This window comes from Lepisma saccharinum, chromosome 10, assembly GCF_977018435.1.
Source record: "Lepisma saccharinum chromosome 10, izLepSacc3.1, whole genome shotgun sequence".
Lineage (NCBI taxonomy): Eukaryota > Metazoa > Arthropoda > Insecta > Zygentoma > Lepismatidae > Lepisma > Lepisma saccharinum.
Window position 1 is genome coordinate 3,524,466 of NC_139238.1, and position 144,179 is coordinate 3,668,644.

Consider the following 144,179-nt stretch of genomic DNA (forward strand, 5'->3'; position numbering starts at 1 on the left):
TTAAGAAAGATAAGAAGTGATAAAAGGGATAGAGGACGATAAATGAAGAGAGATAAATTGATAAATAAGAGAAGAGAGAAAGATATAAGAGAGAAATAGAAGGATAAAGAAAGATCACACACACACTCATACATGCCAGACACCCACATGAGCTACCTTTATGTACCAAAATCGCTGTATTGTCGATTACACATTCTGCCAATCCGAAACAAGTGTTAACTAAAAAAACGAAATTAGAAAGTGCTAAAATTCCATAAATTGAACACAAGTTAAAAGCAAGGGCGCCCGCAGAGAGGGGCAAGGGGGAACACTTGCTCCCCCCATGAGATTTCTGGAAAAAGTTAAGTTAATGTACTGTAATTCGAATGGAGAAATTGTAGCGATATTTTATAACAAAAAATATTGTTTTCTATGACTTATAGACCGTAACCTACAGCAAGTATTATTATTATTGTTATTATTAAGTAAGATTACATTTAAGCTTACAGTCTATTTTACATTGATTATATGGAAATTACAAATGTAATTTTAAGAAAAACATTAGTAGTAGTAATAGTAATAATAATAACAACAAAATAATAGAAATAATAAAACAATAATAATAATACATTTTATGATCCCCCTTGAGAAAAAATCTGAAGGCGACCTTGGTTAATAGACTTGTAGTAATTGTTGACGTTGTACGAATATAGATGGCGCCATTTCATAACTCTCGGCACAATATTATTTCACCAAAAATAAAGAGTGCTCTCATAAGAGTTTGTGTTTCGTAAACTTTAAATATGTAATGCATCAATACGAAATAGACATGTTACTCTAGGGAGTAATTTTCCACTGATGAAATAACTTTTTTCTTAGGTGCTCGCTTTAAAAGTCACAGGAATTGAACTCACATTCGCACCTCGGTTCAAATATACACATGGTATTCGTTTTCCTGTTCAACATGTTTCCTCGGAACCAGAGCGAGAAAATATATATTCAGCCTTACTGTTTAATAAGTATAATTTATTGCACAACACAGGAAATCATTTTTCGTTATGTACTCGTGGAAGAGCTAGAATCTGGTAAGGTATAGGTGTATCCAGCGGGGGTCAAGGGGAGCATTGGCCCCCCTGGGAGTCAAGTGGTGATAAATTCTATTTAGTTCATTGTGCGTTTTTTACGTTTGAAAGTATAATCAATGTTATTCCCCTTTCAAATAATTAAAAACAAAGCACTTCCACAATTTCGAAGTGCCCTCCTTGGGAGTGTTGCTTGCCCCTCCCCCCTGGAAGAAAATCTGTGTACGCTCATGTTACAAGCAGATGCACAACTTGTGCACAATGCAATAGTGCACGGTGATGCAAAAATTGATGCACGTGATTAAGGGAAAGAAAAGCAGATTGAAATCCAACCGTTATATACAGATATTGAACCAATCCTTCATTATTTTGTCATTTTAGGCACTCCAAAGGTCTTCAAAATAGGCAACGTGTATTCCTATCAAAAGTGGCCTGAAACGGCCTCTAAACGTAAGAGCCTATACTCTGTCCTAGTTATCTCTGGAGCAAGGTCGCGCATAGCGGCAGAGAAGGGGAGGAAATCGAGTGAGCAGAGAGAAGCAGTTCACGCTGGTAGCTGCAGTCGTTTTCCCCACTCCACGCAATCCCGTTTCCTCCAGCGTGTTCATTGGTGGAGAAGTCACGAGTCACAACTTGCTCAGAGACTTGTTTTCGTTTGCCATCTCCAGAGATAACCGAGACAGGGTAAAAATGTGCTGGCCAAGGAACAAAAAGAAAGGTATTTTACGGCAACCCGTACAAAGCGGCTCTGGGGCTCACCAGCCCCAAATCAATGGGTACCTGGGGGTAGAGGCGACCGAAGCGTGGTGCTGATCACATCACCACCAAAGTGTGTGGGCTATACTTTCACATCCCTTAAATGTGCTTTCATGGCAGGTGCTATATGCACGGGAAAATTTACCTTTACCTAAAATAAACCAGTTTTTGAAATAGAGAAAACTTATTTTGCGGGAACGTATCATAGTCACCAGCAAACATTTTTCTTCTGATTTCAAGTTTTTGAAAATTGGAGTGCGCGTTAGATTCGAGTAAACACGGTAACTCATTCCACACACGTATTTCGTTTTTCAATCTCCTGGTAATTGGCAATTTGTAAACCAAACTTATTAGAGTATTATTTTTGTGAAATTCAGTGGAAAAAAAATGGATCCCTCATCAACTCTTCTCAAATCCATATGTTCTCTTTAATAACCACCTCATCTGCGACCCAAACATGGCTTCTGCTATAGGTCATGCGGACAAACCTTTTGTTTGAGTATCCCACAATGGGATGACCTATGGTGTAATTGTCCCCACCCATTGGCAGATATTATTATCCCAGCTGCGAATGAAATCGTCGTAAATCATTTGCTCGGTTAAACGTAGGATTTTCCTATTATGCAAATATCGGAAGATGACAATTAGCGGAAAGTTTATAACGAGATCATCACATGGCGAGGCTAAGCCAATGAAAATGATTTTTGAGGGCGTGATGAAGATAACACTATTCACTGTACACCTCCGCCAACATTCAATATCATATCCATTTGTCTATCCATAGCCCGCTGTCGTTACAAGTATTTATTTACATTTTCCTTGTGCGAGCTGTACGCTGTACGCACTACATTAATTTTACATTACACACACTTTCTCTTCCCTCAAAGTCGTGTATTAATATTGTACCTTCTTTACGTTAGTATACAAATAACTCTTAGCAGTTGATCAGATACAAAAGAAAAAATTAAACATAATTAGTATATTTTAACAATCGAAATATTGCACATGCAAATAAAGTTGTGTGTCCGGTTCATTCGGCCTCCTGTCTGGGGACTTACTTAAATTTGAATTTCTTTGTTGAATAATGTGAAAAACAAAACAGAACAGAACAAAACAAAGCACATATACATTGCACACTGCTAGACCCACAGTACACGTATTACACGCTCGGTTCCCTTTGTGCAGTTTCTTCGTTCTTATCGCTGACCGCTAACGCCTTTCCTCGTCGCTCCCTCACTTCCCACAAATATCTCCCCACTCGTTGCACTATCTCACTTATGATTCCTCTTCTGTCTTCTACCACTTCCATTATTTCTCTCTCTGTTACGTTCTCAACCCACTTGTCTCGTAAATCACGCGTAGAGGGGCAGGCAGAGAGCAGATGCTCGCCCGTCTCTCCCTCCCCGCACAAAGAGCATATAGTTTCCCCTGCTTCATTCTTAATTTTTACTTGTTTCCAACCCCCCAGTCTGAACCATGCTATCCCTCCCCTTTCTTTTTTGCCTACCAAGTTTATGTATCTTGCTTTCCCCCAATCCCTTGATTTCAAATGATCTCTTAGTGAAGTCTTCGTCTGACAGTCGGCTAGTGTTTCTTGCCTGTCTATGTCCATAAGTCTCCCTCTAATTTGATTTTCAACTGATGTATCTACCCTCCCTCCTGCTTCCCAAACCCACCCCATCCCAATAGAGTTCAACATGTTTTTTATATCCCTCGCCCAGTTCCGTGTATTTTCTTCTCTTACTTGCATTATCAGACATTTACAAATACCATTTTGTGTCTTGGCTGAAACTCAATTTTTCTCCGCTAGAGGCGCTCATCCCGAACCATGTAAGGATCTGGTGCGGGGCACATCCATCTGCTAACAGTCACTAAAACTAATTGCTAAGAGCCAGTGGCGGCGATTGGGTTCCAAAACTAGGGGCGCAAGGTGCCAAAACGGGGGGGGGAGAGTTTTTCTTTATCTTGCTCCATAAGGTTTAGGATAGTGCAGGGGCAAAGGTGGGGAGGCAACTGCACCCCACCGTCCCCCTAATCGCAGTCACTGCTCAGAGCTGTAAACCTGCCTCTCCTAACCTAACCGCATATGCATTATTAGAACTAAGCGGAATTGTAGGTTATGGATTATTAGGTTAATGCGCTTGGCAGTGATGTGCGTCTACGCGTAAACAACGATAGTCTACATTCTACACGTAGACTATTTTATACGTAGTCTATGTAAACAACATGGCGAAAGGTGATAACTTAGCAAAGGGCGCCATGGAATTAAAAGAAAATTATACTGCGTATCAGTTGCTGATGTGTGAAGAGAACTTTTCATACTCTTTCTTCCAAATTCGAACAATTTCTCACCTAGGAAGAAACCTAATATAGGAAATATTCTAGTGTTTTATGGGAAATAGACCACCTCTTGCGTCGCGACTGCCATCTGTTGTTGTTTTTTTTAATACTATTTATCTTCTTCGTTCTTCCATAGTTGATGATAGAAGAGAAGAGAAATTTTGTTGTAAATAGGATTATTTACATTTCATTAGGAACCAATATAGTTGAAAATGTCACTTTCCTTTCATGAAACCTTGAAAATGCAGTTTAGATTGTCTACGTAGTCTATGTAAACTACAGTCCAATGTAATCTACGCGTAGATTACGTGTAGACAACGCATGTGGACGTAAACTTATAGTCTACGGCACATCACTGGCGCTTGGCCACCGAATCCTTCATCAATTTCATCGTATCGTCACTCATCCTCATTTTCGCGATTAGCCGCAAGTGGCAGAAATGAGTAGTTAAATAAACAAAATCAACCTTATAAAAATCACGCTCTTGATGAAGTTATGCCCACAATTCTTTACAATCAGATTGTGGTGTCTGGGTTGAAACCAAATGTCTGCAAAGATCAGGGACATCACATCGGAACGATGTTCCTGTAACTCACCAGAACACTTTCGAAGCTCTTTGTCCACAGAAACTCTCTCATTCAATCAATGTACCTGACGTGTGAAGCAAAACAAGATTCAAACGCTTGAAAGTTTTATTTACACAGCCAGGTCATGGGCTTTAATTGGTAAACTGTCTCTCTCCTATATCGATCTTCACCCAGAGCAACATTTTTTTCTCCGTCGAAGACAAGCACTTGGAATTCCAGCTTACACACCATTGCTGTGACTACTGTGCCTTCTGACACAAAGGTCCACCCACTTACCACCCTCATTTCATCCATTTTGTAGCTTTAAATAGCCTTTTTAGATTTGAGGCTTAAAGGTCAACTGCATAGGTCTTGAATACACGTATGGCCGTACAAATACAGAGATAATAGGTCCGATTGAACGTACAGCAGCCCAAAGATTACACAAAGTTCATAGTTACAATTTAACTGTTACTATTTTTTTATTATTTATCTTTCAAAGCTGCTTCTGCAATTTAGCGTAGGGAAGGGGGGGGGGGTCGAACCCACCTGGAAATTGACATCGTTCATTTAAAGATACAAGAAAGCCGAAAGTTCTTACTCTTATTGTAAAGAACAGAAATAAAGTTCATTTAATTAGTATTAGAACAGAGTAATCAAAGTGAAAATGCATTTGATCGTAAACAATGAGTGAAAAATACAGGAACAAAGTTATTCTACCATTTCGTCCAAAGAACAAATGGTCCCACAGTTTTCAAAATTATAATAATTACAGTTGTAGGTGAGAGGTCACACAAACTTTATGAAAAGAATCTCCCTGATAATTAAAGCCTTTTCTTGAACGAGACGTGCAAAAGTTAATATCAAAATGCATTTCAGTTACTAACTACATAAAATGCAAAAGAAATAATAAAAAATAGTTGTGTTGGTATTCACTTGTGTGGTGGATCGAGTCTCCCCATTTATATAATAATAATAATAGTAATTATTATTATTATTATTTTGAATATAATTTATTTTTGTTAGTTTATAATATTTACTATTATATAATAACATTTATAACCGTGGTAATGTTACTTATTATTTTTCTGCTATTCAACTTTTATCATTTGCCCGACCCCCCCCCCGCAAAGATTTCTGGCGACGCCCATGCTTCTGCATACTGCTGGGATCCCCTACCACCAGATGCTACCTCGTATGCAACATACAACGGCTTTAAAAAAGCAGTGGCAAAAGTACTTCTTGATGAGCAGGTACATACGACTAGATGCAGCATTCTCGGGTTCGATTCCCGGTGGAGGCACATAGTAGTTCGGATCGCACTTTAAACTGTAGGTCCAGTCCCGATTAGCCTTACTGTGCATAAAGTGGACTTAATACACCAGATCAATCAATGGAAACCAAATACATGAGGAAATTTGAACCAGACAATGAGAAAAATTGTCTTCATCTGTTTTACGTATATTGTTGGTTACTAAAATATTTAGTAGGGATAAATGTAATTTAATACTTATACATGTTAGAGTAGCCCATGAATAAAGAATTTCTAATTATAATTATCAATAATAACTTTTAAATTATAATTTTCCTGTACACACGTTGGAAGTAAATGTTAACTTCATGTACTAATAACAATAGTATTTTTACATATAACTCTGTTAGCATTGGGCTTTTATTTTTAAAACATTTGCTCTGTGTGAGATATTACTAACTTTCAGAACCTGTTCAACCAATGTAGTGGTTTGACAAATTTTGAGATTTGTTTATTATTATACAAATAGTGCAAAGTGGGGGGTTTGGACCCATTAAACCCTCCCATTATACACAGTCTTGAATTCACCTATAACTCGAAATTTAATATACATCATAGCACACAAAGACGTCTTATATTGTCCTACAGGGACAGTTAACTTCATTTTCCTTCACACGTCAACATACCCAGAAGCAGATTTTAGGTAAAATCTATTTAATTATTTGGAGTTGTGATCTTATCGTTATATTATGTATACGTATTACATAAGCATAATTATACCCTGTACAGCTAACTCTGAAGCAAGACCGCGCAGAGCAAAGCAGTACACGCTGCTGGGAACTGCAGTCGCTTTCTCCCCTCCACGCAATCCCGTTCCTCTCACGTGTTCATTGGTGGAGCCGTTACGCGTCACTACTTGCGCAGAGACTTGTTTTCGTTCGCCTCCTCCGGAGATAGATGGAACAGAGTGTAGATAAATAATGTAGTTGTGAGAACTCAGATCCATTAATAATCGCAGTATTCAGGTGGTTCAGAAATATTCATTGAGTTTATTTATTTTACTTTCCTACAATTTAAAATCGAATCCGTGCCTCCACCGTATCGAACCAGAGACTCTTTCATTTCCAGGTTACGATGTTACATGCCATAAGTTTCTTCTTCAAATGACAAGACACGTGAAACGTGACACTTCGCTTGTATTGGTATTTTTATTATTTTACGTCGATTTGGGCTATTCGTGAAGATGAGAATGAAAGGTTGTAATGATGCGATCATTACTGGATCCCTTTTTATGTTATAAATTGTGTATGCCTATGTCTATGTCCTGTACGTTTGAGTTCTTGGCCGTTGGGGAGCGGTAAGTTTCCAGTAACGGTTTAGGTCATTAGCGGGGCCTATAAAAGGAAGGGAAGGCAGCAGTCGGCCTCAGATGTTTGGCGGAGTACAGCAATGTAAGAGGTATCTTTTTCTCTGAGGGGAGCGGCTGGGCGAGCTTTCTTTCCTTAATATGTGAACCGACGGCAGGGATGTTAACTTTCTTTCTTTTAATACACACACTTGCTCTTTTCACATTATTCCAATAGTTTATTTCATGTGGGAAACCGGGTACACAACACACATACCTTCAGCCACCTTTTTTGGTACTGAGGGTTATATTTTTTTTTACTCGTGGAGCCAGTGGCTACGCGAGTCTACACACTCTCTTCGGGAAGGGGGGACAGGGTACACCGGAATGTAATTTTGCGAATAACGGCCAAGAATTAACTTCTGTAAAATATAATATGAATAAACCTATATATATCTAAAAGGAAATGGGCGTTAAGTTGTAATTTGAAGAGGTACGTGTCTATTGCCTAAACTAACATCCACAGAACTTCAGGTACTGCAAGTTTTGAACCTCGGGACAAGGATTCAGAAATGTATGGTTGTGTATATTGTGTATGTTGCTGAGAATCAGCTTAAAAAATATACCGTTACATACTGGGGGCTCAGTCAAGGATATTTTTTTGTGAGAAGTACTGAAGGCATATGTTATTGCGAAGTGGAAAGAAAGTAATAGAAGACAAAATGGCAATTCAAATAGACAGGGAGCTCATTGCCAAGTTGCTAGGCAGTGCGAACTTGGAGGGAAGGCCTGAGGAAGATATTATTGGGGAACTTGAGAGACTTTCTCTAAACCGTACGCAAGGAACTTCGGCAAGGACGGGCGAGGAGAAAATGAACAAAATCTTGGAAAAAAGCAACATTAACATTCCGATCTTTAAGGGAAACGTCGGCGATGTAAGTCCACACGATTATTTGTATGAATTACGCAATTATCAGGAAATCATGGAAATTGGGGATACTTTTCTCTTAGATAGAATCTTGCCGCTTTCGATGAAGGAAATCGCTGCAGATTGGTTCAGATTTTCGAGACCATTCGGCACTTTTAGGGAATTTGAGAAGGCGTTCTTGGAAGAATTCTTTAGTGTCGATTACGACTCGGAAATAGCAAGGATCATTCAGAACAATTACCAGTCACCAGACCAGTCTCTTCTTGCATTTATTCGACACACCAGGAAGCTTTTCGCAATGAGGGAGAAACGGGGGACAGAAGACGAGGTCATCCAGCACGTTTTGAAATTTTCCCATCCTAAATTCAGAACACACTTGTACAACAGAACATTCGCAACAATCAAAGATTTGGAAACCCATTCTATGGACATTCAAAAGAGATTGTATTCAGAAGCCCTATACTATTGCCCAGAACTGAGGGACAACAACAGTTCACCGCAGGTGTTCGCCCAGCCGTTTCCTGTCAGCGGAACCAAGCAATTAGCAGCCGCGGGGGCAACGAACCTCTTCAGCAGCGTGAGGACAGAAGTATCAATGAGAGCCATAAATCCTGGACTGGTCAACCGGCTAAGCTTTTCCGGGAATGTTGGGACCCCGTCGAGAGCAGAAGAACCGACGAAGAGAAGGGGGATCCGTTGTTTTCGGTGTGACGGTCCTGACCACAAAGCCGCCATGTGTACTGCTCCAAAAAACTCGTTAGGCCCGAACAGAGCGACACCGCGATCGTAGCAGGCGCTGCGTGGAAGAAAAACAAAGGGGGGAGTAGGAAGATACGCAACTGCAGGAATTTCACTTCTGGCGACAAAGAGCCGTTAGTCCCCTGTAAAATCAATGGAAAGGACTTCTCCTTATTCGTAGACACAGGGGCCTCTGTGAGCACTGTAAATTTAGAGATCGCAAAACAACTGGAAAAACAAGGAAATAAGATTAACAATAAACGTATCAATATTTCTTTGGCAGTAGGCTCTGTACAATCATGTGGGGAAATGTATCTTACTGTACATTTGAATGGGGTGAAACTTAGGCATAAATTCGTCGTTTTGCGCGCTTGTTTCAAGGGATTCATCGCAGGTCGTGGGTTCATAAGGCAAGCCGGATTATCTCTGCACTTGAAAGAGGGAGGCTACAGCTTTGCAGACAGTGACGTCATCTATTTGTTTTCTGCGGAGAAGAGGGAAGCGTGGATGAGTCTTCCGATTCTGCAGGGGACGTCGACTGTGGAGGCTGAAGCTGGGGCAACCGCGACGGTAACCGCGACGATGGGAAAAAGTGAAACATCTGATGCAACAACCGCGACGATGGGATATTGCCAAACACGTCCCGAAATAGCAGAATTGATTGTGCGTGCAGAATGTTCACCAGAAGTAAAGAAGAAATTAGCAGATATTTTAAACATCTACAGTAACGTCTTTTCTGAAAAACCTGGCGTTACACACATCTTACAGCACAAAATAGAACTAACCGATAGGACACCATTCTATTCTAAGCTTCGTATTTTGACTCCAGAAAAGCAAGAAATAATGGATAACTGTATCGATGAGCTGTTAGCTGGGGGTTTCATCGAGCCCTGCAAATCTAATTACATTAATTCACCGTTGTTAATCAGGAAAGGGGATAAATACAAGGTGATCCTAGATCCTCGAAAGACAAACGCAGTAACAAAGAAATCTAGGAATGAAGTCCCGGATATGTTTGAATCTTTGAGTAAATTAGGCAAGGCTAGATATTTCTGTAAATTAGATTTGGTAAACGCTTTTGGCCAGCTTTTATTGGAAGAAAACTCACGCCAATACACGGCATTCAACACTTCACGAGGAATCTTTCGCTATTTGAGATGTCCCTATGGATTGAGCATGATTCCTAACACACTGGCGAAACTGATGAATATTGTCCTTGGAGAGCTGCAGGGTGTCTCATGCATTGCATTTTACGATGACATTTTGGTTTATGGAGAAACGGAGGGAGAATTGTTGCTCGCGCTGAAAGAAGTTTTGGAGAGAATACACAAGGCGAACTTAACACTTTCACCATCGAAGTCCCAACTTTTTACTTCGGAAGTGGATTACCTGGGTTTCAGAATTTCTCACAAGCAAGTGATGTGCCACCCATCCAAGATTGAGTATTTGGACCAGATAAGGGCTCCGAAGAATGTGAAGCAACTCCAGAGCATTTTAGGATTCTTCGGATTTCTGAAAGGTCACATTAGCCACATGTCAGAGTTGACGAGTCCTCTCACTGACATGTTACGTAAGGGAATTCGCTTTCGGTGGACGGATGTTCACGAAGAGTGCCTGACCAAACTGAAGGAAGCTGTAAAGAATAACGTTTCTTTGTACATTCCCGTACTGAATGAGCCGTTCGTCATCTACAGCGACGCGAGCGATAACTGCGCCGGTTTCTTACTAGGACAGAGGGACCAAGGGGGGAAACTGCATGTTGTATCCTTTGGAAGTAAAAAGTTCTCACAAGCCCAGAAGAACTACAGCACAACGCACAAAGAATTCCTCGCTTTGCTCCTTGCAGTCGAGACTTTCGACAAATACATCTGCCACGCTCCGGCAGTGGAAGTTTTCACTGACCACAGTGCTCTGACCACGATATTCAGTACTGAAAACAAGAGCGCAAAGATGTCAAGGTGGACCGCTCGTCTCTCGCGCTACCCTCTGCTCATCAAATACGTGAAAGGAGAGCTAAATCTGGTAGACTTTCTATCGAGAAATGAAGTATGCAACACCCATCCGTCTGAGTACGACGGGTTACCCGCAGCGCAGGAAACATTCCCCCTGGAAGATGAAAATGATGAAGGCTACGTAAAATTCGAGATGGAAGACGGAGCTGTGATCGATTCGTCAGATATTGCACAGAAACCAGTTGCTGACCTCAGTGCTTTGTGCACTATACAAAGCGCGAAGCAAATAAAGAAGAAACGACGAGAAAATTTGCTTCGAGGGATCAAACTACCCAAGGTTCGTCTCTCTAAAAGTGAAAAGATGCAGGGCTTTTCATTGTTGCCTTTCTCCGTGGCCGAGGGGAATGAAGAACACGAACCGCTGGATCCGAGCAGGCTTCTGGACACCACTTCAATCATTTCAGAGCAAATGAAAGATAATTTTCTTGCAGACTTAGCGAAGACTGTTAGGAACGAGGAGGTGGAAGGGACGAAGATGTACAAGGAAAAGTTGAAGACACTGGCCAAATCTTCGTATTTCGACGATGATGGAATCCTTAGGAGAAATTTGCCTGCAGAAAAGTACAAAGAGAAAGGAACTGGCAAAATATGGGCACCTCTTTCTCTACGTGCGCAAATTCTTATGTCCTTGCATGATAGTGCATTCGCTTCTCACCCTGGAAGATTGAAAACTTTAGCAAAGGTCAGAGAACAATACACGTGGCTAGGCCTAACAAAAGACGTTATTCAATACTGTAAGTCGTGCCAACCATGCTGTGTATTTAAAGGGGACACGACTAAGAAGCAAGGCTTCATGGCAAGTAATAAGGAAACAGAAGTTGGCAAGAACTTATACTGTGACATTCTGGGACCAGTCGTTCGTTCGAAAAAGGGAAATTTCCAATACGTTCTAGTATGCGTTGATAGTTTTAGCAGATTTACTATCTTGCGCCCTCTTCGCGTTGTGACTGCGAAATCTGTGCTAGAACAATTACTGGATATATTCTCGATCCATGGATTCTACCCGAGAATCTCCACTGATAATCAAAGCATTTTCAATTCCAGAATGTGGAAACAGATGATGAAGATGTTTGATTCCAAGCAGACCAGAATTTCTCCGCAGGGCAATCTCGCAGAATGCTACGTAAAGGCAACTAAACGTGCTCTTTCCACACTAATTTCGTCGCACAACGAGTGGGCGTCATCGTTACCGTACGTGCAGTTTGCATTGAATTCCCAAGTTTGCAACACGACCACATTCAGTCCAGCATATTTGCATTTTGGACGTTCTGTGAGGGGTCCTTTCGAGAAGGCCAGGGACGCTTTGCCTCAAGGACCTGAAATCAGACAGGAGGACATCTTGGAATTCGTGGAGGAAACGAAATTCAGGATAGAAGAGGCCAAGAAGATAGCTTGCAACAATCAAGAGCGCATGCATAATGCACAGAAGAAAGTATATGATAAGAAACGCCGCAAGTGCACGTTTAAGGTGGGGGAAAAAGCTTGGCTTAAGGAACATCCTCTCTCTGATAAGGCCCGTGGAGTAACTAGTAAACTCTCGGGGAAGTTCTCTGGACCGCACGCAATTGTTGAACAAACTTCGGCAAATACTTTCAAACTAAAACACAGCGAGGACGGAAGAATATTGAGAGCCAACAGCGATCAGTTAAAACCTTATTCTTCGCCGCCTGAGTTCGCGAAGAAAGTAGCCGGGCAAAATTCAGCGAAGGGAGCGCACGTATCTTCTCCAGAAGACGAGAATGAAGATGTACCCCAGATGCGTTACAAGCTGAGAAACAGATTCTGATCTAATTTCAAAAGGGGATTTTTGTAAATATTGTATATAGGGATTTATCTATCTTTTCTTTATTTTTTATCTTTCATTTATTTTCTCTCTCTGATACCTCACACACTACTCCTGCAAACGTTTCGTTCCGCAGTCAACAAAAGTAACGCAAAGTTAGTGCGTATTTTTTTACCGCGTATTTTCGTCGAGAAGCCGCAGTTCGGTGGTGAGAAAATCCAGTGAATAGCAGTGACATCTCTGGATGTAGAGCCATTTAGACCCATTCATGTGGAAGCCGGTCGAAGCGGTGTCTTCCGATCTCGGCAGGAGCGCAGAGCAGTGGCGTTGCCGGGAGTCGAACCAGCAGCCTTGGTGACTTGGATGGATTTCCAGGAGACTGTCCCTAATTGGTCCAGGAGGAAGGATGGAAGAGATGCTGAGTGGGTAAGAATCGACGTGGGTTAACCAGCTCCAGTGCTGAGGGAAGAACGCAGATCTCGAAGTACACTTGTGGACAAAATTAGAGTGAACATTGATTGTCAGTGTCGTGGGACCTAATGAAAGTGTGTTTGTAGTGAACAGAAACTGCGGACAAGTGTATTGTGTATATTATTATTATTTTTCTAGGTTACAGAACTTTGATTTTTCTCTCTTCAGGAAGGGGGGACTATGTAATGATGCGATCATTACTGGATCCCTTTTTATGTTATAAATTGTGTATGTCTATGTCTATGTCCTGTACGTTTGAGTTCTTGGCCGTTGGGGAGCGGTAAGTTTCCAGTAACGGTTTAGGTCATTAGCGGGGCCTATAAAAGGAAGGGAAGGCAGCAGTCGGCCTCAGATGTTTGGCGGAGTACAGCAATGTAAGAGGTATCTTTTTCTCTGAGGGGAGCGGCTGGGCGAGCTTTCTTTCCTTAATATGTGAACCGACGGCAGGGATGTTAACTTTCTTTCTTTTAATACACACACTTGCTCTTTTCACATTATTCCAATAGTTTATTTCATGTGGGAAACCGGGTACACAACACACATACCTTCAGCCACCTTTTTTGGTACTGAGGGTTATATTTTTTTTTACTCGTGGAGCCAATGGCTACGCGAGTCTACACTCTCTCTTCGGGAAGGGGGGACAGGGTACACCGGAATGTAATTTTGCGAATAACGGCCAAGAATTAACTTCTGTAAAATATAATATGAATAAACCTATATATATCTAAAAGGAAATGGGCGTTAAGTTGAAATTTGAAGAGGTACGTGTCTATTGCCTAAACTAACATCCACAGAACTTCAGGTACTGCAAGTTTTGAACCTCGGGACAAGGATTCAAAAATGTATGGTTGTGTATATTGTGTATGTTGCTGAGAATCAGCTTAAAAACACAAAATATACCGTTACAAGGTGACAAGATGAAATTGATGGAAGGACACACATGGACAGTACACGAGGCCCACAGAAGAGTATACCGGCTGCGAGTCCAGACGCCAGAGCCTCGTTAACCTGCAAAGTTCAGTACAGGGTGTACTACGTGGAAGGGAAGTTGACATTTGGGTCTATTCGGAAAGGGCCACCCCTTATACGCGTGTTGCTCTTTGCTACGGAGTCCTCCAGAATATGTATCTGTAAGCAGGGTGTGTGTAAGTTTTTGACCGCGAGATCAAACGTAACGTTATGCTAGGATTGATAAAATATTAATAAATACATAAAATGGGGGAGATATCGGTCGTATTAATTGCTTTATTTTCATGAATCTTTGTCGAAGTCGAGAAGATTAGTCAGATTACTCGGCGAGTCTAGTTAGCGAGCCTACCCAACAGCCCAGACCTCAAGCAAGAGGGTTAGTGATAGGTGCTCGCTCAGATAACGTCATCGGCTTGCTTCTTGGTTGGAGAATTCGAGAGTTACGGCTCTCTTCCAAGCTAGGAATGCACATCAGGCATAATTTCTCGATCTACAATGTTTCATTCACAAACGTTATAAAAACTCTCAACATCTCGTACCATGAATCTTTCATCTTGAACCCTATCGGCTAGCAGACCTTTTAGGGAAACCCTCACGGAACGCGGACCGCGGAGAAGCCGAGATTGATAGATTTTCTCCATGAACGAAAAACCGCCGCTGAACGTCAAGTTTGTGTTTCCTGTGCAAGGAAAAACTTACTCTGACACCACCAAAGAGACCAAACAGCCAATTCCTCCGATCGGAGATAAGAACAAGACTAAGAACGAAGTAGAAATGACACAATGTATCTTCAACATCGAAGAGACAACTTCCAGACTCCAGTTCGTCTGATACAGATGGAGACGAGATCCCCAGCACAGATGGATTTCAATACCTTAAGAAGGTTTACAGAGGAAAGAGGAATCTACGAAAGGTCAACTTTGTAGATGGCACAGTTTTCCAGTCAATTACCAACCCTAAGATCGCAGATACAGCAGACAATGCAATGGACACCACATCCAAGGATGGGGATACACCTACACCTGCAACCATCAAACCACCACATGCATACCTGTTTGATGTGGAAAATAAATATACGACACTGGCGCAAATTGTACATCATCTCAAGGAGCATCCGCTAATCAAGCACACAGCAGCGTGCGTAACAATGCAATGTCAAACAGAAGATGATTTCAACACTGTGAAATCTTACTGCGACACAAATCATATCCACATGGCATACGGTCTACCCAAGAAGGAGCGTCCATTCAAAGCTGTCCTCAGAGGCTTACCAATTGACACGCCACTCCACGCCATACAAGCAGAAGTAACTGGAATAGGCTACTCAGTTAAAAGAATCTGTCGACTCACAAAACGGGGCCCAGCCCATACGCGCAAACCAATTCCACTCTTCCTTGTCGTTCTGTCAAGAGAGGGGAAGTGGAAACAACTCTCCAAAATGGAGAATCTTGGATATTACAAAATATCCATGGAGCCATATCGCATAACCGTACTTCTGCAGTGGTATAGATGTCAGAGATTGGGGTACTCCTCTGAAACATTCCAAGCATCTCCACGATGCGTCAAATGCGCCGAAGAACATCTCTCCACGCCATGCAAAAAGAAAGGCAGTCAACATCCACCAGTCTCCGCTTTGTGTAAAGGGGATCACCCAGCCACGGCACTTACTCTTAGATGACAAACTGATATCTTCCAAAATCGATCTCCAAGCGTCCTGAGAGATGTGACATTTGAAAACATCTTTCTCCTAAAAGGCAGCAACAGGTCTTAGACAAGGGGAGGGAAATTGTGGCATTTTGTTCCTCCGACATCATAATCAGAGAGCATTAATCTGAATTATTAATGAACTGGAAATGTGATTTCGCAACTTCAGAACCCGTAGCACATTTACATTGCGGCAGGGGTTGCCAAATGCTTCACATTATACCTAAAATCTGGTTTCTATAATGGCGTGGATCAAATAAAAGCTGAGGAAAGCGACCTAACGTGTATTGAATCAAATATGAAAAGGTTCTCTGGGTGAGTTTGGACTAATTTTCAAGCTTTCGTGGTCCCATTTTCAAAAATTGAATTATTCAAACTCTTTAGTCCCTGACGATGAGAATGAAGTTTGCTCGATTAAATGAACCACACAGTACTTCAGTCTCTGAAGATGATAGTGAAGTTAGGTAGAAAGCGTCAGCTACGCAATACTTCAATCTCTGAAGATGAAAGCGACTTTGGCTAGACAGCATTTGCTAGATAACACTTCAATCGTTGAAGATGAGAATGAAGTTAGGTTGATGGTATGAACAATGCTTCAGTCCCTGAAGATAATAGTGAAGTTAGCTTGGCGGTATGAGCCATAGAATACCTCAATCTATGAATATGATAGTGAAGTTAGCTAGACAGCACCAGCAGCTTCACACTACTTCAGTCCATGAAGATGATACTGCAGTTAGCTAGAATGCATGAACAAGAAAATATTTCAGTCGCTGAAGATGAGAATAAAGTCGGTCTGACGTTATGAGCCATACAATACTTCAGTTCCTGAAGATTAGTGACATTATCTACACAACATCAGCTACACATCGCTGAAAATGATAGCGCAGTTAGTTAGAGAGCATCAGCCACATAATACTTCAATCGCTGGAGATGAGAATGAAGTTAAACTGGGTTAAGTCCTAAACTCACATAGTCCTAAACCCGAGAAAAGTACATGGTCATTTGCTCCCAGGAAAGCTTAAACTAGCTCATAAATTGAAATATATTATCGATACCAATAACTTCCCAACATCTAAAGAACTGATATAGCTAGAGAAGATGATGCACAAAAAGGCGGTTAAAAATGTAGAATTCAACAAGTTCCATTTTTTTTTGACACAGAGAAGTACGAATATTATACCTTATTATCATTAACTACCAATCAACTGTCCGTCCACTAATCTAAATATCTTATCCTAATTTACTGGAATCTCTAAACTGATAATTGTGTTTAATACCCAGAAATTTTTGCTTCTAAGGTTACTCTTAACTATCTGCTAGTTGAAACACATTGTGAATCAGATGCAAGATTAATTCTAATGTGAAGGTGGTGCCATCTTCTGGTAAATTTGTTGGAAGATTTCTTTTGGAGCTAGAGAGCTTTCAGATTTCGATATAATTCTGGTTGCACGTGACTTCAATATTGGTCTTGTTATTACACTCTGTCGGGACAATCTGTGGAGCATGACCGCACATGGCGGTAGAGAAGGGGTGAAAGCGAGCGGGGGAGCAAAGCAGTGCGAGCTGTTGCAAACGGCTGGTAGCTGCAGCCGTGTTTTCCCGTCTCATGCTTTCATTGGTCAAGCCTTCTCGAGTCACTACTTGCGCAGAGTGCTTGTTTTCGTTCTCTTACTCCAGACACAGTGTGTAGTTAGTGTTCATGTTGAACAAATCTATTGTGCTGAGTAGCAACTGTAATAAAATGAAAACCTTAAAAGTCGAACAAAATTTACAGGACAGACTGAAAGCAGCTCAAATTTACATGAGGTATCGACTGTTATTTACGAAACGACTTCAAGGCTGCAACACTGATCGAGTGAGCTTCACAACAACATTTTTGTCATTTTGAAGATGGCGCCTCCTGCATACATATGCACCAGCGAAGAGCAGTGGTTTCTTGCCCTCTGGAAGCCTAAGACTTATAGACATACCACGGAAAATTCAAATTCAATGTCTTACCACGCCAGCAAGTTTACAAATAGAGGAGGAAGTTCGACAATGGCCTCAGTCCGCACGCAGATGGGTGGAAAAAAGACCTTCGCGGTGGCTCATAACTGACTGCACATAGATTCCAAATATACTCTTCTTGAGGTGTACAGGCACTAACAGAATAGAACATACGTATATGTGGATTAGCAAAGAGTCAAGTAAACTTGTGCAACTTAACATACAAAATATACTATAAACCTTTTCGAGCAGGCCTCATCTCCAGGAAGCTATCAACTCGGGGCAAGCCACGGCACCTAGCGACCTGTTGAGTGAGATGAGTCAAGGCAAAATGGATAATAAACCTTTTCCTGCTCCCACAAAAATAGGCAATAATTAGGCTGGAGAGTTCAATGAACTAATCGATCTCTAACTACGCACTGGTAATGATCAGGCTGAAAAGTTCATACGAATTAACCGATTCCTTCTACTAAATTATCTACTAAATAAGAAACAAATTAAGGTTCCCATTTAACTTTCCCTCGTATTATCACCATTAAAGCTATTTAAAAAACAACACGATGGCAACAAAGGAAATGGAATAGAATATGAATAGAAATTAGAATACATATTAATTCAAAATGTAAAGAAGTCTACCATATTTGAAAATTCTAGATGGATTTTGATTAAATACAAACTGAATTAAAAGTGGCGACATCTAGAATTAATAACAGAAACCATTCAAAACATCATAATTACTTTGCATTTCCAAACGGAATGTAGGTATTTATCTGACGTCACTCTCACCTCCAGGGAATGGGAAAACCTGCAATTCTCATAGAGAAATCCAAGAATCAGCCGGTTCATAATCCCCTAGATCCTCGACAAAACACGTAACCAGAAAATCTTGCGTTCGTGCCTCCGATAGGCTGGTTGGGCGGGGGCGAGGTGATCCGTATCACGTACGTGTTACATATTGGCGGGGATCTCTTTCCCTTACAGTAAACGGGAATGTGAAAGTGGAGGATGACAGCACGTAGAAACTGTCACCCCTGAACACTCAAGCACTTTACTGAATAGGATCTGGGTTAGATCACGATGTTCAAATGCACTCGTAACATTGATTATTATCTGTTTAGGAAAGAGATGGGTATCCCTGAAATTGCTCCCACATCAGAGTAAATACTACAGGGCGTCCACATGAAGGGTATCGAAATTTATGTAAAATTATCCTGTTTGTTTTCATTTGCTTTATTTTACTTCGCTCTTTGTGCCAATTTTGGCTAATTTGCGAAGATGGGGATGAGTGAGGATATGATGAAATTGGACACTCACAAACATCCATGCCCAGGCTAGGATTCGAACCCGGCCCCTGGCGTCGTTGCGCGCTGTGCTAGCCACGCAGGTTAATCAAGTTAGTTAGAAAATAAATAAAAAGTATTTTCCTTAAGTGTAACACTGTGCATATAATAATAATAATAATAATAATAAAGAAAAACGCTAAGAGCACTATAGTAAAACATTGCGATTGAAAATAGTTACAAATGGAATTAAAGTAAAAATGAAACAAAAGCAGGCAAATTCAAGTCAAAATTTCTCTCATGCAAATCTCGTTTATAAGCATGTCCGTCTCCATGAAATGAATAATCTAATAAACTTTTATTAGTGAAAGCGAGAAAAACATAGGGTGATTATAAATTCAATATACATTTTAGTAGATCCGTACTGGAGATCTGGGTTTATTCCCGTGACGTGAATTTTTGAAGCCATGTCCCTGCATGAAGAGGCTCTGGTGTTCACCCAGACACTAATAAATGAATACCCTGGGGCCAAATTTGGTGTAAAGGCGGCCAAAGCGTGGTGCTGATTACACCATCACCACAAACTGCTGAGATTGTGAACGTGGTCTTACCTCTACATGCAATCCTCCTCATTGTCGCGATTAGCCAAGAATGGAAGAAAAGCAACGCCACATAAAAATGTTCAAATGCGAGTTATATATTGTGTAATAAAAACTGTTTATGCAGGAATGTATAATCACCATGTATTGTAAACTGTGGCTGTGTTACTTTAATACCCAGGAAATTCTATCATCAAGGGACAAAGGCATGGCGAAATTTTACATTAATTGTACTCATAAATTTATATCAAACTCCATTAATTTTCGCGGGTGTAACTCTAAAACAAGGAATTCGTACAATTTTTCTGCGACTTTTGACTAATCGCGGAGATGAGTAATTATATGATAAAAATGATGAAGGGACACTCATCCATGCTCAGTCAGAGATTCGAACCAGAGACCCAAAAGCGTCGTAGTGCGCTGTGCTAACCACTCCGCCACGGAGGTCATCAGTGTTGAGTTTGAGTTTTTTTTTCAAGTCCACTTTATGCACAGAAAGGCTAATCGGGACTGGACCTACAGTTTAAATTAGGATCCGAACCACTATGTGCCTCCACCGGGTACCGAACCCGGATTCCTTGACTAGAAAGGCGACGATGTTACCACTGCGCCACCGGGGAGGCTACGACATATGATTTTGCAGAAATGAATAAAAGAATCCCCTCTCCAAGCGGTGGGGGGGGGGGGGTGAAATGATTAGTTACGCCGCTCTGTTAATGCTATGCAAAAATATCCATATTATTATTGCCCCACACCCCAAAGACCGATTAATCTAAACTCGAGGATAGTTCATAGGGATTCTCTATCTCATCCTTCTCATTGCACAAAGTTCTCGAATCGATTTTACCAGCCCAGGGTCAGGTCTACGAGAGGATGCTTTTGGAGGCCCCGCGTTTTGGTCGGTAGCCAACAAAAGTCCTATCGGTTATTTCCCCCCTCTGTTATCTGTAGGTGACCAGGCGGCAGGGTGGGTCTGATAGCGCCGTAGGCAAGCAGGGCGCTGCTCAAAGTGACGCATCTGCGCACTCAGCTTAAGGGTAAATTGTAGTAAGTTAGGAGAGAATGAATCAAGTGCGTGATAGATTCCGGAGACTTTCTTCAGTTAAAGATGATTCCAGATGAATCTACAGATCGAATACTAATACCCAGGGTTGTTAATGGTCCAAGAAACAATACATTCTAACGGGTTCTGTAACAGGACCGGAAACTTTCCTCTCACACAATTTAAATTCGGTCCAAGTTGGGTATTGTTTCAGTTCAATACGGAATTTTAAACTGATCCACAAATAAAGTTCCTGGACAGTCTTTAAACTGATCAGGAAAAAGAAGGTTCCTGGACCGAATTGAAATTATTTCAGATAAATAGGTTCTTTACGGTCCAGAACCCATTTACGCTTGCTGATTTTCTCTCCTCGACCGGAATGGAATGTATTTAATATTCCTGCACCTTCAACAACTCTGCTAATACCTGTCTCCATATTTGCGATGCAAAACTATGAGAAAAATTAACAAGTCGTTTCTTATTGATTGATTGATTTTATGTTTTAAGTCCACTTTATGCACAGTAAGGCTAATCGGGACTGGACCTACAGTTTAAAGTGCAATCTGAACCACTATGTGCCTCCACCAGGAATCGAACCCGTGACCCCTTGATTACAAGGCGACGACGCTACCACTGCGCCATCGGGGAGGTCCAAGTCATTTCTGACACACAGCACAACACAACACTTCCAGAAGAAAAATCTAAAACGATTAAAATTTAGGTTTTGAAAAATGCTTTTCTCAGGCTTAAAGATGGCTAAATGTTCTGGAGAGCGAAGTCATATTTGAACAAAAATATTTATATTCTGTGACTTTGTTGCAGATTTGTGCAGGAATGATGTGCACCTTGGATAGACGTAACAAATGGGTATTTTATAAATGAAGTGTCAAAAGGATAAATAGAGACAATTAACCACAGATTGTTGTTTGATTCATTCAGGGACATGTAGGTCTAGCTTAATTTACACTAAAATTGTTATTGACATGTTGTCGTTCTATCAACAAAATACGGGGTGTTTAACTCTTTTCATTTCATCATATTGTACGTGGATGAGCATGTTTTCATACGACTTCTAAGATGTACTTTTATCTCACATCTTTGCGGGCTTGTAACTTTATCACAAGCTAAACGAAAAAATGTTTCAGATTTTAATGTGTGTCTGAAGACTCATAATATTATGCTTAAGAAATCGTGATTGTCACACATTCATGGTGGTGTGCTTATAAGTAAGAAAAACATGGAACGTTCATGAACCCTGATGGACTACTCGTATATTCTAGAACAAACAATTTTCATTTCTTATTTCATAAAGAATAGAAATAAACATTTCTGGAAAAGTTACTTTTTTAAGAGTTAGCAGCCTTATATGTGCTTGTTATGTAAAGAAATTTATTTCAAAATCATGCTATTGTAATTGTCTAAACATCCATTGCCACAGGAGTTAAATTTACTGGAAGTTTTAATCAAGTTGACACGAAAATCTTAATTGACTTATACAGAGCCATCTATCGGTTATCTTTGAATTCGGGGATCGTCAACTAGATATAATGGGAAATAATGTTTCCGTGTAATAGCCTGTGTAATGCTCAGTTACATATTGACCACGGATGACGAGCCTAGTTTGTTGGATGAACTGAGAACGAACTTATTGTTTACGATTGTTTATTATTATAAATGAAAGTAGACGTTACTACAGTAGGTTGGAACTTCCATGCTCTGTCGGTAGATGGCAGTGCATTCACTAGCAGCCGACACACCTCATTCGTACACTTTGCGCATGCGCACTTGGTCGATAGTCTTGACTAAGGCAGGTTAACTGTAGTCCACAGATTCCAATTGCAACCGTGATCTTATACGTCTCTTACTTGCTTTTACCATTAGCCACGCCCACATTTGCAATATCCACACCATCCTAACAACCGTAATAGAAAAACAACTACGTCACCCGCTTTCAATTTGGTCATTACTTCAGTTTAGACAAAACTAAGGGACACTTCACCATTGTTCCTCAAGAATCAGATGACGAGAGATTTTCCACTGCACGAACGTGACAGACGAAGCCTCCTTCCTCCGTCCTTTTCACCCTCTTACATGCTACATCACCGCTGCTCGTCCATGCGAGAGCGCTCTTTACAAAGGTGGCTTAACCATAAATAATAATTAGACCACGAACTTTTATGTAATATCAAAGTACAAAATATGTAACAATAATTGATAAATGCAAGGTGATACACATACTATGTGCCAATAATTACGTATGGTGCAGAGACTTGGACAATGACAGAGAGAGACAAAAGAAAGATGCAGGCAGACGAGATTGGGGAAAACTAGAAGGGATAGAATAAGGAATGAGGAGATCCGACAGACAGTGGAGGTGGTGAAGCTTCAGAACAGAATAGATCAGGTACAGATGAGATGGTTTCTACACATGAAAAGGGTGCAGAAAGACTGCCAGTAAGAGCTTATAATGCAAAAGGAGTGGGAATAAGGCCAGGGGGGAGACCAAGGTGTCTGTGGAAAGAGCAGGTAGGGGAGATTGTTAGGAGAAGAGGACAAGATTCGAACACTGTGGAAGGAGAGGAGTGGTGGAAGACCAGATGGAGAGGCTTGACTTCTATGCCGACCCAGCCAGAGGCAGGAAACTGCGAAGGATGATGATTATGAATTGATAAATTGATTGATTGATTTAGTTTATTTTACTTCGCGTTTTGTGCCTCTTGGCTAATTTGCTAAGATGGGGATGAGTGATGAAATTGATGAATGGACATTCAGAAACAACCAAGCCCGAGTGGGATTCGAACCCGTGACCCTTGATGAATTGATAAAATATGTACCTTAATATATATATTATTAAAAGAATGTGTAGCTAAATATGTAGTATCAAAGAATATGTAATATTAATAATAATCGAGTATTCAAGCAATTTCAAGAATTCTGCTACATATTTATTTTATTTGAACATATTTAACATAATTGTAAGGACATAGGTTGCTCAAATTAAAATTTGTATCAAATTTATAAACTCAGAAAAGACAGAAATGTGGACATATTTAAGAAAACAATTTTGTCAACTATTAATTACTTTTCACATCTTTCGAAATAAATTGTAAAAAAAGCGTTACAGAAAGAACAATCGAATACAATTACATAGCTACTTTTGAAAAATTAAATATGCTGACCAAGGCAGTAATTTATTTTATTAAAAACATAAACTAAACTTAACGTTTCAACCTTCAAGCAAGGTCTTCATCAGACTCTGTATCAAGTACAAATGTAACAAGATACAAGAATAGGACGATATATACACAAACATTACTCCCCTTCAGACTATTAGAAAGTTGTTCTGGAACATTCTAGCAGGTGGCTTTCCCTTGTCAACTGTACTTTCACCTAAAATGCTAAAAATATTGACTTCCTTCTAGAATGTGGTTGGACTCTTTATCTCACGCCCTTTTTCCTTCATTTTTTTTTCATCTTCTCTCCTCTTTCTCTCTTGTCCTTTCCACTCTTTCTAACACCCTCTTCCATTCTTTGTTTAACTTCAGTCCCACATTCCAGTTCATTGCGTCTTCTTCACCTTTCTTCTCTATTTCCTTGGCCTCCTTCCATTTTCTCACTAGCATTCTCTTCTCCCTTCCTATCTGCTTAGCCTCATCCCACTCTATGTCATGTCATACAGTTCCCGTATTTTTTTGGTCTTCAGCCTCGTGTTTCGACTTGGCATTCAATTTTAGGTGACCGAAAGCACTGTGCATGTCATTGATTAGAAACTATGACGTCACGTGAACTACAAATTTTCTTCATCATGTTTCAGAGATCGAAAATATAGGAAAAAGGATCAGGATAGGGAAAAATACCGAAATATGTTGTTTTATGTAAAGTAAATTAGCAAATATGTAATTTCCTGGCAAATATGAAAAAAATATATAACATAAAACTTATGCAAAATCATGTCAGTTATATAATTTGTTAACATTTTCGTGTTCAATTATAATATTGCTCGCAAGTTCCTGTCTGGCATTTGATCCTCTGGTCTTTCGAGTTTGTAAATGAAAGGTCTCACGTGTACATATATACAGGAAGCAGTAACACGTCAGTAACAAATACATTTTTCGTTCTGTTTCTGCTATGAATGCTACAAAGAAACATAAATCAGAATTTCGGTTATGGAATATGATACAAAATTCTGCCACCTTTGAACATGATCGTACATGAAGTACCTAAGGCATTTCGCAGACTATCTTCCCAGGATTTTCTTAAAAGTTCGTCTTGAGAAGAGAAAACGACAAGGAGATAAGAGGAGAGGTTCGTAACTTACTTTACAAAGATAGGGAGATTTCGAAGAAGACGAAAATTCTGTTATTAGCATGAAAAGAGATCAAGATGGCTAGCTTCAATACACGAACAAATTTAATTATGGAAATTTAGTTCGGATATCTGCACCCTAGCGGTTGGCGTGAAAACTAAAAATCAATAAGTGACTGTGCTGTTTTATATGCTTTTTCCGCTGTTAACTTCAGTCGACTAGCATGAATATATAATAGAGGATGAATAACTTGTCAAATTAGCTATCTGTTGTGTTCTTAGAGCCTTGCAAGCACTACAAGAGAAGAAACAATCGGAGAAAGCTTCAGAAACATGTAAATGAAGCTAATTGGCTGTTTGGCTGACGTGAGCGTATTACGTCATTTTTGGCAGGAATATAACAACGATAAGAGAAGACGGTATGTCCTTTATGTACAGATAGGCTAATCGGGACTGGACCTACAGTTTAAAGTGGGATCCGAATCACTGTGCAATGTGCCTCTACACGGAATCTAACCCGGGACCCATTGATTACAAGGCGACGACGTTACCACTACGCCATCGGGGAGGCCCACATCTTTTTGGCGGGAGCGTAAAGATAAAAGAGGAGAGAATGTCGCTGGAGAATGGTACTCTCCACACCACCTCTCCATTTGAAGCAACTCAGAAACGGGTAGATGAAGCTGATTGGCGAGTGCCCCACGTGTTATTGCGTCACTTTTTGGCGGGAATATAACAACGGTAAATGAGGAGGTAATGTCCTTGGAGAATGGTGCTCTCCACACCACCCTCCCTTTCTAAGTAAGGCAAGGCGTGCTGCAGCGGGAAAACACAACGTTGTAAATCAAGCCGAATAATAAACATATATTATAGAACGTCTTCCTTTTTAATCTGGTTAGTAAACTCCTGTAAATTTAGTTTCCCTTACGAAGACAAGAAAATCCTTCTCCCAGTCTTGGGAAATATATCATGTCGGTGATGCAAACAATGCCTTACATACGAGTTCCAGATTATTTCGTCTTGTTTTCCACCCCGAAAGCAGCGGGACAACCGGAGCGCTGTGGGCGACACGATCTCTCCCGTTTTCTCGTGCCCACTCCTCTCGCGGTCCCCAGTGCGCATGCGCGGGAACTATCTATTGGCTCTCCTGTACTCTGCAAGTGTTATAAAAGTGTGGCGGAGCGCTTGAGTACCCGCAATCCTTTGCAGGCGGACTAACACAAGACCAAGCCGAAGACCCGTGAGTTCGACGCCCAGGACCTGCAGCCCTCGAACGTCGGGAAAGCTTTCAGTGGCTATGACGTGGTACTTCAGATCTAACGGTGAGTTCGTTTGTTTCCATATGTAGGTGTGTGTGTGTGTGGCACTGAAATCATCAAATTTTCATTGCTCATTTAGACATTCTCTCACGTTTGATTTGGCTACACTGTCTCTTTATGCACCGAGGTTGTTTGGGACTTCATTCCCACAGAGGGTCGAGGAGTTTTGAATGGAGGGAGCGGTGTATTTTATGGGGGGTCCAGAATTGTAAAGGTGAATAATACGTAGCTGAATTCAAGAGAGTTCACAGAAAATATTTCGTACTTACCATTCTTAACCTTCGTTTTAAAAGTTATTCTACGACAAAAATTGTAATTGAGGTAATTTTAAGGTGGTTGTGCATTTACCACCGTGATTTCTCCAGAGTTCTTTACTAAATTTTAATTTTCTAAAAATTTCTGGAGGGAGTCTAGCCCCATAAGCTCCCCCTGCGTACGCCAATGTCCGTAAGTAATCACCCAAGTCAAACTTTGCAAAGCTTCATTTAAGCACGCTTTGAGATCAAATTGACTAATCGCGATTGAACATGCAGTTTGGAATGGGACAAGAACCAATGCAATGTGCCTTCACCGGTGATCGAACCCAGGAAACCGTGATTACAAGGTGATCACTACGCTATCGGAGAGGTTGTCAAATCGAAATGGCACGCTTGGTGTGCCGCTGGAACAAGGCAAGGTTCCAAAGTGGAGATGAAAATTTCTCACAAAAATATCGAAACCCACATATGTCAAGGTATCCTACGCATTTTAAAGTAAATCGTGGCCAATGGGAGGAAGGGGACCTCCGTGAACCCCACCTAGACACGCCGCTGATATATTTATTGATTCAGTTTGTTTATTGCATATCACTTGAAACTTAAGAATTGATATTTCTAATCAAAGATATTTCTCCACCATTTAAAGATCGTAATAGCTACTGGGCCTATAGTGTTTAAGCTGAATCGAACCAATAAAATGTCATGTCTTGACAGCAAGATTATTTCTTCAACTGGCAGTCATGATTTACTTACTAGGTACTATGAAACAAATCGTAAATTTCTATATTATCCTTGTCTCTCCATCTGGACCTATATTAATTAAAGTATGATATTTTAAATGAATGTCGGGCGCCTATCAACAAATATTGCAAACTCTAATTTTTGACATTGTAATTAAACAACATGTAATCAGTTCCTAAAGTTTAGTCCAAAGTCTCTTCTGTTCTGTGCACATATTACATGTGTTTTGCAATTAATATAATTGTTATCATGCAGCACCATCTGTTGTTAATATTTGAAAACTCGCTCTATGTTTCAATGGTGTATTACGGAACCATATGAAACTATATTTTTCGCGCACGTCTCAGGGAATGGACTTTAATTCGAAAATATTATTTGCTAAAATATCACTTTTGGCCACTGGATTTACTCTGGAGGGGCTGAAATAGTAAAAGTGGATATTGCTTAGCTGTATTCTAGGGAAGCATACACAATATATTTCGTATATTTAAAACATTCCACTCTAAAAAAAATGACAATCGTCGGTCATTTTAAGAAAGTTTGAATTCATCCCGCGTTATTCACTTCTTTTATTTGAAAATGTTGATTTTTCTAAAAATTTCGGAGGGGGCTGGCTTTAGCTCCACTACATTTCCTCTGCCCACGCCAGTGCATTTGGCTCCATTCCCTTAGAATGTACTTACACATGCGTGTTGTGACAATGCTTGTAATAATTCCCACTGAGCTTAATTTTGCAGGCTAGCGAGGTTCTGCCAATATGAACCCCTGCGGAGAACGTGTCATATTTAATGAATTCATGTATTGAGTTGTTACAACTATCCGTACAACTATGTGCCTCCACCGGGTATCGAACCCGAGACCCCTTGATTAAAAGGCGACGACGCTACCACTTGTCCATCTGGAAGACCAAAAAATGCAAGTAGCCTATATGAGTGTCCATGAGCACGCACACTCATACGCAGGGTGACTTATGAAACGAAATTTCACACAGCGTTCAAGACAAAAAATTAGTTACGTCTCAAGTTAGTCAAGCCAGTGACTAGCAGTAGAAAATGTATTCACCGATTATTGCACATTGTAAAAACGTAATGGATATGATAGCGCTGGAACTACATTACCAGCCTTCTCTAAATATGAGAGCATAAGCCACCATAACAAAAAAAAACTCGTCAGCATGTCAGTAAATTAAAGTAACATATTATTTGAGCAGAACAAATTTTGTGGAGACAAATGCTGTGTCAAGAATACTCAGTACAGAGATGGGCATAAGACACGCCACTACACACCCCACAGAGGATTATATTTGGCCTTGCCTCCAGGAGCCAGACCGTCGTAAACCTACAAAAATGAAGTTTCCAGGCCGTTCTACGTGTAAGAGAGGTAGACATTTGAGTATATTCAGAAAAAACAACCCCCCATTTCTTTGAAAAATATCTTATTCTATCTACTGCGACGTCGCTTTCTACCTCCTGAGTTAATCACGACGATAGAAAGGATGATGAAAGAAAGACAATGATACACCAATGTCTTAACCAGGGTTCGAACCTTGGACCTTAAGCTTCGTAGTGCGTCGTGCTGACCACTCCGCCACGGACGCCGGCTCAAAAACATCGTGCTTCATCCTATATGTACAGTCACGGACACTTCTGGGTTGTAACAATCCCATTGAAATGGTATCGTTACAACCCAGAAGTGTCCGTGACTGTACATAACATACGGTTTCGCTGACACATAAATTTTCTGCAAGAAATCTAAAAACTACTACGCTACTGAAAGATTGTATAATTATTCGAGACAATATACGCGCTCTCTAGTTAATGCTCATTAACTGTATTTTAATGCAGAGGCATCATATAGACAAGTAACATATGGATGGATTATGTGAGGATATTTGTACGTCCAATGACGTCACCCGATGACGTCTCTGCTAACAAGATATTCTGTAGAGGTAAACACTATCATTGTTAATATGGAGACAAGAAAATAAATCTCAGTAGAAATTATGTCTGTGCGTGGTTATTGCATGATCTAACTTAAGCTTCACATAGGATATCGTTGATGGGAAAACATCCACACCGCGTAGAAGATATCTAGAAGAAAACGCCTTCTTAATATTGTTTTCTTTGGGGGCTAGCTTAGCCGCTTATAGGTAATTCAAAATGACATTCTCTGCATAACACAAAAGTTCAAATAACGCTTAAAGAGTGTTTCCAGTACTCTAAGGGAAAATAGTATTAAGAAAATCTGCATGTCTAGATGTCATCTAAAATAACTCCATGACCCAACAGCCCTCTAAGGGCCAAGGCCTGCCAGAGCGGATTTTTAATTGGGTGACGCGTGGTCAGCGCATCGAGTCCCGTCGCGCCTCTTTTCTGCCTTTTGAGACCGGATTCCACTACTTCTTTTAAAGTAGCTCCTTAATTGTTCTCACGAAGCTGAGTCAAAACCGAAATTTTGTGGCCTCCCACCGGGAATCGAACCCGAAACCGCTCGCACCGCTGTAAAATCTGATGCGTTATAACATAAAAGAGTAACACAATACATATGAAAACTCGAAATAAATTCAGTCCTTGATATTTGTAAAGTTAGTAAAAAAAAGTAAAGTTCTCCCCTGTGCATAGCACCACGCCATGAAGGCGTATAGGGGGTGTGGGGGTAACGCCCCACACTTTCTTGATCCGGTCGTGAGTGGGGGTGATGTGATCAGCATCACGCCCCTGACCGCCTTTACCCCCCAGGGTTTCCCCCAGGTACCCATGTTATTCGACGCTGGGTGGGCGCCGGGGCCGCTTCCAACCTTAGAAAAGTTCCCGGATTTGAACCGGCCGGGGATCGAACCCGGGACCTTGAGCATGGTAGTCAGACGCGTTACCGACTGAGCCACCGCGGCCACGTACGGTAGTGAGCTTGTGAGCCGTGCTCGAATAAGGTTATCGATACGCGCGATCTCCAATCTTTGAACAGTACATGACTATACAGGAATAATTTACAATTAACTTCGGGACATGAAACGAACATTGACCGAAACCGTTCTGGTCCAACAATTAGTGACTGGAACGTCAACACTGCCTGTAGTCATAAAGCGAAATATAGTTGCCAGTAAGCTAGATCCTATTGTAAGTACAAACGAACTACTCTTTGTCAATTCAGACACAAGAGCTGGAAGCTAGCTCAAGATGTCCAATCCAATTTGTTCATATTAACTAAGTCACTCTCCAGCCTTCTTAAACCCGAAGGTTTATGGCTGCAGCAACACAAGCCTTCCATCTAGGCAAGATCAATCCAATCTTTTCCAACCTTACCGATTTCCAATAGGTCCATTTCAACGTTATCCCTCCATCTTCGCCTTGTCCTTCCTACTGTTCCCTTACCATCAGGTTTCCCAACAAGAATCCTTCTTTCCTCTTCCATCGTGCCATATGGCCTGCCCACCTAAGTCTTCTTGATTTTATTCTAATACAATCTGGACAGTTCTAAATTTTGAAACCTTCTCCACTCATGTGCCTTCATCCCTTTTGGGACCAAATATATTAACAATTCGTATTTTTAAAATGCAGACTTTTTGATCTCTTAAAATGCGTATTTTGCATTTTAGTTATTTCACTTCGCTCTTCCGCATCTTTTAGCTAATCCCGACGATGAAGATGAGTGGTGATTAGTATGATTGTTATGTAGCGTCGCTTTTCTTCCACTTTTGGCTAATCGCGACGATGAGGATAAGTGTAATGAAGTGACACTCACAAAGAACACCGACATATAGGCCGGGATTCGAATCAGGGACCACTGTGCTAACCACTCCACCACGGAGGTCGGCGCAAGATATATTAGATTTGGAACGAGAACGTGCACAGAAATCTTATCGCACGTCTGAGAGCGTGTTTCCAAATTTCTTTACTTAAACAGAAGAATGCTACTTAAGCCCCGCGACAAGTTAAGTTTGCAGCAACGTTTCGCATGTATAGACACAAACGTGCGCGCAGAATATAGTTCCGCTGCAATACTGTTGATTTTCTCAATGTCTGTGATATGAACATCTCTGCTGTTGAGGCAAGACTGGCAGGAAAGATTCTTAGCTCGGCGGTTGAGGCAAGACTGGCACGGGAGATGCTGAGCACCGTTTTTTTACGCGGATTAATACATAAAACCTGCTGCAAACTTAACCTGTCGCGGGGCTTAGTACGTTGGCGTTTTTTCCCGGAATACCTTAGGCACAAACACACCCAAAGAAAGATCTGTCTCTGCCTTTTTAGTTCAGCGCATCATCTGCAAAGGGAGTGACATTTTATTTAAGAAGTTTCCACTTTTTCCTATGCATCTCTTCTTATGCTTTCCCTACCTTGCCAAGCATAAGTTATTATGTTCTTTTCAAGAATTCTTAAAAAACGTAATAAGATCATGTAACGACAACGAAGCAAGATGCTAACGCTCTCTACAGTACGAATAACTCTTAAAAAACATGTTGGCGGTGGTATTATTTCGCGTCGCTTCTCTGCCACCTCGCGACGATGAGCATGATATGATGTAATTGCTGAAGGGACGCTCGCAATGAACATCCATGCCTAGGCGGACATTCGAACCGCGCTGTGCTAACCACTTCACCTGCGGTCGGCAAAAGTACACGTTTTTTCAGCCCGTTGTTGTTAACTATAAGACTGGCAGAAACCTGGTGGACAGAGTGAAATTAAACACTCTGGCGTAACATCCCGTTGAGGGTTCTTCTTTGTGTAAAACGTGGTTAGTGCATCGAATCATATTGCTGCTCGTACCTGGTCGGAGACCGCTTCAAGTAGCTTCAAACTTATCCTCACAACCAGTGGCGGTTCGTACCAGTGTGCACAGTCACACTTGCACACCCAAATAAATCTGAAATGCAATTATTTTCCAATGTACGGGTCGTTCAATATATAAGTTTCCCTAGGCTGTAAAAAAAATATTTTTAAGATACATTAGAAAATTATACATGCATGTGTAGGAGGAATCCTTCCTCACTTCTTCACATAATCCCCATAGAGATTCAGGCATTTGTCTCAGCGTTGCACCAATTTGTCCCTACCCTTTGCAAGAAAATGAGGGCTCTTGCTATTGAGCACTATTCTCACATTCCGCTTCACTTCTTCATCTGTTTCGAAACGGTAACCTTGCAATTCAGACTTTAACACTGCAAAAAGATGGAAATCACTCGGCGCTAAATCGAGGCTGTATGGAGGGGGGAGCTGTTCCCACCCCAATTCTTCAATTTGTGTTGTGTTTGCACTGCTGAGTGGGGGCGAGCGTCATCGTCAAGAAGAATGACACCACTTGACAGGAGACCTGGTCGCTTATGTCGAATTGCGTTTTTTCAGTTTATCCAATGTTTGACAATAACGGTCAGCATTAATTGTTCTTCCTCGTTCCAAAAAGTCCATAAGCAGAACGCCCTTAGCATCCATGCTTCTGAACTCCTTATGACGCGAGCCCGCGTTTTCCGAACAAGCATTTACTTCTCGCCCTTGAGCATGCGCCTTCACGTCTGATAACGACTCGATTGTTGTTCCTTGTAGACGAAGGATGGCGCTTGTCAACCATGTGCTTCTTTTTAATGGTATTGGTTTATTCAATATTTTATAGCACAGGGAAACTTATATATTGAACGTCCCTAGTATTTCTTCACTGAACGCCGTTTCTCTCAAAGCATCGAATGTTTCAACATCACTTCACATTTGCTATCGCGTGTCACCGACGTCACTGCCTGCAGTACATCTCTCGCGTCGGCTGAGACTCGCACTTTTCGAAACTCTTTCCAGCAGACTAGTAGAGAAAGCAAATTGGCTCTTCTAGCTTGGGCCAGTGGGCTTTCCAAGTGCAATAGGGGTATTTCAGTCACATTATCAGTGGAAGGTGCATCATAACTTGAATTGTCATACAATTGGCATCAGTATGCACGCGAAAACTAATATGAGTAACTGGGAGGGGTGACAGAAACTCTTCTGGATGCGACGCTGAGGTGCACACCCACAGAGACAGAACACCGGCCGCCACTGCTCACAATGCTGGGTCGATTTTGAACACGCACGGGCATTCGAACACCGGATCTATCGCACCAAAGGCTTGAGGGCTAACTATTCGAATAAACCTAGCAAACAGTAGCTGTGATGGTAACACTTACGTACGTGACCAGTTCAACGCTTCACATTCTTGGAATTTAAGTCGATATCACCTTTATTAAGCATTAAAAGTGTCGCAGACAACCTTATTAAGAAGGAATATCAATTATTTAAAGACTTTCGCATTGACGTTTCAAATTATCATTAAATCAATTTGGTAAGTGTTGATTTCATCTGCATGTTCCATTTCGGACACCAAAAATTTCCAATTAATCAGAATATTACCACTTCATTGTATTTGTATTTCTATGCAAACTAAATTGATGTGGTGCCCGTCCGTCAGTCTCCAAATTTGGAGGCGGGAAGCAACGCGCACCCCAATCAGATCGTTTGATGCATTACGGCCACTGTCACGAAAGCATTTCCTGTTTTCGGAGTGGAAACCCCCGAACGAAAGGCTTTCTTTACAGGTGGTTGCCAGCTCTGGAGTCGAAAACCTCAGGAGAACCTCTCACCGCCTGGTATAATTGATACCAGGGCGCGGCACCGGTCGACGACCCGGCGGTTGAGAAGCACTACTCTGTGCCAAGCATCACCTCAATCTGATGTTTCGAACGGTCTACAGATGGCTCTGAGGAGAGGAACTTTAATTTTGATCACCCGGTACATCATATGACAGGTTAGCAACAAACACAGCTCCGACTTGTAGAATATCAATTTTCGCAGAGAGATTACAACTTCAAATGCACTTTTATCTGGATAATCATCAAGCTATCCCCACACTCACGCAAACACACACAGAAACAATAGTTCCAATTAGTATATATCTCACTTATCAGTTGTAATGGTTTTAAGACAACATAGTTCAGTGATCGGTTAGTTCGTATGAACTTTCCAGCCTGATCATTACCAGTGCGTAGTTAGAGATTGGTTAGTTCATTGAACTCTCCAGCCTAATTATTGCCTATTTTTGTGGGAGCAGGAAAAGGTTTATTATTCAATAGCTTTTATGGTGGAGATTACTCAACCCTGTTTGTTGCTGGTTTCTTTCAGAGAGCGTTTTTGTACGGCAATCAAAACATCGCCCAGGGGAGGCTAATTTTAGATGGAAAAGACATGACGTCTATTTGTAAAAAAATGTCGAAGTAATATTTGTACCTGATCCATTTGAGATTCCTAGTGATATGAATGAGTGGGATTCTTTCTCTGACTTCAAATGTTTCTATCAAACCTCGGTTAGTTATGACGTCAAACAACTTTAAGTTGCGGTTAAAGCACCGGGTGTGAAATTGGAATGAGACCTGTTAAGTGTCCTGCATATCTATACTTCAACTACATTATACAGAAGAAACCATGCGTGATTACTCCGTTGTTAAACACACGCTATGGATGGAGCTAGTAGAGGTACCTGCCGCTGTAGGGTATGCGGTAGCTAAAGTAAGGATTTTCAGCCTGTTTGTATTAGAGAAAAAGTCTTTCTTCCTGCGTGTATATATTTGCATCCGTTTGGTAGTTTACAATATTTACTAAACCTTTGTATTTATGTAGAACAAAAATAGTATTTTTATTAAGTGTAGGCAATTTGAGCATTACAATTGTTTCGAGCAATCGAACTCCACTTTATGCTCATATAGGCTAATCGGGACTGTGCAATGTGCAATGTATCTCCACGGGTGATCGAACGCGGAACTCCTTGATCTGGCTCTTCTGGCTTGGGTCAGTAGGCTTTCCAAGGGCAATAGGGGTATTTCAGTCACATTATCAGTGAAAGGTGCATCATAACTTGAATTGTCATACAATTGGCATCAGTATGTAAGCGAAAACCAATATGAGTAATTGGGAGGGGTGACAGCAAGTCTTCTGGATGTGACACTGAGGTGCACACCCACAGAGACAGAACACCGGCCGCCACTGCAACGATCGTTAACTTATTATATTTTTTGGTTTGATTGAATTTTACATATCAGCACATAGCCTATATTTACCCTTCGTGCAAATACGGAGAGAGCACCTTAACTAAACAAAATTGAGAGCAGACCGCACCAAAATAAAATGTGTTAAAAATGTTCTCACTTTTTTTTAAATCTAATTCTTTCATTCACTAATTAACAAGAACTATCTCTGAAAACTGAAATCTCAGGTTAAAAGCTGAAGCTTTAAAGGGGCACTCAACACACAGAAGGACAAAAACAGGACAATATGACACCGCAAACTAGCAGACTTGAATGTTTTGCATAAAATCATCAATGGCAACATTAGAACCGAATTCCTAACCAATCAATTTCATCTACGAGTAACCGCGCGGCCGATCCGCTACGTAAAGCTCTATCGCAATTCCATTCCAAGACTCTTTCCTATAGGCTTCCTGGCTTACATAATAACCTGCCTGCAATATTGATATTTTATCTTCAGAGCGCCGTTTCCGACAATCGTTAAGAATGTACATGTAACCAATTTTGTTCTGTGCCATCTTGCATTGTCCTGCTGTTATTGTTGTTTTCTTGGCTCCGTCGCCCATCCAGCGTCGTATAAAGTGAGTACCTGGAGGAAACACTGCGACGGGAGTGGTGCTGATCAAACCTTCGGCCGTGATCAAGAAAGTGTGAGAAATAAATAAAATACATAAATATTTTGCTGTTGCATTTCGATACATGGATGCTACTGGTGTTGTTATCAGATTCTACTTTCCGAATTGCGTGCGGAACGCATACACCTTTATCTTAAAAAACTCAATATGCTGACCAAGGCAGTAATTTATTTTATTATAAAAAAACTAAACGTAACGTTTCAATCTTCTAGCAAGGTCTTCTTCAGACTCTGCACCAAGTACAGGTGGCTTTCCCTTGTCAACTGTACTTTCACCTAAAAGGCTAAACATATTTACTTCCATATAGAATGTGGTTGGACTCTTTATCTCACGCTCTTTTTCCTTCATTCTTCTTCTTTCTTCTCTTTTCTCTCTATCGTGTCCTTTCCACTCTTTCTAACACCTTCTTCCATTCTTTGTTTAACTTCAGTCCCCCATTCCAGTTCATTGTGTCTTCTTCACCTTTCTTCTCTATTTCCTTGGCCTCCTTCCATTTTCTCACTAGTATTCTCTTCTCCCTTCCTAACTGCTTAGCCTCATCCCACTCTATGTCATGTCCTGTTTCTCTCGTGTGTTTAAATATCGCATTTCTCTCTCTCTTAAGTCGTACATCATCCCTATGTTGTTTCAACCTGTCTTTCAGCCTTCTTTTTCGTTTCTCCTATGTACACACTCAGACACTCTTTACATTTCACTTCGTAGATAATCCCTTCCTCTTTCTCTTCTCTGTTTTCCTTTTTCTTGTTTGCATTCTTCGCTATTCTTAAGATGCTTCTCCCTCCGTTCCTGTAAGTTTTAATGCCCGCTTTCCTAAGCACTTTGCATATCTTTTCTGTGGTCTTCCCCATACTCCTTATTCCAAACCTTCTCTCTTTTTCTTTCTCTTCCTCTTCTAATTCTCCCCTGCCACTTTTATTCCTTCTTCTGTTTATGTCCAGTCTATCGTCCTTCTCATAGCCATTCTTTTCCAGCTGTTTCCATAGGCTATTTATTTTTCCTTCATTTTCACATTCTTTCGTGTATATTTTCTTGATTCTGTCCTCCATATTCTTTATAAAATTTCTTTTTGTCACCTCACTTACATCACTTCTTTTGTGGCAGAATACCCCTGCTGCACACTTCTTCTGATGCCAAGCGGTTTCAATTTCTTGTCTTCCTTTTCATCAATATATCTAGGTAGCTTAACTTGTCCAACCACATTCTATATGGAAGTAAATATGTTTACCCTTTTAGGTTAAAGTACAGCTGACAATGGAAAGCCACCTGCTAGAATGTTCCAGAACAACTTTCTAATAGTCTGGAGGGGAGTAATGTTTGTGTATATATATCGTCCTCTTTTTGTACCTTGTTATATTTGTACTTGGTGCAGAGTCTGAAGAAGACCTTGCTAGAAGGTTGAAACGTTACGTTTAGTTTATGTTTTATAATAAAATAAATTACTGCTTTGGTCAGCATATTGAGTTTTTTTATATCATGGAAACAAGGCTTAATGGTGTTACCTTTATCTTGATTCAAGCCTGAGTAGTTGCAGCTCTTCTCTTCTTGTACGAGAAGACATGTGCGCTCTGTATCTCTTATGCTAATATTAATCTGCACCATTACTAATCAGATTGTATCTTGATTGGATTACAATGGAACTGCTTGTCCATTGCTTCTGTGTTTGCTTCCGCCTGTTGTTTGCAGTCGTCTCGCTACACTGAGCTTGAGCTACGTTAGACCACATTCCATTTGCTCTAAAACGTTTCATCCTCTCTATGCTTAGGCAAGGACAAAAGGTTAGGTGAAATGACGGAACCGAGATCGGCAATTAGAGGGTCCAGAGAATTCATTTGACTTTTTACCCCGTTCGGTTGTGATTGACTTTTTGATTGTGCTTCGGATTGATCCTGTGAGTGGGGGCTGCCCTAATGCCCGTCGGATTGGAGAAGCGACGAGCTGTACGGGAATTAACGTCCTGGACGCTAATTTCGAAGGCGGCGATTTCGAATTGGGTTCAAATTGAGTGAAAACATGAACAGAAGAATGCAAAAACGATGGGGCTCCCTGAAATGCGATTCGAGATTTGTTTTTTTCGTGTGCACGTACGGGAGCGCGATTCTGAATGAACATACGCGGTCCGCTGCGAAAATTGGTAAATCCGATAACCGCACGGATTTTCATGATAAATTGCGTCTGGGTTATTACATTTGAATTTGAAGTAATTGTACCTTAGCGAGAAGTAAAGGCAACCTACATTGCGGGAATTTAATTTCGCGTCACTTGAGCCGTGCAAATTCTAAGGTATCCATTGAAACAAAACACCGACCCAAGCATATGATTTCTTCGACGCGCAGGAGAAAAAATCAATCAGACTTTTACATGTATTTCAAATGAAATGTTGTTCACTGAAAAAAGGTGAAAAATGTGTAATAAATCTGCTAGTCCAACGTGAAATATTTCATCGATTTTCCCGTGACAAATGCACAATGCATTTGTTTTACGAAAATAAATTAACGATTTTTTTCCCTTCAGCAATTCAAATTGGGTCCCATGTTGTCCCAGTTTCCACTCTTGCCGTTTTCACATCTCACACAGTTCACACTTTCCTCTGTCAGGAGACAAAAACAAAAAATCCAAAGAAAGCACATGGTGTATTCATCGATATTCAATTTAATAGCACGAATGTTAAGTAAACCTCATTGTTTAAACAAGGTGCTGGCCAAAGTTACCTGATTTTAAAATTTCCATGTAAAACACCCTCTACTAGATTATTGCATGGGACCATTTTTACTCGTTTGAGTCTGCCACCCTTGAGCGTAGACAATGGAATATCATTTTAATCGTATTCACATATATGTAAAATATACGTCCTGGCAGTTTCAGCCCACAATCATCTATTTCATTTTCGTATGTCACTGTATTGACAAGATAGACAGACTAAACTACATTTTAACATGGAGATGATGACTATGTTTACTTAAGTTTCAATTTCACTGCGTCTTTCACCTCACGATCCATATTTGAGGACCCTCTACAACAGACAACTATACGTGTATTACAGGGCTTCGAGCGTATACCGCTCGTTTTGCCTGTCCGAGCGATATTCGCTTAAGCGAAGATACTCTCAACGCCGTACGCTATCTAGCGTCGCCCGTGCGAACTATACGCACGGCCATGAAATTAGGCGGGTGGCAGAAGTTCGCGTTGTTGCCACGTCGGAGCACAACCCAGTGTGTTCGGAGGTTTAAGACCAGTCCGATGTGTAGATATAGGACTCCATTTCTGGGGCCTGTAACGAACTTTCAATTCACACGCTCACCGGCTCTGTAGACAATATTTTTACCAATATAAACGTTAATAAATATTCAGTAGAAACTTGCATAGGTTTTTCTGACCATGATTCTCAGCTTATTAAGGTAAACGTAATAGAAGACAAGCGAAATCATAAACCACGCGCAAAATTCAGATTTGTCAGACCCACAAACAATGATGAGAACATTTCAAAATTCAGAAACGCGCTTAAATCAGAAACATGGGATTTTATAAACAATATAGCTGTACAAGTAAACGAGAAATTCGAAAAATTTCTTGATACTGTAAGATACCATTTTAATAAATGTTTTCCCATAAAAAAGCACGACTTCACAACAAAAATAATTGCCTATGGATAACCAAGGAAATTAAAAATCTTAGCAAATTAAAGCGATCATTGCATAAACAGAGTAAATATGCAAACATTCCTACCCTTAAAGATCATTACAAACAGTTCAACAAAAATTACAAGAAAACATTAAAACATTGCAAACAATTATATGATGATAAAAAGTTGAATAATTCAGAAAACAAAACTGCAGAAAACAAAACTGCAGAACTATGGAAAATAGTTAATCATATTACAGGTAAAAAAACGAACACGAATCAAGATATCATATTAGAAACAGGTAATGTAATAGAGACAGATCCTCAAAAAATAGCTAATACTTTTAATAATTATTTTGTTAATGTAGCACTTAACCTGCAACGTAACATCAGCGTAACGGACACATACAAAGAAAAGTTAAATAACGTGAAAAGATATTTCACGCATTCTTTTTATATGACCCCTACTATAGACGAAGAAATTTCCAACATAATTCGAAATATGAAAAACAAAAAGTCAACAGGGCTAGATTCAATGCCGATTAACGTGATCAAAGAGGTTTGCACGTACATTAACGAGCCTTTGGCTAAATTAATTAACGAGTGTATGGAAAATGGCAGCTTCCCAGATTGTCTAAAACTATCAAAAGTAATACCCTTGTATAAGAAAGGAAATAAAAGAAAAATTGAAAACTACAGACCAATTTCCTTATTGTCAATTTTTTCAAAAATTTTCGAAAAATTAATCTATAATAGGATAATGAAGTATGCAGAAGATAAAAAGATACTCATTAAGCAACAAAATGGGTTTGTGAAATCGAAAACAACAAAAAATGCCATTTTTGATGTAATTGATAATATTCTTTCCGCCATAAACAAAACGTATTCTGTTGTTGCAATTTTTTGTGATTTATCAAAAGCGTTTGACTGTGTGAATCATCACAAACTACTAGAGAAATTAAAATACTACGGAATCCGCGGTCTATCAAACAAATTAATAGAATCCTATTTATCGAATAGAAAACAGAGCGTTGCAATAAATAGCTTATCCAATAACATATAACATATTACTCCGAATTGAAAGATGTGGTTATTGGAATCCCCCAAGGATCGATACTAGGACCCCTATTGTAGATTCTGTTAACGATGTAACTTTAATTCAAAAAACGGAAGAAGCTCTTACTGAACTACAAAGCTGGTTTTCAGAAAACAAACTTTCTATGAACAACGAAAAAACTAATATAATAAAATTTGGTGTATCTAGAGCCAAAAACTCTTCTATTAAGCAATATAATTTCACAGTAGGGCATGCCGTTATAACAGCTACTAACAATACAAAATTTCTTGGAATATTTATAGACGAGTGTCTAAACTGGAAAGTTCACATAGATCATTTATGCAAGAGGCTAAACACCGTATGTTACCAATGAAGAACCTTAAAAAATAGTTTCAATACAGTATGTTTGCTAAATATCTATTTCTCAAACTTCGAAAGTATTTTGAGATATGGTATCCAATTTTGGGGAAACTCGGCTTAATCGCAGAGGATTTTTAAAATTCAAAAAAGAGCATTGCGTATTTTGGTAAATGCACATAAAACTGATACATGTAAACAGCTTTTCAAAAAATTACGTATATTAACACTTCCAAGTTTGTACATACTTGAAACACTTACTTTCATACACGAAACAAAATCGAACTATCCAAGGAACATAGACACTCACGATTACAATACCAGACAAAAAGATAACTTCCACATTCCCAAAGTGCGGCTAACTGCATACCAAACAGGACCTTTTTACTCAGGCATCCAGTTATACAATATATTACCAAAAAGTTATAAAAATTTTGAGAGAACCACAATCTTTAAAAGTAAAGTGAAAAAATTGTTATTGGAATACACATTATATTCAGTTCAAGAATTTCAAGAATTAACGAACTTTATAAAATAAATTTAGATTGTATACTCTATATAACATGTACCTTTACAGCACTAGTTCACTTCAACAAATAATTTGTCATTGTGTGTTTTACTATTATATTATGTTATATTATTATAAAAAAAATTGCCAAATTGATGTATAGATATATATTATGTGCGATGTCAACATGTTGTATTTTGTAATGTACATGCACCAATGCCCCCAGGGGTACTTTCGGTGTAAAAATTGCTCAATAAAAAAAAAATTGCTCTGTATCGAATGGGACTCGAAAGTGCCCCGGAGAGAGGTCGGTCTGACGCTCGAACTAGGCAACGCAGCCCGTTTGACGTTGCCACACAGTGCGCGGGAACCAGCGACTCTTGTTCCGCTCTCGCTTTGCTCTTCCCTCATATGGCACCCGCGCAATTCTGCCCAGCCGCCTATTTTGATGGCCGTGCGTTTAAATGATCTCCGTGCTGCATTCTAGTGTGCGCCAATTAACAACAATAATATTATTCTTCATTATGTGTAGTGTAGGAGTGTGTTCATATTTCTATTTTCAACTTTTGAAAAAAACTATCAAAATATGTCTGAATTTTCACTTTTTGAGACTAATTGTCAATTACGGTATATTTTTTTTCGAAATCTCTGCCAAAATTCATTTTGTTCCTAACTTCTTGTGGGTTATGCCTGCTGCAGTCCTTCATCGACTGGTCTAATCTGCACACGTAAGCAGACCTGTCCATAATGCCCGTACATCTAAATATCTTCCTGTGACGACGACAACCTCCACTCTCCACGTGAGAATCGAAGTGACATATAGAAAAGAACTCCGCGAGAGAAATATTTTGAGATGTTCCCTTGGATTTAACGTGCCCGCGACGGTTTCCGGAATGTAATTGAGAATTCCAACCATCTTCTTCTTCTTTCCATCTCTTCTATGCATTGACGGTAAGCGAAGCAGAATTGTGTAGCTCGACATCGAAATCAGATGCCTTTTTTTTCTTCGACATGAAAGGTTCTGTCACCGCTTGGGCGAAATTGATCCCGCGAACACTTCCCTACAGTTGCTCAATACTAGAAGTTTTTGTAGGAAACTTCGTGGATATGGAGGGAACTGGAAATCAACTTCGTTCCCTCGGTTCTGACAACTTGGGTCTCCACTGAATACAAAAGGCGTACTCTTGTGCGAGATGTTGGCTAAATTGTATTCTTCTTTGTTTTCGCCAGGATTCCTCCAATAGGTATTCCATTCCATCTATGAATTCCAGTGTTCCATTTCCAGCCGAAAGTTACTAGGCTACATATTCCTTCATACAATGTAATAAGGGGAGACCAGGTAAAGCATACAAACGTAAACCTCACTTCAACGAAGTATACCCTGGTTGCTGCTTCTTGCATGCCAACGGGGCTCTGGCGCCTGACAAACACACCGCTAGGATGTGATGGCTGGATATTCAAAACGGACATAATATTCATTGATAACACCATTAAGCCTTGTTTCCATGATAACCAAAAAATCAATATGCTGACCAAGGCAGAAATTTATCATATTTTAAAAACATAAAGTAAACGTTACGTTTCAACCTTCTAGCAAGGTCTTCTTCAGACTCTGTACCAAATACAAATGAAAAATATTAATTTGCATTTGGTACAGAGTCTGAAGAAGACCTTGCTAGACGGTTGAAACGTAACGTTTAGTTTATGTTTTTAAAATATAATAAATTTCTGCCTTGGTCAGCATATTGATTTTTTGCAAATATTCATGTATAGATTTATTCCATCTTACTGTGTAGAGTTCGTCTCATAACTCTGATAACTATTGATTAATTGATGTCTCCACAAAGGATGAATTACATTCAACCACGATCGCCCGATTAAAGGATTTTGTAGTTTTTCAGAACAAATGACAGTCGGTAGGCGGTAAGTACTGCCACCATGCTTGACATCTAGGAATGTTTGACTGCAAACAGATTATTATTGCCTACATATTTAATCACGGCATCAGTAGCCTGAATAGTTATATTTGGGAAACATTTGTTTTACAAATCCGAATTAAAAAGCATAATAGCCGATCCTGTATCAACTTCACATTGTATAATACAACCATTAATGTTCAAATTTATCAAATGAGGCTTTGCTGTAAATACGTGTATTGTGTTGGATGATGAGTCACGGTTGTTAGGTCTAGGCCTAACCGGATCTTAATGATATAACGACAAGATCTCTAGTTGCTTTGCGTTTTGTCTAACAATAAGAAATCATTACGAGCATGTTCCTTTTGTAATAGTTAAGTTGGGGCCTATTTACCGTAGAATGTTTCAATGGCTGTTTCTTCCTACAACGTTGGTGACAGTGGCCTTGTCTCATGGAAGTGTCTGAGAAGGTATTCAATGACGAGTAACAGAATAGAGGTGGTTAAATTAGCTTTGTCTCTGACAAGTAAAGTTGATTTCATTTTTGTTACTTAGAGTCGTTTTTCTGCAGCTTTTCGGCTAATCGTGAAGACGAGAATAAGAGATGAATGGACACTCACAAATAATACCCATACCCTATACCTTCTCCATCAGTGTGGCCGGCAATTAGTAATGGTGTAGATTTATATTACCAGGATACAGCCCACACATGTCTTCAACAAGCAGAGAAGAGCTGCAACTACCCACGCTTGAATCCAGACGAAAGTATGCGTTGTTACAAGTAATTTACAAGGCAATTAAGACAAACAAGAAAGTACAAAGCGAGAAAGTAATTATGTGCGTTTTTTCAGTATACGATCAAAGAACACCAACAGTGTTCGTGCAACAAGGCAATATAAGGGTCAAAACCCCTTCATCTCGGACAAGTTTTGGGGTTACTGCCTTACACACCCTTACTTGAAATTGGACGTGTTACACTTTCTGAATATCATAAATATCTTGTAATGATGTGAATGTTAGTTACAATGGTTCTACATTCGCATGCAAGTTAGTTTCAAATTATCCATTGTCTAGCGCTAGAATCAAGTTGAAAAGTGAGGAAAAATCAAATATTTCAAGCATATATGGTTCCATCTCTTCAAAAATTAGAAATAGTAGCGTAAGTGGAGTAAAAATCAGGATTGTTAAAGGTCGAGGAGGACCGGAACTTTTTTCTCGCACAATTTAAATTCGGTCCAAGGAGCGTATTGTTTCATTTCAATACCGAACTTCGGCCGTATTTAAATTGAATGGGAAAAGATCCGAGACAGAATTAAAATACCTTAAATTTTAAAATGTTCCAGAATAAATTTACGCTTGCCGATTTTCTCTTCCGGAAAGGAAGTGAATTTATTTACAATTCCAGGACTTTTGACAATCCTGTCAAAAAATAGTGTAGAATTTCAGGGAGGATATCGAGGGATAGTTGTTTAGGGCATAGGATTTGTAGTAAAATTGCAGTTCGATCCCCACCACCGCCAAAAATGCTCGCTCGAAGACGAGAGAAGAGGTTTTTTCTCGAAACATAATGTTAGAATAAGTATAGTTTAAAGCACTAGACAATGGATAATGTACAATTAACATTGCATTCCAGAAATATCTTTACTATCGTAATCGCTGTGTAGGTGAGGTTATGCTTCTGCTTGATGACTTCCCCCTCCCCTCAGCACACACACACACACACTCGAGCAAGAGATATACACTAAATTAAGATCTTGAAAACGCCATTCAGAACACCTCATAACTTACAGCCATATTCTGAAAAAGTGCTGGAGCATAGCTGCAGTAGTATACCATGTGGTATCTTTACCGGATCTTCAAAAGTAATAATTTTGCGTATGCACTCCGTGTCAGACATTTATGGCCGTTCCCACATAAAAGTGCACCTCTCTCGAAAAATAGCGAAAAGTCTCTATGGTCGCGTATCATGTAACATGCAACAATAGAAATACATGAAGTTTGCTCCACCGATAATACGACCTAAAAGCATTGTTACTCTGTTTTATCCCAAGCGAAGATACGCATAAAATGAACTATCTTATCGAATCTGCCGAGATAAGGTGATGATATGAAATAAAAGTAGAATATGTTGACAAGTTCTATTCTTTTACTAACATTACCAACCAAGCTTTGCTCCTTTGGATGGCATAGTGGTGACGTCACCGCCTGGTAATCAAAGTATCCCTGGTTCGATACCCGGTGGAAGTACATAAGGGTTCGGGTGCAACTTTGTACTGTAGGTCCACTCCCCTTTAACCTATATGTGCACAAAGTGGACTTTTAAACTCAATAGCAAAAACAGGAATTCCAGAATTTTAATGTTAATTTTTAATGCTCTGCTCTTAACTACCTAACTAACTCTCTAGCCTTCTTAAACCCGAAGGTTTATGGCTGCAGCAACACAAGCCTTCCATCTGTCCCTTTCCTGCGCAAGATCAATCCAATCTTTTCCATTCTTACCAATTTCCTTCAGGTCAATCTCAACGTTCTCCCTCCATCTTGGTCTTGTCCTTCCTACAGGTCTCTTACCATCAGGTTTCCAACAAGAATCCTGTAAACTCTTCTTTCATGCCACAGGCCACATGGCCTTCCCACCTTAGTCGTTTTGATTTAATTATTATAATAATATCTGAACCAATCCTTTGCCTTACTATTACTAATTCAAAGATATTTCAGGAAGCTTAACCCTTCAAATCTCCTTTTCGGCATGAACTTCAATATTGGTTTAACATGTTAGGCGCGAACCTGCGGGATATGTCCCACCAAAATAAACTGACGTCATCATTGTTAAATCTTATTGAGCCATTGACTGTCACATAAAGTCCACTTTATGCACAGATAGGCAAATCGATACTGGATAATAGCGTGCAAGGGGTCTAACCCGGTACCCCTTGATTACTACTACACGTGTAGTTCAGGGAGGATTGTAGATGATCTATTATTGATTGATTGATTTGGTATATTTTAAATCTCTCTTCTGTCACTTTTGGATGAGTATGGGTGATGATATGATGAAGGAACATGCCATAAAGAGCATCAATCTCCAGGCCTGGATTCAAACCCGGGACCCCTGGCGTTGTAGCACTCTGTGGTAATTCCTCCGCCATGGAAGTCGGCTGTAAAAGATTTAATCCTGGTTGATGTAGTGGTTTGCACCATCGCTCTGCAAGAAAAATTTCTCCTATTCAGTTCCTTAGAGCAGAGATTCCTTAGACACTTCAAATCTTTGTGCCCTGTATCCACAGATCATAATTTTTATAATTGATTAAAACTGGTATTTGTATTACACCTTCTCAATAATAAACAGGACATAAATATAGGAAAGAGCTGTACACAGTACTAGGGAAATGTATAGAGCAGTGATGAAGCAGATTAATTAAGAAACTCTGAATCCCTCATACTAAGATAAAACATAATCTGAGATGATATACCTTTTTCGAGCAGGCCTCATTTCCAGGAAGGTATCAACTGCGGTACCTACCGACTTGTTGGTTGAGAATGAGTCAAGGCAAGACCTCAATATACCTTTTCCTAAATAAACCTCTTTCTGCTCCCCCAAAATAGGCAATAGTTAGGTTGGAGAATTCAATAAAATAACAGATCTCTAATTAGCATAAATAATACTTCTTCATTCTCATCAAATTTATGAGGAGATATCTATTTTGTACAAAGAGCTCAATGTATATAGTTTAGGATAACGAACCAACTGTGCTGCAGTGAGAATAAAGCTATTTTTATGTGCATTACATCAATAATATTATTACTCCTAATATTATGTCTAGTTTTGAGATTAGTAGCTTATGGCTAAATATGGAACAGAGTATAGATTTCTGGTGATTTTGCCTTTTATTGACTTTAGTGACATCTAGCGTTAGGTATGTGAAAGTGAGGATGAATCGTACCTGTTATTTTCTCTTGACGGATAAAATTAACAAATAGATCAATTATATTGACAGTGAAGTCTCATAGATCATTAACTGTTCAGTCCCAGCAGTGCATGATGCACCTCTATGTAAATAATAACAATTGACATGCCCTCGGCGGAACAGGCTGATAGCGAAATCCAAAACGACTAGATAATAGCGTTTGAGTGACGTGAATCAAATATGCTGGTACATGAAGATAACCACGACTGACCTGGTTGAAATTAAAAGTATGGGTGCGTCAATGCTTGGCTTATTTGCACCTACACCAAACGCAAGACCCTTATCAACAACGAAAATGATGCCACGATACATGAATTGAAAGAAAATGCGTTTGATTAAAATTCTTGCATAAGTCATCACTGCTGCAACATATCTGAGGATTGAAATTCTCGATATCTAGGATAAACGGCTGAGGCCTATGAGGGTATTCATCTCACATGAAGGCAAACTTTGGACAATATATAAACACAATTGCACAAAGATTATAAAGACTGTGCTTGAGTTTTAAGTCCACTTTATGCACAGACAGGCTAAAGTTTGAAGTGGGATTCGAACCACTAACTATGTGCCTCCACTGGGTAACGAACCCGTTTGCCCTTGATGACAAGGCGAACACGTTACCACTAGGCTATCTGTGGTTGAAGGCACCAGAGCCACTTTAGACTACATGAATATTGTTGCACAACGTGCAGCAAAAAAGCTCCTAGTGTCACTTCATCAATTTCATCATATCACTTTCATCTTCATGTATGCGGATAATGGACACACACACACACACACATGCATGCATATACGACGAATCTGTTGAGAGTTGGCTAAAAAATGGAGCATACAAATAACGTGCATTTCAATAACAATATAGTTAATCCTTCAATGAATACGAAGCTAATAATGCTATCACATTTTTCGTGTCACATGAGAAAGGTAGCTCACTGGAACAAGAATTAAAAGGAACGTACGTAATGAACAGTGGGCGAGTTTTGTTGCCGGAAAACAATAAATGCCATGTCAATCCCGACCACGCTCATAGATGGCGCTCCTTTTATAAATTCAATTACGTTTGATTGTGGACACTGTAACAGGTCTCATTAGTTGTACGGCTAACTTTTTGCTGGCAAATAATTACGTGTAATTGGTTTGAGGGATACTAAAGAGTGATCAGGTTTAACTACAACAATAGATTAATACTGAAAAGAGTTTCCCGCAATAATATGTTACACACAGAAAACTAAAGGTTTCAAATCTAGTGTAACAATATTTTTGACCCTTGATAAGAATCAGAATTACAGTTTTGTATTATTTGTATTTATGTGTATCATTTCTAAAGGTGAGGGCAAATAAATTGAATATGGGTAGAACAATATAGGGCACGCGGTCGCCACGGAGCCTGAAAATTTTCACCTGGCGCTAAAAAAATATATTTTTAAAAATATCTCGAGTTCGCTAACGAAAACTTCCATTACCTTTCTAAAAATAACCAGTACAGTATGTGTTTTATAATTTCTGTGTGGTTTCTGTATCACGTGTATCAATAAATCAGAACAAAAATATGCTATTATAAATTTTTTCACTATTGCCAGCCAATACGGTGAAATCGGACACATAGGTATTGCTACCAGTTGAGTCTTCTTTAGAAATACCACTCTGGCGAGAGAATTAATTACTTTTAATGCAATATTTTATTAATTAATAAATTAAATGTTTTAACATCACATTTAAAAAAAAAGGAATAGCTTTACCTTACAAGGGAGGTTATCTAAGTATCCCCCTCCGATTTCAATGAAACTTGGCAGGTGTATAGAGGGACCCAAAGGAAGAAATACGTGTTTTTTGTTTCGGCTAAAAAGAAACAGTTTTAGGGGGCAACTCGCCCCTGTCAAATGTCAAGATGACAAATTGAAGTGGGAATCTGACCCCTGTGTCCCCCTCCGATTTCCATGAAACTTGGCAGGTGTATAGAGGGGCCCAAAAGAAGAAATACGTGTTTTTTTGTTGGGATCTAAGGGGTACACACGGGTCAGATCCCCACGTCAATTTGTCCCCAACTCGACATTTGAGGCGGGTTTTGCCCCCTAAAAGTTTTTTAGCCGAAACATAAAACACGTATTTCTTCCTTTAGGCCCCTCTATACACCTGCCAAGTTTCATGGAAATCGGAGGGGGACACTTAGATAACCTCCCTTGTTAGTCGAATTCATAACTTTCTTATACCTATTTGCCAAAATAAGAAGCTTGCTCTTGAGAAAAAAAGAGGCGGGAGCCTGAATTACTTTCAGTTTCTCAACAACCCCTACAAGTGAGTATTTATTTCTATGTTCATCTGTACTCTAATGCATCAATTTATGCATCTTTCCCGATGGTGCATTTAAACATTTGGTCTAACCTACAAACTTTATGTCTTCTTTGTTTCAATGGATGCATTACTTCTGCGTGCAGGCTAGGATGGTAAATAGTGGTGTATTTAGGACAAGCAACCCCCAGCAAAAAGACAGAAAATGGCAAAATGAATAATGAAAACTAAATCATCATACAATAAACCCTCGTTAACACAAACTCACTTAAGACGAACCCTCGGTTAACAAGAACAAAATGTTGGTCCCGGTAGGGATGTATTAAAGCTTATAGAATGTTTTATCGGTTAACATGAATTTCGGTTACCACGAATTACGAACTGCTTTTTAGTCCGTTGCGTCATTAGATCTCATTCAACACGAACTTTCAACGTTTTTCATAATTTGTTTCTGTTGTTCCTCTGCTAAATGTGTAAGAAATCGCTCAACAATCTCTCTCATCTTGTCAACAATCACCTTATGCAGTATTGTAACCAAACAGATTCAGATCAACAATGTGTTCAAATGCGTTTTTCTATTCTTTAAAACACAGCCAGTACGAGAAACATCAAGTTGCAAGCAGTAAGACGGAAGTCATGGCCAAGAGAAAGCAGGTATATATCTGCTAACAAAACTGAGAATCCTAGAGAAAGTAGACCGTGGTACATTCAACAAAACGACAATTGATCTACAGTATTGCTGTAGTACTGTAGTAGGGTTTTCTATGATGACATACACAGTACGTATTGTAAATGGTTAATGTGTAGAAAGAACTGTATAGCAACAATAAAATTTGAATCCCTGGTTAGCACGAACTCTTAATTTTTCGGTTAGTTTAGTACAATATCACTACGTATCACAAATTACCCTTCATCTCAATAATTATGAAGCATTACGAATAATTACTTTAGTACAATATCCGTTGGTCTGAGAAATTTGAATTCATTGGAAAAATCACGTGCCTATTAGTTCGTTTATATAGAACTCCGCAAAACAAAACCATATCGAGATGTATAGTATACACAACGCCATCTCTTGAGAACTTTTGCATTATCGGTTTCTAGATGAAATTAGGGATTGAATTTCCAAAAATCGCTTCTTAGTAGCTGCTTTCGTCACAAGAGGAAGCCACCCCTAAACTTTTAGGTTGATTTCGACTTTGCGTTGATGAGTCAGTGAGTGAAGCCAAAGTCTTTAAAATATTAAGGTTTCATTTTGGGTGCTGGGTACGTTACTTTTTTTACCTTCCGTAACAGCGCAATTCATACACTCGTCTACTCTAAACCAGCCTCTGATGAGAACCATATTTGTTTGATTTGAAGGTATTTTGAGGGATTCAATTCTACTAGAGTTGGCGAGGTGTATCTTTGGGGGTGATCCCCGTCCAAGCGCGACTGCGCAGGAGCAAGGGGGAGGAGCTACAGGCTGCATTAGCCACTACGCTTCATTCTCCTCTTACTCTGTAACGGTCAATAGATGGCTCTGTCTGCGCAAAGCAGCTAAGGTCACCCACAAGCCCATCAACTAGTATATTTTTTTAAGCATTTTGCAGTGCTTAACGTACAAATTTAGAGTGAAATATTGACGTTATGATAACAATAGGTTTGAAGGATTCAAAGCCATTGGGAATGGACAACTGAAGATCTTACTGACAAAGTTTGAGTAGATACACTTTAAAGAGGAATCAGCATTAATATACAAATGGGGTCTGTTGCGCGGTACACGCAGCTTGCAACAGACGCCAAAATTAAATGCTACACACCCTGTCCTAGTAACTCTGGAGCAAGGTCGCGCATAGCATCAGAGAAGGGGGGAAATCGACTGGGTAGAGCGAAGCAGTACACGCTGCTCCGATAGTAACTGCAATCGCTTCCCGCCTCCTCGGCGCAATCGCGATCCTTTCGTGTTCAGTGGCGGAGCCGTCTCGCGTCACTACTTCTGCAGAGTCTTGATTTCGTTCTCTTGCTCCAGAGAGTATAAGAGCTCTAAACCAGACCCTCCTAACCGAATCACATATGCATTATTAGACCTAAAGGAAAATTGTAGGTCAGGAATTGTTAGGTTGGGAGGGGAAGGTTTAGCTAACTCTTAGCATTTAGTTTTGGCGTTTGTTGCAATCTTGTGCCTGACATCAGACCCCTGTGACAATGTGCCTCCACCGGGAACGGAACTCAGGAACCCTTTATTACAAAGCGACAGTTTTCGCTACAGTAAACAGTGGTCTTATACACAATGGGAAGGACCTGAAACCCTTATTGTTTCCCATAATACTTAATATTGTGAGAACCGAATACATTCCAAGACAAATACACTCACAGACTTAAGAGGAAACGATAAAACATTAACTCATACCGTGATAATTCGAAAGACATGCCGGTATGAACCAAACACTTTACACTAACCATCAGAGGTGGAATTATTAAGCATGAGTGAACAGTCCAAACGAACACGATTACCACAAACAAAGTTGCAGTAATGTTTGTGTTACATCAATAGCAACACCTAAATCTGAACAAAGATCAAGCCAAGGCTATAGGTGGCAACCCTAGAAATGTATAATCAGTTGAATAGAGGCTTATCCCCTTGAATTATTTACGCTCGAATGTTAAATTGTTCCTGGTAAGACCTGAGCTGTGATCTATACTTGGGCGAGATTTGTGACGTTATGTAGGCAACTGAATTATCTACATATAGCAATTTGTAACGCTATGTTGATCGTATATACAATATGTCCCGGAAATCTCTGCCGCTTGCTTCATGACGTTTGATTGATCGATTGATTCTTATAGCATGGACACATCAGAACATAGGCTACTTTTACCCGTCGCATAATACAGGATAAGCCACCCTTAACTACAACAAAATTGAAGACAGGGTCCTAACAAAACAAAATAAAAGATATCCATTAAAATTAACTCACTCCATATTTAAGAACCAATACTTAACTAGATCTAAAACGATATTGTTTCCGAGGATAGCATTACCTTATCTGTTAAAAGCTGAGGCTGTAAGAGGGCACTCAGTACATATAAAGACAATCACAGGATTACAAGACATTACAAGGGATTATCGTGGCTGTGCATGCAGTCGTTGGCGTGCGAAAAGCAGTTATTTGGGTGTTTGCTGAATTAGTTTGTTTAACTTCGCCTTTCTGCCACTTTTGTCTAATCGCGTAGATGAGGTTTGAGTGGCGTTAAGATGAGATGAAGGGACAATCATATAGGGACGACACAACACAAACCCAACGGGGAATTATACTGACTGTGAGTCTAGACGCCAGAGCCTAGCTAGTCTGCAAAATGCTGTCCAGGGTGTACTATACCCTGTCCCAACTATCTCTGGAGCAGGCGAACGGTAACAAGTCTCTGCGCAAGTAGTGACGCGAGACGGCTTCACCAATGTTCAGGTGAGAGGAAAAGGGATTGCGTGGAGGGGGAAGTTACTGTAACGTGTACTGATTCGCTCTGCCCACTCGATTTCCTCCCCTTCTCTGACGCTATGCGCGGTCTTGCTCCAAAGATACCTAGGACAGGGTATACGTGGAAGGGAGGGTGACACCCATTGTTTCGTGACGTAACGAAATTGTTTCCCTCTCGACAGCACTTAAGAAAATTGAGATTTTTCATGCATTTATTTAATAACGTTTAAGTTGTTGAGGAAGCTAATCTCTTTAGCAATCCTTAGAGGTATGTTTATCTTTATAGGGGTTCCACAGTGGGAATTGGGTCTGAGGGATATTGTTTACATAAGCTGCTTGTTCAGCTCTGTTCGGCAACAACGTCCCCCTCCGTCGAAAGTGAGATTTCAAGGATTAACAAACTGCTACAGAAAATACGTGACCTGCTTACTGAACGGCGGCTAATTTCATTGAGAAAAGAGCGAAAAGACATTCGTTGAGTTCTATGGCGTTGACGAAACGCAAGCAAATAAGAAAACAAAAAGTTCTAGTATGTATGTGAAGAAGAAGTGACGTAATAGAATACCATAGTAGCCTGTGTAAGTAGGCGGACTCCTAAGTGGTAACGCAAAAGGAGGTCAGACTCCTCCCTCCCTATTTCTCTCCTATCGAAGAGCCTGATTACCCTTCCACTATTGGACAAGGGTATGGTCACACTGGATCCGGTCTCGGCCGAATTTTTACACTCTGTCCAGGGAATCTCAGGAGCAAGCGAACGGAAACAAGTCTCTGCGCAAGTAGTGACTCCAGAGGGCTCGATCAATGAACGCGTGAGAGGCGAAGTGAGTGCACTGAGGGGAAAAAAATTGCTGCAGCTACCATCTGCATTGCTCTGCCCACTCGCTTTCTCCCCTTCTCTACCTTTATGTGCGACCATGCTCCACAGATTCCCGAAACAGTGTGTAGTTTCAATGTGAAGAAGAAGTAACGGATTAAACTACTATAAGGTCATGCAGTTTCCAAACAATTAAGTAGGCGGATCTCTTTCCCTCTCTTATTGCAGAGACTTTCACATTTTCGTTTTGGATAATCTACTGATCACATTTGATCTGGTTTCGGCCCGCGTACACGGCAGAACATAGCGGAACAAACAACACAATTTAAATAAGAGTAGGCGGTCGCGTTCCACACTTGTGTGCACGGCGTTGTTTCACCTATCACGGGCACGAACCAAATCAAGTTTTTTCGGTTGAATTCGCCTGAAATGCATCATTATACTTGACTTCTTGCGTTGCTTGAGTGACAAAAGTGGAAAATGAAAAGCTTATAGACTTGGTTTACGAGCGTATAATATTGTAAACACATACATCTCAATGGGAACTAGCCGGACCCTGTGGCCGAGTGGTTAGCACATTCCGCTGCGACACCAAGGGTCCCGGGTTCGAATCCCGCTTGGGCTTGGTTGTTTGTGAATGTCCATTCATCAATTTCATCACTCATCCCCATCTTCGCAAATCAATCAATCAATCAATCAATGGCAACTAGGAAACTGTAGCTTAGAACTAACTACATTTTCATAATGCGACTTGGCGCTGGCTACCAGACAGCAGTGACTTCTGTCATAAAATGAGACATTTGATTTTTTGCAAATATATATACACGTAATACAACTTTCTGTTTACAGAAAGTTTACTAGTAAAAAAAAGACATGAACAATTGTAAAACAATATTATACCGGGTGTTTCACGGGTTACAAAAATGTATTGCAAGCAAAGTATTGAAGTTACAGTAATAGAACTAGTTCAGAACGAACGAGGAACAGTTTTTATTTACACGTACAAATGTTCAATGTGTGTACCACGGGTGACACGGCACACATCGACACGACAGTCTGTCTACTTCTTGCCACACTCGCATCAACATGGATGGGCCTATCGATAGTGTCTATCCCTGCGGGGATTCGCTCCCTTAGGTCCGCAATATCACGCTGCATCGGTGATGAAACCCCACAAGAAGTAGTCACACGGTGATCTTGGTGCCAAAACATAGCACAGAACACTGTGTGATGTGGGTGATTTGAGTGTCGCCTAGCGGCAGGGATATGAACTCGCAGCTTAACAAAACATACACGCACAAACTGTTTGCATTCCTCGATCATTCTGGACTGGTTTCATGAACTTGAGTTCAATAGTTCACTTGCAAAATATTTTTGTAACCCCTCAATTAATTATGAAACACCCTGTATATTCACGACGAAGACAAATATATCTGGACTACCTTATTGCATATTTCTTTAGTTTCCAGGTACTCTTATGAATATCCGCTTACTTTTTATGTTACATAAGAATGCAAAAGACTCATTAAGTTTCATTTTACGTTCGAAATGAAGATTTTAGTGACAAACTTAACTCCAAAACTTCATAATTTTGAACGTTTGATTTTTTACGGTAAAATTAAAATCAAACCTATGCCATAATTTCCCCCCAAGCTCTGGCAACCCTGCTTTTACCTCTACGAACCACCGCTAACAAAATTCTATGGGAAGACTGTGTTATCGATTGGGGTAGTACGGTGCACGCACAGAGCGCAACAGGTGTCCCAAATTTATGCCTTTGAAGGAGTGGTAGCGAATCGCAAATTCTGGGGAGCTTTCATTTTTATTACTTTCCTAATTCCCACCGGGTGTTTTCGCTTCGAAGGAACTAATTTGATATAAAAAAAATTACGAACAGGGTGATGCCGTAAGGATGAAAAATTGCATGGTAAACGCGCTAGGAACGAAGCAGCGCACGGACCCCCCGCGAAGGTTGTAAATTAAAAGCTTTAGAAGCGGAACAGGGTGAGACAGGAAGAATTGTCGCCTTAAGAGGGATTTCATCTCTCTAGATGTAGGCGTCACGGTGCGTTTTCTCGACTGAGTTACTGGTACCCATATAAGGTGTTGGATGTTCTGTACTCTGAGCCGTTTTTTTTACCAATAATCGCGGTGATGATGATGACTGATGATTAGATTGAAGAGAACTCACTCACAAAGGAGCATTCATCGTATGGTCCCTTGTGGGTCAAAACAGACGGTTTCTCAGAGGATTGATTGATTGATTTGCTTTATTTTACTTCGCTTCTTGTGACACTTTTGGCTAATTTGCGAAGATGAGTGATGAGATGATGAAATTGATGAATTGACACTCACAAACATCCATGCTCAGGCCAGAATTCGAACCTGAGACCCCTGGCGTCGTAGCGCGATGTGCTAACTACTCCACCACGGGAACAAGCAGAGGAACAGTTGAAAATCATTTGTTGATTGGTTGATTATTTATTTTACTTCGCTTTTCTGGCATTTTTCTTAATCGCGAAAGGCAAGGATGAGTGATGATATGATGAAATTTATGAAGGGACAATCACAAAAACGCCCATGCCAAGGCTCGGATTCGAACATGGGACCTCTGGCGTCGAAGCCCGCTGTGAACGATACTCATTTGTTCTGTAAGAGAAAAAACGAGCAAGCGTCATAGTAATCTTCGATGCGAGTGACGAAAAGGGATTTGCAAACTCGTAGGCACACCCTGTTTGCCTTATATAGGGTGATTCTTATAGAACCGGACTGATGAATTTGCTAACAATGCTGCAGATGGTGCATACAACCGCTCACAATTACGAACTAATTAGCTGTGAGCCGTGTTGAGTCGAATTTGTGTGCGGATGGTCCGACAGGTGCCAGCACTTATGCTGCAAGGTTCAGGGACACGTAGCGCAGCATTTACGAACGTGTTTGCAGTGCGCATGCGCCACACCTACCAGTGTGGATTTTTTTCCTGTGTGGTTTACTGAAGGACAGGGTGTATGCAGGATGTATTTGCCTGGATTTGGTTGATAGTTAGAGTCCGGCAAAAAGAGAAGTAAAATCAACTAGAGATGCTCGTGAAAAGTCAATCGACTTTACACAAGGACTTTATATCTATGGCAAAAATCCTTTAAATAGTCAAGCAGAAGAGTTAAATCTATTTGCCTCAGCCTTGCAAAAAATGGTACCAGTTTCATAGATCGGAGACACATTAAAATCGGATATTTTGTGTTTCGCATGGTTCGTACTTACCAATTTTGTATTGTGGAACATAGTTCAAGGTGCCATTATGCTTTTTACACGAAAAAAAGAACTAAATTTTTCACATAGAGAGTAATTTCTTTGACTCCTTTTTTCGCTTCCATTAAACACAGAATATGGCGGGCAAATCTTGACTACCGTAGTGGGCATGCAGTGTTTCCAACATCCTTCACCGAAAAATACCTACTATCGTGTTCGTCACTTGTGCAAATTGTACATTATGCACGGGTAGCTGACGGATATCCCCACGAACCATACACGGATAGCCCCACGAACTATTCACGGATAGCCCCACGAACCATTTCCGATAAGGTTAGGTTAGGTTTGGTTACGTTAGGCAAGCATAGTAAAAAAAAGGGGGTTTGAAACACTGACAGGGGCTTACGTCATCCAACGTGCGCAACATCCGGTTGTCGTAGGGCAAGCAAATGAAAGCAATGGCAATTGTGCGTTGGTGAGATATTTCTCTTGAAAAATACACGATTTCCCGGTCAAATATATTCCACCATGAAAGAAAATACCTCGACGAACGTTGTAAACCTTGGAGAAACTCATTTCCGTAAGTAGTTTCTTGTGTAAAATTGAAGAAATGTGTCTCCGATGTATGAAACTTTTACCCAAAAAATAAAATCAAGTGTAAAGGAAAGTGAAAAGTTGAGCTGGTTTAAAAGTGAAGTGGGAAAAGCAAAAACCCCAAAAGACCAAATCAGTAATTCAGTCAGTGAAACAATTACCAGAAAACTGGCGAAGAATTAACTATAACTCTGCTGTAATCTCCTGGCGGATTCGAACCCACTACATTCGGTTCGTAGATCTTGAGTCGTTCATTCAACGCTCAACTGCAACAAAGAAGCAGCTCACAATGTCGCCTGCGCGCCGCAGGTTGAGTGACTTTGAGGTGTAGAGCTAATATTGGGTGCGAGCGGAAATCCTACCGATATGGGGTCATCGACATTCCGACGATATGTTACAGGATGTCAATATGGCCTCAACAAGTCTTGTGGGTGGATTTCTCGCTTGATTGGAGTGAAGCGTCCCAGAAAGGCGTCTCACTCCAAGGTATTTTTGGCTTCCTTTATTACAGTATTTCTTCGAATTTAAGGCGCACCTTTTTTCGAGTTTTGTTAAGTTGAAAAGATAAATATGTCTTCGATTCGACGGAATCTTGAATCCGAGTATATATGTATAAATATACCATGGTATTAGTTTAATATAGAATGAAGTATTTGCCAGTTTTATCAATCGAGTTTTATCCTGAAGGTTTGACCCTAACGAAATTTTCTTCCCTTTCAAATTGTTGTCTTACAAAAGTCAACATTTCAAAACAAGGAGTAAGTCAATTTTTAGCAGTGATGTACAGTCACGAACACTGCTGGGATGTAACGTTTCCATCGAAAGTCAATGTATTCATTACAACCCGACAATGTCCGTGACTGTACATAGCCATGGCCACATTTCTGAAGCTTCTATGCCCTGTCTCGGGAATATGTGGAGCATGGCCGCGCATAACGGAAGCGAAGGGGAGAAAGCGAGTTAGCGGAAGGAAATAGTCTGCGCTGTTGCGAATGGCATTGGTGGAGGATCCAGTTCTTTGCAGAGTCGAGGTTTACACCCTTTACAAGACATATCAATAATCTCTCTCATTATACAGGGTGACTACAAATGATTAGATCGGTTTCACGATGTTACTGTAGTGTGTATTATTGAACGTATCGCGAAGTAACTACAGTTTTGTGACAAATAACAACTGTTCGATATGTCCCCCCTTTGTGATTCTACAATCATCAAATTTGTAAACAAATTCTTCCTAAAGGCGATACAGCATTGATTGTCCCTATCAATTCGATCAATACACTGATGATGCGAGCCCGTAGTTCTTCTAGATCACTCTGTAATGGAGGCACAAACACTAAATCCTTCACATAACCCCATACAAAAAAGTCACACGGAGTTAAGTCAAGAAAGCGTGAAGGCCATGACAGCAGTCGTTGATCTCAATGACCGATCCATCGAGTTGACAGTCTGGTTAATAATTCGCGGAAATCGCTATGGAAGTGGGGCGGAGCACTATCCTGCTGGTGGATAAAGTTCTCACTGCCTGTCTCCAACTGTAGCATGAGCCAATTTTCTAACATGTCAAGATACCCGTGTTCTGTAATGGTTGCTCGCTTACGAAGAAGCGGCCGTAAACTAAATTTTGAGATTGCATAAAAAGCATTGAATTTCGGAAAGTCACGAGTATGTTCAACGACGCCATGGGAACAGAAAACCCGCATAACTCGTACTGTGTCACAAAACGTGTTGAGTTTCTATACAAAACTGTAAAGTTACTTCGTGATACGTTCAATAACACACGCAGTAAGTAGCATTATGAAACCGTTTCTATCATTTGTAGACACCCTGTTACATGTATAAGCTGACTCCTGGGTAAAACGGGCTGGCGCTTTAATTATTATAAGTGTTGTCTATCCCTGAATATATATATGTTCAAGCGTCCTGGCATGGATATGGGCGTCACTTCATGAATATTCATCAATTTGCTTTTCATCATCTATACTCATTATCACCAGTAGCCAAAAGAGGCAATTTGTATTAAGAATAATACAAATATCTATCTTGATGTCACGAACACACACACGCACAACAACGTCCGCAAAATCACTGCTGAGTCTTTCTCTCTCTAATTTGCTTTTTCCCCCCCCTTAACGGAAAATAACGCGCGTGCATATCAGCATGTACACGTTTTACTTCCGCCCGCCTACGCACGCGGCGCCACCGGTTACAAATCCCCGAGAGCAGTTTTTTCGCATTCTGCATTCGCATATTTGTTCGCTGGACGTTGCCATCTGACACTAGCCGTCAGATGAAATGATGACGTAGCTGCGCTGAAATTGACAACCGTAGATATTAAATCAAGCAGCGTATGTCCACACTTTTTCCTTGCCAGTTTTCCGTCCACATCGCGTCGCTTACTGAAATTCCAGATTCCAATTTCAGAATCAATTAATCAACGGCTCTAAAAGAAAGCGTCAGCGTGCAAGAAATGTACGTATTAATTACACCTTATAATCGAACGAGTATTGTAACATTTGATTGTGTTATTTTCGTATTTATCGTAGCCTTTATGCCACGTAAGGAAATTTACAAAGAATTTCCCTTGTCTTGGGACCTTCGGGCTTAGTCCGCAAGTCGTGTGTGTCGCCCTAGTCACTCCTACCAGATCACACCATTTCGTTGGAAGTGATACATCTGTATGTTGATCTGTGGTTTCACATTCGCAGTTACTGAATCTTATCTTCGTTATTTTTTGTATTCACTTTAATATACTTTCATGTTTTACACTTTATTTAGAAATTAAGAGAAAGCATATTAAGCTATTGAAATGCCTTGAAATTGTAAAATGTTGCAATTCTTCATTTTCGTGAAGATATGTAAATAACTTAGGCATCATCAAGAAATTTGTAAACAGCTTTTTTGCATAAACACAGCACATTTTGTAAGTTCTGTGTTTTTTTTCTGGTTGGCGGTCAAAAACTGGTTACCCAGTGGAACGATCGTAAAGTTGTTCTTGCTTTTTTGTGAATGGCGCAACCTAGGCAGGCGACTTTGTCAAGCTAGTTTGTAAATGTGGGATTCACTGATCAAAAGACTGGGAATTTAATCTGAGTATGGTTAAGTCTCAGCCTACACTACCATTATCTAGATGACGTCATAGAGTATATTGTACTCAACAAAGCAGAAAGTAAATATTAAAAGAAACTAATAACCTTACTATGAAAAGCGGGAATCATAAAAATTTGTTGTTGTAAATAAATTTGAATTGTCATCACCACACAATATTGTAATTACGAAATAGCGATATATTTTATGGTCTTAAATATTAATAAAAAATAACTTTATCTTTCTGTATGAAAGTGTAGAGAAAGTACGGAAATAGTGTTTTGTTAATTTGATTTTGTATTTATGCTCCCTCTTTTGAACTGTTCGTAAACTAATATAGTTTCAATACTTTAACCTTGTTATTATTGTAATGGATGTAATTCAACACTGATAAGAGGTTTGATATGACATCAATTTTGAGCTAGATAAACTAAATGTAGGAATTTATAACTTGATATTTCGCCACCTGCTTTAGATTCGTGCATGACTTAGGTATACGCCTATCTCGTTTCTTCAGAAGCTAATGCGCAGAGCAATAAGATTATAAGTAGACCTCGGATTTATAGGTTCTAAAAAGTGTGCTTTTAGGTTATTAAAATAGGCTCTAAAAATCCTAAAAAAGGTTCTAAAAATCTTTAATTAGGCTCGAAAAATCCTGAAATAGGTTGCAAGAAAACTTAAATTGGTAGAATATTCCTGAAAAAACTGATTAGATACAATCGTTAAAAACAAAATTTCACAAACAAATTTTCATTTCTTTATATCATTTTCAAAATTATCTACAAATTATTATAATACTACACTTGTGCTGTTAGCAAAAGTTACTTGTTGATATGAAAAATCAATTACTAATGTATAATTTGCTGCACAATATCAGGGTGGCTACTCACTTGGAATTCCTTGAGGAAGAAAAAGAAAGCTACATAATGAATAAAACAAAATTTTCTCAATCCTTTATTTTTGTGTGTGTGGGAGGGGGAGGGGGTAAGAGACGGTAATACGTAAGGTTGGAATAGAGAAAACATCTGTTTGTATCCTTGAATATTTGGAAAGTTCGCCTTGAAAACTAAGAATTCTACTTGAATTTTATCATGGTCCTATTGACCACCATGAATCGTTTTGCATGTTATCCACACTCAAACTTTTGTCTGTGAGGATCATTTCATGTGCTGAAAATTATCTTTCAACAGAAACATAGTCAGTGGTGCAAATTTCAATGCTGAAACGTTTCTTAACAAGGCCACTCAGATCAGAAGTTTGGTCTTTGGGCTGTGCTGGCAGTAAAGACGATTGGGTGCCAAAACTGAGGGGTGGGGGAGGACAGTTTAGTTACTCTTAATAGGCAAGGCTTAGTATTAAGAGTCTATAGTGCAGGGGTAAAAAGTAAGGGAAACTACTCCGTTTAATCGCCGCCACTGTGTGCAGGTGACAGTGGCGTCAGGCATTTTGTTTTGTTTAGAGCTTTGTTAAACATCATATACTTGGAGGTAGAGAAATCGACAGAAAGCATGTTTCAAACACGTCAGTCATTGAATTATTTCGCCACCAAACCTAGTAAATACATCTGTGAAATATAAAAATCCTTTAAAACCTAAGAAAGGTTTAATTTAGGGACATAAATAGGTTCTAAGAAGCAAAATAGGTTATTTTAGGCATTATAAAACTTCGTCAGTTGGTGCGATTTTCAATGAAACGCTGATATAACGTGTTATTTTTTATTTACCTTCAAAGGAAAAAATAGGTTAAAAACCTAAATTCCGAGTATAGACCCAGCCATAGAGGAAAACGATATGGATAGTGCTCTAATATTTCGGCTCGCTAGGAAAGCTACCCCAGGTCATTAACGAACGATATCACAGATATAGCTTGTAGGACAATAATATCAGATTTCAGAAATATTACTTCAAACAAAGAACTGCTCTAACACATTCTAAAATTTCCAAATTGTTTTAAAATGATATATATGAAAATAACATATTATAAAATTATAAATTTATGTGCCAGAACGTAAATTACATGCGGCATAAGAATTGTTAAACAACTTGTATATTATTAAATAATTTGAACATGATTATAAGAGACGTCTGTGATTTGAAAAATATGTTTGATATTAGAACAGGTTTTATACACCGTACATGGAGAGAAACAGGTTAATTTTCTAAACTTCCAGGATTGTCACATATACAGGGCACTGGTGTTCAAAACTGATAAACTAAGATATTCCATTATTTCCGGAGATCTTGAGTTCGTTTGAATAATTTGCTGTGTAATTACGTCTCCATTGTACGTCCCACAACGCAATCAATATCTACCAATCTGCAAGTTTACTTACGTAACGAAAGACTTTACAGTAGCCGAGAGAAGAGAAGAAAATGAAGTAACAGAACTAAAACCAATCACTTAAGTATTCTTAAGTGCTTCGTCTACATTTTTCGCTCCTTGTAATCAACTCTCTGCTATACAGTCCAAGCAATCTGTAATGTCTGAGTAGAAGACAAGATAGTGAAACAAAAGAAGAACGATACATCAGAATTTCCTACGTTCCCGTTTGGTAGAATCAGTTGTTATTGTCGATTTTAAACCAAACCTCCTAGTGTTTCATAATAATATGAAACTGTAAAACTATATTCTTACTTTTTGACTTTTAACTGGAAATGCCTTTCCGATGAAGGTTTCACAACGAACTGACACGCTCAATGTGGCACGACGGTCACACCACTGCAAAAATCCCCCCGTGGAAACGAACCCGGATCTCCAGCATGGCAGTCAGATGACCTACCTACTAAACAATATCAGTTATAGCACAAGAAAATAATGACAAAGGGAAAAAAATCAATGAGACAATGAAGAGTCGGGACCAAGAAAAATGGGTGGAAAAGATGAACACCAGAAAGAATGTCCTAAGTTGAAAATAGATGGCGGGAGAAGAAGTAAATGTAAAAACCAACAATTGAAGTTCACAAAATTGGAGAAAAAGAAATAAGTTTCTTTTAGTAACGTTTATTTATTACGGTAGTTAGCTGCTGCATGTGTATTTATACATTCTTTACGTACACTTTTGCGTAACCTACAATATGATACTCTTTCAGGTATTCTCTTCAGAAGCGAGAAATTATAATGATTAATTATTTCTTAGAAAAATGTAAATAGATCTATCTAGCTTATATTGCTGAGAAGTTTCCCTATCTAAGAATTTAACCAGTATTTTCCACCAATCAATTACAAACAGGCAGTTGTGATTAAACCTTCATTTAATTGACACTCAAATTGACTATTCTCAACGTTGCAAAGACATTTATCAAATGGTTTCTTGCAGTCCATCTCGTTAAGATTGTAAAAAAAACATGGTGAGTCTAAAAGAAATACGAACTAGGAGATTGAATTCTTGCGAAATTTCTACTCGATACTCGAAGCAAAACGGAAAATTTCGACTCTAATCTTAAATTTGTTATCTTGATTGTTCTTACCAGCATCCAATTTCCCCAGGGAACGATGTAATTTCGGGCCAAGCATGTTTTCTGCGACAACCAATTAGAAACTCGCAGCTGATCCTTCTGTTTTATGTCTTTGGAGCGCCAACTTCCTGTTTACATGTGAATGACGCTTTCCCCTTGCACAATTACCTGTGGTCTTCCTTTAATGCTGCTACTTGTTTTGGAGTCGTTAAGTTTGCGACGAACAGTGTTTCGAAACAATGAGCCGCGGGAAATGGGAATTACAGGCAAACATCTTCAAAACGAGGTGAAGTTTTGCGCTCCTGGGTAACCGATTGGTTGAGGCTCTTACCTTTGTTGCGAGCGGGCCTAGATTCGATCCCCGACTTGAACTTCTAAATTTCGGTGTTGTCGCAGCATCGTGAGGACAATTGGTTGATGCTTTGAGTTTCAAGCCCACTTTTATGCATAAATAGGCTAATCGGGACTGGATATACAGTTTAAAGTGGGATCCGAACCATTATCTACCTCTACCGGGTACCGAAGCCGGGATCCTGCGGAACAGCTGTCGTCGAAATCAACCAATAGGTTTTCGCACGGGTGACGTGACTGTCGACGGATAATACATGTCCCTAAATGGTCGTTCATTTTAAATTTTGGAAGATCATGAAAATGCATCTAAACCAATCACGATTACATGAATCATTTAAAATGTTTTACACCAGGGACATTTTCGGAAATTGATTCACAAGTGGGAGTAAAATTGAAATACCATTATGGCCTTTGTGGGCAGCGCCGATAATAATATGCTATATAACACATCCATATTATTACAAATATGACACCGATCAAATTATTTAATGAATACGATAGAAACATTAAACATTTGCCTCACGGAGCACCAAGGCAATTTATGTAAATGACCAGAGATGGCGGTATTTTTAAATATCGAGTTTAAAAATTCAGAATAGGTTTTTAATAACAGGGTAAAGTTTAGGTTTGTAAATATGACGGAATTTATATCATTTCATGTAATAGTTAATCTACCTTTAGGTGTGATCCTGATACGGATATAAGTTTAAATAATATTTCACGTTGGCACTTATGATAGACTAAGTTGAAGGAATAAAGAGAATTTTTAGTGCTTCTCTGCATGAGAATACCGTGATACATCATCACATCTTCGAGAATGGCCTAACGTGGCATAAGAACAACAATAAGAAAAAATGATAGAGATGTAGACATTTACTAAATGTAAACAATTAGGCAAGTTTTACATATTTTTAGACTCTCAAAATATAACCTCTGGACATCCAGAATTGGAATTGCAAAACTTGATATCAAATGGACGTCTGAACTGGACGAGGTGCATATCCAATGTGGTGAAATAACGATACTTTATGAGGACAATGCTCAATTATAAATAAGATTTAGTGATAGAGAAGCTCTATCAACAGGTTATAAAGTTGAAAACATGAGATATACAAGGGTTATTCTTCCTTCCGTTCTATTGTATTTTGATATTTCTCTTAGCTTTTACACCTCTCGTGTTATTCATTAATTTGGTTTATTTTATTTAGGCTAATCACGAAGATGAGGATGAATGATGATATGATGAAAGTGTTGACACCAATACCCAAGCCGGGATTCGAACCCCTGGCGTCGTAGGGTGCTGTGATAACCACATTTCTTGGGTTAATCGTGACGTTGAGGATGAATTGACGAAGAAGACAGGAAAACCACTAGAATGATACACCCAGGGACAACTCGGTGGCATGGTTGTAACGTCGCCGCCTTGCAATCAACGGGGCCCAAGTTCGATTCTCGGTGAAGGTAAATAGTGGTTAGACTTAGGACCACACTTTAAAGTGTGTCCATTCCCGATAAGTCTATACCATTTCCCTATATCTCTAAAGCAAGGCGGTGCATAGCGGCAGAGCAGTAGGGGGAGGGTGTCTAGCCCTTAGACGTCAAGGCTGATTTTCAAGGTATGTGCACTAAAGCCAAGCGTGTTTTCAGCGGGAAATATGAAATTCTGCATGCTTCTAAATGAAATTTTATATTTCCGAGACTAAGAACATTAGAGGTACAAATGATACCTCGTTTTTTTTCAGTGTACTCTGGGCTATAATCTTGATGGGAGAAAAATAAATTTTCCGTAATCAGTTCGAAGAAGAAGAAAAAGAGGGAAAGTTACTACTTTTTTACACGAAATTTGAAATGCATCGGACCCCATGACCACGCCAGTACGTGTATCTTCAAATGGTACCCGCATAATGCCTGGTATGTTTGCCATTGATGTGGAAATTATACCACAATTGAGACAGAAGTGATGTTGTAGAGACCAATAAAAAAAAAAATTAAAAAAAAATCGGACATCGGCCCCTCCCCAAAATAGTAACAATAAAATTAAACTTTACTATAGGTCTTTTCCCCTCTTACGTGGGCCGGTCGTACTTCTGGCAAGGCAAGTGGGGATTACACCTCAGACCAATCAGACAACAGCACTGGCGCCGGTAGTTACGACGCGGCGGTATGAAGTACTACATGTACCTCGTTCTACTGGCTGCTGCGCTTGTTATCGCGCTGGATTGGTCGCTTCCGCGCTCCCCACTTCCCTTGCCAGCTTCTAGAGCGCCCGCCGTGAGAACAGAAAATACCTTCAATTGTTAATTACATAACTCTAGACTCATGCTGAACTCAAAACATGTATCTCCGATCATTATACAAATTACAGTATGTTAAAAAAAGTAACATACCGGGTGGCCAGAAGTAAAGTTACCCAACTCAGAGCCCTCTGTAGCCTGTTTGAGGCATCGTAGAACTCTGAAATTTGGTGAATCCACTATGCAGACCATGGGAAAGAGGATCGCGATAAAATAATAGTTTAATTTTCCGCCACCAGGTTGAAATGTGGTGCGGTACTTCCATGATGGGTTGTACAAATTATCACGTTAAGTGATTTAGCTGAGTTATTAATTAGAAATACATTTGTTAGTGGCTGAAATCTCTCGTTTATTGCAAGATTGCAAGGTAAAGGCAAATCCATAACCAATTGGAGCAGTTAACGTCATTATTACAACCCATCATGGAAGTACAGCGCCACATTTTAACCTGGTGGCGGAAAATTAAACTATTATTTTATCGCCATCCTCTTTCCCATGGTCTGCATAGTGGATTCACCAAATTGCAGAGTTCTACGATGCCTCAAACAGGCTACAGAGGGCTCTGAGTTGGGTAACTTTACTTCTGGCCGCCCGGTACTACGATAAAAAGCTGCTTGTGACACCGATGTCACAAGCCGTCCTGCTGAGACATTCGTGTCACAGCCCGTCCTTTAAGGGGTAATGGGTAGAACGAAGGAGTACACGCTGCTGCGAAGGCTGGTAATTGCAGCCGCCTCCCCACGCAATCCCGTTCCTCTCACGTGTTCATTGATGTGGCCGTCTCGCGTCACTACTTACGCAGAGACTTGGTTTCGTTCGCCTGCTCCAAACATAACTCTGACAGAGTGTATCAAGAAAGATACGCATTCGTTGCACAGGGTTTGTGGGCTCTGGTTTCACAGCCCGTTTAATCGACCAATCCATCACGGAGGTCGGACGCACTTCCTGAAGTCTACGTTGAAAATTGAGACTTCCTCTCCGCATAACCACGCAACAAAGTGCAAAAAGAAATCCGGCCGTCCAGCCCCTTTGGCCAGACTGCACTCCCGACAAATCGCAACTAGTTCCTTCTTCCTGGGCCCCTCCAAAGCAGTGTTGCCACAATTTCCCTTTCCTAGCGGTAAAATTTCCCATTTGAACCAATATTTTCCCTTCGCCTAAAAAAGACATGTAATAAAATAATAATAATAAGTAATTGTAGCAGTAGTAAAGAAGCGACGTAAATTAAACAAAACAATACTATAAATATACATAGGCTTACTTTACATTCAAGGGTGTGGAAATAAGGAATAGCAATAAATAAATAAATACATAATCTGTAACAATATTTCCATGACATTTTGGTAATTTTCATAGAATTTCCATTTTCCCTTTTGAGTTCAAATTCGATCGGAATTTCCCTTAAAAAAAGGGAAATGTTGCTTCAAAAAGGAAAATTTCCCTTAAAAAAGAGAAATTCTCCTTTGATGTGGCAACACTGCTCCAAAGTGGCGCGTGGTGTATCTGGTCTCTTGTGCGGTCACACTCCCAATATGACTTACCACCGCGTTGATGTGGCGCGATACATAATTTAGTTACATGTCTCTCGCTCGGTTGCTAGGATCCCAGATTCCCCAGGGATCCCAGAAACACCGAGAGGGACTTTCGAAGTTTCCGCCGGAACAGGCAACATTGATTCCTACGGCCGCGTCTGTGGCAAAGGCTCGAGGTTTCGACATGTGCGGGGGCAAACCGAAAGAAATTCTTCGAGACAGAGTTTGGAAGTTGCACGGCCGCCGACGCACCAACGATAGCGGTCCCGGGAGAAGACAACCCGCGAAATCTTTGCCGTCATTACAAATTTGGGTAATTATGCACTTGGCTTTCAGATGCGAAATTATTTATGCACGACATCTCCCACTCATCTTGATGAAAATATCTTTGATAGTGTAACGGATGCACCTTGCCACAAGGACAAGACTTTGTGCTGTAAACTAAAGAACCATGATGCGAGTTTAAGATGGGATTTCTTCTTTCTTTTTTCCTCGCTCCTTTTCTCTTGTATTCGTCTCTACTTTCTTTCTCCTCTCTCTCCTTTCTATCTCGCTTCTGTATTTCTTTCTCATGTTCTCTCTACTCTCTTCTCCCTCTCTGTCTCTTCTCTCTATCTTGTTTTTTTATTTCTTTCTCGTGTTCTCTCTCTACTATATTTCTCCTCTCCTCCTTCTATATCGCTTCTTTATTTATTTCTTATTTCCCTGTTCTCTCGCTCTACTGTCTCTACTATCTTTCTCCTATCGGTCTCTCTCTCTCTACTATCTTTCTCCTATCGGTCTCTCTCTCTCTACTATCTTTCTCCTATCGGTCTCCATCTCTCTCTACTATTATTCTCCTACCGGTCTCTCTCTCTACTATCTTTCTCCTATCGGTCTCTCCCTCTACTATCTTTCTCCTATCGGTCTCTCTCTCCGGACTATCTCGCTTTATTATTTCTTTCTCATGTTCTCTATCTACTATATTTCTCCTCTCTGTCTGTCTCCTTTCTATCTCGATTCCTTATTTATCTGTTGTCTCTCTCTCTCTCTCTACATTCTTTCTCCTATCGGTCTCCCTCTCTCTACATTTTTTCTCCTATCGGTCTCCCTCTCTCTACAATCTTTCTCCTATCGGTCTCCCTCTCTCCCTACTCTATCTCGCTTCTCTATTTCTTTCTCGTGTTCTCTCTCTCTACTTTTTTCTGCATTCCTTATTTATCCTCGACATATGAGGAGTAATTTTAAGAAAACTCTTAGGGTCGCGACCGGTCTGTGTGGCGGAGTGGTTAGCACAGCGCACTATGACACCAGGGGTCCCGGGTTCGATATCCGGCCTGGGGATGGGTATTCTGTGAGTGTACCCTTCGCAGTGACGGATTTAGGTGGGTGCTATTGATGCTGCAGCATTAGGTCCATTCCTGAAATAGGCCCAGATGAAAACAGACGAGAATTTTCCGAAAGCTTTTTCGTTTGCTATATTAGCCTGAAAATAAAGCTTAGAATGAAATTTGGATCCCCAATTTCGGACGCCTAAACACAGGGTTACTTATTATCATTGATGTGTCGTAGACTATAAGTTTACGTCTACATGCGTTGTCTACACGTAATCTACGCGTAGATTATATTGGGTTGTAGTTTACATAGACTACGCAGACAAAAATGCATTAAAATTAATTTTCAAGGCTTTCATGAAGGGAAAGTAACATATTCAACTATACTGGTTCCTAACGAAATTAAAAGAATCCCATTTACAACAAAATTTCTCTTCTGTCCTATCATCAACTATGTAGGAAGATAAATAGTATGCAAGAAACAACACCAGATGGCAGTCGTGAGGCAAGAGTGGTCTTTTCCCCATAAACACTAGAATATTTACTATATTAGGTTTCTTCCTAGGTGAGAAATTGTTCGAATTTGGATGAAAGAGTATGAAAAGTTCTCTTCACACATCAGCAACTGATACGCAGTTTTAATTTCACGGCGCCCTTTGTTATCATCTTTCGCCATGTTGTTTACATAGATTACCTAATCTACGTGTATAAAATAGTCTACGTATAGAATATAGACACTCGTTGTTTACGCGTAGACGCACATCACTGTTTATTATTCAGTTACTATTATTCTTTGCGCTGTGACGTGACTATAACGTCGTTGTGTTTATTGTTCATCGAAGATTTCAAGTTAATGCTATCAATTTTACGCATCAGGCCCAATTTCGTCTTAATCCAGCCCTGCTTCATCAATTTCATATCAGCACTCATACTCATTTTCGCAATTAGCCAAAAGTGGATGAAAAGCGAAGTCAAATTAAAGGAAAGAGCACATTGTAGCAAGATATCAAGAGTGGAGGAAGTCATTACGTTTGACACACGTTCAGTACGTGAGAATATGAGTTATATCATTACTCTGGATCACAGAATAACGTCTCATCTTCAAATATTACCATGCTTTTTCTTTAATAATGTTGTAACTTTGTTTGCTTTATTATTTCAGAAAAATAGTTTTACTTCATGGGATTATATAGTTCAAGTTTAAAAAAATTGTTACTTGCCCCATCTATTGAGAAATATCGCTACCAGCTGTTCATTGACCTCGTATGAATGCTTCAAGAGACATTTGACTAGGTGAACTAACTACAGGCTAGGATCGTGTGACCTTCAGTACACAAGCACAGTGCTTTGCTAATGAATAGCTTCGTCCATTAATAGTTAATGTTACACGACACATGGTATTGGCCTCGGCGATTCCAAGATCGATTCTCGTGTATGCCACAGATTTCCCCGGTAAATACCAACGAATGTAGCAGAGCTGACTTGAATTGAGCATATCGAGTAGATTTTTGTAGTGAATTGAGTGTTTTTGTCAGTAGCGTGCTCGTGAGGTGGGTAACAAATACACTTATTTTAATAAAGAATAATGCAGGTAAAAGTAACAGAACATAGGACTCCTAGAAAAAGATAATATATCCTTCACACCTTTATTTACTTTGATATTTTAGCGGTGAAACAAAGGTCGTGTGACATTCGTTTCGCTGCGTTCTTTTTCGAAGTATGCAGTCACTAATATAGTTCGGCATAATTCCTGTTAAGTCCAATAGAAATTGGACACGTATATCCTGTAATACACGCTTCCCTGCATGTAGTTAAGGGTAAGGTGACCAGAAGTCCCGTATTAGACGTGACCAGTGGCGGCGAGGGGGGGGGGGCAGTATCCCCCACTTTTTGCCTCTTTTGCATCTGCACTATGGTAAATCCTATCTACCAAGAGAAAGTAAACTGTACTTGCCCCCAGTTTTGGAACCCAATCGCCGCCAGTGGCCGGGACAGTCACTTTGTTTTGAGTTTCTGTCCGAATATCTTTTAACGTAAAGCGGGCGTTGAAATGTGATTTTTGTTACAATGACTTACCGGTATAGAATTACTAGAACAATACACTTTCTCTGCTACAGTAAAAACTGCATATCCCGGAACCTCTATTAGAAGGAAACCTGTAAATACGGAAAAAAAGTCCCCAGAACGGACCGATTTTGTACCTGAAAATAACCTCCTTAACGCGGAAACGGAACACGATTTAAGGACCAACGAGATGTTTTTATTCTCAGTAAGACGGAAATTTCTTCCTTTATTTTTTTCGCTCGCAAGAAAACAATGCAATACTGTAAGTGGAACACGCCTCTGTTGCCACTCGCTTATCGGTAACATTGTCGATATGAAACAATGCGCTACAATACTCATAGCTGTTACTATTCCGTTTCTTTCTTTCATCTCTTACCCTCTTTCTCCACGTTTCTTTGTCTATTTCTCCTCTGTTCTTTCGTCATCTTTCTATTTTTCTTGTTATTTCTCTTTGTTTCTTTCTTTTTCATCACTTTTATCTCAATCTTTCTTCACCTCTCTTATTCCATCTTTCAATATTTCTTTCCCTCTATGCACATCGCGCTACGATGCCAGTGGTCCCGGGTTCGAATCCTGTCATGGGCATGGATGTTTGTGAGTGTCCATTTTACTTCGCTTTTTTGTGCCACTTTTGACTAATTTGCGAAGATGACGATGAGTGCTGATTAGAGTAGTATCAAAGTACAAAATATGTAGCTAAATATGTATTATGAAAAGGATATGTAGCTAAATATGTCGTATCATATAATATGTAACATTATTAATAATAATAACCGAGTATCCAATCAATTTCAAGAATTGTGCTAGATATTTATTTTATTTGAACGTATTCAACATAATTTTAAAGACATAGGTTGTTCAAATTAAAATTTACATGAAATTTATAAACTAAAAAGAAAAAGTTGTCAAATTTTCGTCTGAATTGTGGCAAAGAGAGCCACAACTTTCGAACGTTCTGTAACTTTCGAAACAAATTGTGAACAAGAAGTGTCTACAGAAAGAAAAAATGAATGAAAATACATGCCTACTTTTGTAATTCGCTACGTACAGGAAAGTACCTTCGTTGTCCACGGATGCCAAGTTTCTACATGGTTTGGCTAAACCTAAAAGCGAAACGAAAATATGTAACCAGAAGAGTGAGAAAGAAATTCCAGAATCTTTCGATAAATAACAGTTCCCGTATTTCTTTTTTTTCGTCTTCAGCCTGTCTTTGGCAGTAAATTTTAGGTGACTGTACGCACTGTGCAACTTATTGATTTGAAAATATGACGTCACATGAGCTACAGATTTTCTTCATCATGTTTCAGAGATCAAAAATATTAGAAAAGGGATCAAGATAGGAAAAAAAAACCGAAATATGTTGTTTTATGAAAAGTAAATTAGCAAATATGTAAAATATTTAATATCCTGGCAAATATTTAAAAATATGTAACATAAAACTTATGCAAAATCACGTCGGTTATATGAATCGTTGACATTTTCCTGTTGAAGGTATGTATCTGTTAAAGAAGAGAATATGTAATTAAATACACACCGAGTTCTAGTGATGATATGATGAAATTGATGAATGGACACTCACAAACATCCATGCCCAGGCCAGGAATCGAACCCGGAACCCCTGGCGTACTATTACTATGAACTATGGCTTTGTAACATTCAGTCATACACACATGACTACAGCGCCATTTGTATTAGAGGTTTATTGATTAGTTTAATACTCAAACCTAAGTATCTATGCCTAAATGGTTTTTACATTAAAATGTGTACATTTTGCCGTCCAGTTTTTCCTTCAGGAAAATATGAGAAAGGTCCCGTTTTCTTGTTTAAAATACCTAACTTTAGTTAGTGTGTTTTGCCAAACTACGCGGCAATAGACGAACTTCATACTGAAAAGTGGCTATTGAAGTCTGCTTATCGCCTTACATCTAGGCAACGCACGCAACGCATTGCAAGGAAGCGGGTGTTTCAGGATATAGGTGTCCCATTTATGCCGGTGACTGTACATAACATTATAACTAGCTCATCATAGTTGGAGCAAGATATGGCACCGAAACAAAATAATCTTCAGTAAACGTAATATCTAGACTTGCGTAAATAATTTCGTAAAGAACAATATTATAGAACTCCAAAATAAGCCCATTTCATTTACATCTCTTTGTATTGTCAGAACTGTTGCCATATTACTGATGCCTTTCTGATTACTTCGAGCAAAGGGAACCAATTTGTTAAACTTAATATGATCGAAATTGCAATTCGGCAGACGAGAGTCGAAAAACAATAAAATGCAAAGGAAATTAAAACGAGGTTAAAAATAGACTCAATTTTTTTCACTCGTGACGAATGATTTTTCGGTTGTATTGAACACATATATATTGCCAGACCTGTTGGCGAACGGTTAATTTAATACGCTTTGACACCAGTAGTTATATTTTCGATCCCTGGTTATAGCATGAACCTCTCTTTGTACCTGCTACGTAATTTGTTTCAACATTATTTTGGAACGAATGACGTAAAAAAAAATGTTACGTTCATCCCAGTGTAAATACATACTTGATGCTGATCTTGCTGGAAGAATGATGAGCCAGGAAACTTATTAATGTATAAATACATATTTTCGTATGATGTTAAGCCGATATATGTGGCGGAGTGGTTAGCACAGCGCACTACGACGCAGGGTTCGAATCCCGGCCTGGGCATGAGTGTTCTTTGTGAGTGTATTTTTATCATGTCATCCCTAACGTCGCGATTAACAAAATATATATTATTGAACTCCGTCTTTTAGTTGTCATGTCTAGTTGACTTTACCCCGTGAGGCGCCACCTCTTAATCAAGGTTCGATACCTTTGGACGCACATATTGGTTCGGATTCATTTTAAACTGTAGGCCCAGTCCCGATTAGGCATTCTGTGCCTGAGTGTGCTTTCAACGAAAACTCAAAAAAAAATATTGAACTATCGCTTTATATTTGTCTGTTTACGCCCAACATACTCTTCTTTTCGACCAAGCCCGTAGGTAGGTAGTGCAACTAGCGCCAGCTTTCTGAAACCTCGGGAAATATCCGAACTACGTACATACTTCCCCGTGACAAACTAGCGACACTAGCGCCACTGCTACCAAGCCAGTGTTTCAAATATGGTTGTAGATCTAATACACTTGCTCTGGCGAGGCAGAAGTCTGACGTCATCAGTAGTAGGTTATGACACTTTTTTAAGATTACAGTTCACAAAGTTCAATTAATGGACATTCCTTCTAAATAATGATTTATTTAATTTCATGAACCCAATGAATGTCACTCATAGACGCAACCATTGACAGTAATTCGTATGTCATATTCATTAAACAGAACATCCATTCCTCATTTACGAATAACCTAAATTGTATTTGTAACATATTGTATTAACTTACATGTTAAGCTCAAATAAAGTTTGTGAATAAATAAACGGGGGAACCGTAATTCAGACAAAACTGACGTTCTGGTTTTTATTAAAAGGCACCAGGGCATAAAGCGCATACCCCTAAATGTATGCGGGAAGAGGCGGGGGTTTCCACCTTTATGTAGTTGTTCTCCAATCTAAATAAAGTTGCCTGTAACATAATTAATATTATTCTAAGGTGACCAAACGTCCAGTATAAGCCGGACTATTACTATGAACTAAGGCATTGATGGGTAGAAATTATTTCAGATTTCATTGTCAACAATGTGCCATATTCCAATTGTCTTAAAATATTGGAGCTTCCTCTCTGTTTACCTGGAACTAATGCCCCAACTGAACAAGTGTTTTCCTACATGAATGATTTCTCGACGAGTGACAAGAACGCTTTTTCAGTACAAACTTTGAAAGCTATGTTGATTAATAAGATGAACTTTAATCACAGGAATGTAAACTTTTACAATATGTTATTTCAAAAGAAGGATGTACTGAAGAATATCCGTTCATCGGCAAAATGATGATTGATTTGAGTGTACTGCATATCATCACAAAAATTTATGATTCATTGATCGAATTAAAATTTTTCGGCATGTCGATACTTTAGGCTATTTTGCACCCTTTTCTCCTTCATATACAGGGTGAGCATAAAGTCTTTCCCTGATTATGAATATTTATATCTCAACTTACACGGTAGATAGGCAAATAAAACCTATGGCAGTAAGTAGTGCAATACATCAAGTTTTTTCCATTTCTTCGTTTTGTCTGATTCTTATTCTGATTCCCATATCATGGCCACCGCGTTCGCCGGACATAACCCCTCTTCACTTTTTCTTATGGGGTTACGTTAAGGACACAGTGTTTAGTTCACCAGTTCCTGATATGCAAACTCTTCAGACACGAATACGGGATGCTATAGAGACGGTGACGGAAGAGATGTTGGCAAAGACATGGAGAGAAATTGAGTATCGCCTAGACGTCCTAAGGGCAACAAGGGGAGCACATGTCGAAGTGTACTGATAACAAAACTTTATGAGTTGAGCTACCATTTCCAACAAACCGCATATCTGTATCTAGCATAGTTCTTTAGAAATAAAAGTTTGTAATCAGGGAAAGACTTTATGCTCACCCTGTACATTGTGTGGGGAAATATCCCCTTATCTAAAATTCTAACTTACAAAATTTAAAATAAGGAGTGTATAAAGCTCCTTAGGAAAAAAGTGCAAGGTTGTAAAAATACCTGCACAAGACAAAAACACATTAAATGGTAAGAATCAACTAAAGGTTTCTCTCATAGACTGCGGAAGACACCAGTTCTTCGTAAAAATCTAAAACACTTGATAAAACTCGGTCGACATCTCCCAACCAAGATGACAAACAGTTAGGAAGTTTAAAAGTCTGCCTGAGGAAAGCATATTTGGTACATTCAACAAGAATATGCCGAATATCTAGAATGACATTACAAACACGACACGTTGGAGGGTCCAGCCCTTACAGCAAGTGACCATGTGTTTATGACGGAACAGGCTCTATATTGAAATGTGTACAATTGCCGTCCCGTTTTAAAATGTCTCGTTTTGTTGTTTAGAAAATATGGTCACACAATCTTAAGTACCAAACTTTAACATAAACAATTACCACAAAACCTTAAGCATCCAGGTTCGTTACAAGAGTAATGTTTCTCTAAGTGACAACACGACATTCCTACCACACATCGGAGCGAGAAGAGATATGAAAAGGTGAATGAACCAGGTCGGGAGCTCTCAGCAAAATTAGTAATCACCAAGATGGAAAGTTTGCTGATTTGATGAAGAACTGGTAAGGCACAGAATACAGGCTCGTCTCTTTTGTCAATGAACTGGAACAGGAGAGTTGAGACATTGGCAGATTCTCGTTGGAAGAAAATCTCTCGTGTGGTTTGAGCCAATGGTTTTTGTGACAATCCTTTTGTAGCGAAGGGTGAACTTTATATGTTGTAAGAGTGACGTGACTGTAAACCAAGTTTCATTGGATACGAGTCTACCACCTTCAGCACTCATCAAAAGAGTTTCGCTACTGCTCCACTAAAGTCTAAGAATGGTGAGAATAGAAGGATCCTGGTGCGGAACACATCCAGCTTGTACCAAACCTAAAGCTATAACCTGACAAGTTAAGTCCGAATATGCGCAGATCGCTGCGGAGCACTTCCTATTACGTCATCCTCCCCACCACTCTTCCTGGCCTTGAGAGTACCAGTGGTGCCAACGCAGCAAAATTAAGCTAAAACAAATATGACAAACGATTTTCACTGTTTAGCGTGACGGTGCCGGCTCATATTATATCAGTGGTTCATTTCATTTAATCCGGCCTTTGAAAATGAGTGCGGTGTGCGGATGTATTACGCACGCGCGTTAAAGTTTATAACGAAGAGAAACTACAGGGCCAAGGACTTCATTTTCTAAATGCGACATCGAGCAGTGGTTATTCTTTTTAAAACAGAGTGGGGTGGGGGTTATTTTGTTTATCGTACAACAATCACTACGAGAAGGCAATCTGATAACACGCTGTGTTCTTTTTTAAAGCATTGAAATGTTCTTGCTCTTTACACTTGGCTGCATATTTTTTAAATACAAAAATCAAATCATGCCGGGTCCAACGAAATCCACAATCTGCTCTGGAAAGCCCCTTAGACGACAGGCCAAAGAAATTGTTTACAATGTTGTAACATATTTGCGAAGTCAGAAGGAGTTACATAAACTTAAGTATAATGTTGTCGAGTCTACAAGCGCCGCCACAGGAGTATCTAAATGGATGGTTTCTCAAGTTTTAAAAGAAGGAAAAGAGTCGTTGGCGAAAGGTGAGCTGAATTTCTGTACTCCGATAGGTAGAAAACAGCCCAGGAAAAAGCGAATACAAATTTCATTGAAAATCCTGACCATTCAGCTCCCTCCAGGTTGCAACACTGCGAAATGTGGGGAAATGTGGTGTGAGGTGCGCAACAGCTATTTGCAGCGTCTTGTTTTCAAACTTGTCAAGTTATAAGAGCTTAATCCTGGCCTTCCTAACCTAACAACATGTACATTATTAGACCTAAGGGGAATTTTAGATTGCGAATAGATAGGTTAGGAGGGCCAAGTTTAGTGCTCTTAGCATTTAGTTTTGGCGTTTGGTGGAGCTAGGTGTGTCCCGCACCAAACCCAAGAATAGAAGTGCAAAGCAAAACGTGGATAAATATTAGGGTCATAAAGAATAAAAGAAGTGACGAAACGAGGAGAAATATGACAACAGGGAACGAAAAAAGGTATATAATTAAAAATATGGACTAGTGTTGTTACGAAACCTTCAATCTCGTCAATTCTACAAGATGGGCTAAAAGCGACGATCGTATGTTAGTATAATATTATTATTGCAAAAATAAATGCCATAATTAGTGGAAAAACTTTAGTGAACTAAATGCATGTAAGAATGAAAGAATTTGGCTTGCAATTCAAGAATTCGGAGGGACATCTATCGGAAAACCTCTGACCTCTAAGTAAAGAAGTTTTATATTACCTACAAGTAATGTGAAATCTCCTTTATTTCGAGCATGTGAGGAATATGTTTAATTTTACAATTTCTTCATCTAATAACTGACTTCGAAGCCTCAGGCATTTGAAGCGAGTGGAGGCCTCCACACAATCGGTGGTGGAAGGCAAGGGTCATAGGTGAGTGAACGCCCAGATGGAAATGAACCAAATTATGTATTTAAGTAGAAGGTGAGGAAAATTCAAGGAATCACACTCCATTCAGGCGCGTTCAAGGTTTTTCTAGCTTAGAAGACTGCCATATGGGATAAATTCATCTATGTCCTTTGCATTGCCGTTCTAAAAGATTTTTTTAAATAAACTTTTGGATTGGACGATGTACATTTACATAGAGCTAGGTAAGAATGTGCCATCACCACCCACAGCCGAAAATATAAAGGGAGGCTTTAAAGGGTAAAAACTCCTCGCATTGGCTTCGTGAACATTTTGCATTAATTATACAGTCAAATCAAATCATTTTATTGTATTACTGGGATGAAATTTGAAAAATGAATTTATGGTTTATTTTCAATGGATGAGCACATATTCTTCAATTACAATGATGTTATTTTCTTCATAACCTAACAGTGTCTCAGAATTTATGGAAAAATATTCTATAAATTGACAATGATAAAATGATTGTAGTCTCAAAGAGTGAAAATTGAGACATAGGCTATTTTGATTGCCTTCTACGAAAGTTGAAAACAGAAATATGAATTCACTTCTACAATGAACATTTTGACGAATAAGGATGTTGTTCTTAATAGGTATCCATTGACATATGCAATGAGATTGATTAAAAGTAAATACATTTGATTAATTGTAATCTACGTTTGGAATATGTGGAGAAGTCGCGCATAACGGAACAGAAGGGGAGAAGGTAAGTGGCTGAGCGAAGCAATGCACCCTGCTACAAACGGCTGCAGCTGTATCACTCATTTTTTTCCCTTTCTACTTACCGGTAATACTTATATAAAGCCTTGTTTTCATTCGACCGCCATATGAATGCTCTCCAGTATACAGGATGAAGTTATCGTTTTAAGAGTTTAATCATTAACATCAAGTAATAGTTATTAGTGTTGATATTAACGGTCTACAACTACTGAAATGTTACTGTCCTTAGACTATGAAAATGTAATCGCTTCCATTATTTTCCTATTTGTAATATCATGCCACTATTCCCTAGAAGTAAGTCAGCTTCAACTTATGGAGAGAATTGTCCCTACTCTGCAGCAGAGACATCTGTCGTACAAAAGTAGAACTTCCGGAACAGTAAAACAGCCCTGGGTTCCACTCCACTCGCGATTTCCGCGTTTGGAGCGTTCAACTTGATCTCGACGCGAAGGTTTATTAGGGCCTGCGGCTACAAGGAAAGAAACACGGATTTCTGGCGAGATTGCTTCCCGGAAAAGGCACCAGGCGGCGCCTGAGGCAGTCAGCCCGTCACTCGAATGGTATTTACCCCTAATACTTGTGCGTTTTGAGCAGACGGGCTTCCCCCGGGACAAGGACATGCGCATTGAATTCGTAAAGAGTAGAAGCGCGGTATATTTTTTCTCATCAACATACGCTGTCTTCTTTGGAGGGAAAGACAGGAGATTCTTTTAGAACTACAAATAAGGTTTCCGAGAATGTCTAATACGGTTTAGAAGACATTACTATAAATTGTGCGTTACGTCAGAGCTACATGTCCTCTTTTCCCCGGACATGCTCTACTTTTAGATAATAAAAAGAACGTCCGGGCAGCGTATTTCACATATGCACATTGAAATAGAGATTGGGGGCGTGGCTTGTAATGGAGAAGTTTCTGGTTGGTTGGTCTATTTTATCTTTATTGAGCACTTCTATGGCGTGCTTAACAATTAACTACAGGCTTGAACTTGTTCATTGATGTAAACCACTTATATTTTCCTTTTCCATCTATTTTCTACTTTTTATACATTGCTTTGATCCTTTCTACATCTTTCTATTGTAGTTCACTTTCACTAAATCCATACTTATATCCTCCAGCGATTTATTTATATTCCTTCACCTTGTGCTGCCATCTACTTTTCTTTTTTGAAACTCCTATCTTTCATCTTGTGTTCTTGATTCCAGTATGTAATATCTGGTTTGTAACAACTTTTTTACAAAACAAATAGCATCGCGCTTATATAGTCGAAATTAAGGTTTTGGCGCTACTCAAGGTTTTGACAGATTGTTAAAGTAAGAATTAAAAATGTTCCTTGTTTGCATCTGACGAAAAGCGAAAAATGACCCAATATATTAAATAATTGTATAAGAATTTTCATCCAACGCAACATTTTAAAAATTATTGCCTCTTTTATTTCCAATAAGAAAGTCTATTCGCTTTTCGGGTATTGATTACTATCCGATTGCGTTGTATTTTTCCCACTAGATTGTTCTGCTTGTAGTCTGTCGTTTACAGAAAGTGTTCGCACAAGTCAATGAAATAAATGCCAGTGCCCTATCCTGTATCATTGAGGCAACCTGCTAGCCAATAGGGAGCATTCATACACAAAACCACGCCCCCAATCTCTATTTCAATGTGCACATGTGAAATACGCGTCCGGGCATAAAAATGTATAGAAAATCTGGGTTTTCCATAAATCCTTTCCAAAGAAATGGAAACGTTAAAAATAAGCCTAGAAATTTACAAAATGCTCGCTAGATGTCAGGCTGGTTAGAGTTTGAATACATTCATCGCTAAAATCGATAACGAAACACCATCGATAGCAACTTATAGATTGATATTAGAAATCTATACAGTTATCTGTAGGCTTGTCACGTCACCTCGGACTTGAGCTCTTTGTCTCCATTTGCGAAAGAGCAATGACACCTATCGCAGCTACTTTGAACCTTTCTAAGGAGATGTGCAAATCGCACAATTGCCAAAGATTGTACAGAGTACAACTTAGTCAACTTTAGTTGTGTACTGTACGTTATAACTTTGTACTGCTCAGTACACAAGGCTGTCACTGCTCTAGAGCCACTGATGCTAGATTTTAAATGGCTAGTTTAAAACAGACCTGTGCAACCCACCGTATTTGTGAAAGAGCAGCGGTACTGTAGCGTTGTAAGAGGAGCCGAATGGAGTTAGTAAGCAAGGCAGGGGCTTCGTCCGTCGCGTTCGTGCTGTGGAAAGCTCTCTTTATTTGATTCCTGAATAACAGTGTTGTGTGGTAATTAAATCATAGTCTAAGGAACGGGAAGCACTTCCTTGAAAAGAAGGGGGTTTCCCTCCCACCACCTTGAGTTGCACGGACTTGCTGACTCAACAAGTGGATATCTTGTAGCATTTACACGAGTTGTGAAATAAAACAATGTGATTGGCACTCACGTAGGAGCTTATTCAAACAACGATAGGTGGCAGTAACTGCTCTCATTAATTAAACAGTCCTATAAGGCATAACGTTTTAAATATATTTTTCAGAAATGACTTCAGTAAAACGTACTTGTTGAATTCTATAAAAATGGATAAGAAATGTATAATTGTAAATATAATTGGTAATTATACGATATCGCTCAAACACCTCTCACTTGTTAATTTCGTTAATTTTAGCATTAATATTTGCCTATTCTGCATTGCGGAAGATTTTTTTAAGGTGAAGTTATGCCTTTTTTCATAAAATAGTGTCAACTTTTCATATTACGACTTCCTTGTTTCTCTTGGGTAACAGACAACATGGCATGTACTCGTCATGGATCGTCGTGCTAGTGTTGTCCACGGGACGAGACGGGACAGGCTTTTAAAAATTCGAGACGAGACGAGATTGACCATGTGTCATGAGACAAACAAATATTTTCGAGACGAGACAGCATTTCCACGAGACGAGACAGGCCAAAGTCTCGTCTCGTGGGCAACACTATAGCATGTGTTTTCGATTTGGAGTGGGTATGCAGTGTTTCAATCTTCTTCAACGAAAAATACCTACTTTCGTGTTCATTATGTCATCACAAACCATTGACGGATAGCCCCCCCAAAAAACATTCGATAGCTCCACAAACCATTGACGGATAGCCCCAAAAATTATTCACGATAGCCCCACGAACCATTGATGGATAGCCCCAAAAACCATTCACGATAGCCCCAAAAACCATTGACGGATAGCCCCAAAAACCATTGACGGATAGCCCCACGAACCATTGACGGATAGCCCCAAAAACCATCCACGATAGCCCCACGGACCATTTCCGGCAAGGTTAGGTTAGATAAGCATAGTTAAAAAAAGAAAACATTTTCGTAAAAAAAAGAGGCACGTTTGGAAACACTGGCGAGACCGCGTGACTTTCGACACAAGCGCCATCTGCAGGTACATAATGGAAACAACTGCCGCTTTACAGAAAATGCAAGTTCCTTACATAAAAAGTGATTATTTCTTGTTCTGCAGCATTCTATGGTGAAGTTTTCAGTTTCCGCGAAAGAAAATGCCTCGAAGAACTTCGACAATGCTACAGAAACTGATTTCAGTAAATAGTTTCTCCTGTAAATTTGAAGAAATCCGTTCGGGCGATATCGCATATTTGCCATATTATTAATTAAAGAACTAAAGATATTCAATCCAACTACAATAAATTATTAACATAAATGTTCTTCCTAAATGCTCATAGCTAAAGAAAATGTTGAACACAATACATGATAATGTTGCAGTTTCCATTCAATGCGATCACTCTATTTTATCTATGTGAGTACTAGAGTTAACGAGTTGTATCTTTACGGGTAACCTTAGCTAATTGCCGTTTGGTTGGTCGACAGCTCTTACAGATTAAGAGGAGAATTACGCTCATTGACTAAGGCAGCCTGTAGCTCCTCCCCTTGCTACTGAGCAGTCAAAATTGCTCAGCGTTCACCCGCAAAGATACAGCTCGTCAATTCTAGTAAAACCGTGTCTTCAAACGATGATTGGCTAGTGTTGGGGAATGACTGGTAAGCCGACACATGTCACTAGAACGTCCCTACTTGCAATTAAAGGGCAACACATCCATCACTCTTATCGTAAACTGTTGCCAAATCGTCCATTTTCTAGATATAGGGAAACGAAAAAGATTCTCGAGCATGTTTCTACCTCGCTTCCTGAAAGCAAAAAATGTTATCCTCACCACCCCGTTAATCTTACAAATGTATTTGCGCATGCGCGTGTTTTGTTGCCCCAAATACGGCAGTTGAGAAAAACGTTATCTATTTGAATTACTGGCTCACACACAAAAAATACTTCCATCGCACGAAGCCCAACCTGTATCTCACAATACTACCACGCCGTTCATTCTTAAATTTCCTGTATATTTACGGGAAAACAAGCATTACTGCTGCGAAAAGCTGATATTTATGCAACACAACCTGGGATCAGAGTCTTTCGGATTGCATAACTAAGAAAAAATGTACCATTGGGAAATTTGTCACTGCAAGCTTTATGCAATAATTTCTCGTTATCGCACTTAGTCAGCAAGATTTAAATGAACTGTCCAATTCAATTGGCGGTTCTGCACATTGCAGTGTAGCAATATCCAAATTTTATTTCCTACGATTAGACTCCAATTTCTAATTAACGCATAACGCTGAACACAGCAGCAGGTGTAGCGAATCGAATGTGAAATTTCCCCCGAACAAAATACGAGCAAATTCTGTGTGTGTAACAATGTTTGTACGTTCCAAACAGGTATAACGAAACAAACACTAAACAAATATTTGAGCAGATCATGTCTACCAAATATATCGTTCCCTTCGAACAACAGAACAATGGTTGTTTATTAGTGACTATAGATGCGGCTGTGGAATTCAGAAAAGTCATTATCCAGGTAAATATTTTTAAAGCACTGGCTACATTTGAGGCAGCGTAGGCGTGTTTGTGATGTTGCAGGTTTTTTTTAAACGTATGTGATGTAATAAATACACGCTGGGACTGGAAGTAATGCTCAAGGAATTCTCGATCTAGACACAAGCGAGCACGACAACGTTCATTCTTTCAATACTTTAAATTTTCGCTACTTTACGTCGCTTTTCTATCTCGTGGTTTAATCGCGACAATGAGGATGAATAGGGAAACTACACATCTATCGCTTAACTAGGGCTAGAAGCTGGTACATCTGGCTTAATTGCGCTTGGCATTAACCGTTGCGCCACTGACGTCGAATTCCCTTGGTTTAAATGAAAGAGAATATGGTTCTGGTAGGTTTCCACTATTTCCTTTTATCTAATGAAGTTTTTACTCTGATTATTCTGTTCGAATACTAACTGAACTTTAATTCCGGTATTAACAGTAAAAATAGTAAGATTTTTGCTTTTTTGGAACTTTAAACGAACGATGCCATTTTTATGCCGGGAGTCTCTGGAGCAAGCGAACGAAAACAAGTCCTCTGCGCAAGTATGACTCGAGAGGGCTCGACCAATGAACGCGCGAGAGTGGAAGCGAGTGCATGGCGGGGAAAACGCAGCTTCGACTACCAGTCGTTTGCAGCAGCGCTCCGCCCACTTGCTTTCCCCCATTCTCTACCGTCATGCTCGGTCTCGCTCCACAGATTACAGAGTGTAGACAGCAACAAGTCTTGCTAAAGGAAGAAGACGAGAATGTCCATTATTACATTGTGTCCTCACAATTAGTCTATTAGTCATGATTATTTTTACTACTACGTGTGTAGAGGAGCTAAAATGCAAATTCTTTATCCACTAACGTACGCAGGATATGCTTTTCGGAGGGGGCTGGAATTTTAAAAGTTGATGATACAGTATAAAAGATTTAATCTTTGTTTTAAAAGTTATTCAAAGACAAGAATGGTAATCGAGGACGATTTCAAGTAAAGTTCGTATTTAAAACTTTGGTTTTTCCCGAATTCTTTACTTCTTTAACTTGAAAATATTGATTTTCTCCAAATTGCAGGAGGGGCTGCAGCCCCATCAGCTCTTACTGCATGCACCATTGCCTGCATCATATACGAAGCAAATATATATCTAGTTTCTCACTTGGTTTATTTTTCCACCGAGAGATGGCTGCAAAAACATTATTACAAGATTCAAGAATTCCAGCCGTTTCCAAAGATGTAGGCCAACGGATTAAATTACAAAAAAGTAGAAAAAACCCGGAAACAAAAACATGAAAACTAAATTCTCCAAGGACCAACAACAAACGAAGCGAAATAAATTACTTCCAGCTCGTCTTCTTGACGGAAAAAAGAAAAGGCATTGGTGTCGAGATTAAGTTAATCTGTATTCAGTAACGCAGCGTCTCCTTTGTAACAATACGAATGAATTCTGTATGGGGTCTGTCTTCAAAGAAATGCAGAAGGGAGGCTCAGAGTCTTGCATGACAGCGAAAGGAACTTAATTATCCTTTCTGTCTCCCATGGAACTTAAAGTTCCGCCTCTTTTCATTCCTTGTGGAGTATCATTTGTTTTTTCAAATGTTCGAGGTAGAGCTGAACTAACGTGAAGTCAAAATTGTTGCAAATAAATTTTGGGTATGCAATTATCTTAGCTAACAGTAAACTTCAGGGAGATTTAAGACCGAACCGTCAGGCGACACGTGTCGCTTGGAAGGGAACCCTCAGTAATCATAGCAACTTTTCGAACCGAGGAGACACGACAAGCTGCATGTGTCACTTGTCGTTTGCGCGTGGCTTGGACTGAGCCGTTTTCACAATACATTACATGGTGTCGCATCATTCTGTTGTTCGCTCATCGGCTGTGAATATTTCTACTTTAAACTGAACGGACCCGTGTCGCATGTTGCTATCCACTTCGGTGTGAAATCTTTGCATCGCCTGTCTCGTGTTGCCTCTTGTGTGTCACTTGTCGCTCGGTTTGAAAGCTGTCTTAAGAGCAGAGACGAGGGTTGGACGTAAGGGTGCGATGTATTTCTCATTCAAAGTAACAAAATGGTAAAGCTATCCCCTGTGCATTCGGATCGTGCAGATAATGAACCAGATATTCTCTAGACCTTGATCATACCGAAGATGATGTGATCAGCACCACCTCCGGTCTGATTACAGCTGATCTCTAGAACTGCCACCTTAGGAATCGAACCCAGGCTCTCTCTCGCGTAACGGTCAGGTGCCCTATCAACTGGACCGTGGCGGCCCCTTGATCCGAAAAGAAAAAACACAACTTTTTTGTATTCATTTAATGTCACCCATGTACTATAATAGCTCACGGTATAACCATCAACAAATTAAATTATTTATGGTGTGCAGTAAGGTATAATAGAGGAGAATTACGCACTGTTTCCCTATGGGATCTTGTTACTACAGGGTCGAGCTTCACAACTGCATTTGTGAAGGCCACAGAGCGTTCCGTGCACTGTGATCTTCCCGCCTGAATGCTACACGAATCGGATGCTATGAAGTTTCAAGTGTACGAACGCGACCGACGAAGCCTCCTCCCTCCTTTCCGTCCCTCTTACAAAGCTACAGTACCGCTGCTCGATCTGCAGTACACACATGCAAAAGGACGGCGTTCTTACACATATTCGGCCAGCACATTCCTTCCTATAGACCCCTCTAACAAGCGGAGTGGTTATCACAGGGGCAGCGGGTTCGAATGTAAGTTTTCTGTCAGCGTCCATTCATCATTTCCATCCTACCACTCATCCCCATCTTCGCGCTCAGCCAAAAGTGGCAGAAAAGCGAAGTAAAGTAATCCAAACGAATCCAAACAACGCTCCAGTTCCTATACTTGCTGCATGGTCCACACGTGCATACGAGCGCGCTCTGGCACAAATACAACCAGTTACCCAGTCGTGGCGCGTTCAGTTATCACCGGAACCGTGACACTGGGAGAGAAAAACGAGAAGGTACAAGTATCAAGTAACCCATGCCACAAGAGAAAAATAAAAGCGTGGGGGGGGGGAGTCATCGATCCGGTCATGAGAATCGGAAAGAGATGAAAGAGCAGAAGAAATAAGAACCGGATGCTTCAAAGAGACAAAGTTCTGGACAAATAAAATAATGCGAGAGACCTGCCGCAAGGAAGCCTCCATCTTTTCTCCACCTCCGAGCTTCAGTGTAGGCGTTAGGTAGGATAGAGCAGAGTCTCGGCGTTTCCAAGATTTGCCGGAGGTTATATTTTTGTCCTCCCTTCCCAGGTTTTCATCTTTACGTGGTGGAGATTATCTCAACGCAGCTTGAAGATGAATTATTTTTAATGCAGAGAGAAAATTAGCAGAGGCAACTGAAGCTGGGTTATTGTTTATATCATCTGTACAGTTATTTTTGTTTACAAAACGTTATATAGGCACGTTATAAATTATTTTCTAGTTTCAATTTCAGTAACTACTCTTATACGTATATGAATTGCAATTTGGTATTTGAATTGCATGGACAGAGGACAACAGAAAAACAAATAATGGAAAAGATTATGGGAATAGGGATATAAGATGAAAGAATATAAAATGTTCTGAAAGCAATATATAGGAATTAATATAGAGATCAACGAAAATACAGTAAACTACACAGAAAAGGAAAATATGGAAAGCAAAATAGAGAAGAAATGAAGGAAAATAAATAAACGGAAAGATAGAGAAGAAAGGCATCTAAATGATAGAGAGGAGAACAATGTGAAAGAAAGGCTAAGAAATAAAGTAAAGTAAAAGAAAAAGATAAGAAGTAATACAGAAAATGGAGACACTGAACATAAACTAAATGGAAGGGAAGAGAAAAAACAACAGAAACAAGAAACTAAAGATAATAAGGAATGTGTAGGTTAAGGGAATAGGAAAAATAAAACAAACAGGAATAGAAAACATAGAAAATACAACATACTGAAATGAAAAATACAAAATAATTAAATCGAAATCAAATGACATTCTTGAAGTAATTATTTTGTATTTCACCTGTTATACAAGACGGCAAAGTAAAAAGAAAGATAATGCTGAAAGCGTCACGAGAAATGTAACACAACAAGGTCTAGAAATGTTTTTTTGTCCCTTTCTTTCGTCTATAAGCTTGAGTTTATTTTTTTTCTTGTTTTAAGTTCACTTTATTTGTAAATAGATCAGTAGGTACTATTTACCTTACCTGGTGTCATAATTACAAGGTGACAACGCTACCACTACGCCATCTGTGAGTATCAATATCGATTGGACGAAATTGTGAGTTGACAACTCAACGTGCTCGACTGAAGAGAATTGCAATATAGAAGAAGAAACAAAAGATGAAACCAAAAAACCATGTGTTTTAGAAATAGAGCGGTAACAAAAAAATATTGCAAGTAACTACGTTAATTACGTTAATGAAACCACTCCAGAACGATCGAGAACCGCTAACAGTTTGTGCGCGTATGTTTTGTTAAGCTGAGAGTTCACATTCCTGCCGCTAGGCGACACTCACAGTGCTTGTTCAGTGTTTTGGTCCCCACGATCACCGGACCTTACACCGTGGGACTTCTTTTTGTAAGGTTCCATCAAAGATAGGATATTCGATCCACCGATGCCGCTTGATATGGCAGCCCTAAGGGAGCGTGTAGGCATTATCGACAGGCCCATGTTGTTGCGAGTGTGGCAAGATGTAGACTTACGTGTCGATGTATGCCGTGTTACCCGTGGTGCAAACACTGATCATTTGTAGCTGTCAAGAAAAACTGTTTGCGTTCCTTTTTAGTTTTGAACTGGTTTCATTAACGTAATTACTTGCAATAAATTTTTGTAACACTTATTTCTGAAACACCCGGTATAAAGAAATCCGCCAATTTACAAAACTCAGCGTCGAGAATATCTTGACCGACAAGGGAAAGAAACCAAAAAATCGTTATCACAAATGGTTCCATGTAAGATTGCAGACAGCTGACTACAAATAGAACTTCAACATGTTCCACAAAGCAAGGTTCTCCACGCGACAGGGTAATTCAGGTCTTCTGAACCCATCTCGACGCGTCTTTGGAAAACGCACCGGCGCGAGGCAACTGAGGGGGCTGCAGGAAAGAAGCCCAACAGTTGGATATTGATTGAAGGAAGGACGTGTGTGGATCTTACCTGTTGAGCCTCCACTCCAGCTGTCAAGGCAATCCAGCGCCTTCCATTTGGGACTCTGGAGTGCGTCGCCGAGGACTGGAGAGGGGCGTGGGGGCGCTATTCCTTATCCGTTAATGTATTCTTCAAGAGCGCGACTAACAGGAAGAATTAGGTAAAGAGGAACTTAGGGAAAGGAAGCAAAGCCCAAACGTAAGGCAGGTCTCCCTCATCGCACGTACGTCAAACACCTTCTCGGTCAAGCTCCGTATTTCATCTGACGTCAAGTTAAATGCTTTCGTTGTTAGTCTAAATGTAGCCCATTTATGCCAAGAGATTTAAACTTAACAACTTAACAAGCCTCACCTAACCGCTAAAGCACTCCGCGCTTGCGTCAGAAGGTGCTTGACTTGGGTGCGATGAGTCGTGCCAGTCTATACCTGGTAAGATATATAAATATATAGATGGGACCTGACGAGTGTAAAGCATATCGTGAGGACGTATTAGAGCAATATAGGATTTGTCTCAAAATTCCTATCTTGATTTTGGCACAAAACTCGCAATCCTTTAGCATGCCGAGTTGTATCGGTAGAGAGTTTGAGGCAAGAATTGAATTCGATAAAGACAAATCAGCTCAAATCTTCAACTTGCAGCTTATGATAAAATATTTACCCTATAAGTAACAGACACTTATAGGATAGCAAGGATTAAACAAGGCATGGATAATAAACCTTTTCCTGCTCCCACAAAAATAGGCAATAATTAGGTTGGAGAGTTCAACTGAACTGACCGATCTCTAACTACGCACTGGTAATGATCAGACTGCAAGGTTCATACGAACCGATCAGTTAGTTAATAACTTGGTGAATTTTTAATAACTTTAACTAAAATATTTTAAAAAAATACAACTAAAAGACCAATTGTTTCGAAGTTAAGCATTCCATCTAGAGAATATTATCAAGTATATTAATTTTAATTAAGTCTTTTTTAAAATATATTTTAAAAATGATAGCTCAGTCAAATTGTTTCAAAGTGAAGCTACAGTACTGTGCAAATTAATGCGGACAAAGAGAAAAAATATATATTTTTTCCATTTTTTACTCTTTCTTGGAGATGTACATAACATACACTTACACTAATATGAAATAGTCCTCCTTTGGCTGCTATTAGCTGCTTGATGCGGTTTGGCATTGATTGAACCAAATTTGAACACACAACTTTGATATCACTGTCATGAAACCACACATGAATCACATTGGTAATGACCTTTTGCTTCGTTGAACAGTCCATTTTTGCAACACATTTCTTCACAATACCCCATAAGTTTTCTATGGGGTTCATATCCGGTGAATTCCCTGGCCAATCTAGAATCGTTAAATTGTTGTCAGAAGCAAATTTACGTACAGACTGATGTGTGACAAGGAGCAAGGTCATGCTGAAAAATTTCTTGTCCGTCGTTAGTGGGATTTTGAATGAGTGGGACAATTCTGTGCCTCAATATGTCAATGTATTTTGCGGAATTCATCATTCCATCCACTGGTACGAGCCCTCCAGGTCAACTGCAAGTAAAGAATCCCCAAAACATTTGCTTGGGTGGGTGTTTGACTGTGTGAATGCAATGTTCAGGTCGTAAAGGTTCACCTGGACTTCGTCGCACAACAGATGCTTTGTAGCCATGCACTTCAAAGTGAGACTCATCTGAGAATATTACCTTCCTCCAATCAGCGACCGTCCATTTCTGGTATTTCTTAGCCCATTTTAGGCGTTTCGTCTTCATTTTAGCTGCGAACAATTGCTTTTTAACCGGTTTCCTGGATTTTCTTCCAACTTCAAGTAAGCGACGTCGAACAGTTGATGCATCAATACTGATCCCAGCAGAAAGCAAATCACGTTGCAGGTCCACACTTGTTTTGTATGGGTGAATTTTACTGTTTCTTAGCAGTAACGTGTCACTTCTAGGTGGTGTTTTGCGTTTTCTACCACACTTTCCTTTTCGCTTTGGAGAAAAACTACCAGTTGCCCTGTAGTTTCTGATAATTTTTGACACCGCTGATTTCCCAACACCAGCCTCTTCAGCGATTTGCCGCACAGTCATGGATGTGTTCTCACTCAGTGTAATAATTCTAGAACGTTTTCTGAGTGTTCTATCCATAATGAAAACTCGAAGGAACACGGAGCCCAACAAAAGCGTGTTTACTACAGCCAAGCTCTCACAGAAGTCTGTTGGTTAATAATATTGGCATTGCACAACGACAACAATGAAACACCAACAACAATGCTTCAAACCTTGCAATTGTTGTAAACATTCTCAAGTACGCATCAAAAAGTTAGCTGATACTACTAGTATAAATCTGTTACGTATTTATTCGATTATCTCACATAAAGAGTGTAAAAACTAAAAAAAAATTATATTTTTCTCTTTGTCCGCATTAATTTGCACAGTACTGTACTTATTCATTCCTGACATCTATATGTGGTTATTGGTAGCTGGTGTATAGTCACTTTGACCAGATGTGCAAACAGAATTTCATTCGAATTTTCTTATTTTATGTAGCTTTAATATGTATGGTTGATTATATGAAATTAATGATTCGAACCCGAAAACTTTTAACACAAAGCCACCTAGACTGTAGATATAAATTGTTATTCATGATACCAGGGTATAGCGTGCGTGCATTTAAGCATTGTAAGCCAAAAAATAATTTTAAAGAAATATATCCTGCGTGTATTCTTACAGCGCAAAATTTAACGTATTCAATTGTTAGGTCTGACTAGCTTTTTGTAGTCATAGTCATGCTTTCTTTCTTTTTACCCCAAAACGTTGTGGGACAGGGTGGTGTCGAACAAAAGGAACCAGTGGATGGAACTTTCGAAACATCTCCAAAGGACTACGCGAGTCTGTCTAGCGAGCCTACTGGGCGTGTAGAACCTGAGCAGGGGGCTTAGCGATATGTTCTGGGTTGAGATGACGTCAGTGGCTCGCTTCGTTGATTGGTTGCTTCGAGAGTTGTGACTCGTTCCGAAGCTTCAAATGCATAACAGCCAAATATGTTATGGAAATAATCTCCCTCTACCCGGTTTAACACGTGGAATTCTTCAATTATGACCCTATGGTGTCCTTGCTGATGTTTACCTCGTCCGCTAGCATTCTTAGCGAAAGGCGACGGTTTCGAAGCAACAATTGACTATTCATCTCTCTGGCTCGAATCCAAGCCTGGGCATGCATGTGATTATCCCATCATCACTTTTATCTATACCCTGTCCAGGGAATCACTGGAGAGAGCGAACGAAAGTAAGACTGTGCAAGTAGTGGCTCGAGAGGGTTCCGCCAATGAACACGTGAACGGGATTGCGTGGAGGGGGTAATGCGACTGCTTCGTTCCGCCCACTTGCTTTCTCCCATTCTGTACCGTTATGCTCGGCCTTGCTCCAGAGAATCACGACATAGAGTAAAATAGGGGATACCTCATCGTCGCGATGAGCAAAACAGTGGCAGAAAAGAGACGCTAACTAACAAAAATACAAATAACCTTTCAGAAAAAACAAACCAGGAGAATTGCTCACAATTGGAGCGTTGTTGCGACCCAGTTTCCAGCATCCTTCCCGAAAGGAATTTGATCCAGGAGAGATAATAAGGAAGAATCTTCGGACCTTTCAATTATTAGATTGGACAATGGATCTGATTCCCTTGTTGACTCTTGACCGTTTCCTGGAACCACCCCCACATTACAGAGATTCTAAACCCCACCATGATATATATTGATAGCCTGAGAGGGTATACAGAAAAGAGAGGTATTGAGTAACGAAGCATGTGGCTTGTCATCCATTGATTGATGATCCCAAGAGAACCATAGAGCGTCTTGAATTCTCTTTCATTTTTCCGCACTCTCCGCCAATTCCTTAGCTTATTGGATTATTCCCAGGAAGATCGATTGTTTCTTTTCATTTTCCGGGAAACTAAGTAGCTTTTCCGTAGAAAATGGCAGGAAGGGAAGCTGTTCTGTGCTCTTTCTTGTATATCCATGTCTGGAAACTATTTTTATGTAACGGCCTCCAGAAGTTGCGAGAAAATTTCTGTGCTACGCGTGGGAAAGTGCGGAAATGAGACAATGTATAGTAACCGGCAATGAAAACTGGACTCCCCAGATCCTGATATGCACGCTTTCCTGCATAGAGTTGTGTGTGTTACCTAACTCGGCTGGCGATTTCAGACATTCCTATTGAAAAGTTGTTACGTATCCAATGGATAAAAGGAAAATAAAGTTTGCAAGAATCTAATACAGATGGCAGCAGTAGACAAAAAGTGTTAATTGAGTGACCACACGATAAATAAGGATCAACTAAGACAGAAATATAAATAAACATATTGTAAGTCATGATATCTCATGTAAAAAATAGCGAACAAAGGACAGAAGATATATAAATACAAATATTAAAAGAGAGAATTGCAATATTGCAGTCAATCTGGCCACAAATGTGTAGATGAGCTCGAAGAGGCAAAACTTTTGGAGAACGAATTTTTGACTCGTTATCTCTATGCAGGTATCTAGAAATATGTCTCAGGAATAATAATAATAATATTTAGATTAAAATAATTATATTAAATAAATTTAATACTAAATACAATAAATAAATTAATATATAATTATTACACGAATAGGTAAAAAGACTGTATAAGAATCGAGATATAACAACGCATTACGTATTATTCATTACGTAGCTAACCTGTAGTAAAGATCGAAATAATTTACATAAAATCAAGTGGCCTGGCAATGAAATTATTGTCAAATACATGAATAATTGAATATTTATCGAATAACAATGATGTTACATGTAGTTGGAGAACAATAAGTTTCTGATTAATATTTTATGCATATTGAGTGGTAGTGTAAATAAATCTTCTTTGTAATGTCATTCAAATCCGTGTGATCCCAATATAATCCTTGCCTTCTAAAAAATTCAGAGGAAATTAATAACCATCAATTATGCAACAAATGCAAATATTTTCATTACTTAATTTTAGTACTTGGTGAGATTATTTTGGGGATCCGCACCCCTGAACCCCCCTATACAGGCTGTCTCATAAATAATAGCGCAAACAGACACAGGATAAAGTACACGATAATTTTAGTACTTGATAAATCTTTCGGGGTCCGGACCCACTGGACCCCCTAAATTTGTCTTTGGATACCATTCGTTATGAGGGAACTTTTGCCAACATTTTACTGGTGGTGGTATGTTTCACGATCGCCACGCAGGATCAACTTGGAAGCGTGTCCCAACCGTTGCTCCAAATGGAGGAAGTAGCAGTGAATAGCAACAGATGTCGATGTGTTAAATTGCTATTGAAGTTGGCTTTCGCCGTCGAGTTATGCAACACACATAACGCCTTGCAGGGAATCGGATATTTCAGGATTTAGGTGTACCATTTTTATTGCCATTAATTGTATTTCCCGACACGAAGGCAGGAATTAATCCAACACGATGGCGTGGTGGTATTCTGTCACATTGTAGTTCGATATCCGGTGGAGGATGAGGGGAATATTGACATATGTTTAAATTGCCATTGCAATAATGTGCAAATTGCACCTGGGATTGTTCCTTGGTGCATCTTGATTCTTATTTTGCACTGCTGTCTTTCATTCCACTCTCTGCCAACAGGTGTCTCTGACATCTGTGTGCAAATGGCTGCCGCCTGTTCCTGACGTGCTGCCGTGTTTACTGGTGGAAATCACGAGAATAGTGGGTGGAAAATCTGTGTAATGGATTTCACTCTATCGCTATACCTGCTGCAAAATTAGTTTGGTATTGTGAGCTGAAGGAACACGCATCACGGTGTTGTCATATCGTGCGGTACGGCATGGTACGCAGTGCAGCCATCTGACGCTGTGTCGAGGAAAACGTGTTATGAAAAGGAACAACAATGATGAAATATGTTATTGTCTTTCGAGAGAAACGGAATAACAATGATGACAACAATGATGAATGCGTTATTGTTTTCTCTCTTCATTTTCATCTTCCTTACAACATGAACGAATTAATGAAACGAGCATTGTTTACAGGTTACCTTTTCAATCCATTCTGAAAATATTAAATATATACACTTGCAATAACCATTTACTTCAATGAATCATCCTATCCAAACCAAACTCCTTGATTACAAGGTGACGACGTTACCATTACGCTATCGGGAGACACAACACTTTGGAACAAAAGAAATAGGAAGCTCTTCAGATTTGTTTTCAGTGATCGCAAAATGTTCAGGAAACTTTTGCCACTCAGATCAACAGATTTGCCAGGAACCTCTGATAGCAATATAGTGATTTTTTTTTTACATGGTTTGTCTCGGGTGGAGACAGGTATACGTAAAACATACGAGGTTAGTTTTAATCGAAGAGAAATATTTTTAATAGAAATATGCAGATAGAACAATGAATACTATGATTAAATCGAAATACATCGTAACGCACAATGCATTGCAAAACAATAAAGATAGTATATCTGAAAGTCTTTTGTTTCTAGTGTAATGTCCAATCCCAATCATCACTTGTTATTTCAATAAGCAGTGATATTACCAAATGCTTGTGGAATGTGATTACATTCCATACAAGATTGAACAGACGCTATTAAGCCCACAGATACAGTATGAAGACTGAAATCAACTACTATGCAACATTTTGAAATTGAATTATATCTTCAAGATACGCTATCAGCACCGATTCGTGATATAGTGTAAATTGAATTCGAAATATTCGAAAATACGCGTAATTGTGTTTCCGCAAGTATTGTTTTCAGCTCAAATGTTTTTCTTCGTTTCTATACTGGTGTGTGTGTGTGTGGGGGGGGGGTTAGTGTTCGATTAAGAATTATCTTTCAAGCTCGTAACATTGCAATAACAATTCTCTGAGGTATATTTAGCCGTTCGTCGTGATGCAGTGTGTAACGCGCTACGATGCCACAGGTTCGAACGCATGCATCCATTCCATAGCTCATCTTCATCGTCGCGATTAAAGTAAGTGGTAGAAACGCGACGCAAAATAAGCTGAGTTCCACAATCACCAGGGAATCTCTGGAGCAAGGGAACGAAAACAAGTCCTCTGCGCAAGAAGCTACTCGAGAGGACTCGGCCAATGAGAGGGGGAAGTGAGTGCATGGAAGGGAAAACGCGGCTGTAGCTACCCACTCGCTTTCTCCCTTTCTCTATTGTTATGTGCCCGACCTTGTGGCCGAGTGTTTAGCACATCGCGCTGCGACGCCAAGGGTCCCGGGTTCGAATCCCGGTCGGGCTTGGTTGTTTGTGAATGTCCATTCATCAATTTCATCATTTCATCACTCATCCCCATCTTCGCAAATTAGCCAAGAGGCACAAAACGTGAAGTAAAATAAACTAAATCAAATCAAATCAAATCAATCTATTGTTATGCGTTTTCTTGCTCCACAGATTCCCTGGACAAAATGCAGAAATCAATAAATAAAGGAACACTAGCATTGAGGCGCATCACGTGTTATGTTGGGTGGAATGCCACAAAACCGATGCAAGCATGTCACAACATTCCGGGTGTGAAAAGATGCATTTGTTTCTTAAGAATAGATTTCCTGTCGCACGATATAACATTTCCCTAACGTAAAAACTAATATCTTGGTTTAAACTTTTGTTACAAGTCCACCTTGTACACAGATAAACTAATCGCGACTGAACCTACACTTTAAACCAGTATGTGCCTCCGCCGGGTATCGATCTCAAAAACCTTTGATGATCGTATAGGAAATCAGAATAGCATTTGATCGGCATGAAAATTACAAGGTACAAAGTGCGAACATTGTTTGTTCACACAACAGATCTATTGATATAAAACTGTTTATTGCAAGTGCAGTTTTGTGCTCGGTAAGCCCTTCGAGACTGGACCTAAAATTTGATTAGTCGAAGTCAGAGGCGTCTCCTGAACGCATGCGGTGCATGCTGCGCATGCGTCAATTGTGGGGAAAAGGACAGCTTGCTCTGCGACGACATTAATGAGCATTTCTACATTCTAATTTCTTCATATAGAAGAAGTATTTATTTTACACGAGAGCGCTCAACTAAGCTTATATTACATTTCTTGGATTTGAAGTGATGCATGCGTCAATTGTGGGAAAGGAATTATTACTTTCTTTCACTTCAGATCCAAGAAATGTAATATAAGCTTAGTTGAGCGCTCTCATGTAAAATAAATACTTCTTCTATATGAAGAAATTAGAGTGTAGAAATGCTCATTAATGTCGTCACAGAGCAAGCTGTTCTTTTCCCCCACAATTGACGCATGCGTAGCATGCACCGCATGCGTTCAGGAGATGCCTCTGCCATTATCAATTTCATTATATCACTCAACCCAGGGCCATCTTTAATCCGAGGGGGGCCCGGAGCCTTCAAGTTGGCAACCCTGTAAACCGAAACGTCAGCCGGCCGATGTTACTCTGAAGAAACATTAAAGAATGAACGTCGAGACATAAAAAAGTAATAATGTTCTTCAGCATATTCATCCCGTAATCACTACAGTCACTGAAATTGTATCGCTAGTGTATTCAGCGTTATTTTTCGTAAGTAAAGCAGTAAGTTGTAAAAAATATACATTACATTTTTTTAGCAGCATTTCATGGAGCATTCCGTACGTTTCACATGTGGTGAACCGTCGAATATAATAAATATCCAATATTGATGTCATTAATATTCTTAATTATCATATGCAAAATAAATAAGGACTAAAAGTGGTAAACGTTGTAAGTGCCAAAAGCGAAAGTGTTGGGAAATCGCATCGTTCCGCACATCAGCCCGTAAGAACGTGCACACTAGTGACCTCTTTACACTCCCTTTGAACTACTAAGAGGGCTGCCAGCCACATTTCACGTTTACCACATTTAAAGCATGGCACATTTCTCAGTTTAACGTGGAAAACGATGTTTGAATTATTGTGGCACTTACAGCGTTTACCAATCTTAAAGCATGTTTACGAAAAGAGCAAAGAGAAGTTGTGTGCGCATGAGGCACCACACGTTAAGTTCTTACTTGTATTAAGTACAAGGGTTAAACTACAACACTCAAACAAGAATTCGGGAAACAATAGAAACTCAAACCAACCTCTAAGAGCATAAAACTGCCTAACCTAACAAAACAGTAGAACACAAAAACACTAATTCCTTCACTGTAACATATCTCCGCAAGAGAAAAACAACGGAAATGTAACACCTTCTAATTTCTAAGCCATCCAAAATTATCGACCTTCTCACAGGAAGTACATAGTCTCCAGCACTTGGCATTTTTTTAGCCTTGTACATACATGGGCTATATGTTTATCACCACAACTACTTTGTACGTCTTACTTTTAGATCTTGAGGCCAGTGTGTTAGATCTTCCATTATTTTAATATTTAGTTGTTAGATTCGAATGTCATTCCGAAATGCTAGCAAATGAAATAAGGGCAAACTACACATTATTGGAAACTTCCATACTGCGTTTGAAATGCAAAGTTGGCCTTCAATTTTCTGCTTATTTCCACTTGCATCGTAATGTCAATCTTCTGTCCAGATTTGGAAAAAGAAAAATATACACAAATTCCCTTGTTTCTTTAAGAGTCAATGTCAGTTTTGCTATTCGCGCCCATGCTATGTAGCTGGATGTTAAGGAGGCGGCGAGACAGCGTTGCCACATTTCAGGATTCCGGCCTTAATAAAGCTGGTCGTGCTCAAGCTCATCTTGGCGATTAGCCGAAAGTGGCCAAAAAGCGACATAAAATAACAAAAGCAATCAATCAATTATTTGAGTACCTTATGCACACTCTTCTCACAACAACACTTATGTGAATACATCTAAAATTAGATCTTAGCCACTCGTCTGTAACAAAACCACTGATCTCTTGTTTACAAGGCAACACTATCGGATAAACTTATGTGATTTAGCGCAAGTTAACGGTTTCAGATCACAATTATCCAAGTCTCAAGTTCTTTATTTCTCGTTGACAATTCCTGTATGGAAATCCTCTTTCGTTTTCCTTGAGTATCGATTGAAAAACGGGAATATTGGACTTTCCTCCAGGTAACATTCTTTTAATTAATCAGGCTAATTCACTGAATCACGTCTTCTGCAGGGATCTTCATTAAATACCTGCGAGAGAAGGTTCTTTCTCCGTGTTCGTTTTGTGATCAAATAGTATAATTATGAATAGCTTTTGATCCCTTCTGAGCATTTCAATGATAATTATTCCACTAATTAGATTCGCGAATGAATATCTTCTTGCAACGACTTGCGAAATACTCTATTTTTTTTGTAAATAATGAACGTTTTCCTCCTACAGGAAAGTAAAGTTTAACGGAAAGGAAATTTCGTTCATGAAATTTCCGATTTAAATTTTGTATCGTTAGTTTCCCTTGCGATGTATACCTTTGCCAAGTTTTTGCACTGTGGCTCCACCTATATGTTGAATCATAAATGGATTCTCTCCAAAGTACGTGTACAACAAAGAGTATGCAAATATGGGACTTAAAATTGGAGTTATTAAAACTTGAAGTTGTAAGGATAATTCTATGGATAATTCTATATCCTTCACAACATATTGTTTATCCTATCAGAGATAATGAACTGAATTAAACACCAACCATTGACAAAAATAACTATTCCAATGTTTAGTGAATTTTAAATGAAATAAACAAAGATAACCATGTTTTGTTTCACGGTACATTCCTTCATCTAATTCTAATATATTTCCAATAAAAAAGGTAAAGCTGGAAAAAACCCGGAGGAACATGGATTGATGAACAATATGTACTTAAAAGTTAAAAGCACCCTGTATATGAACAAAATACGCTTTCATACCATCCATTTTGGGCTAAATATGACACGGTAAAATTATGAATTCCTAGTAATACTGGTAATCAGTGGCGGATTACCAAATAGGCCCACTAGGCACGTGCCTAGGGGCGGCAACTCTTGGGGGCTGCAAATCTTTTTTCCAGAATATCAAGAATAATAAAAAGTGTCTTACGTACACAGTGACAATTTAGACCTATGAAACCAATGTTTCAAATCAACGGTTTGCAACACTTTCGCTTCATACGAAAGAAACCTTGATGTATCGGATTTATGTGTTATCAAGAAATGTTTCGTCTGTTCTCCCTCCTTCAGGCGCCAATCAATGTGTTTTTAACACTTGCTGTGGCTTTTATCGCTTACAATGGCAATGCAAACCGCCCAGTCTTTGTTGGTTTGTTTTTGTAAATACATACCCCTCGATCCTCCACTAAGCGTTTGTTAATGACCAGGCAGGAAAGAAGACTGATTGTTTGAAACTAGCATCTGTAACAATGCCAGTCTTAAAAAAAATAAACACTGCTGATAAGTGAGTGAGTGAGTGCAGCTTTTGTCTTGCTGTATTCTCTGGCTGGTGCATTCAGTTTGTTGCTAGTGCGTTTGCGATTTGGTGTTTTTTTTTTATGCAGCAGGCAGCATGAAGCGAACAAAGTCAAGTGGGGCGGCTTATCGTAAACTTGCAAACGAAAAGCGTGAAAGAGAAGCAACCTTACAGAAAAATCTTGGTACAGTGGACACGTTTTTTAGGCGAAAGGAACAACTGATTTCCGAAAGCAGTTCAAAAATTGAAATGGAAGCGGCTACATCGAGTGAACTCTGTGAAACGCAAAATGTCAAAAATATTGTGGGTTTAGTGAAGGAAGAAAGTGCACCTGAGGTAGTGTCCCCTCAGTTCGTAGGAGTTCCTGATTGTGAAAGTGAGAGTGCAAATTTCGTTAGTGACGATCCTGCCGAGTGGTGTCTGAATGAGTCTACAATTGACATTCTTCTAAGACGTGGAATTAATCAGAATGCTGAAAACGATTTTTTTAAATCACAAAGACTCATAGCAGGTAAGACAAGATTTTTAAATAATAGTGTTTTTTTTTCGTAAACTTGTAAATGGCGAATCAATTTTGCGGAATTATTTGGTATATTCGTGCAGCACTGGTGCCGTTTATTGTGCATCATGCAGGTTGTTCAAGGTCAAGACAAACATCGCAACTCACGGCATTTCAGACTGGAAAAACATTTCAAATATTCTAGCATCACACGAAATATTCTGAAGAACACAAAAACTGCGAGTTGGCACTCTTAACAAGGCAGAAATCTGTTGGGACCTTGGAGAACCATTTTCAATCACACATTCAGACGGAACTTATGTACTGGGTCAGTGCAAATAAGTTACTACTTTTATTTTGAGAAGGGCGCACATTAAGTTTGTGCCTAGGGGCGGCGAGGAAGCTTAATCCGCCACTGCTGGTAATACTCAATAGAACCATCAACGTGTTCACAAAAGTTAAAAATGTCTATAACCTGCTGAAACGAATTACTCCATAGAAATCTTATAACACTAAATCTTATAGGAACTTCAATATCTTACCATTACAGGACATAGGGTAAGCATTAATCAATGATTTGCACCCTATTTGAAAAATATAGCTCTTTGTTACATAATTGCAGGCAAAAGTAGGTTAGTAAGTGCTAATAAATCGCTGGTGTTTCAACAATACTTTATTGATTTCGCTGGCGCAAGTCTTGCTAAAGTTATTGCTACTCGACAGTGACATCTATGAAGCAGTGCAAGACAAACATGCATGGGTTTATCGGCGTAGGTCAGTTTGAATTAAGCTGATAACATTCTTAGAAAGATAAAGACTGGGAGTGTCATTCCGTTCGTACAGCTGCACGAGGAACTGACAATATACTCATATGTCAACATGAAGGAAGCCAAGCAACCGATAAAACCTTATTTCGGTACTAGACTACACCGGTTACTTTTAAAAGTAAGTTACAGTTGTCACGTACCTAAGGAACAGTGTAGGAATGAAGTTTGCGGAAATTAAAGATAGATGGCAGCACGAGGTTAAAGAAGTTAAAGAATAACTGGTATAATTAAAATCGATGAGAAGAATGTGAAATTAGGTGAAAAAATGGTGAATGCTAGTTGTTTGTACACAAGATGGATAAATAAATAAAATATTACATATATGTATTAGTATTCTAAGCAGATCTAATTTCTCACAAATAATAATCGTAACGATCAGATATACCGGAAACACATTTCTTGAAATTTACAGGAGAAAAGACGGGAAAGTACTTACGGAATTTAGTTCTTGTGGACTTTCTGAAGCTGGGAAAAGTGTTTTTTTCGAATTGTGCAAGTTATTCGGCCTGTAAATAAGGTATTTTTCGACATTCATGTATCTCCGTTGCAAGATAGCTCGTGCCACCATTACCGTCGACTACGTGAATCAAATGTTATGTGCGTTCGATTACGTAACCCCCTGTCAGTGTAGCAACCACGCGGTAGTTTTACAAGATGACGTGTGAGCGGGATTTTTTTTTCCAATTTAATATTCTGTTTGCCTAACCTAACTGAACCTAACCTAAACTTCCGTGAATGGTTTGTGGATTAAAAACAATCATTTTTCGGTTAATAAGTGTTAGTGTAACAACCACGCGGTAGTTTTACAAGATGACGTGTGAGCGGTTTTTTTTTTTCAATTCAATTTTCTATGTTTTCCTAATCTAACTGAACCTAACCTAACTTTCTGTGAATGGTTTGTGGATAGTTTGTGCGGCATTTATCGGTTCATAAGTTTGGAAACACTGCATATCAGCTGACGATATAGCTTATCAGCTGACGATAGACAACGTGAGTCAAAATTTGCCGCCAATTAGCAAAGACCAATAAATACTTATAATGTTAAAAATAACGCTTCTTTCATTGCAAAAAAGTAATCCCTAGTTGAAAAATGTTCCGCTATGCATATGTGGTAAGTAGAAATGAATTTTATTTAAAAATAAACGAGTTAAATGTGTTTGCGGTATATCTAACTGGTACCATTATAAAATAAATAATTGTAAGAAAGGAACAGACGAGAAAAAATATCAACATGTTAAGATAACGCCCTCGAATAGTGGGAAGACTATAGTTCTAGCAGTCGATCCTCCCAGGGAGGGGATAGACGCCGAATTGCTGTAAAGACGACAAGTTACTGAAGGATGCCGGGTTGCTGTACAGACGTCGAATTGCTGAGAGACACCGAGACAATGTGAAGTGATTAAATTATAAAATGATATACAGGACTTGATATTAAAAAATAATGAAAATTTATGGTCCTTCATATATGCATTCTATCCAAAAGAATATCATATCTATTTTTCTATTTCAATATCTGGTCTTATTTCTAAGAACACATAACCTTGATGTATAGCCGTGATATGAGTTACCTAAATAGAGTACAGTTCCTCATTTTAGCAAATAACTAGAATCGCTGCGAGTGGAGGGGCTCTATCTGCGCCTTGAAATAAAGGCGAACACTCAAAAGAAGATTTCAAGACTAAATCTGTTCAATAAAACTGGAAAAGGTGCTTTAGAAACGTTTCCGAACTCAAAGTACTGCTAAAAAAAAAAATTCGTTTCGCAAGGATTGCTCGGATTGCAACTAGAACTGCAGCGAAACGAGACAAATTGCATTTCAAACATCTTCTGAAGTCCTTACTCAATACAGAAAAGGTTTATGTGAAGAAAAAGAAATGAAGGGAATCACGAGGAACCTTTGGACATCTGAGAGCCAGTCTTTCAGCTAGAATCGCAACGATTTTGAACTTAAAGGATCTTGGAACACATCCACGTTGCTATGAAGTCTCTTTAGACATAAAGGACGGTTGAAAAGTAGGTTATTGCTTTCAAAGTAAATTCTGCTTCAACCGATAACATTGAAACGCGTGTTCATCCACAGAAAGTAGATTGTATCTCGGCACTCCGGACATGCTTTAGACATTTCGTTAATGCTATTTGAAATCGTTAGATGGCACTGTAGGTTAATTGAATATATATCTTGAAATTTCGCTCAATAAATTGACTTCGACTTCATTTCTTTCAAGTTTTATGTGAAAGTTATACGGGTTTTTAAATATCTAGTCTTCAGAAATATTCAACTGGGTAGAAGTAGTTGTTTGAACATAAAATGGCAAACTGTCTAGTACCATTGTGAAGTATTCAACTTGAAAAATATGCGATTTTATACCACGCGACGCAGTTGTTTATGCCCATTCTTTTAATAGCCAACGTTGCAAACATGATATTCATGAATGCTGAAGAGATTTTCTCTGGCAATCAGCCAGGTGATTTCCGGATTTCCAGGAAATCACCTGGCTGATTGCCCGAGAAAACCTCTTCAGTATTCGTCGCCAGGAAAGCGTCAATAATTATTTTATGATATTCACGTTGAATTATTACTGTTTAGAATCTTTATACATGCCCAAGATAAAGTTATACTTATATTTTCTTTAATTGATTCAGTGTCACTTAAATGAACACTTGCCGAATTAGCTTTTTATTTAATTTATGTACAGATAAGCTAATCGGTACTGGACCTACAGTTTAAAGTGAGATCCGAACCTAAATGTGTCGAAAACCCTTGATTACAAGTCAACAACTTTACCACTGCGCCATCCAGGAGACCAAGTTATTTATTATTAAAGAAACACATTGAACGTTCTGTCCATAGGTACTCACAATCCCCTTATATTGACGGGTGAAACAGCCTTTCTGTTGTAGTGCACGAAAAAGTTGCTCGTTTTCAGACAAAAATAATGTCACTCGCAACCATGATTTTTCTTCGTGGCTGCACAAAATGCAGAATAAAATGATAGTAACAAAAAGGCGTTCCTTCCTATACCCTGTCTCGATTATCTCTGGAACAATAGCTGCAGAGATGGGATGGGGGAGATCGAAAGGGAAGAGTGAAGCAATACACGCTGCTGTGAAGGCTGGTAACAGCAGTCGCTTTTCCCCCTCCACACAATCCCGTTCCCTCTCACGTGGTCATTGTTGGAGCCGTCTCGCGTCACAGAGACTTGTTTTCGTTCGCTTGCTCCAGAGACAACCGGGACAGAGGTGTACTTCAACATGCTTCGATGCTTACCCTTCCTCCCATAATTCGATACAAATAGAGAAATATTGAAGCTACACCCTGCACAACAGAAGAATAACGAAAATAGGACATAATTTTGATCAGATAGGAAGATTATAGAAACGAACTTGAAAAGCGAAAATTTTCGGCTCCCCACGAGGAAGATTGAAATTTGCTGCTGTCTATTGCTCTTGTCTAATCTCACGGCGGGCGCTCATGCTGGCAAGGGATACGCAGCAGACCAACCGCACAACAGCGGTGGCGCAGAGAGTTACGACGTGGCGGGGGAAGTACTACAACCTTAGTGACAATGAAGTTCGACCAGTCACAAATATAGGAGTGCGTTGTGAAAGAAGGAGAACACATGCATATGCTGAACATATTTTATTCAGCAGGCTACATGGAACAAAGGAAAACATAAATTTCCGCTGCAACGCAGCAATGTATGGTGTCCACACAAAATAAAACATTTTCGTCCATCTACACGTGACATTGAAGTTCGACCACTGTTAGAGGGGATCCTGTTTACCATGGTGTGACGCCGCCCCGTCGGCGAATAACTGTGGCAATGCGTCGGGGCATGCTGCGGACGAGTCGTTCAAGGTATTCCACATCGATGCGGTGCCATTCCTCCTGCAGGCAGGCGATAAGAGCAGCCACTGTCGTGGGTCCCCTCTGTTGCACACGTCGCTTAAGAACATGCCACACATTCTCAATGGGCGAGAGGTCGGGACTCGACGGTGGCCATGGCAGAGTTTGCATGTGATGGCGAGTCAACCATTCTCTTGTCAGCCGCGCTGTATGAGGCCTGGCATTGTCGTGTTGAAAGATGAGACGCCGCCTGTGGAACAGGTGCCTTCGCATTGTGGGAAGATGCCGCTCCAGTATGCGTGTATAGACGTGTGCATTCACAATGCCCTCACAGACGTGTAGTGGGCCAACCCCAGATGCCGTCATGCATCCCCGTACCATCACTGACGCAGGTTTCTGTACCCGACGTGCATAACATTTTGCTTCATTCTGTTCCTCCTTCCGACAAATGACTGTTTTCCGTATTTTCCCGTACACAACATTGAAACTGGATTCGTCCGTCCAGAAAACCCTGTTCCACTGCCGAAATGTCCATCCCCGGTACATTCCTGCCCACCGTAGTCGATTGCCTTTGTTCAACATGGAAAGGAAGGGTTTACGTTTCGCCTTGTACACTCGGTAACCGCATCGCTGTAGATAACGGCGAATGGTTCTGGTTGACACTTCAATGTGAAAGCGTTCTCGAGTCCACAGTCGTAATTCGGCCACAGAAACATGATTGTTGGTCCGGATATAGCGCCTAAATATCCGTAGGTCACGCACGCTCAGCAGGCGTTTTCGACCGGGGGCCTTACCTGGCTCTGTAGTAGCCGTATTTTGGTGGTGTTTGATGATGCAGTGGACGGTTGACTTGGGTAAGTTTAGTTGGCGCCCTATTTCCCGTTCACTGAGTCCATCCCGTTGCAACTCCACCACTCTTCTCCTCACGGTGTTGTCAATAGGTTTGCCCCTGGCCATGGTGATGTGATGATGCACTGCGGTTCCTCGGTGCACAGCACGCGCTTATATACGGCGGACTCCCTTATCGTGTCCGTGACGTCATGCTTCCGTCGAATGCGCCACTATCTGGAAATATACGTATGGGTCTGGTGCCTGGTCGAAGTTCAATGTCACGCGTATAGTTCCCCGTTTTCGTTCTTTACGTAACCCTGGGTGCAACATGCTGGGATCACGATTCTTGCCTGCTCACACGCCTCCTCTTACACACATGCGTCACTTCTGCGGGTCACCCATTCCACCGCCTATGCCTCTGTGCATTTAATCACGTATTCCTTTCTGGTCGAACTTCATTGTCACCAAGGTTGTACGTGAACCTCGTTCTACAGGCTGCTTTGTTCCTTATCGCGCTGGATTGGTCGCTTCCCCGCTCCCCACTTCCCTTGCCAGCATGTAGAGCGCCCGCCGTAAGACTGGAAAATAGTTATAGAAATCTAGAAACAAACTACGTCCGGCACTTTAGCGGCTTATAATGAAAATTCCTCTGCAACTCTTGTCCATCTAAGAGCCATAGTGCTGTGTACGAGTTGAAGTCAGAAAGTAAGATTCCCTAATTAATAGTAGAGCTGCTTCTTGGCTGAGATGAAACTTAAATTCTGATCGGTAGATGGCAGTGGCTATCAATGTCTGTTCCACGCGAATCCTGATAAACAGTCATTCAAAATTATGAACAGAACAATAGATATTAAATAGGGAATGTTATTTTCTAACTTTCTCTTGTAGATTAGTTTGAAAGAGCAAAAGGACATTGTTATATTCATGATGTTTGAAAAACGGCGCTTACTACACGTAATATACGTAAACCGATTTTAATATTCAGGCCAGTCCACGCGTATCTTGTTAATTGAAAGTGGGAAGAATTAGTTTCCTTTCCTCATTAAACGTGCACCATCAAAGAGGCCGACACGAGTCTACCCCCTTCTCTGCTTCTTTACAAATATGTTTACATAATGTTGACAAAAGGTTTTCGCATTTTTGTTTACGAGAGCAGGAAAGCGTGCTCAAAGAAAACTGGATTGTCGATTTCAAAGGGCGACTTTAATTAGCAGATTTGTATCTTGTAGATACACTCCAATGTTTGCATTTTGTTGCTCTGACGTGATATCAGCCATTCCAAAGATCGTTAGTACTTTAATCCTTTCGAGGGACTTGTTTTCCGGGAAGTAATCGCATCTGAACAAGCTCAGATACTGGAAACACTGCTAAGCAATTCCCACACAGCATTTACAATCTTTTCCGGGAATTTCCGAATCAAGCGACAAGTCTCTGCGCAAGTAGTGACTTGAGAGGGCTCGGCCAATGAACGCGTGAGAAGGGGAATGGGTCCATAGATTGGAAAGCGAGGCTGCAGCTACCAGCAGTTTGCAGCAGCGCACACTGCTTTGCTCCTCCCACTCGCTTTCTCCCCTTCTCTGCCATTATGCGCGATTGGCATATGTGTTTTGTCTTTCACGCAATCAGTTCAGTTTCCTTGTTTTTAAAAATATATATAGGGTGTTTGGGAAGAATCACTTAAGTTAAAAGCCTCCCCCATGGCGCAGTGGTAGCGTCATTGCCTTGTAATCAAGGGGTTCCGGGTTCGATACCCGGTGGAGGCAAAAGTGGTTCGGATCCAAATTTAAACTGTAGGTCCAGTCCCGATTAGCCTTACTGCGCATAAAGTGGACTTAAAATACCAAAACAAACTTAAGTTAAAACATGCAATTTTACAGCAGTGAGTTATTTATACTTATAATAGCAAATATTACAGCCATGATATACATATTGGACCATTAATGTTAAGAATCGTCACACACACCTAATATAAAATTATAGTCATAGCATTTTCTTTGACTCAGTGTGACTGAAATGAAGGTAGCAGGAAATCGCAGTTTGCGACTTACGTGCCTTTTCCTGAACATCATATTTTTCAAGTTTTATAATTCCTTGCCATGAACATTTTAATTTTTGGAATTTTCCTCCAATCTTAATTGTACCTTTCTTGCACTACTCCCCTATTCATCTACATATATAAAAATGGATGTATGTGTGTGTGTGGCTGTGTATATTTGTTTGTTCCGGAATAACTCTCGAACGCCTGGCGCAATTTCAACCAAACTTGGTACACGTATCACTTGCAATCTGGAATTAAATACTGTGAGGGTAAGACACCCCTGGCACGAGTGGGAAGGGGTGACATGTAAAAATAATCGAGAATATTAAATTCCGCACAAACAGACATCCTTGACTCCATGCAATCCGCACAACGATAGTGTTTCTTGGCTTGTCTAACATTCAGGCTGTCTTGCGAAACAGACCGATATTAGTGTGGAATCCATAGTTTTCGTGACACTCCCAATGCGGTTCAACTTCAAGTTCGTCACCTATCGGCATGGGGGGTGAGAGGGGGTGAAAAATAAAATGCCACAAATGACCTAGATTAGTGTCGAATCCATAGTTTTCGGAGTCGCTAAGCTAATTGGCAACATTCACGATCACATTTAAAATTAGTTACATTTTACACTATAGTTAGAATTCATTATTTTCCTGTCTAAAGTTGGACATTTCTATGGTATATGTACCCAGAACGTTGTGCTTGCGGCTGCTATTTTTGTTTGTTACAGGGACTTGAAAATTTCATCGGAGGCCAATAATGGAATTAACTCGAGAACATTTTCGAGCAATGATTTTCTATGACTTTCGACGTGGATTATCTCAACAGCAGTGCATCGATCAACTCACTTCGACTTTTGGCGATGAAGCACCATCTAAAAGCACTGTATATCACTGGTTTAGTGAATTCAATCGTGGTCTTCGTTCGCTCACGGACGAATCTAAAGAAGGCCGTCGGTTGTTGTGCCAGAAAACATTGATGCTGTGCGAGAACTGATAATGCAAGATCGTCATGTGGCATATCGTGAGATTGAGGCATCCCTGCGCATTATTAGTATGACTACCATACATAAGATATTGCATGAACATCTAGCCCTGAAGAAGATTTGTTCGCGTTAGATCCCGCATAATTTGACAAACGCTCAAAAAAAAAGGCTCGTGTCGATTGGTGGAAACAAATACTCGCAAAATACAATCGTGGTGCTTCAAAAGCCTTGTATAACATCTACACAGGTGACGAAACTTGGATCTATGCATATGAGCCAGAAAGCAAACAGCAGTCGACAGTGTGGGTGTTCCAAGATGAGCCAAACCCAACAAAAGTTGTTCGTGCAAGAAGCACTTCGAAGCAAATGGTCGCTTGTTTTTTTTTTTGGGGGGGGGGGATGGACATGTGCCTACAGTGCCACTAGAGAATCGTAGAACCGTCAATTCTGAATGGTACACAACCATTTGTTTGCCAAAAAGTCTTTGGGGAAATCAGGAAAAACAACCAGCGACTCAGGATCATTCTTCACCATGACAATGCGAGTTGTCACACATCGGTCCAAACAACTCAGTATTTGAAAGGTGAAAACATTGAATTGATAGGTCATCCGCTGTATAGTCCTGATTTAGCACCCAATGATTTCCTTTTGTTCCCGTACGTGAAGAATAAGCTACGCGGTCAACGATTTTCGACGCTATAAGAAGCGATTGATGCGTCCAAATGCATGTTTTCGAGATACCTCAATCGCAATGGATGAAGTGCTATGAGAATTGGTTCAAACGTATACAAAAGTGCATCGATCATCATGGAGAATATTTTGAAAAACAATAAAACCAAATTCAATGGTACATTTTTTTTTGTTTGTTATTCCGGATACATATATAGCAACCCTCGTATTACTCTCACATGTAGCAACATGATTGTATGGAGTGTCCACAAAGGTCCAAGGCGCTGCATTAAAAAAATGGGTTGTCAAGTAGGACATACACTGGCGCTATTTTAATGGTCATCATAAGAGAGATAGATATTAAAGAGAGGGAAGGAATTCATACACGAGAGAGAGATAGAGAAAGGAAGGAAATAAACAGACAGGCACACACACACACGCACACACACACACACACACACACACACACACACACAGAGATAGATGAAGAGGGGGAGAGCCAGAGAAAAATTATAGGAAATGGGGCAGAGAGAAATGAAGAAGAAACATGAGAGATAGAACAGAAACAAAGATTAGGACGAAAAAGAGAGAAGCAAAAGAAAGATTAAGAGAGAGAAGTAAAGGAAAGACGAAGAGAAATGCAGGAAGGGAAACAAACAGAAGTAAAACAAAGAGAGAGAGAGAGAGAGAGAGAGAGAAGTAAAGGAAAGACGAAGAGAAATGCACGAATGGAAACAAAGAGGGGTAAAACAAAGAGAGGTAAAACAAAGAGAGAGAGAGAGATAAGTAAAGCAAAGGCGAAGAGAAATGCAAGAAGGAAAACAAAGAGAAGTAAAACAAAGAGAGAGAGGGAAGTAAAGGAAAGATAAAGAGAAATGCAAGAAGGGAACAAAGAGAAGTAAAACAAAGGGAGAGAGAAGTAAAGGAAAGACGAAGAGAAATGCAAGAAGGGAAACAAAGAGAAGTACAACAAAGAACGAGACAGAGAGAGAGAAGTAAAGGAACGACGAAGAGAAATGCAAGAAGGGAAACAAAGAGAAGTAAAACAAAGAGATAGAGAGAAAGACAAAGAGAAAGGCACATAGAGAGATAATACGGAGAAAACGTCACATAAAGCAGAAGAAAGAAAACGAAAGATCATCATGTAAGGAAGCTATGTTGAAGAGAAAAGTTCTGAGACAGAAAAATTGATGCTACACGGAAATAAACACGGTAAATATAAAAGAGATGGATTTTGAAGAGAGAAGGGAAGAATAAAACGACCGCCGCAGTAGAAAGTCCCAATATGCAGCGCATTAAAGAATGTCGCTCGCACACGAAACTCCCAGTAAACACGGAAACGTCAGCTGCCTTTTTGTGGATGTGTTTATGTGAGAAAATCCCAAGAGCTTCTCCCAGTCCATCTTGGCCAGAGTAGGAAAAAGGAGAGGAATGAAGGGAGCGGAAGGACGCAGGTGGACAAAGAACATGGCGACGCTTTCGAGGGATTTGGGGACTGCATTTTAGGCGAACCATCCCCCCTCGCGGATTCGTGATGGAAAGGGATGTGATCAACTGTCATTTCCCGCGGGAGATGAAGTCCATGTGTGCCAAAGAGCTCGAAGCGTCCCTGTGTGAGGCAGGGAATGATGTGTTTCTTTCCTAGGGACTTTCTGGATTCTTTGAATTTTGATTTGATTCCTTCTGCGATGTTAACTAATTCAAGACGTGGTCGTACAGAGAATATAGGTTTGTCGTTGCGACATGAAGTACGTCATCAAATTCTGCACTGTAGATCTATCTATACCTGAATCTATCAATACACCCCCTCCTCCCACCCACACACATACATATACACGAGGTGATTCTGAATAATGGGGACAAACTTCAGCTGATTCCTGACAAGACAAGGAACAAAGAACTCCATACGAAAGTATGGCCGGTACTGGCGTACCCAGAGAGAGGGGGGTCTGATAGGGGCTACAGCCAGCCCCCTCCGAAATTTTAAGAAAATTAATATTTTCAAATAAAAGCAGTGAAGAACTTGTATGAAAAACCAGAGTGGTGAATGCAAACTTGACTTAAAATGAGCACTGTTTGTCATTTTTTGGCAGAGGAAAGTTAAAAATTTACGAAATATTTTATTGTATATGCCACCCCCTTAGAAAGCACCTTTACAATTCCAGCTCCTTCCGAAAAGAAATCCTGCGTACGCCAGTGATGCCCGGAAATGCATGTGTTCGAAGATAGATGGCACCACCCGAAGTGCCCTCGTAAGAGCACTAAACGCACGGCCATGAAATTAGGCGGGTGGCAGACGTTCGCGCTGTTGCCACGTCGGAGCACAACACCATGTGTTCGGAGGTTTCAGAGAATGAAATGTCTCGTTGTAGAGTTGGTCTTTGTAATTCATGGGATACAAACTGACACTATTTGCTCGAAAGGTCAGGGATGACACAAAAGTGCCCCGGAGAGAGGTCGGTCTGACGCTCGAACTAGGCAACGCAGCACGGTTGACGCTGCCACACAATGCGCGGGAACCAGCGACGTTTGTCCCGCTCTCGCTTTGCTTTTCGCATATGTGGCACCAGCGCAATTCTGCCCAGCCGCCTTTTTTCATGGCCGTGCATTTGGTTGCCTTAGGCTATTTTCACAATCTGATTTTGCTTTGAGAAATTTTATAAAAAGGAAATGAACACAAAAAAATATGTGGAAAGTCTACTAGATTCCCATCGCAATCATGCCCCGCTGATTATAACTGCTGTGTTCCTACTGAGCTAGCAACTCTGTGCTTGAACTATTTGCTGCATGAATTTCTTTCCCTGTGTTAGGCAACTGGTGCTCTTACGAGCGACTCTCGGCATGACGACGTGTAGTGCCATCTATCGTGAAAAGCTGCATTTCCGGACATATGGACCTTTTTGTTCCTTGTCCTGTCAGGAACTAACTTCTGAAGTGTGTCCCGATTGTTCCGATAGGCCAAACGTTACGATCGGATATTGATGTATTATTATCTGCACACAAAACAGTCACCTCGGAAACACAAGGCGGGAAACGTAACAAACGTTAACACTTTTAACTGCAGAATTCATACGGACCTCTATCGGAAAACCTGACTCCTAGCCACATCTAGCATCGCCAATCTTGACTTCCTTAGTGTGATTACCGCGTTATGGTTGTATACCTAGGTAAAGTGTAGAGTACTGAATGGGACCCCCCCATTTCCTCCCCGATGGCGTAGTTGTAACGTCGTCACCTTGTAATCAAGGGGTCCCGGGTTCGATACCCGGTGGAGGCACATGGTAAAGTGGTTCGGATTCCACTTCAATCTGTAGGTCCAGTCCCGATTAGCCTTTCTGTGCATAAAGTGGACTTAAAAACAACAATTACAAAAATATGATCCGCCCATTTTTGTGTGAAGATATATAGAATTGGTATAAAATGTTGACCCCCCAAAAAAATCCAATGACGCAGGCGCGTCATGAAATCCCCCCGTAGGCACCCCTGGTTCTAAAAACTTGAAGAGTTCTCTTACAAAAATAAGAACAATCCTTATTGTAGCATTATTGATTCAGTGGATATTTTTAATGGATGATATTTAATTTGACGTCATCACACAGTAAACATTGGGAAGAAACGGTTGAAGTCTGGCAAACACATTCGCACGTGTTAAGAAAAAGGGTCTGAGAAGCCTTTTTACAGCCTTAAATTTGCTATGTTTTATACTTACACATGCCTCATACATTCATAATAATCATACTTTGAATCACTTCGGCAAAGATCACACGCACAATGCTTACCCGGCATGCTTTCAACGCAGGGTCTGATCTCTTGCCCGAAATATGTCGACGGTCGTGATTTCACGCAATGAATTGTGGGTGGAGTTGTTCACTGAATACCTTCCATTGTTATTGACAGTACACTCTGTCCCGGGAATATTTGGAGCAACCGAAGAGAACAAGCTTCTACGCAAGCAGTGCATGGAGGGGGAAAGGCGGCTGCAGCTACCATCCGCGTGCACGGCCCACTCGCTTTCTCCCCTCATCTACCGTTTTGCGAGGCTTTGCTCCTCATATTTCCGTTACAGAGTGTAGTGCTTGATATTGTCATTTCTAATATATTAGTGTAAGGAAGCTAATCTATGCAAATGTTATAATAGAATAAATTCTTGTCTATTTTCAGATAACATGCCCTTTGCTTTCTGGTGCTGCTATGTTCTCTACCTGGTACTGGCCGCTGTGGCAGAAGACATACCCCTAGAAGCAGGTGCGTCATCAGGAGAACTCCCTGTGGAAGACCTGGACGAATACACCCCAGAATTATACAAGAGGTTGTACAACTTTGGTCTTGGCAAGCGGGCCTACTCCTATCAATCAGAATTCAAGCGTCTCCCAGTGTACAACTTTGGTCTCGGAAAACGATCGCCGAGCATGTACAGCTTTGGCCTCGGCAAGCGGGCTCCGCCCAGCGGGCTGTACTCTTTCGGGCTTGGTAAGAGGCTGGGGCCGCACGAGATGTACAGTTTCGGGCTCGGTAAGCGGTCCTGGCAGTACGACTACCCAGAGGGTGAGTTGGAGGAAGAGTACGATGCCGATATCGAAGACGGTAAGAGGAACAACAAGTTGTACTCTTTCGGGCTGGGGAAACGGGCACGGTCCTACAGTTTCGGGCTTGGCAAGCGGGATCCCAGCCGCCTGTACAGTTTCGGGCTCGGTAAGAAGTCCGGGATGTACGATTTCGGGCTTGGAAAGCGAGGAATGCGGGATTACGGCTTCGGTCTTGGCAAGAGGCCTTCGCGTCTCGCCAGCAAGTTCAACTTCGGGCTCGGCAAGCGCGGGTCCGAGGACGATGACGTCAGCAACGAGGACCAGTACTGGCACAACGATGACGACAACAAGAGGGCGGAGCATAGATTCGCATTCGGCCTGGGCAAGCGAGAGGTGACGCCGCAGGAAATCGCAGCGTACAAGCAAGAAATCAACAACGACGATGACAAGGCTGCACCAAAGAGCGAGAACAGCACGGACCACGCACCAAGCACCCACACCACCGGAACGTACCACCTGGTCAAGCGAGAGGAAGACGCCAGCAACTACTGGGTCGACGAAGACGAGGAACTTGAGAAAAGAAACCCGCGCTACAGATTCATAGGATTGGGAAAGAAGACATCTTACGACAACAGAAGCCCAGTTAGGAGAATGTACAACTTCGGCTTAGGAAAGAGAGTCCCCCTGTACGATTTCGGCGTGGGAAAAAGATCTGAACCGTCAATGGACCATTAAACGTTATTTTCTAATCTAAATTTATTTTCAAAAAAAGAAAAAAAGTACTATGAGATGCAAACCCAACAAACAATCCCTCCCAACAATTAAAAACACATCACTTCCCAACTCCAATCACTGGAAACTACTATATTGCTTATGCCGATCAATATCTATACGTGTTCAGAGAAGTAAACATTTCAATTACGAGAGCACACAGACATGGTCTGTTGATAAAACATATCACCATGTAAATATGCGACAATGTTCTCACGTACCATGCAATTTGTAACAATGCTAAAGAAATCGAAATGTAATACTTCTCTCGAGGTTTAATTGTGCCATGTACTAATAACAACAGTATATTTTCAACAAAACCAAGTAATTTCATTACATCTCCCAGCAACAAATAAAAAGTTTTCAAAAATGAAATCTTGGTATTGTACGAAATCATCACTGAATTAACTAATTTCCATCAAACTTTGTGACTTTAAAGATTGTGTACATATTAACTAATTTACATTATGATGGTGGTGAATTTGTTACACATTTATTTAATTCTGGTAATCCTTATTTGCAAACTGTAAGATCTGCTACGCACCCGAGAAAAAAAAATCGCTATACCATATAATTTTTTAAAGCATATATTTTGTTGGTTATCTAACTGTGAACATTAAAATACAGAACAGAAAAGGTATTGAAATGTAAAGAATTTGCACTAAAAAGCAATTTGAGTGGAATTCAAGTCCGGCCAAACCTAATATGTAATGTTCTAAAACAAATGTTTATAAACGTTGTGCACAATGTACTGTACCTTTGAATTGATTACTTTTGCTGGTGTTCTGTTATGTTAAGAATATTTTGAAAAACGAAAACAAAACTGAAATAAATTATTATTTTTCTTAACATGCACTTTGTTGACAATTTATTATTTCTTGTAAAAATGAAGGTTTCTTAGATACAATACGACGGATAGATGGTGAAGGAAGCTATTTTCAGAAATCGGTAAAAAAGGGTTTTACTTGGATTTCTCACAAGTTAACGTTGATTTTCAATAAATTTGGAAATATTTCTGCAGCACTTAACAATGGTATTTTTCTAAAATGGACAATGATGAATGCATATGAATTGGAATCTTTGTACTACTCGTTGTTACTTTTGAGAAGAAACATTTTGACTACACTCTACTGTTTGGAAATTGTATTGGTTTTATCTCAACGGTCATATTTGTAAATGTGATAAGAAACCATACTACTGAAAATACCTTATGTTATCGGGAGTACAGCTACAACTATCCATGGACAAAATAACCCCAGATCTACCACACAGTAAAGGAATTACTTCTCATAAGTCCCGTGGTTTTGCTCATATTAACTTCGTTCTTGTATGTGATTGCGAATAGTTCGTAATATTTGAGTCATAATATCGACTATAAGTCTTTTCTACTCTTACGGCGGCCGATCATCATCCTGGCAAGGGAAGTGGGGAGCGGGGAAGCGACCAATCCAACATGATAAGAAACGCAGCAGCCTGTAGAACGAGGTGCACGTAGTACTTCCACACGCCGCGTTGTACCTCTCGGCGCCACAGCTGTTGTCTGGTTGGTCTGTAGCATAATCTCCGCTTCCCACTTCCCTTGCCAGCATGAGGACCGGCTGCCGTAAGAGTGGAAAATACCTATAAAGACGAAATGTAACTTCATAGCTATTGCTAGGGCTCCTGCACAAGTTGGCTGACGTCATTCAGGACGTCAGTGATCATCGACAGATACTAGCTAACTAACTAACTCTCTAGCCTTCTTAAACCCGAAGGTTCATGGCTGCCGCAACACAGGCCTTCCATCTGTCCCTATCTTGAGCAAGATCTATATACTCTTTTCCATCCCTACCGATTTCCTTTAGGTCCATCTCAACGTTGTCCCTCCATCTTCGTCTCGGCCTTCCTACAGGTCTCTTACCATCTGGTTTCCCAACAAGAATCCTGTAAACTCCTCTTTCCTCTCCCATTCGTGCCACATGGCCTGTCCTCCTAAGTCTTCTCGATTTAATTATTCTAATAATATCTGGACATGAATACAAATTATGTAGTTCTAAATTATGTAACCTTCTCCACTCACCTGTCTCCTCATCCCTTTTAGGTCCAAAGATTTTCCTAAGGATCTTATTTCCAAATACTCTCAATTTGTGTTCCTCTTTCAATGTAAGGGACCAAGTTTCACACCCATATAATACTACAGGCAAAATTACTGTTTTGTATATTTTAACTTTTAGTTTCTTAGATATTAAACGAGAAGACAAAAGTTTATGAAGAGAGAAGTAACCCCACAAACTATCGACCTATTCAGCTCACATCAACCTTTAGCAAAATATTCGAACGCATCATTGTTCGACGCATACACACTTACAACCTCATAACCTACTTTCGTTGCACCAAGCAGGCTTTAGACCTCAACACTGTCCTAGATAATTTATTAAAACTCACGACTCGCATCACAAACCATTTCAACACTTCCAAACCATCCTGCCTAGTGCTATTCGACTTGGAGAAAGCATTTGACAACGTATGGCATACTGGACTCATCTACAAGCTCCATAAATTCCACCTAACGCTTTGCTATATCAGATTAGTCCACAGCTTCCTAACAAATAGGATCGCTTATGTCGCTGTAAATGGAGCGATGGCATACCCCATTTTCCCTTACTCTGGCGTTCCACAGGGTGCTGCTTTATCACCATTACTCTACATATTATACGTTGCCGATACGCCAAAACCCCCACATGTTTCTATCTACCAATTCGCCGACGACACCGCATTTCTCGCCTGTTGTTCAACCATCCAAGCTATAAACAAAGCTCTCCAACCAGCTATAAACTACTTCCAAAGATGGTGTGACACATGGCGTCTCACAATTAATGATCTCAAAACACAAGCATTGGTGTTTCTACAGACAGGCTGTCGCTCGAAGATCAAAAGGAACCCAACATTATTAAACATCAAAATACGGGGAACTCCAATTCTGCCTGCCACCACTGCAAAATACCTGGGAGTCATATTTGACTCCAAGCTAACCTGGAAACCTCAATTGCTCAACATCGTCCAAAAAGCTACAAATCGTCGGAGCCTGCTCAAACGGCTAATTGGAACATCCTGGGGACTCAACTCCCAGGTCGTCTTACATACCTACAAGGTTTTCCTTCGACCAGCAATTACTTACGGCCACACTGCATGGATATCAGCACCAGATTCATTCTACCACAAACTACAAGTTCTGGCAAGACATGCTCTTCGTTTGGCCTTCAGAGTAGTCCTACCAAGCCCTACACGGCTACTGTACGAAAGAATAACCTTTCCCGAAATCACAACTCACATCGAAGCCGTCCGTCACAAATATATAACTGGTCGAATGAACTCGCACCATCCACAACTTCTCAGTACAATGTACGAAGATGCTCTTCACGACTGCCTTCCTACATACCACTGCACACCATTACAGCATATTTTAATCATCTATACCTTCCTCATTGATTCCATCATCCTCCGGAACTACGGCATGTGATATATCCAACACACGTCGTATAAATAATCCATAGCAAACTATTACTTTCCTCACTGAAGTAACTTTCCCACTACCGTCACTGAATAAATAAGATCTGAATTAAATACCCCCAGAATAAGTAAATAGGTACCGTTCCTAATATACTAAAAAACACTTAGACCATAACTTTGCAAAAGAAAAATATTATGAAAACAATTCACCTAACAAAGAGAAGGTGTACCCTTCTAAATGGAAAACAAGGACAATAATAAAACCCTATTTCTTATATTGTTATTAATCAGACTTTTATAATTCTCTTTTCTGTCGTTAAAACTGACAATGTTATTTCGAATGTATTCGAACACCATGTAATATTCAATGGATTAACAAGCTTCGTAAGTGCTTCCACCTATTGAGAAGCTATGGACTTTCAAAAAAATTGCTCAATATTATAGACAGGTTTAAAAAAGACACAATACGTGCACAACAGATCCCAATCATTATTAATGTAAAGTGCTACTGATTATTAACTGCTTATCACAGTTCTATTAGCAAAAGAGAGATAAAATCAACTTTCATACCGTACTACAAAAAGTCTGAAAGTTCACAAGATTGAATCGAACACTGCACAAACACATCACTATACTAAAACGATGTATCGCAGTGTATTCGTGCATCATCGTGTTAAACCCGACGATGCACGAATGTCGTGAACGTCGTTTTAGTGTGTGATGTGTAATTTTTAACATGTCCACCTTTACACAATATGTAGAGGAAGAAATATGCTTTCTACACGTGGTGCGAGAATCTATTAAAATGAAAATATGCCACTTTTGCGAAGATGATGATGAAAGATAAGATGAAATGGTTGAAAGGAAATCAGAAAAATACCAGGTGGTTATAATTAAAGTGACGGTGTTCAGAGTGGTACAGCACGGGCTGTAATGAGAGTAGAAGTCTGAAACTTCGTAGACATGCTAATGAAGCAATGCGCTCGCGAATTATGCAAAAAAAAAGTTCCAATTCTCGCCACCAGAGTAAAAATGGCGCTGTAAGCAGTCAAAACTTGGTATAGTTACAAGAAAAACACTATAAATCGCAGAAAACAATACTCTTTGTAATAAAATATCCCTACACTTTCACTATTCGAAATACATGAACATTACTAAAGGAAAAAGCAACAAGCGTCACCAACAACAACCAGGGAGCTCACACAATGGTAAGGCAATGTCACCGACTTTGACGTCAGAGTTACGGAAAATTCCACGTTTTGACTGCTTACAGCGCCATTTTTTACCCTGGTGGCGAGAATTGGAACTATTTTTTTTTTTTTTTTTTTTTGCATAATTCGCGAGCGCATTGCTTCATTAGCATATCTACGAAGTTTCAGACTGCTACTCCCATTACAGCCCGTGCTGTACCACTCTGAACTCCGTCACTTTAATTATAACCACCTGGTACTACGCCACAACACAAACCCCACAAAGGATCATACTAGCTCTGAATCAAGACGCCAGAGCCTCGTTAGTCTGCAAAATGCATTAACATTTGGGCGTCTTTCGGAAGGCTAAAGAGCATTTGTTGTCGGAGCATATTCTATTATATTTACTCTAAACGCAATGCCTGAAAATAAAATTAAAAGAACACACGGTTGTCACTACTCTTAAACAATGAAAAATGCGTGTGTCCTGTTAGTACAGTGGGATCCATGAGTATTACCGGCAAATTGTCCATGACTATTTTCATTATTTTTTCTCTTACATCCTAGGTGTTTTTAATCGATGCATTTTTATGTATTCTAGTGCAGAAGTTGTCAACAGCTTGTTTTGAGTTTTCTTTTAATTCTTGAAGCTCTTATTGGGCCTTGGGCCAAATAAAGTGCATGGTGATGGACAATTTGCACGGTAATACTCATGGATCCCACTGTACATCATGGGTATTCATCATACTGAATATAAGATTGTTTATGATTGGGCATAAAATATCCTATTAGAAGGAACTCACCCCTTTGACCCCCTTCCCCCACGCGCACGCCTATGAGGCGAATACAGGAAAAGATGTATTATAAATAAATGGAAAAAGCCTAAAAAGTCAGTCCTCTTTAAGAAATTAGTGGTTACGCCACTGCTTCTTGCGGCTTTCCGGGTTGAACGCTCGACGAATCCGTGACAAGTATTTTTAAAGAAAACAAAATCGAATCACCGAAAGAACAGCAGCGACAATTCCAAGAGCGGCGAGGTTGAGAAAGGAACACCCGACTTTTTCACACGCCGAATCGATCTACGTTTGAACCACGAGGGATGATGTGATTTGTAGTCTCCCCAAGTGACGTGTGAATGGGAGAGGAAAGTAACTTAATCAACGCAGCCCATTGACTATTTATCAGCACGGATTCACACGGGCTTATTACTTCTTTTTAAGAGTTGGGAAAAATAAAATTGCGCGCGAATTGCTACCAGCGAAGTAGGCGGGAAAAGGGAAGTCGTTCATTGGCTTGACTGTTTTTTGTTGTTTTTTTTGGTCCTACGATATCATCCACAATAGAAATGTTACCCGGAAGTATATCTTAATAAGCTATTCAAGTAAATACACATACCCAGGTACTAATTTTGCTTAAAATTTTAACCACGAGATGGCACAAGAATTAGTGACAGATTTTAAAAGTTTTTTTTTTAGTTTTTGTTAACGTTCTCAAAATTTAGAATTATATGGAAAAATGTTAGAAATTTTGCTTTAATTGATAGTAGTAGTACTTGTGCTATTATAAACCCACGAAAGGAAGAGCCCCCCTCCAGCAGATTTGCTTACACTTAAAACTAGCTCAACATGAGCATATGAGTTTTTTGCTCAAGTGTAGCACCCTCTCTAATCCAAGATTTTTGTAAAAAAGCCCTCATGGAATCCATGAGAAAGGAAGAGCCCCTCAGATTGATGTGCCTATACTTACAAAAAGGCACTTCCGTGAGATTGTTGTCCATAAACTTGTCAAAAATATGCCCCTCTTGATATTGTATGATATCTTAAGTATAGTAACTGCTATAGTGCCCTAGCATGTATAGATTTCAAAATATTAACAATTTTGTTAATATTGCATTTTTCAGAAAATTCTATTTATAAAAATTAGATATTTACAGCTTAAATATTGCATATATCAGGAAAATTATAGAGACAAAAAATGTAGAGAATTATGCCTAGAATATGCCTACAAAATTTCAAGTCTCCAGCACTGATAGTTTATGAAAAATCTCAAATTCAAAAAATTATCGATTTTTTAACAAAACTTCTAAACAGCCTCTAGATTTCAAATATGCAACCCCCATGCACCTATCTTGAAAAATAGGCAAGTTATTCAAGATCTAGAGAACAACAAGAGATTTTGAAAAATTTATAGAGATCAAAAAGTTGCATCTTGCCATGTCCAGGCCAAAGCAACAAACCCCATGTCTCTAGGATTCATGGTTCCAGAGATAATCAAAATCCAAAAAATTATCGATTTTTTCACAAAATTTCTAAACTTCAAATATGCAACCCCCATGCTTCTATCTTGAAAAATAGGCAAGTTATTCAAGATTTAGAGAACAACAAGAGATTTTTGAAAAATTATAGAAATCAAAAAGTTACATTTTGCCATGCCCAGGCCAAAGCAACAAACCCCATGTCTCTAGGATTCATGGTTCCAGAGATAATCAAAATCCAAAAAATTATCGATTTTTTCAAAATTTGAGTATGTTGCTCTGGGGGCCATGCAGAGTCACCCCCATAAATATAATTGGCCTAGGATCAAAACTAGTGAAAATTGCAAAAATAAAATAATCGATTTTTTCAAAATTTCAATATGTTGCTCTGGGGGCCATGCAGAGTCACCCCCATAAATATAATTATCCTAGAATCAAAATTAGTGATAAAATTAAAAAAAAAATTATAATAGGGCTTGGATATAGCTACCAGCCACTATACTTTTATTTTGAACACAGCACTTAAAACTAAGTCAAGATGCACCCCCACCCCCACACACCCCCACCCACCCCCACACACCCCCACCCACACACCCCCACCCCCACCTACCCATATCCATACATATTTACTTCCCAGTCCAGTTCTATTGCATTATGTTGTGCAATATTAATTGATTAATTAAATGCTTATGACATAATGTAATGATGTGGTGTTTTCTGATTGGTTTAAATAAGCAGGGCTCCTATTGGCTCTGTAAATCTATATAAGCCAGGGCACAGTGCAGATTCTTCACCATTGCTGGCTCGGCAGTGGAACCCACAAGTGGGGGATAGAACCTGAACAGGCTCCACCAAAGTATAGGAGACTTGAAGCATATAATTTGGCGGAATAACCCAAGTAAGGTCATAGAGACAATATACACTAATACAATAAAAGCCAAATTTTTGGCAGGGGGGGAAGAGGGGGGGGAAAGCCCAAAGTAGATCCTAAATACAAAATAATTAATATCTCAAGAACTAATTGACATAGAGCTATGCAGTTTTTTTCTCTGTACTGAACCCAACTGATTAAGCATAGAATTTTGATCATAGGAACAATATACACTGGTGCAGTAAAAGCCAATTTTTGGCAGGGGGGCCAAAGTGGTTCCTAAATACAATATCTCAAGAACTAATTGACATAGAGCTATGCAGTTTTTTTTTTGTCTGCACTGAACCCAACTGATTAAGCATAAAGATTAGATTTAAAACCCAGGAAATTTTATATAAATACCAAAGCGAGAAATATTAACACACATACACACACACATATACATACATACACACACAGTACAGTGCTGAACCCAACTGATCCAGTATAAAGTTTTGAATTGAAACCCAGGAAATTGTATATAATAAACAACAACAAAAATGCCGAATCAAAAATATTGTAATCAATGCAATAAGAATATATTTAGCTCTAATTGGGCCAGACACCAAAAAATTTGTAACCCCGGCAAATACAGAACTCCCACAAAAATATGCCCCAAATGCAATAAAAAATATAGCATGGAATATTTCACATATAAACATAAAGATACTTGCTCTGCACAGTCATCAACATTGCCCCCACAACCATCTACATCTGGTCTCAAAAGAAAGCATGAAGCACCTCTTAATGCCAGAGCAGCAAAGCAGCCACGCTATGAACCTATCCATAGCAGTTTTAATGCCCAACTTAGGGATTATCGGTTTGTATCAGAGCCAAGATGTGGTATTCAGAATTTTTTGAACAGTGTAAATCCCGATCTGCAGGCAATTCTAAATGCACAAAATGGCTCTTATAAGCTCTCTCTCAAATTGTTTGCACAATATAAGAAACCAAATGGCACAAAATTTACACAGCCCCACATAACAGAAACTGTACCGGTATATTCAAATGCAAATTCGGACAGAATAATAAGCAGGTTGATAGATCAATTGAATATTGAACACTCTGAATTTGCAGCAAGAGAGTCTGGATGGAGCCTATACGGCTCTCCACACAAGTTATATGTTAATATTTCTGAATTCTCTCCATTACAAGGATCTACATATCTGCCATTACCTGCAAATATTAAAAACAGAAGAGCCGTGGTTAATATTGAAAATACCGACCAGAAATGCTTTTTGTGGTGTATTTTAGCTGCTTTGTATCCAGTTTCAAGGCATCCTGAGCGAATAAGTTATTATAAACAACATGAGCACGATTTTGATGAAGCAATGGAGGGTTTGGAATATCCAATGTCTGTTCAGAATATTGATAAATTTGAGAAAAAGGCCCGGGATATCAATGGCAAACAATTATCTATTAATGTATATATTTATTCCACTGGCCGTGGCAATTGCTTGATAGCACCTCTCAGAATCAGTATACTTGATGATGATTCTACTGTTCCGATTGATCTGCTCTTAATTGAAGAGGATGGCACAAATCATTACACTTTGATACATAATCTTCTAGCTTTAGTGAGAACACAACTAGATAAATCCAATAGAATATTCAGAATATGCAGAAGATGTTTAAGTGTATTTGATGGTAGAAAAACAGTGAATGGGGTTTGTAAAGTGAGTGCAGAAATTGCCAAAAACAAGTTAATTGAGCATCTGAAATACTGTGGCAATCATAAACCTGTTCATATGGTGATGCCAACGCCAAGTGAGAATTGCAAATTCAAAAAGTTTGAAGCCTTGTTGGAACACCCAGCATATATTGTCTGTGATTTTGAATCAATCCTCAAATCTCTTGCATCCTGCAATCCAGATCCTGAAGAATCTTCAATTACACCATACCAGCTACATGAACCTTCCAGCTTTTGTTATGTGGTTGTACAGAATGGTGTTGTTAGTAAAGAATATTCATACATGGGGCCAGATGCCATCAAAATATTTGCACATAAAATAGAAAATGAGTGCCGTGACATAGCATCTAACATCTTATTAAAATCAAAACCCATGCTGCCTTTAACAGAGGATCAGATTAAAGATTTCAACAATGCAGAAAAATGCCCGGTATGTGATTCTGAATTTTCAGATACAAATATCAAGGTACATCACCATTCTCATACAGATGGTAAATTCTTAATGGCTCTGTGTAATAGCTGTAATATTAAGATCCAGAGACCAAAATTTATCCCCACATTTTGTCATGGAGCATCCAATTATGATTTCCATCATCTGATCAGATACGAGGGGTTTGAGAAGCAGAATTTAAATATTTTAGCTGAAAATAATGAAAAATATATATCTATTAGCAAAACATTTAAAGTTAATGGATTTTCTATTCAAATAAGATTTCTTGATTCTTACAGATTTTTATCTGCTAGCCTGGCTACACTGGCCACTCAATTATCTGATGATCAATTCAAAATCACACGTGCATTGTTTCCAAATCAGGATCTGAAATTAATTAGGCGGAAGGGTGTATATCCATATGACTATGTCACAGATTTTTCTAAATTTGATGAGTGTTCCCTGCCACCACAAGAAGAGTTTTACAGCAAAATCAGAGGATCTGGAATCACAGATGAGGATTATCACCATGCCCAATTGGTGTGGAACAATTTAAAATGCCGGACATTTGGTGATTATCACATGGCATATTTGAAACTTGATGTGACCATCTCAGCAGATATAATGCAGACATTCAGAAAATCTTGTACGCAAAATTATGGACTGGACCCAATATATTTTTATAGTGCCCCGGGCCTAGCATGGGCTGCAATGTTTTTAAACACCAAAAAGCAATTGGATCTGATCCCAGATCAAGATATGTACTTGTTTATGGAGCAAGGTATAAGAGGAGGGGTGGTGCAATGTTCTCAGAGATATGCCAGAGCAAATAACAAATATATGCGTGATTATGATCCAGCACTGCCATCAAATTATATAGTGTATGTAGATGCCAACAGCCTCTATGGTCACGCAATGATGCAAAAATTGCCATATGCAGGGCTTGAATGGGTTGAAGATTTCAATATTGAGGATCTTCAGGGCTTTGATGACCGTGAACATGGCCTCTTCTTAGAGGTTGATCTGATAATTCCAAAAAATTTCCACAACAAATTTTCTGATCTGCCCCCAATTCCTGAGGTTCAGTGCTCACCTGGCTCTAAACAGAAGAAGCTCATGATGACACTGGAGGCAAAACAGGGCTATGTCACATATTACAAGAACCTCCAGTTCCTGATGAAACATGGTGTTCAAGTGACCAAACTTAGAAAAGTTTTGAGGTTCAGGCACTCAGAATGGTTGAAACCATATATTGATACAAACACGGAGCTTCGAACATCTGCAAAGAGCGAATTTGATAAGACCTTGTTTAAATTGATGGTAAATTCTGTATATGGCAAAACAATTGAAAATGTCAGAAAACATACCGATGTTAAAATAATTACTGACCCCAGCCTGAGCAAAAAATTGGTTGCAAAGCCCAACTTCAATTACAGAAGAATTTATGATGAAGATATGGCACTTTTCAACATGAAAAAAACAAGGATTAAGTTTGATAAACCTATTTATGTAGGGGCTGCAATATTGGAATTGTCCAAATTACATATGTTAACATTGTATTATGATGTGCTGAAACCTTTTTATGGTGATAATGTAAAATTGATGTACATGGACACGGATAGTTTTATTCTTGATATTAAAACAGAAGATGTTTATCAAGATATTGCACAGCCTGAATTGTTTCAATATTTTGATACCAGTGAATTGCCAAGCCATTTGAATATTCAACCCCACAACAAAAAGGTACCCGGCAAGTTAAAAGATGAGACACTTGGTGATGTTATTGTGGAATTTGCTGGGTTAAGTGCCAAGATGTACAGTTTTAAAACATGGAATGCTGTTGTCAAAAAAGCCAAGGGCATTGGCAGAGTAACTGTTGAAAAAGAGCTCCAATTTGAGGATTACAAAAATTGCCTCAAATCCCAGAGTTTAATCAGAACATCGGAATCCAGAATTCAGAGTGTGGATCACTTATTGACTTCAAATGTTGTAAGAAAAGTGGCTCTGGACCCACATGATGATAAGAGATGCATTTTATCATGTGGCATACATACTTTACCATGGGGTCATTGTGATTTGAAAAATGGGAATCAATGCACAAGCACAGAGCATGATTTGAAATAAATAAACATGCCTATGAACTTATTTGGGTTCAAAAAACAGGGTATTATGGACCTGCCAACCCCACAACCCTCTTCTGATATGCTGTCTAAACTAAATGGCTTCTTAATTATTCATCTGAACAGCATACTTACAGATGTTGATGATGAAACAGGCAAAATATTGTACATATTTAACAATAATTTAAATTATTACCAATTACCTGTGGGTGGGCAATTGCAATTTATTACAACTCCTGAGGGTGATGTCAAGATTTCAATAGGGAGAAATATTTACAGAATTAAGCACTCAAACATGGTTTCTGGCACTGTTTATACTGTTTCTGCTGGTGACTGCTTATATATTGAGGTCCCTGGATCTTATGACAAGCTTATACCTTTTTTTATAGAATTAAGAATCAGATATTCAATAATAAATAACTACTAAACAAAATGCCTAATGATATATTTGGCCATACAAGACATGAAGATCACAGTGATGAGATTCTGATGCTTGATGTCAGAGTCAAGAAATTAAGAAGTGATTTACAAGCTTTACAAACAACACTCAATGCCAGTCTTCAATTAGAAATTACAAATTTGCAATCACAATGCATGGACCCTCTTCTTAAAATTGATTCTGAACTCAAATTGGTGCTTCAGAAATATACTGATCTGGCTACATTGGATAATTTTCAAAGTTTGGAAGAGGCTGTTGCAGCTCTTCAAGCCAAATTTAAGACCCAGGCCACCAACTCTGAGCAATTGAAACAGCAATTGGAAGAGCAAATAAATAATGTCCAGACACAACTCCAAACAATTGTCAAAAGCATAAAATCACAAGAAGATTTTGATCTAGTGATTTCCACTCTAAAAGAACAGATTCAGTCACTCCAAATACCTAATCTGGACCCTCTGAACAATGCCATAGCCGAGGTTAAAGAAAAAATTGAGACACTTGAAAATTTTATGAACAATTTGCCATCTTCTGATGCTTTGAGTGCAATAACTCGGAGTGTGGCAAATATTAAGTTGCAACTTGAAACATATGAAGATTTTGGAAAAATTCAAAGTTCCATAACCCATCTTGAAGGTACAATAGCAGCAGTGCAAAGTGATTTGGCAAATGTACTAGAATCCAGATTGCCCGGGATTGTAGATACCCTTGTCAGTGTCCAGCAACAGATCACAAAGCTTGAAAACCTCAACACTGAATCTGAACTATCTCATTTTCATCACTTGATAGATGATATCCAAACAAAACTTGAAATTTTACAACAATCTACACCCTCTCAGGCAGATATAACCCTGCTCCAAAATGCAATGCAAAATGTGGCCGATGCTTCTGAATTACACAATGTGAAATTGGCACTTGAATCTTTGCAAAATACAGTATCAAATTTGCCCACATCACAGGAACTTAAAAATATTAAGAGAGCTGTGAATCGCATATTGAAATCAGAAGATATCAAGAATATCCAGGCAGAGATCAAACAACTCACTCAGACAGTGGCTACTCTACCAACCAATCAACATATTAATGAACTGCATGCCCTGTTTGAGGATATCAGAAGACAGGTCCATGATCTTACAGCTCAAAATTCAAAATTGGCAGTTGTTGAAAATTTGCAACAAATTGTAGCTAATATCAAGCAACAGCTAGGAACCATGGAATCCAATCAAGCAAATGCTTTGTCTGTTTTTGCCACCCAGCTTCAAGATATTGTGCAACAATACAAAAAACTTGCTGTTGACATAAGAATCAAGCCGGGGCACGATGAGATTGTTAGAACCATCAATGAGCACCTTGAATCTGTAACAAGCAGATTGCTCACAGCAGAAAAGGAAATAACAGGCATAATCGAGAATCCAAAACATTCAGTAATTCTTGAATTGTACAGCATCCCCAACAAAGAATATGATTCTCCATTTACACCAGGTGGCAAAATATATATGCTGTCCCCTGCACAATTTTATTACCAGTTTTTTGTTGGGGGCACATTGAGACCAATCAAGATCAAATATTGGCTTCAGCCACAGGCACACCACTACCCCACCTTATCAATAACAAATGCTAACAACAAAGTGAAAATCACCAGTGTAGAATTGGAGGATTTTACAGACCCCAATACATTGGAAACAGCCTATACTGAAGATGATGGTACTCTGGAATTTAAAATACAGATAGGGGACAAATTATATTTAGAAAATCCTGCAGTTTCAGCTGCTGAACACCCTATAGTTGCAATATTCTTGTTTACATATTATGTCTAGACAAATTATTGTTGATGAATTACACAGACAAGCCCGACATAATTTTAAGAGACTCCCAGTAGTCACAAAGGGCATAGATGATTTATGGCAGAGCGACTTGATTGAGTTGTAAAGTGGACAGTTGAAAAACTTAGACAAAATCAACAAGGGCTACAAGTATCTACTCACTATCATAGATACATTTTCAAAATTTGCCTGGGCTGTGCCACTCAAATCCAAGACTGGGACATGTGTTACAGAAGCCCTCAGGACAATCATCAATCAGAGTGGAAGATCCCCGCGCTATTTGCAAACAGATAATGGCAAAGAATTTTATAATTCAGTGTTTCAACAATTTATTAAAAACCAGGCAATACAACATTATTCGAGTTACAGTGATCTCAAAGCCTCAATTGTAGAGAGATTCAACAGAACCTTAAAAAATCTTATGTATAAACAATTTACCCTCCAAGGTAATTATAAATGGGTTAATATTCTTCCAGAACTTCTACATAAATATAACAACTCGGTCCATTCCACAATCAACATGAAACCCTCTGAAGTAATAAGCTCATCTGATGAGCAAAAATTAATCAGTACTGTTTATTATCCTAAATATCAGCCAACAAAAAGAAAGGCCAAATACAGGGTGGGGGATCAAGTAAGAATAAGCAAATATAAGCACTTATTCAAGAGAGGCTTTACAAGAAACTGGAGCACTGAATTATTTACAGTGGTTCAAGTTAAACCCGGGACCCTTAACACATATATAATAAAGGATCACCGAGGAGAAATTCTCAAAGGCAGGTTCTATGAAGAAGAACTCAACAAAACTAAACAGCCTGACACATATCTCATAGAAAAAATCATCCGCAGAAAAGGCAAAAAGTTACTTGTCAAATGGCTGGGTCATCCGGAAAACAGCTGGATCGATGCAAACAAAATAATAATATGAACACCTGGGATGTTATAAAAAGGCTGCCAGAACCTGAACAGCAGAATAAGAGAAATGGCAACTTGCTACCTGATAATATTAGGTGTCTTATTGTTGGGCCATCTGCTTGTGGTAAAACTACACTAATGGTTGATAATTTTTTATTGGCACCCAACTGGTTGGACTGGAAAAACAGGCACTTGTATATCTTCTCTAAGAGCTTGGAACAATTAAAATATCAGCAGCTGATGAAGCTATATAATGGATTGGATATTGCCACTTTTGAACCAGATGTTAAGCCACTTCATGAATGTCTCGATAATTCTGTTGTTGTGTTTGATGATATTATATTGGATAATCAAAACAAGGTTAGAAACTTTTTTACACAGGGCCGGCACAAAAACATTGATTGCTTCTACCTGGCACAGACTTTTTCAAAAATACCGAAGCAACTGATCCGAGACAACAGCAATTTTATATGTGTGTTTCATCAAGACCATACCAACCTCAAACACATACATGATGAATATGTAGGTGGGGACCTGAGCTACAATGATTTTTCCATATTTTGCAGCAGGTGCTGGAGCCAGGACAGTTATGGGTTTGTCACAATTGATATGACAAGAACACCCAATAGTGGCAAATACAGAAATAAAATCAACAATTTTCTAGACGTAGAGACGTATATAAATAAACATGAAAAGGCCAATTATTGATGATCTTAAGTTAAGAGATTATCTTGTAAAAAGATTTAAGGGATGGAAATCAGAGAACCGTGGAATTTATGAAAAACACAAACAAACAGAACAGCCTGTAATTGATGCTATTAATAATTTAGGTAAAAATATCAAAACTGTTACAGAGCAAAATCAAAATTTGCTCACAGAACTTGTACCTGTAGCTGCAAGAAACATATTAGATTATCCATTCACCCCACTTTCCAGTATTCATACACCTAGTCCTATTGCTCCTAGAAGAATTGAAGCTACTCAGGATCCTATTGAATTGGGGCTTCTTGCTCAAAAATATTTAACCACTCCTAAAGACAATAAAGATGAGGTTTTTGGCTTATATGCTGACACAGAGCTTGATGGCAGCATTATTCATAGAATTGGCAATTTCAGAGTAACATTTATGGGAGATGATATAATTGTATATTCAGAATCTCGTCTCGGAGAAAAAGGTGCTTTTGTTAAGTACACCGGCACACCTGGATTATGGGAACTCATGACCAGGAAAAGGCCTGGCAGCTATACAGATCAAGATTATGAGGATTACAAAGAAATATTAATAAAATCAGATGCTCTGTACCAGAACAATGATCCCACACAAAAAAGAGTCAAGTCTAGCAGTGGAGCAAAATACAATAATTTAATCAAGCCCATATGGTCACAGATCAAGACTGGCAGTGGAATCAAACAATACAACACCCTGCCTAAAGAATTTGTGTGGGTTGATGATGTCAGGAAACTTGTAGATAGGCTATTGGTAATAGCTGGGGAGGAAAATGCTGGGAACAACAATTTTTACAATGAAAAGGTTGGAATTATGGACATGATAAGCACAAAATTGTCTAATTTTATAGTGAATGACACTAAGGGGATTGGATATCTCATAAAAATTATTAATACTCTACCCCCCAAATTTTGGAATATTTCTGAGGGTCGGGGCCTTGTTAATGATATTATAAACAAGCTGCCATTTGAACTACATATTCCAGGTTATCAGTATTGTGGTCCAGGCACAAAATTGGATCATAGATTAAACAGAGGTGATCCTGGTGTTAATCCCCTAGATGCTGCTTGTAGAGACCATGATATTGCATACAACACACATTCTGATCTTGACAAGAGACATGTTGCAGATAAGAAATTAGAAGAGGCTGCATTTGGTAGATTTGTAAGCAAAGATGCTTCTTTGAGTGAAAAAATAGCAGCATTGGGAACTACCATAGCTATGAGCACCAAACAAAAACTGGGGTGGGGGTTGTAAATATGTATATAATAAACCTACAATGAAGGCCAAGGGTGTTATGTATCAAATACCTTATGCAGGTCTTAAATCTCTTAAAACTATTGAGTCTTTTGACCAAAAAGCAGCGCAAGAAAAAAAATTCTTGTATTGCCAAGGGGCATGGTATGAAATTGTTGCTCAGTACCCCCCAATTAAAAAAATTACAGCAATCAAGAAAAAAATCACATGTGGGGGGATTCATATTTACCATCCCTGCCATCTTAGCTGCTCTCGGGGCTGTTGGGAGCTTGGCTGGGGGTTCAGCCGCCATAGCAAAAACAGTAATAGATGCCAAGAAAAATAGGGCAGAATTAGATGAGCAGAAGCGCCATAACCTGGCAATGGAGAAACAAGGCAAAGGTGTTAAGAGAGCCATGAATAAGTTTAAAAAAAACAAGAGCCGCTTACAAACCAAGATATTGAAGCTTTAATCAAGCCACTGGGCATCAAACATTTTAGAGGTGTGTACATGTCTGATTCTTTGCCAGAACAACCACTCAACAAAGAGTGTGGCATTGTTAATTTGGATAAGTACAAAAATCAGGGCACTCACTGGATCTGTTATCTTAAATATGTAAAAAATAAGGCATTTGTGTTTGATTCATTTGGAGGTGTTCCACCTGAAAATTTAATAAAATATCTAAAATCAGCTAATCTTTATTACAATAATGCCCGTGTTCAAAACTTCAAAGATGTTAATTGTGGACATTTGTGTTTATCTGTTCTTAGATATATGTCTCAAATAAATAAACCATCAATTGAAGATTTTCAAAAAGCCTTGTGGTATTTAAAACATCATGGGGGTATTCCATCTCACCAGCCAAAATTCAATATTGAAACTCAAATTGCATGATGACATAGTATATCCCAAAACAATAGCTCTCAGGGCATTTTATGGCATGTACCTGATCCCCAATATTACACACCACAACAACACAATTGCAGTTGGTGATGAAAAAATTGTCATCACTCCAGGGCAATATAATCTGTCCACTCTAAATGCTCAATTACCCAGAGGTGTAGTGTTAAGTCAAAATTCTGTCACTCACAGAGTAGAAATTGTATCTGCCACAGAAACAGTAGATCTGGGTACCATAGGAGAGCTGTTAGGATTTGAGAACAACACAGAACTTGAACCAGGCATCAAACACACTGCTATGAATATACCTAAATTCTTGGCCATAGAAACTCTGAATATTCACTGTAATGTGGCAGAGGGTATGATCACCAAATCAAATGGTATAGGCTCTCACAAACAAACAGGCATTATTGCAACATTCAAACCTAATTCTGAATTTATGGAGCCCATCATCTATAATCCATCCCCAACATTATATTTTCCTGTGTGTCATAATAGAATAGATTATATTGAATTGATGGTCACTAATGAAAAAGAAGAATTAGTTGATTTTGCTGGAGCCACAACAACTGCAATCATAGAGATTAATATTTAAATAAAAATACATACAATGGAAAATATTGAGAGTTATGAGCTACAATCATTCCCCCCAAACAGGAGGACATTTGCAAATTTAAATCAACCCAACACAGAAATTGAGGTTGATCTTGATGTAGGGGATGGATTTATACACCCCCACAGAGCAGATCTATACATCAAATTTGATGTTGTAAAGCTCGATGGAACAGCTTATCCGGCAAATTCAAATATAAGACTTGTAGACAATTTTGTGCCGCATCTGTTCTCTGAAATTGAGATCAGAAAGCACGGTGTTGTTATAAACAGAGTGGATTATCCCGGCATTACCTCCACAGCTTTGGCTACATTAAAATTATCCAAAACCGAGGCTTCATACTACAAAATAGGCGGATTTGAAGCTGGTGATAAGATATTATCTAAGAACCACACTGTGCTGTTCCCTATGCGCCTGTTGCCAGGATTCTTCTCAGATTACAAAGAAATTATGTGGAAGGGTGGGTTAAGAATCACATTTAGAAGAGCTGCAAATGATAATAATGCTTTGATGAGGTACAGTACAATAAACCCCACAGGAGAAGCTCTGCCTGATACCTTACCAGATGCAGGCAAATGCATTATTCAGACCATGGAGCTAAGAATCCCTGTTGTTGAGTATGAAGCCAGTTATGGTCTTAAATACAAAGCTGATATAATAAAAAATCCACAAATTCCTCTACAATTTTATACATGAGTCATTCCATGCGAAATCAACACAGCCTTTGACCTGACCATCTCCGATTTTCATGAAATTTGGGGAATTGAAACTATGCATGGAACTTAGTAAGTATAAAAATTTTTAGTGTCGTGCGTCTTGTAATTGTTAAATTATTCAAGGTCAAAGTTAGCAGAAATTGCCCTTTTTGAGCCCGCTTAGCTATACTAAATGTGCTGTAACTCCGCCCGTATTTTACTTAGGAAGCTCAAATAAAGCTTATTATACAGGGAATTGAACAAGCTTTCCAGTGATATATAACAAGCCTACCTCTGGATAAAAATGTAATTTTGTCACGTGACCTTGACTTTTGACCTTGAATATCTCAAAACATGTCATCACCAAAAATCGTGAAAAAAATATATTTGGTCCCTCATACCATACTATAAAACATATCAAAAAATCATTCTGGGACTGCAATGGGATCAGAAGATACAAAATAATATGTGTAACTATGTGACTGATAAAAGCCCCATTACATGAACTATGAAGAGTCAAATGTCCCTTAACACCACCTACAAAATGTGAAGGAGTTATCCTGGGTATAATTCGTCATGAAAGAAATAGGTTAGGCACAGGGAGATCCCTAGCCGTGTGTGTCAAGCGCAGATCTGGCATATTGTTGACCGCCATATTGAATTCAACGCAAAAATTTCAAAGGAAAGGGGGTTATGTGATATATCAAATGAGGCTAGAACTTCACGAGAAATGAAGTGACGAAGGATTTTCCAACGTATCTTACGCCAGCAAAAAGTTATACACATATCTTTCACTTACGATATATGCACATTACAATGTTGTCAATGTTCCTGTGAGCATGCTCGTTGACGTCTCTCACACTCGCATAGAACATTTGGTAATGTAGCATGTGCAACAACATCGCAAGCAGCAACTATGCCTTCTCTCAGATGGTCAATATGAGGGACTTTTAGTGCATGCACCATTCTCTTCAAGTGTTTCTGAAGGTGAGAGTCCTCCTAAGATGTTAGATCTGGGGAATGTGCAGGCCTTTTAATAGATCCCCGTGTGCCCATCAATCTACCTAGAAAATTACCATGAAGAAATTGCGAAAATGCCTATATAGTGTGGTCACACTCTGTCCTGTTTCAAAACTCTCGAAAAGTGCCATATCCCGTAAGCTAGGGTGAAAAAACCTGTTCACTTAACAAATCCAAGAAGCCCTCACCATTTAAGGTTCCGTTGTTGAATATGGACCAACCATTTCCGTTCGCCATACATAATACCACATAATTAGCTTACCAGCAACAACCATTCGACTGAGCAAATCACAGGTATTGCATATTATTTTTATTAACTTCACCGTGAACATAAAAATTTGCCTCGCCACTGAAGAATTTTTCATTCCAAAGGAAGTGTCACGTAATTGTTTGAGATACTTTTCCCAATACTCTTCACTATTCAACTATTTGGTGAATGTAGCTGCTTAAAATCATATGCAATGGTGCGTATACTTCTTTCTCTCCCAAGATGTCAGCGTGATCTCGATGAGTTCCTAACACGTTAGGAGCATTCCAATGCTTTGTTTTTAACACCTCGAAGAGGAGAAAATGGTTACAAGCATGCAGTAATAAATTTTTGCTGGTTAAATATATGTTGGATAAACCTTCGTCACTTCATTTCTCGTGAAATTCTAGCCTCATTTGATATATCACATAACCCCCTTTCCTTTGAAATTCTTGCGTTGAATTCAATATGGTGGTCAACAATATGCCGGACCTGCGCTTGACACACACGGCTAGGGATCTCCATGTGCCTAACCTATTTCTTTTATGACCAATTATACCCAGGATAACTCCTTCACATTTTGTAGGGGGTGTTAAGGGACATTTGACTCTTCATAGTTCATGTAATGGGGCTTTTATCAGTCACATAGTTACACATATTATTTTGTATCTTCTGATCCCATTGCAGTCCCAGAATGATTTTTTGATATGTTTTATAGTATGGTATGAGGGACCAAATATATTTTTTTCACGAGTTTTGGTGATGACATGTTTTGAGATATTCAAGGTCAAAAGTCAAGGTCACGTGACAAAATTACATTTTTATCCAGAGGTAGGCTTGTTATATATCACTGGAAAGCTTGTTCAATTCCCTGTACAATAAGCTTTATTTGAGCTTCCTAGGTGAAATAGGGGCGGAGTTACAGCACATTTAGTATAGCTAAGCGGGCTCAAAAAAGGCAATTTCTGCAAACTTTGACCTTGAATAATTTAACAATTACAAGACGCACGACACTAAAAATTTTCATTGTTACTAAGTTCCATGCATAGTTTCAACTCCCCAAATTTCATGAAAATCGGAGATGGTCAGGTTAAAAATTGCACATATCTGTGTTGATTTGGCATGGAATGACTCACATATCAATGTGTACAGAAGCCCGCATCTGGTACATATTATGAATTTGATGCTACAAATTCATTCTCCAGTATTCAATATGACATGCCTGATTTTGTGGTGGTACTGTTTCAGACTGGAAGACACAACAATCAGGAAAAAAATTCAAGCAAATTTGATAACTGCAACATCAAGAACATATATCTTAAAAATGGCAGAAATGAGGTATTTCCTAGAGAAAATTACAATTTAGACATGTCCAAGGATGACTTCCTCAAATTATATGAAGCTTTTTCGGCTTTCAAGAGGGTCACCACAGGCAATACTGACATGTACTACACACCAGATGAATTCAAAGCACAGAGACCCATGTTTGTAATCAATGCTTCAAAAAGGAAACAGGTTGTGGTGAATGACAGAACAAATATTAAAATTATCTGTGAATTCCATGAAGCATTACCTAATGACACCATATGTAGTGTTATTCTCATAGGAGAAAAATCATATGTTTATGATGTAAGAAATGAGAGAGTCACGGAGCAATTCTAGAGGGTCTCTGCATATTACATTGTTTTAATATTGGATTGAGGCTGGGGTCCAATTAAACTTAAATTGGAAGTAAATATGTGTAGGTGTGGGTGTGGGTGTGTGTGTGTGTGTGTGTGTATGTCTTGGCCTAGTTTTAAGTGTGGCCAAAAAAAAATATCAAGAGGAGCATATTTTTAACAAGTTTATGGACAACAATCTCACAGAAGTGCCTTTTTGTAAGTATAGGCACATCAATCTGAGGGGGCTCTTCCTTTCTCATGGAATCCATGAGGGCTTTTTTACAAAAATCTTGGATTAGAGAGGGTGCTACACTTGAGCAAAAAACTCATATGCTCATGTTGAGCTAGTTTTAAGTGTAAGCAAATCTGCTGGAGGGGGGCTCTTCCTTTCGTGGGTTTATAATAGCACAAGTACTACTACTATTGATGTTATAAGCGCTAGATCAGAAATAATAAATTTACATCAAGCATAAACGTTATGATAAATAAACGATCGCAGTTAGTCAAAATCCAATTTCTAATATAAAATACTACAATGAAAAATTTGCGTTATGTTCACGCGTGACTGGTATGATGGTGCTCCTAATCTTAAAGAAAAATTATGAGGAAAATATTCTAACCGAATAAGGTGAACTAAGAAACATATATACGGAAAATGAATAGGAAAACCGATACAAGGGAATAGAGTGAGAGAGGAAAATACGTAAGGATAGCCTGGATTGGCCATCCGAAAGAATGGAAGAATCTCGAATTGTTAAAAGAATAAAATGTAGCCTAAACCACTTGCATCCAGATTAAGAGCGAGAGAAAGACCAAAGAGAAATGGAAATCCGATGTAGAAGAAGATTTAAAGAGAATTTTCAAACCGAAACGACAATCGACAGGCGACACATGTTGGTTGAGGATTTCACTATACCGCGTTAGGTAGATCTTGTCCTGTTTCCCGCGCTTGGCGGTCGTTGACATTTCTAGCAGACACCAAGCGGCGTTGCTGCTGTAGACCAAGTGAACCCCGCGTTGGGTAAAGCAGAAGCCAGGCTGCGCATAAGATACGCGGGAATGCACAATTTAAACATCACACTAATCAGCACCACGCTTACAAAAGAAGCTTATTGCAGACACAAACACGTGAGTTAGACCGCAATGTGGCAACAGCGTCTACGTATGCGCCTCTGCAGAGGCGTCATGTGAACGCATGTGGTGCATGCTGCGCATGCGTCAATTGTGGGAAAAAGGACAGTGACGACATTCTCTGCTCTGTGACGACATTCATGAGCATTTCTACATTCTAATTTCTTCATATAGGAGAAGTATTTATTTTACACGAGAGCGCTCAACTAAGCTTATATTACATTATATGACGAGCTGTCATAAGGTATTCTAGAAACTTGAGTTTCGTGTGTGTTTGCTGGGGTAAAGTAGCCCAACTCGCGTCCTAAGACGATGAACTCGTCTAGTGCAGAGAATTCACGATAGGTGGAATGCCTATGCAATATAAAAACTTTGTTGCTTTAGTACTTACGCGAATAATCGCTAGATGGCTCTGACCGTTGTGCGCATTTATATTGTAAATTCCTTTGTCTGATATCCGATTTTCTCGCGGTTTCCTTATGCACAAGGACATTTTGATGTGTCGGTCACTGCACGCATGGGCAATTCGCAGTTATGGCGCAAAGTAATAAAATTTACAGCGTTTTGGTCTAGATGCCATTGGTTAATTAACAGCAAAAAGTTTATCTTAATAAGCATTACAATAGGTTCTTTAACGCATACACATACTTGTTAACGTGTGAGTTCTAAATCATGTAAATTGTTGTTTGGTAAAGACAATTGTGCTCTGCGAAAAAGAATGGTAGTTATCGATAGGGGTGCGTGGTGATCGAAATTGGACTTCCGGTAAAGAAAATGGAGTGAAGAAAGTTATGTCACGACGATTGAGGAAATTGTAATTGTTTTCAGTGGTTTCTGGACGAATCTGACATCTGCTGTTAGGATAAAACGGCGGATAAATGCATGGAGTAAAAGTACAACGCAGATAAAACGTTGGAAGTGAGTCGAACTCTTGGATTCCAGAGAGGTAAGGAGTGGACTCGTGCATGCTGGATTCTTCGTTCCCGAAACACAAGGTAAGGAAACTAAATTTCCTTAAGTGACTTTGAGAAGAAGAAAATTCTCGCAATTCGTGGTACCTTGCAACGGACACCCCCACGTTATGAGCGCCATTAACTTGGCAACGGACAACTCAGTTATGTTAGCATACGTTATGGATATTCACCGGCTGCGCAGAGCCGTTTACATCTCTCTAACACTTTCACAAAGTGGGCGGCATTGCAAAGTTTACCCATGATTACTAGCCTAATCAGCCGGAGAACACAAGATTCTAAAATACCTCAGGGCTTGCGGGGTGTGTGTATAGGACCAACCAGGTGACCAGGATGAGGGTGACCCGTTACAAAGTGAGAAAAGGAAATTACAAGAGATAAGAGATATTTATTACTTATTTAACACAAATTCTCGAAATTTAACAAAATAAATACAAAAGGGTTTTTCTTCCTTTCAGTGATATCCGGGCTCTTCATTAACCCGGTGACAACAATATACATCTTTCTATAACAATTTTAAAAGGGTTAGATCCTAAATAAACCTTTTTATCTCAGTTAGCCACCTAGATGAGCCAATCTCATATTAATATAAAACATGTTTATTTCAGTTAGGTTTCCAGACTTACTGGAAACGTTTGCCAGTTAATAGAATGTCAAAACTTCATGTGCATATGCTTAAAAGCTAAAAAGGGAAAGGAAAGAAACCGACCGGGGACTTCCCGGGGATTGAACCTGGGAGTCGGTTCCTGAACTAAATAAAACTAGGTTAAATTAAAATTAAACCTTTTCCCCCTCTCCTACCTTCCGAACATATGCTTATTTAAGGAAAAGAAAAACGGAGGGGAAAGGAAACCGACCAGGGGACCACCCGGGGTTTGAACCTGGGAACCAGAAACCTTGGGGTGGGACCCAGCCGGGGGCTTCCCGAGGATTGCTCCTGGGAACCGGGTCATTAAGGGCTTCATCTTTTGAGGAGGGACTTGGCCGGGGGCTTCCCGGGTTTTGAACCTGGGAACCAAGTCCTCCATTGCTGCTACTGGGCTTCTCTGGTAAGTAGGCCGTTTCCTGGATGTCTGCCAGTTGACATCAGGGAGCCATAAAGAGACTGATTTTTCGGCCCGTGTGAGCTACTTATATAGGTAAAGCAGGTGGCGCTGATGTACCTAACTACGTCACAAATTTACACGTAGCAAACCTCATATATTTACATATTGCAAACTGTGATAAACTAGATTACCCAAATCCTTACTGTTAAAAACCCTAAACACCAGAAAATATACATGTTAATGAAACACAACTGATATAAAGCATTTACTAAGCTTTTTAGACAACAATGAGCCTCGGCGGAACGCAGAGCAGATAAGATAACACGACAATGAACGATTATGCAGCATTTCAACAATCAGAAAAAAGGAGTTATCAAATCTTCGCTGACAAAACCAAAACAGTGCGTTTAATGAAAAAGATATTGTAACTGCGGGAACGTTACAACCTACGGATAAGCAAAGTTCGTTTAAGAGATAGCTATCTCGCGTGTGTTGGAACTTAGGTGACACGGTACTATTACTCGCTACAAACCATGCGATAATTACAAAATGGCCATCGACGCCATGTCTGAAAAAGGTTGTGTGCACACATAAAACGAACTATTCTCGTTCGAGAAACGTACAAAACATGCTAAAATAAATGAGCAGCATGTTCCCAAATTGGTTTTACGTCAATTTTAGGAAACAATATGGACTTTTGTAACCCATTCTATATAACATAGAATGTGTATGCCTAATGACCATAAATGGTAATTTTTTCAATCACGTTTCGACAGTTGTTTCACGTCTCATAGTTCAATAAGGACTGATTGATAATGCTCTCATAAACAGGAATCATTTGTTATTTTCAACTCAATAAATAAGTTCATTGTTTCTTGTGTTTCTATTTGCGTACTTCAACATTTCTTCATTCGTATTTCGTTGTTTGTATAAATGCTTTAATGACTAATTCTTCCACAGAGGGGGGGAATTTCGCATGTGTAAATTGTGTTAGTGTTGTTACTATGGAAAGTGGTTATTGTTAGTTGTAAATCAAGTATTACCATTTGAAACCTAAAGGTATAGAAATTTCGTTCGCAGTGCGCTGCGCGCGTCACCAGGCAAATTTTCGCTAAACAAATAATTCGAACTAATGACATTAGCACGTTTCAAGATCGTTGAGACTCAGTTATTGAGTCGTTGTTGTCTGGTCTAAATCAATAAGCTGAACGAATGTCATGTAGCTCGTCGCAATTACTTGTATCTGAAGTGACGCATGCATCAATTGTGGGAAAATAATTATTACTTTCTTTCACTTCAGATCCAAGAAATGTAATATAAGCTTAGTTGAGCGCTCTCGTGTAAAATAGATACTTCTTCTTCTATATGAAGAAATTAGAATGTAGAAATGCTCATGAATGTCGTCGCAGAGCAAGCTGTCCTTCTTCCCACAATTGACGCATGCGCAGCATGCATCGCATGCGTTCACGAAACGCTTCTGCTTTTCTGCTTTCCATTCGCTCCTCGCTGCTCAGCAGACGACTTTTTCCTCGTTTCTCATTGGCACAGAAACTGTCGAGCGATCGCTATACCGCGTTTGTTAGAACCTGTCCCGTTTCCCGCGCTAACGATCGCTCGACAGTTTCGGTGCCAATGAGAAACGAGGAAAAAGTTGTCTGCTGGGCAGCGAGGAGCGAATGGAAGCCAGAAGAGAGTCGCTTACTTAGACGCTGTTGAGACGTTGCGTATTTTAATTGGCTGCCTGGCTTTGACTTTCCCCAGCACGGAGAAAAGCCAGCGACCAGCTAGCGCGGGAACCGGGACAGGTTGTTACAAACGCGGGATAGTGCGGGAAAGCTGACAGGTTGTGACAAATGCGGTATAAACGAACCTAGGCTTGTGTAGCCGGTGCGATGTGAAAGATTACTGCTGATGGGCTCGTTCCAAAGCGTCGCGTATCGCTTGTCGCTTCGGTGTGAAATCTCTCTAAGAAAATAAGGTCTTAACCAACGATTCTGAACAGGCGGGCTACGGACCAGTACCGTGCCTCGGGTCACAAGAGGCTCTGAGATTTGCCATTCCAGTTTATGCAGCAATTTTCATTAGCAAATATATTGTAGTGAAAATATTCCGTTTAATTCAAATTTTTCGATGCCTGAGATCCAACATCAAAATGGCACACAGCACTTATAAAATTAATTTAGTTATGTTTGCCTGAGCATTACTACAATATATCATTATATCAAGTGGTTGACAACTAATTTAAACTTAGTTTTAAATTTGCCAACAAGCATAGACTTAGTATTATATAATTGATTTATTAATAATTAATTTTAAGTTTATGTAATAATTAATATGTACAGATTTGAAAA

At 39.6% G+C, this 144,179-nt stretch overlaps 1 protein-coding gene across 1 annotated transcript; it reads left to right on the forward strand.

Moving 5' to 3' along the window:
• The first annotated feature begins 26,349 nt into the window (after positions 1–26,349).
• AstA (allatostatin A) lies at positions 26,350–117,160 on the forward strand. Its single transcript, XM_083129481.1, has 2 exons — positions 26,350–26,459; positions 115,188–117,160. Exons 1-2 carry the CDS (start codon positions 26,435–26,437, stop codon positions 116,285–116,287), a joined length of 1,125 nt encoding a protein of 374 aa, XP_082985607.1. The 5' UTR covers positions 26,350–26,434; the 3' UTR covers positions 116,288–117,160.
• Positions 117,161–144,179: the final 27,019 nt, after the last annotated feature.

Excerpts from the sequence above, each read along its gene's own strand:
- AstA (XM_083129481.1), top strand. The coding sequence starts at position 26,435 with ATGACGTGGTACTTCAGATCTAACG. Across the intron at positions 26,460-115,187 it reads GTGGTACTTCAGATCTAACG|ATAACATGCCCTTTGCTTTC; the intron begins GTGAGTTCGTTT and ends GTCTATTTTCAG.